We start from the raw sequence: 144179 nt of genomic DNA on the forward strand, positions 1-144179 counted from the left end.
CCTTTATGAGACTGATTCTGTGCAACCATTTATAGCCCCAAATAAACTCCTAGTATATGAAGATTTATTGTAGAAGTCACAGTGGAGGAAAATCTGGAGGAAAATGAAAATAGGGCTTAGTCTAAATCTTCTCATAGTCTTTCTATTATAGTAATTGGTTGAGTTATCTTCCAGACAAGAAGCAGTATACAAAGCAACTTTGGACCCAAAATTCTGATTTAGAATGTTTCAATATGGGCACACCTATGCTCAGGATTTGGGAAAGAAAAATGGAATGGAAGAAAAAGAAATATATTTATCCTTAAGCACGTGGAAACTCTTAGTGGGTGGGGCTCAAACATGCTAGTCTTCAAGATGTATTTCTCTACCAGTTTAGGCTCAGTTACAAGTGACAAAGAATCCAGCCTAAATTAGTCTAAAGGAGAATGTTAGTTTATTGGCCCATATAACTTATAAGTCTAGAGGTGGGTCTAGTTTGGGGCATGGCAGGCTACAGGGGTTCCAAATTTTCATTATTGTTTCTCTCTCCCAGTATCTCCACTCTCTTTATTCTCTAAAGGTGCCATTCTCAGAAAAGCTCTCACTTCATTGAAACAAAAATGGCTACAGCAACTCCAGCTTATATTGCCTCAGGTTCCAGTTGGAAGGACAGCCTAGATGGAGCATCTTCTTTGGTGCCAGAATTCCCAGCAAAATCTCACCGCATCTCACTTGCTCTGATAGGGCCACATGTTCCATTCCCACACCAACCTCTGTAGCCATGTGAATATGATGTGCTGATTGCCTGAGGCCTAGGCCATATGCATCACGCCTGATTCTGTGAGTAGAGCCCCACTCAAAGAACACAAAATAAGGTGGGAGGCGGGGAACTAATCACCGAGGGACATAGAGTGAAAGGGGGGTTAATTCTGAAGACACAAAGAGAACATGCCTCCCACCATACCTTAGTGATGCTTGGGTGGGGACAAGACTAAATCTAAAACAAAGCCCCTTGGAATCAACTCCATGGCAACTAACAACCAGGGCTTTGAACTGATTTGAACTGGTTTAGTCATGGCTAGTGAACAGATTCAAATTTTTACAATTTGGGTGATCTGGAATAGTAACTGTAATAGGAAAAATTACAGTCAAAACCCTGGAACAGGAGACTCAGAAAAAGCATAGTGAGCTTTCTCAGAAGCCTGATGCACGAGATTGGATTATTGGCAGGACTGTGGAGAGCAACGCACATTCAAAACAGCACAGTCAGCCACCATCTTTGAGCGGGGCACTGCTGTTTCCAACTCTGCTCTAAATCCAACAGGCAAGAGATTTTGTTGCTAGGCAACACATACGCTGCCCTTGTTTTCTAATAGGGAGATTAAGTTCCTAGCAGGGCTTCAACCTATAATTTTTCCCATTCCAGTGACTATTCTGGTTCACCCACATTCTAAAAATTCGGTTCCATTCTGGTTTTTCTTCCTCACCCATGACTGAAACAGGAAGAACTGTTTCAAAGCCCTGCTAACAACAACAGCAGGACCAAGAAGAAAGTGGTACAACGAGGGAACAAATAAACACCAGAAACTAAAAGAGGCTGACTCGTCTCAATGACCTTGCACACTTGTGTCTGCTGTTAACCCTTGAAATGTTTTATCCCAAATAATAAGTTAAAAGAAGTTCATTAAAATGAAAATCATACCTGATATATCTTAGGCTCCAATACTCAGTGCATGAGGCTGTACCAAAAGGTTGGATTATTCCATAAAAATGCTGTCTAGTTTAATAATTTACAGGTGTGCCTCACTTTACACTGTGCATTCATCCCTAAAACACTGTGTGTAAACCATTTGGGACCATTGGATTGTTTTATCAAGTTTGGGGTACTTGAAAGAAGGGACACTGCAAAATACATCTGTGGCATGAAAAACCTTCCTTATTTGTTCTGTGATTTTGAGCTATGGCCCTATTGGCTTTTGGCAAATTGGAGCCTCATGGTATTCTTTTCTTTGAGCCTTGTGGTATTCTTAAAACACCCACATACATACACCAAAATCCAAAGGCTACATGGCAGTACCTGCAGAATCAGTTTAAATTTTTTTTCCTCAACAATTTTTTCCCATATGAGTCCATCCTTCTGGGAATACATGTCTTTAAATTTATTTCCCCAGACTGCATTCCTCCTCTGACAACAAATTCCATAAACAAATGGCCTTTCAGTGACTTGACAGCAGAAAGACTCCAGGAGCCAACTCACCCTGAGCTAACAAACAAAGCTCTTTCAATAATGCCTGTTTCCATTGGATCAAAGTTCAGGGTCATGCACACCTCAATGGTACCAATTACCTCAATAGTTCGGCTAACTTCAACAGATTTCACAGATCGAATCCAACCCACACTGATGGTGTCACAAAGACAAATGCCAAACGAGGCATATCTTGTGAGCTGTACTGATTTGTTGACTTGGAACTTTTATTTAAACTGTTGATAAAAGTTGATATTCAATCAATACCAAAGCTGAAGTTGCGCTTATTAGGAATTTTCTCTCTAGTAGACTGGAATTCATAGGTTTCCTTCAGCCAGGGGCATGCATGATGATCTTTTTTTTTTTTTCACTTTATTCTGTTTTACATGAAAGTTTACAGCATGAATTAGTTTCTCATTCAAAAATTTATACCCAAAATATTTTGTGGTGTTGGTTGCAATCCTACATTGTGTCAGCACTCTCCCCTTTCCCTTTCTACCCCAGTTCTCCATGTCCATTCATCCAATTTTTCTGCCTTTTTGTCTTTCCTTTTGGGCAGGTTTTGCCCATTTGGTCTCATGTACTTCATTGAACTAAGAAACATGTTCCTCACGTGTGTTATTGTTTGTTTTATAGGCCTGTCAAATCTTTGGCAAAAAAGGTGGACTTTGGGAGTGGTTTCAGTTCTGAGTTAGCAGGGTGTCTGGGGGCCATAGTCTTGGGGATTCCTCCAGTCTCTGTCAGACCAGTAAGTCTGGTCTTTTTGTGTGTGTGTGAATTTAAATTTTGTTCTATATTTTTCTCCCACTCTGTCTGGGCCCTCTATTGTGATCCCTGTCGGAGTGTTTGGTGGTGGTAGCCAGGCACCATCTAGTTGTTCTGGGCTCAGGCTGGTAGAGACTGTGCTTCATGTGGTCCATTAGTCTTTTGGACTAATATTTTCCTTATGTCTTTGGTTTTCTTCATTCTCCTTTGATTCGAATGTGGTGGGACCAATAGCTGTATTTTAGATGGCTGCTCACAAGCTTTTAAGATCCCAGAAACCACTTACCAAACTAGGATGTGGAACATATTTTTTAAGAATTATGTTATGCCAATTGATCTAGATGTCCCCTGAAACCATGGTCCCCAGCTCTCCACCCCAGTACCTTGGTCCCACAAGGTGTTTGGATGTGTCTAGGAAGCTTCTATGGTTTTGCCTTGGTCAAGTTGTGCCGACTTCCCCTATATTGTGTGCTGTCTTTCCCTTACCAAAGTTAACACTTTTCTACTGTCTAGTCAGTGATTTTCCCTCTCCACCACTCCCCTCACTCATAACCATCAAAGATTGTTTTTTTCTGTGTATAAATCTTTTCTTGAGTTTTATAATAGTGGTCTCATACAATATTTGTCCTTTTGTGATTGATTTATTTCACTCAGCGTAATACCCTCCAGATTCATCCTCGTTGTGGGATGTTTCACAGATTCAACAATGTTCTTTATCATTGCATAGTATTCCATTGTATGTACCATAATTTGTTTATCCATTCATCTGTTGATAGGCACTTAGGTTGTTTCCATCTCTTTGCTATTGTGAGTAATGCTGCAATAAACAGGGGTGTGTATACATTTATTTGTGTGATGACTCTTATTTCTCTAGGATATATTCCTAGGAGTGGGATTGCTAGAATCATATGTTATTTTTATTTCTAGTTTTTTTAGGAGGTGCCATATCATTTTCCACAGTGGTTGTACCATTTTACGTTCCCATCAGCAGTTCACAAGAGTTCCAATCTCCCTGCAATCTCTCTAACATTTGTTATTTTCTGTTGTGACAATCTTTTAAGAACAGTATCTCCCAGAGGAAATGTTCTAGAATTTACAAACATGATCATGACATAAGCTTCTGAAAGTACAGGAACAAGGGCAAAAAGAGCAGATCTTGGGCCTCTGTTTGAGTCTTCTTCAAGCAAAAAAAAAAGGGGGGGGTAGATTGCAAGGGACTTACAAGTGCTTGTGAATCATTATTTCACCACTCCCTTCTAACCTCCTCGGGGAAGAGACAGGAACACTCTTTCTGGGAAGGAGCAAGTAACTCTCTATTTAATATGGCTTCAAGGGGCACTTGAGCCTCGAGTCCAAGGAACTTCTCTCCGAAGAGCTCTGCCATGCCAAAGCTCTTTCCACAGGGGCCACACTGCTCCATTCCATTCTTCAGATTAAAATGCTACTGTTCCTGGGAAAGGCAATATGCTGGCTTAAATCTGCTAACACGTAAATCAGAGCCTTTCCTGAGAGTCAGTATTGATTATCTCTAGCATTCATTTTGAGAACCATCTCATTTAATCCTCACAGCAACTTTATTATGGAAAGAGCTCACTGCTAACCAAAAGGTCAGCAGTTCGAATCCACCAGCCACTCCTTAGCAACCCTATGGGGCAGTTTTACTCCATCCTACAGGGTTGCTATGAGTTGAAATTGACTCAGTGGCAACGGGTATGCATACTATTATTCCACCATCTGTCAGTTTGTTGTACTGTGGTGGCTTAGGTGTTACTATGATGTTAGAAGCTATTATCTTCTAAATACCAAATCTCATACACCAGCAGAGTCACCCATGGTGGACAGGTTTCAGCAGAACTCCCAGACTCCTAAGACAGAGTAGGAGAAAGGCTTGGTGATCCACTCCTGAAAATTAACCAGTGAAAACCCCATGGAACACAAGAGAATATTGTCCAATATAGTGCTGGAAGATGAGCCCTCCAGATTGGAAGGCACTCCAAATACAAAGTGGTCACAAAATGGACTGGAGCAAAGCAACAATCAGGAAACCAGGCAATGTTCATTCTGTTGTACAGGTGGTTGCCATAAAGCAGAGCCAACCCAACGGCAACTCACGAGAACAACTGCGATTGTTAACCTCATGTTACAGGTGAGGAAACTGAGGCTTAAAAAAAAAAAATAAGGGACTTGCCTGGGTCGTGCTGAGTTTTGAGAGGCAAAGGAGTTGAGAAAGGGTCAGAAAAGTGTGATGACAGATAAACTTCACCTGCCTTATAGTTGTTCCTGGGGCTACACCCCAGAACAAGTCAAAAGGATAGCTCCCCAGTTTTATAGTAAGGGAAAGGGGATCCCAACAGGCATATTGTGAGGTGGGGAGGCACTCCTATGAGCAGACAAGTCAGCCAGGATTTTCCCAGATCAGGTTCCCAGGTGAAAAAGAAAGGAACCACATGATTCTCCCTTCTTACCTCTGTCAATCATGAATATGCTCCCATTCCACTGACCTTTTATACTTGAGGCCTGAAGGTTGAGAGTAGCAACAAACAAGAAAGAGATTTCCCACAGGCTTGTGCAGAATCTGAAGTTGGCATACAGAACAGAGCCCGGAAATAAGAATTCTGGTACCTGATACTCTCCCTGCGTCTCCCTTCCCCACTCTACACCTCAAAGACTGCAATATGTAATATATTTAAAAACCTGAAACACTCTCACATGTCCGCACTGCCAGAAATTTTCTCTCAATAGCTATGCTTTGCTTTGTAACCCTAAGCTAGTTCCACCACAGAAAGCTCTGGTGCACCCTAGATGGGAACGATCAGGAAATTGCAGGCTTCAGTCCGAGTTCCCTCAGGCAGCACACCCACCTGTGGAGGTCTGGTAGGCTGAACTGGAAAGCTCTACAATGTTCTGGAATCCAGGTGCTCCTTATGAAGATATGTCAATTTTGTGCTATTAAATTAATTTGTCCAATTATAAGCAAAAAATTTCCCACATTTCTGAGGGATTAAAACTCCCTACAACATACTGGAGAGAATCAGCACAGTTTGGCTTCCACTCTGGTGATTGTTTTTTTTTTTTTTTTAAATGTGTTTGCTCATTCATTTAACAAACCTCTATTGAGCCCCTCGGTCCCTGGGTTGCTCAATGGTCTGCGCTTTACTAACCTAAAGATTGGTGGTTTGAACCCACCCAGCAGTACCACAGGAGAAAGTCCTGGCAATCTGTTTCTGTAAAGATTAAAGCCATGAAAACCCCATGGAGCACGTCTACTTTGTAACACATAGGGTCACCATGAGTTGGGATCAACTCAATGGCAACGGGTTTGATTTTTTGGTTTACTGTATGCCTGGCCATAAAGATATATAGATTTGGAAACACCACGGGGCAGTTCTACTCTGTTGTATAGGACTGCTATAAGTCAGAACTGACTCGACGGCAATGGGGGTGTGTCTGGCCCAGCACTGGGTCTTCAGACCTCCCCACAGAAGACAAGCTCCAGAGAAATCATGATAATGGCAAGTAGCCTATTTACAATAGGAACAGGCATACCTGGCACCATGGGAGCGGAGTGAGGAGCTCAAGGCCACAACCGAGGTTGACTCGCTGATGAAGTGTTCACCACTATAGACCAGACTTAGGTTTCATCTGCCCTCCAGGGTCCATTTATATATTCAGATTCAAAGTGCTGCAGGATGCGTTCAGATAAAATGAGCCCATACTACACATCACACATCATTACATCCAGCAGAGGTGGAGGCAGCTGTTTCAGGGACTCCGAACATGTTCAAGTCTTGTGCGGTTTGGCGGGGCTGAAGCTGGCCCTTCTGCCATTTTCCTCCACTGAGGCCTGGGGGTGGCAAATTGGCCAAAGAAGAGTGAGGGCTGGCCCAAGGTACTAGTCATTCACTAGTCACTCACTCATTCAGGCAACGAATATTTATGCTGTGCCTATTGTGTGCTAGACACTACTCTGGGGACCAGGGGTGAAAAAGGACAATAATCTCCACCATATGGAGTTTACATTCTAGTGCAAGGAATCAGATAATAAATAAAGACAGAAAATGCTATTATTGTATACCAGTATCTGTTCTAAGACTGTACATGTTTAAGCCTCACCATGAATAATATGAAGTGGTATGATCATCCCCATTTCACAGACAAGGAAACAAGCACATAGAGGTTAAGTAACTTTCTGAAAGTCCCTAGCTAGGAAGTGGAGGAGTCATGAATTTGAACTTAAGTGATACAGAGCCCATGCTCTCAATAACCACCTTTTTTTCCTCAAATAACACACCCACCCATATAACGTGCATACTGCACTTAGGAAAATAATGCATGAGAGGGTCCTGCAGTTTTCAAAAAATGTATAATGCACGCATTATTTGCATAAAAATACTGAACACAAAATTAAGTAAGTAGGTTATATGTTATATTAGAAGATAAGCTTAGTAGAAAAAAATAAAACAGGGAAGCAGGATAAGGAGTGCCAAGGTGTATGTGTGGGAGAGCATGGCGATCAAGAAAATCCTCAGTGTGAAGGCAGCACTTCAGCAAAGACTTGAAGTAGGTGAGGAAGTGAGCTATGCAAGTACCTAGGGGAAGAACATTGCAAGGAGAGGAAACAGCAAGTGTGACGGTCCTAAGGGAGAGCCTGCCTGGAGTGTTTAAGGAAGAGTAGCTGACATGGAAGGAAAGGGGAAGTAGAACGAGGTGAGATCAGAAAGATAATGGGGTTGGAGGGCGTATCATTCAGGGCTTTGGAAGGCATGATGAGGACATGGAGGTTTTTCTGAGTGAGATGGAAAGCTGTGGTAGACCTTACGGTTTTTGCCAAATATTTCCAGTGTTCTCTCTTGTGGTCACACGATCGGATTGCCCTTTCTGGTTCCTTTGAAGCTGTGTGTGGCCATGCCAGTTGCTTAGCCAATGAAATGGGGGCAGAGATGATGTGGTCACTTTCAGGCAGAAACTTTCAGAATCATTATGCAAGTTGCACTATTCTTCTCTCTCTGTTCCAGTAATTGTGGCAGCCTCCTTTGGTCCTAGCCCCTGGGTGACCACAACCATCAGGATCCCTCTGTCATCCTCCACTGGACAAGTAGTTTGAGCAAGAAATAAGTTTTCCTTGGGTCGCGTCACTGAGACTTTGGCGTTGTTTGTTACTTCAGCATAATCCCACCCAAACTGACCGATAGAGATGCCAAGGGAGAGTTTTGGGGAGAAAAATTTTAGCAGGATCATTCTGGCTGCAGCTAGAGTTCAGAACAGACTGAAAGGAGGCAAAGTTGGAAGCAAAAAAAGCAGTTAAGAAAGTATTACTATAATTTAGGAAACAGATGAAGAGATGAAAAATGATCAGATTCCAGATGTATTAATTACATTGAAGCACTAGGATTAACTAGTGAACTGGATATTGGGTAAAAACAACCACAGCAACAACAACAACAAAAAAAAAACAATCAAAGATTACCCCAAGGTTTTTGGTATAGACAATTGGAAGGCTTCAAAAGCTCTCAACCCTCCAAATACCACACACCCCTGACACTCTCACACACACACACACACACACACACACACGGTTCCAAAAAAAGACCTCTGTTTCTTACTTGGCAGACAAAAGCCCTGAAGTTTCACCATTAAAGAGTCACTTGTCTTGGATAAGAATTGCCGTTTGCAAGCAGCTGGTTGTAAAATGAAAATACCCACTAGAGAGATGGCCTTAATATGGATTGATTTATTTTAGCAACTTGCAGGTCAAAAGAATCCTCGAAACCATCTGACCCAAGCCTCTTGTTTCATCTTAGCCAGTCCTTGCCCTTTTCAATCAACCGAGGTCCAGAGAGGTAAGTGATATTGCCCAAGGTCGTGTAGAAAATTCAGGTAGAGCTGAGGTGTGAAGAGGAGGACTCCTGACACCCAGTGCAGTGCTTCTCCCCCACCCCACGTTAAGTCCGGACAGGAGGGGCTCCTGGCTGTACGTGGCCTTGGGTGGGGGCAGAGGCAGGGAGGAGAGAGGATACATTTGAAAGGAGCATAACTTCCTTCACTATTTTGTATAGGTCAGTCCTGAGCAGGACTTGGGAGCATCCTCCTTTGAGGTTGCAAACCCTTCCACGACTCTAACCTTGACTTCATTTGTCCCGAACCAAATACCAAACTGGAGAAGAAAAATGATTAAAAGGAACTGGAAAACATATGCCCTGTTCAGCCTTTTTTCTATGTTTGATACTTACAAAGCATGGGCACATTCAACTCCCTTCTTCCCTCTGTCTTGTTTGGTGTTTTTTCTGCCCTGCCAGCTTTGTGTCATTCTTCCTGCAAATCTTTCTTTGAGCTGCTCCCCATGGGTCGGGCACAGCTAAAAACAGACAGTGCCAACACGCCTCTTCATATCCTAGCACACTGTATCCTAGCACATCAAGTAGAATCGTTGGTATTAAGCATTTCTCTGTCATACTTTAAATTTGCAAAGTGCCCAGCTATAATTTTTATTACATTTTTATTATTTGTCGTACCTTTTAAAACAGCTATTTGAAACCATTAACATCAGAACCCCTCTCTGATTTTTGCAAACCTTGGACAACATCCATCTTTAGTATCTCCGGTCTTAGACCTACCTGGATCTAGGGCAGCCAAACCACCTTTTTAGGTAATTGAAATTAAAACCAGTAGCTGTGGAGTTGATTCTGACTCCTAGCGACCCCATATCTTACAGAGTAGAACTGCGTATCATAGAGTTTTCAAGGCTGTGACCTTTCGGAAGCAGATCGCCAGGCCTTTCTTCCAAGGCACTTCTGTGTTGGTTCGAACAGCCAACATTTGGGTTAGTAGTAGGGCACTTAACTAAGCGTGTCACCCAGGGACTCCCACTGTGCACATGAGGTGGGATGATGTAAGGAGAATACCAAGAGGGGCTGAGTGGGGAGGGGCAACGAGGAGCCTCCTCTTCTCAGAATAAGGAAGAAGAAGGCACCACAAAAAGAGATTCACAGCCTTAGAGGCCAAGTAGCAACCCTCAGAGCCATTGTCAGTCACAGGGAGAACTTGTAATGTTTACCAGGCTCCGGTATTTGAAAAATGTGTAGAATAAACTGAAATCATGTTAACTTTCCCGTCTGAAGTTTAAATGAATATCTGCATTATATAGAGGTGCCAGAAAGTATATCAAAGCCTATAAAAATGTTAACTAACACAGGGTGTTTTCAATGATTTTGCTTTCATTGGAAAAGAAACGTCCCCATAAAAAGGCATGATCTGTGCCTCATTCTTCTGTTGAGAGAGTGCAAATCCTGCACTGATGTCCTGAGTAAACCTCCCTTTCTTCCAATGCAAGCCAATTTTGTCTCTCCCTGCACACGTGCAAGGAGTTTGGAAAGATTGCTAAAGCCACATTTGCAACAATGTGACATTGTGCGTTGTTCCTGGACACACGGCCTGTTTCATATATTAACTGCATTCTAAATTCCATTAATGACAATGCCATATGGTCTGTCTTCAGTTTTTTACTCCCTTTTATACCTTTACTCCACCCTAACAGATCCCAGCTGTTCTCAAAGAGCAGGGTTTGAAGTCCTGTTACTACAAAGGTTTCTCTACAAGACGAACCCAAGCCATGGCCCGTTTCTTGGAAGAACTTTCCTCCATTCAATTGAACAACTGTTTTTTGAAGACAAGATCAGTACTGCTGACGCAGAGAAGGAAAAAGCCGAATACCCGCTCTCAGGGGGCTTAATATTTGAAATGACAAAACTTCAACACAACAAAAGAATTGTGGTTACTCCCCAGAATGTACTCTGATGGAACTGCATATAGGATCTAAGTGGGAATGGTGGTTTTATCCTACAGGAGTTTTAGATCATTTTTTTTCTTCCTCATTTCTGCAGCTGTTTGGTCAGGGGCCTTATGGCCCCAAGGTTCTATCATCGGGATAGCGTCCTTCAGTTGCTTTCCGCTATTTCCTCTGTAACACCCACTACCCGCTGCCATCGAGTTGATTACAACTCATAGCGACCCTACAGGACAGAGTAGAACTGTCCCATAGAGTTTCCAAGGAGCATTTGGCGGATTCAAACTGCTGACCTTTTGGCTAGCAGCCGTAGCTCTTAACTACTATGCCACCAGGGTTTGTGCAATAGACAGACTCCTTTCCAAGGAGAACTAAGAAGCCTTCATCATCACCTTAATCACGCCAATCTGACCTGACAGTATGCTGATGGCATTGATACCACACAACAGAATTGGGATTTGTCTGCACCAAAATCCACATCAGATACAGAGTTTAAGCCAACTCTTTACCCCAGCCTTGGTACCAATGTAGCTAACTCTTTATTCAGTCTCAGTTGAGTGGGACTGTGCCACATATAGAAGCTTTTCTGCTCAGGCTTTTTGTACAAGCATTTTTTCCCTCACCACAAACTGTTTTTCTTTTTTAAAAAATGAACTTGTTGCTCCAACTGACTTAGTATCTGGCTCTGGGTCCAGAACTTGAGGGTAAATGGTGAATTTGAAATGCATTTCTGGATTCTGCAATTTCAACGTGGTTGCTCTTTTCAAACTAGGGTGGGCCCTCTCCAAAACTGTCAAGTTGGTGGAGTCTGCCTCTTCCCCTCAGGGGGCTGCTCCCTTGTCATCCCAGCTTCATCTGAGTAGAAGAAAATGCACCTTGTGGATCAAATACTGACCCCTTTACTGAACACTTGGTTGTTCCTAGGTGGCACAAGCGGTTAAGTGCTCAACTGCTGACCAAAAGGTTGAGGAGAAAAGGCCTGGTAATCTCCTTCCGAAAGGTTGCAGCCTGGAAAATCCTATGGAGCACAGCACCACTCTGCACACATGCGATCGCCATGAGTTGGAACTGACTTGACAGCAACTGGTTTGGTTTTGGGTTACATAGCACCCACTATGTGCCAAAAGTGCCCTACAGGCATCGTCTTGTTTAAGTCACCCAGATTTTCCATATACATCCCCTATAGGAATCTTCTTCCTCTGAGGAATCTAATGATCAGAAAGGTGCAGCAAATTGCTCAAGGTCACTAAGGTAGTCAGTGGCTCAGCCAGGTGGAACTCAAACCCAGGTTAAAGGAATTGCAAAGGTCACACACCCAACCTCCAAGCTTACACAGTCTTCAGTCAGACTCTTACCACAAGCTACATTCTTTATGCTACACGGTACAAAGACGTCCTCATTGTAAAGAGACAAAGAAGTCAACGTTTTTGAAAAATACATAACTCCACTCCAACCAAGTTATTCACAGTCCTCCCATCACATCATAAAACCCCAGGACTCACTTCCTCCCTGGTCCTGGGGCTTGAGTTGGTTGCTGGAGACGCCTTTGCAGCAGGCAGCACGGGCATACACCTGCTCGGAGAGCCTGAGAAACCTGTCTGTCAGGGAAATGCCTTCTCCTGATGCACTTCCTTCTTAATTAAAATAACATTTTGAAAGTAAAATTATACAGTATGTAGAATAAACAGCACAACAATAGCTGTGATTAATCTGTCAGAGATTGTATAATGTCATGCTAATAGGAAGCAATAAACTCCTGCTGAAGATCAAAGTCATCTCTGCACATGGAGAACTTTTAAAATTAGAATGCTGATAAATGAATCTCCATCCTGGAAAAAAAGAAAAAACTCCACAGGCTTGCAGAATGAGGGAAAAAAGACAGCCTGAGGATATTCCACCCGCCCAGGAATGCTGGGAGTCGGCAGAAGATTTCTGGTCTGAATCCTCTCCTTCTGTTGGATTCAACAAGCTCCCGGCCACCCCTCTTTCCCTAACCTTGTGGTGATCATTCAAGCCTCCCTTGGTCCCTGCAAGTATCGCTGCAATCCCATCTGTGTGCGCGTGGGGGAGTGGTGCATGCCTGGGACATGCATGCCTCCGGGCGTAGTGAAGGAGGGGTGCTTCCAAGCCTGTGCAGAGTACCCCCTATACAGAATCTTTCCTATGCCTTATGTTGTTGTTAGGTACCTTCAAGTAGATTTTTGACTCAAAGCGAGCCCTTGTGACAGAGTAGAACCGGCCCATAGGGCAGTGGGTCACCAGGTCTTTCTCTCGCCAGCTGCTGGGTAGGTCTGAATCACCACCTTTTGGCTAGCAGCTGAGCACTTAATTGTTGCACCACCAGGGTCCCTTTCTATGCCTTATAACAAACCAAATCCATTGCCTTCGAGGCAATTCCAACTCCTTGGAAGCCAAGCTCTTAATTACTGTGCCAGGGCCCCCCAGGCCTTATAAAAAAAAATAATAATTTATAGGTGTTGGGCTCAATAAATAATGGAAATGGAATTAGGAACTTTCTGTCTTTAAAGCTCTTTTTGCATACAAATTCTCTTTCTTGGAGAAAGGTATAAGCTTAGAAAGAAAGTGTGTTTCTGCATATTTTACTTACAACCGCAGAAAATGCCAATAAAGCATCGAAGAACACGTGTGTGGACATCCAGATAAGCAACAAACAAGAATGGATCTCCTACTGGGTGCCAGGCACTGTGTTAGGTGCTGGGGATGCCACCCCAGGGAGTAGCTTGTTGGGGGAAGGGAAAGGGGAGGACAAGAAGACAGGCCCTTATAATGAGTGTGGGGCACTGTGGAGGCCCAATCAGAGGGGAAGATTGGGGCCACAGAAGAGGATACCTAACCCAGACTTGGAAGTCTAAAAGTCACACGTGCACTGAGGCCTCAAAGGTGAGGCAGAGTCAGCCTAGCAAAGGGGACAAAGAGTAGGGAAAATGTCTGGGGGGAAGAAGGAGCACGTGCCAAGGCCCAGAGATGAGAAAGGGCAGAATCCATGGAGGCTATATAGTTTGTCTGTGAAGCTTGTCTAAAATGATTTCAGAGACCTACCTGCAGCAGTCCCTCTACTCCCCCAAATATCTCCTTCATTCAGTTTACAAAGGAGCTCTTCTGGCTTTTGATTCAGCTCCCTCTCCCACTGGAATGCAGATATCCCTGGAGGAACCAACAGATTTAAGTCAGCTTCATCTCAATGCCAGTGAGTATTCTAGGCCAGTCTTTTTTTTTTTTTTTTAACTTTTATTGAGCTTCAAGTGAACGTTTACAAATCAAGTCAGTCTGTCACATATAAGCTTATATACATCTTACTCCGTACTCCCACTTGCTCTCCCCCTAATGAGTCAGCCCTTCCAGTCTCTCCTTTCGTGACAATTTTGCCAGCTTCCAACTCTCTCTATCCTCCCACCCCTCCTCCAGACAGGAGATGCCAACACAGTCTCAAGTGTCCACCTGATATAATTAGCTCACTCTTCATCAGCATCTCTCTCCTACCCACTGTCCAGTCCCTTTCATGTCTGATGAGTTGTCTTCGGGGATGGTTCCTGTCCTGTGCCAACAGAAGGTTTGGGGACCATGACCGCCGGGATTCCTCTAGTCTCAGTCAGACCATTAAGTCTGGTCTTTTTATGAGAATTTGGGGTCTGCATCCCACTGATCTCCTGCTCCCTCAGGGGTTCTCTGTTGTGCTCCCTGTCAGGGCAGTCATTGATTGTGGCCGGGCACCAACTAGTTCTTCTGGTCTCAGGATGATGTAGGTCTCTGGTTCATGTGGCCCTTTCTGTCTCTTGGGCTCTCAGTTGTCATGTGACCTTGGTGTTCTTCATTCTCCTTTGCTCCAGGTGGGTTGAGACCAATTGATGCATCTTAGATGGCCGCTTGTTAGCATTTAAGACCCCAGATGCCACATTTCAAAGTGGGATGCAGAATGTTTTCATAATAGAATCATTTTACCAATTGACTTAGAAGTCGCCTTAAACCATGGTCCCCAAACCCCCTCCCTTGCTCCGCTGACCTTTGAAGCATTCATTTTATCCCAGAAACTTCTTTGCTTTTGGTCCAGTCCAATTGAGCTAGGCCATTCTTTTAAGAGTAGGACTGAGATCTGAGAAAGGCTGCCCCTCAGGGGGAGGAACATTTTGTCAGACTCACAGTTTGGCAGAAAGCGATGTCCTGCTTGAACCAATACTATACCAAAAAAGTGACATCTACAGGGGCAGCATGTGTCTCACATCTGCTATGCAGCCTCTCGGCCTGAAACTTTCACCCAGGGAGGCACACCTCCAGCACCTGAGAGGTCCCAGCAACTCCCTGCTGGTCCCAAACTGCTGCCTACTTCCCAGGAAAACAGTTCAGGCCAAGTGGGGCTGACCAAGCACAACTAAAGATCACAATGGGATTATATTAGCCAGCACACTTGAACAACTTAGAGAGTCCTCTTAACTTCTACCACAGTGACAAAAATGATTTCTGAGACCTAAGACTGGGTTCTTTTAGAGTTCTCCCAAGTATTAGTCAATAAGGGGCAGTACTGAAGGCATGGGTATTGTAGATCAACAGACTAGGTTTGTTATCTGTCGTGTGTGTGATCTCCGGCTGGTTACTTAAACCCCTCTAAACCTCCACTTGGAGCCCTGGTGGTGCAGTGGTTAAGCGCTCAGATGCTAACCAAAGGTCAGCAGTTTGAATCCAGCATCTGCTCCTTGGAAACCCAATGGGGCAGTTCTGCTCTGTCCTATAGGGTTGCCATGGGTTGGAATCTACTCAACGGCGACGGTTTTTTTTTTTTTTTCCTCCGTAAACCTCAATTTACTCCTTCGTGTAACTCACATTGATCAAGAATCTACTATACTCCAGGTGTTATGATGGGTACTGGGAATTTAGAGTTCCTAAGGACTTTTTGGGGAAACCCTGGTGGCATAGTGGCTAAGTGCTTCGGCTGCTAACCAAAAGGTCGCAGTTCGAATCGGCCAGGCGCTCCTTGGAAACTGTCGGGCAGTTCTACTCTGTCCTGTAGGGTCGCTATGAGTTGGAATCGATTCGACCGCAGTGGGTTTGGTTTTAAGGACTTTTTGGAGCCCTGGTGGCACAATGGTTAAGAGCTGGGCTGCTAACCAAATGGTCGGCAGTTCGAATCCACCAGCCACTCCTTGGATACCCTATGGGGCAGTTCTATGGTGTCATATAGGGTCACTATGAGTCGGAATAGAGTCCATGGCAACAGGTTTGGTTTAATGGGTTTTAAGGACTTTTTAGTTTAGTGGGGATAGCAGACTACTGACTAGAGTGTAACAACAACAAACCCCTTCTTTCGTATCTCTCTGCATGTGATCTCCCCCCATTCTGCCGGCACCATGTGGTTTTCATGGGGGACTTTAGGATTGTTGCAGCTGGAATGCAAAGAGAGAGTCAATGTTCAGCCTTCCACATCCAGAACAGGACTGCCAGCAGAGCAAACGAGTCTGTCTCAGAAGAAGTACAGCCAGAATGCTCTTTAGAAGCAAGGGTGGCAAGGCCTCATCTCACATATTTTGGCCATGTTATCAGACGAACCTGTCCCTGAAGAACGACATCATGCTTGGTAATGTAGAGGGTCAGCAAAAAAAGAGGAAGACCCTCAACGAGATGGATTGACACAGTGGCTGCAACAATGGGCTCAAACATAGCAATAATTGTGAGGATGGCACAGGACCTGACGTGTTTTCTTCTGCTGTACATAGGGTCACTGTGAGTTGGAACTGACTTGATGGCACCTAACAACAACGACATGCTATATGCCACATTTTGTTTATCCATTCATCTGTTCATGGAAATGGTTTATTTCTACCTTTTTACTATTGTGAATAATGCTGCAATGAACATTGCTGTGCAAGTATCTGTTTGAGTCCCTACTGTCAAGTCTTTTGGATATATGTCTAGGAGTGGAATTGCTGGGTCATACGGTAATTCTATGTTTAACTTTTTGAGGCACCGCCAAACTGCTTACCACAGCAGCTCTAACGATTTGCAATCCTACTAACAATGGGTAAGGGTTCAATTTCTCCACATCCTCACCAACACTTGTTTTTCTGATAATAAATATCCTAATGGGGATGAAGTGGTATCACATTATGGTTTTGATTTGCATTCCCCCAATGACTAATGACATTGAACATAATGTCATATGCTTACTGCCATTTGTGTATTTTCTCTGGTAAAATGTCTATTTAAGTTCTTTGTCCATTTTTTGATTGAGTTGTCTTTTTGTTGTTGAGTTGTAGGAGTTCTTTATATATTCTGGTTATTAAACACTTATCTCATATGTGCTTTCCAAATATTTTCTCCCATCCTGTAGGTTGTCTCTTTATTTTGTTGATAAAGCCTTTTGGTGCATGAAAGTTTTTAATTTTGATGAAGCCCAATTTATCTGGCTTCATTCTTTTGCGTTAAAGATCCAGTTGTCTCAACACCATTTGCTAAAGAGTCTTTTCTTTCCCTGTTGAATGGACTTGGTGCTCTTTGTCAAAAATCCATTGACATGGATGTGTGGGTTTATTTCTGGTCTTGCAATTCTATTCCATTTGTCTGCATGTCTACCATTATACCAGTACTAAACTGTTTTGATCACTGTCACTTTAAAGTATATTTTGAAATCAGAAAGTGTAAGTACTCCTACTTTCTTCTTTTTCAAGGTTGTTTTTGCTATTCAGGGCCCCTTGGTATTCCACATGAATTTAAGGATGTGTTTTTCCATTTCTGCCAAAAAAAAAAAAAAAAAAGACTGCTGTAATTTTGATTAGGATTGCATTGAATCCATAGATCATTTTGGGTGTATTGACATCTTAACAATATTAAGTCTTCCAATCTATGAACAAGGAAAATCTTTCCATTTATTTTAATTTTCTTTACTTTCTTTCAACAATGTTTCATAGTTTTCAGTGTATAAGTCTTTCACTTCCCTGATTAAATTTATTCCTGGGTATTTTATTCTTTTAGGTGCCGTTATATATGGAATTGTTTTCCTTAATTTCCTTTTCAGATTGGTCAGGGCTGTTGTATAGAAATTCAACTGACTTGTGCATGTTCGCCTTGTACCCTGAAACTTTGCTGAACTCATGTTATTAGCTTTACTAGTTTTCTTGTGGGATTTTCTTTTTTTTAATATATACATAGTATTGTGTCATCTGAGAATAGGGATAGTTTTCCTTCCTTTCCGATTTGAATACCTTTTCTTTCTTTGTCTTGCCTGATTGCTCTGGCCGAGACTTCCAGTACTATACAGTGGTGAGAGAGGGCATGCGTTCCTAATCTTAAGGGGATAGGTCTCAATCTTTCTCTGTCGAATAGGGTGTTAGCTGTGGTTTTTTCCATAAATGTCCTTTATCATATTGAGGAATTTCCCTTCTATTCCTTGCTTGTTGAGTGTTTTTATCATGAAAGGGTGTTGCATTTTGTCAATGCCCTTTTGAGCGGATTGAGATGATCATTTGGTTTCTCTTCCTTTGTTCTGTTAGTGTGGTGTATTGTACTGGTTTTTCTAATGTTGAACTACCCTTGGGTTCCTGGTATAAATTCAACTTGGTCATGGGTTATAATCATTTTAATATGGTGTTGGATTTGGTTTGCAATGTTTTGTTGGGGATTTTTACATTTATATTCATAAGGAATATTGGTCTGTAGCTTTCTTATGCTGCCTTTGTCTGGCTTTGCTATTAGGGTAATGCTGGCGTCATAGAATGACTTATGAAGTGTTCCTTTCTTCTTCTTTTTTTTTGAAGAGTTTAAGAGGATTTGTGTCACTTCTTCAATAAATGTTTGGTAGAATCCCCAGTGAAGCTACCTGGCTCAAGACCTTTCTTTTTAATTGGGAGGTTTTTTGTTTTGTTTTTGTTTTATTACTGATTCAATCTCTTCACTTGGTATGGGTCTCCTGAGATTTTCAGTTTCTTTTGGAGTCAATTTAGGGAGTTTATGTGCTTCTAAAGTATTTGTCCATTTCATCTAGTTTTTTGGTGTGCAATTCTTCATAGTATTTCTGTGATGATTCTTTTATTTCTGTAGGGTCGGTTGTAATGTTCCCACTTTCATTTCTGATTTAGATATTTGCATCTTCTCTCTGTTTTTCTTTTCGGTCTAGCTAAAGATTTATCCATTATATTGATCTTTTCAAAAAACAAACTTCCTGATTTTTTATTTTCTCTATTGTTTTTCAATTTTCTATCTCATTTATCTCCATTTGAATCCTAGGTATTTCCTTCCTTCTGGTAGTTTTGGACTTAATTAGCTCTTCCTTTTCCAGTTCCACAAGTTATAAAGTTAGGTTATTGATTGGAAATCAATCTTTTTTTTAATAGGTAATAGTTTTATTTTACATAGTCATTATCATATTGAAAGTACAGGTTTTCCTTCATCTTTTCTTATTGCACAAGTTATGCATTTTTTATCTTTTCTTAAAATTTTATTTATTTTGTTGTTTTTGCTAAGACTATACACAGCAAAACATACACCAATTCAACAGTCTCTTATACACACAATTCAGTGACATTCATTACATTCTTTGAGTTGTGCAACCATTCTTAACCTTCTTCTCTGGGCTGTTCTTCCCCCATTAACACAAACTCACTGACCCCCAAAGTTCCTATCTAAACTTCCGAGTTGCTATTGTCAATTTGATCCCATGTAAATAGCTCTTAAAACAACATAATGCTCAAAAAAAAAAAATGCTCAAGGGAGGCTTTTTTTCACTTGTTACGCTAAACTATAGTTTTAAGAAGACTTCAGGGGATACTTTTGGTTTAAAGTTTAAAGATTATTTCAGGGTAATAGTTTCAGAGGCTTATCTAGCTTCCATGGCTCCAGAAAGCCTGGAGTCCATGAGAATTTGAAATTCTGCTTTACATTTTCCCACCTATGACTAGAATTCTTCTATAGAATCTTTGATCAAAATGTTCAGTAATGGTAGCCAGGCACCATTTAGTTCTTCTGGTCTCATAGCAAAGGAAGCAGTTGTTCAGGGAGTCAATTAGCCACAGATTTCATAGCCTCCTCCTATTCCTGGCTCTCCTTCTTCCTCTGTTGCTCCAGAGACCAGTTGTTGTGCCTCGGATGGCCACTTGCAAGCTTTTAAGACCCCAAGAACTATGCAACAAACTAGGGGGTAAAAGAGAAGCACTGAACACGTTATTAGACCTATTAACTGAGGTATCCCATGAAACCACGGCCCTAAACCTCCAGACCGAGGAACCAAATCTCATGAGGTATTTGGCTGTACATAGGCAGCCTCAACAGCTACTTTTTTTGTTGTCGTTGTCACTGTAACTATGTTTATCACACTTTTTACAGATATACTATTTATTGATGGCACTTACAATAATTGGATGTACAACACTACCCCTAATCAAGGTGATTTCTTCCATCACCATTAACTCCCCTCCCAACCACTAATAAACTTTGGTCTTTACACATTTGTCTTTTTTTATCTTTTAGTGAGGTTATATAATATCTGTCCTTTTGTGATTACTTCATTCAGCATAATGTCTTCAAGCTCCATCCATATTATAGCATGTATCAAGACTTCCCCGGTGGCATAGCGGTTAAGTGCTACGGCTGCTGACCAAGAGGTCGGCAGTTCAAATCCACCAGGTACTCCTTGGAAACTCTATGGGGCAGTTCTACTCTGTCCTATAGGGTAGCTATGAGTTGGAATCGACTTGACAGCAGTGGGTTTTTATCAAGACTGCAATTCTCCTGCTGGCTGAGTGGGTCCATTGTACGTATGTATCACATTTTGTTTATCCATTCGTCTGTTGATGGACATTTGTTTCCACCTTTTGGTTATTGTGAATAGTGCTGTGAATAGACATTGGTGTACGAGTCTCTGAGTTTCTTCTTTCAAGGCTTTTGAGTGTATATCTAGGAGTGGAATTGCTAGGTCATATGCTAGTTCTTTTTATTTTTTGAGGAACTGCCACACTGTTTTCCACGATGGCTATATAATTTTACATTCCCACCAGCAATGGATAAGGGTTCCAATTTCCCACATTCTCACCAACATTTGTTATTTTCTGTTTTGTTTTGTTTTTTAATATTAGCCACCCCCATGGGAGTGAAATGGTATCTCATTGTGGTTTTGATTTGCATCTCTTTGATGGCTAATGACATTGAACATATTTTCTTGTGTTTAGTGGCTATTTGAATGTCCTCTTTGGTGAAACATCTATTCAAGGTCCTTTGCCCATTTTATGATTGGGTTATTTGTCTTTTTGTTGTCAAGATTTCATATATATTTTTGCTATTAGATTCTCATTTAATACATGGTTTCCAAAGATATCCTCCCAATTGGTAGCCTGTCTCTTTACTTTTTTGGCAAAGTCTTTCGCTGAACGAAAGTTTTTAATTTTTATGAGGTCCTAGTTATTTATTTTGTCTTTTGCTGTTTGTGCTTCAATCTACTTTTTTAGCGTAGACATTTCCTGTTACAGATTTCCCTCTGAACACTGCCTTCACTATATCTCCTACGTTTTGGTATGTTGTGCTTTCATTTTCATTTGACGCTAAGTATTTTCTGATTTTCCTCTTCATTTCTTCCTTGATCCATTTTTTAATAGTGTCTTGTTTAATTCCACATATTTGCACATTTTCCCATTTTCCTCCTGTTATTAATTTCTAGTTTCATTCCATTATTGTTGGAGAAGATACTTGGTATGATTTCAGTCTTTTTAAATTGATTGAGTCTTGTTCTGTGACCTAACATATGGTTTATCTTGGAGAATGACCCATGTGCACTGGAAAAGAATGATCATTGTGCTGTTATTGGGTGGAGTGTTCTATACATGTCAGGTTTAGTTGGTTTGTAGTGTGTCTTTATTTATCTTCTTTTTAGATATTCTGTCTATTATCAAAGTCTGTATTGAAGTTTCCAACTATTATTGTAGAACTGTCTACTTTTCACTTCAATTCTCTCAGTGTTTGCTTCGTATATTTTGGGGCACTGATGTTAGGTGCATATATAATTGTTATATCTTCTTGATGAATTGACCCTTTTATCATTATATAATGTCTTTCTTTGTCTCTTAAACAAATTTTGACTTAAAGTATTTTTTGTCTGATATCAATATAGTCACCCCAGCTCTCTTTTGGTTGCTATTTGCATGGAAAAAATTTTTTTTTATTCTTTCACTTTCAACCTATTTGTGTCTTTGGGCCTAATATGGGTCTCTTTATAGACAGCATATAGATAATACTAAAACCCAGAGCCGTTGAGTCAGTTCTGACTCATAGCGACCCTATAGATAGATCATGGTTTTTTTGTTTGTTTAAATCAATTCTGCCACTCTTTGCCTTTTGATTAGACAGTTTAATCCATTTACATTTAAGGTAATCTACCTATAAGAAGGACTTACTTCTGCCATTTTGCTATTTGTATATGTGTGTGTGCGTGTGTGTGCCTTATACCTTTCTGGAGTCCCTGGGTAGTGCAAATGGTTAAGGCACTCAGCTGCTAACTGAAAGTTTGGAGGTTCAAGTCCACCCAGAGGCACCTCAGAAGAAAGCCTGGTGATCTACTTCTGAAGAATCAGACATTGAAAACCCTATGGAGCACAGTTCTACTCTGACATACATGGGTTGGAATTGACTTGATTGAAAATGTATGTATATATACCTTCCTCATCCCTCATTTCCTCTAATACTTCTATCAATTGTGTTTAGTTAATTTTTTGTATCAAGCCGTTCTGATTCCCTTCTCCTTTCCTTCTATGTATATTTTTAAGGTATTGTCCTTGTAGTTACCATGAAGATTACATTTAACATCTCAAACTTATTACAACGTTGTTTTAATTTATACCAATTTAACTTCAGTAACTGTTATGCATTGAATTGAGTCCCCCCAAAATGTGTGTCAACTAGGCTAGGCTATGATTCCCAGTATTGTGTGATAGTCCACCATTTTGTAATCTAATGTGATTCGCCCACCTGTTGTAAATCCTGTCTCTATGATGTTAATGAGGCAGGATTAGAGGCAATTATGTTAATGAGGCAGAATTCAATACACAAGATTAGGTTTTATCTTGAGTCAATGTCTTTTGAAATATAAAAGACAGAAGTGAGCAGGAAGATGGGGGGTGGGGGTGGAGGGAGGGGACCTCATATCACCAAGAAAGTAGTGCCAGGAATAGAGCACATCTTTTGAACATGGGGTCTGTGCACTGAGAAGCTACTAGGCCAGGGGAAGATTGATGACAAGGACCTTCCTCCAGAGCCAACAGAGAGAGAAAGCCTTCCCCTGGAGCTGGCACCCTGAATTTGGACTTCTAGCCTGCTATACAGTGAGAGAATAAACTTTTGTTTGTTAAAGCCATCCACTTGTGGTATTTATTTCTGTTATAGCAGCACTAGATAACTAAGACTGTAACTTACAAAAACTCTATTCCCATACCACTCCTCCCCCCATATATGCCATTGTTGTCACCTTTATACAATTTTTATATAATTACATCTTTATATTTTATGTGTACAACACAATAAATTTGTAATAATATTTTATGCATCTGTCTTTTGGAATAATCTATGATATAATACTAAAGTTACAAGCCAAAAATACCATAAAAGTGGCCCTTATATTTGACCATGAGGTTATTTTATCAGAGATCTCCCTTTTCTACATACTTCTTTGGGTTATTGTCTAGTGCCTTTCAGTTTCATCTGAAGAACACCCTTTAGCATCTCTCCTAGTGTTGGTTTAGTTGCCATGGACTCCCCCAGTTTTTGTTTATCTGGGAATGTCTTAATTTTACCCTCATTCTTGAAAGACATTTTTGCTAGATACAGCATTGTTGGTTGATGTTCTTTTCTGTCAGTATTTTAAACATGTCATTCCCCTGCCTTTTGGCTTCCATTGTTATTAAGGAGAAACTGGTACTTAATCTTATCGAGGATCCCTTGTCTGTAATGAATTACTTCATTCTTGCCGCTTTTAGGATTTGCTATGTTCGGTTTTCAAGAGTTTGTTTATAATGTGTCCCAGTGTGGATCTCTTTGATTTTATCCTGCTTGGAGCTTATTGAGCTTCACGGACTTATAGATTCATGTCCTTTGTCAAATTTGGAAATTTTCTCCCATTATTTCTCCAAATATTCTTTCTGTTCCTTTCTCTCTTCTCTTTCCGGGATTCCCACGACACGTATATTACTTCACCTGATGGTGTCACACAATTACTTTAGGCTTTTTGATATTCAGTTGCAATAATTTCAATTGCCTTATTCTCTAGTTCATGGATTCTTTCTTCTGTGAGTTAAAATCTACTGTTGAAGTCTTTCATTGAATTTTTCATTTTAGTTATTGTATTTTTCAGCTCCAGTAATTTTATTTGGTTCTTTTTTGTAGTGTGTATCTTTTTACTAACATTTTCATTTTTGTGCATGTATTGTCTTCCTGATTTTTTTTTTTGGTTCTTTGTCAGTGATTTTCCTTTAGCTTTTTCAGCATGTTAAATACTGTTGATTTAAAGTCTTCTTTTTAATCTGCCACTGAGGAGCTCTGGTGGTGCAGTGGTTAAGCACTCAGCTGTTAACCAAAAGGTCAGTGGTTCAAACCCACCAGCCACTCTGCAGGAGAAAGATGTGGCATCTGTTTCCATAAAGATTGCATCCTTGGAAATCCTATAGGGCAGTTCTACTCTGTCCTATAGGGTTGCTATGAGTCAGGGCTGATTTGACAGCACACGACAACAACAATCTGTCACTATACAAGCTTCCATAGAGAAGATTTCTCTCCCTTCATCTTGTTCTTTTTAATGGTCCATCATGCTCAGTTTCTTTGTATGACTTGTGATTTTTTTATTGAAGCTGGGACATTAGAATTTTACAATGTGTTAGCACTGAGCTTGCATGTACTTTCTCAGTTCCTCCATACACACAGCACTTTTGAAAGTGCTTATTCTTGCAAGAAACTTTCAAGCCACCACAGCCTTAAGTATTCATTCACACTCCCTCCCTTGCCTTGTGTGAGCTTTGATTCAGTCCAGTCTGAAGATTCAGTCCTTCAGTTTGATCCCACACAGATGAAAACAGACACACTTAATAGTTCACCAGCAAAATCTTCCCTACTCACTCCAGAGCCAGAGATTGGGGCCCCTTATTGAGAGTGTGAGCCATTGTCTACCTCTGCTGCAGTCATGGGAGATGGCGGAGCAGGCACAGCAGAAAAAGAAGTATTCTTAATATTTAAAGGTCATCTTTTTCTTGTTTAAGTTTGCATTTAGTTACTGCAATCTTCTGCTTACTTTCCAGAGTTCTTATAGAGTTGATATTACAGATTTCCAGTTGCTTTTCTTGGTCTTCATGTAGGAGGGTCAGGATCATAAACCTGCTGATGATGCCATCTTCCCAGAAGTCCCCCTAAATTTATTTTGAATGTATCTCCTCTCCATATGTAACTCCCAGTGCCCCCTCAGGTCACCATCATCACTGTTCACCTGAACTAGGACTATTGACCCCCAAGGGGTCTCCCTGCATTCAGTCCCACCCTCCATAATCCAGGTCCTCCTTGACCTCACCTGTGGCTGCTCCACCTTCATCTTCTGCCACATCACGTTTTATTTATTCTGAACTGGCTACAGGTTCCTGCATATGTCATACTGCTTCACAGTTGCACACCTTAGTTCAAGCTGCTCCTTCGTCTCAAAGATGCCCTTCCTGACATTCTTCCCCTAGCTCTTACTCATCCCTCAAAACATAGCTCAAGTGACACCTCATTTAAAAACATTTATTAAGCATATGGTCTGTGCTAGAGGAACACCTAGAAAGGGTACCCAGTATTGACTTATGGGATCAGGAAAAGTGTTTCACCAGGACTGTCATCTAAGGTTTTAAGAGCTGAGTATCAAATGAAGAGGAATGGGTTAGACGAATAAGATGGTGGAGAGGGGTAATACTTTCTTGAGGCAGTGGAAACAGCATATAAGTCCCAGAGGCAACAACAAGTTTGTTTAATCTACTGAAAAAAATTCACAAAGTCTAGAACTAGAACAAAAAATAAAAAATTTTTAAAAAAAAGTAGCCAGAGGGGAAAATGAAGGAGCATGAGGGTCCAGATGACAAAAGGCCTCATAAAGCACTTTAAAGACAATGGAGTTTATGCTAAACGCAATGGGACAAAATGAACAAAATGCAGAGTGCCTGAAGCTCCAGGCTGGTCAAATTCTCCAACCCCTGAGCTTCCATCACTTCCCATGCGTATTTCTTATCCATTTATCTGTTTCTCCCATTGAACATTAAGTACCTATATGGTGGGAAATATTTTTTATTGAGCTTTCTTTCTTTGTACCTTACACAGATCCTGCCCCAGAATAGGATTTTAGTGAATGGATTTACCTGAGCCACTGACGTGACAGAGATCCACCCATGAGGTTGCCGAGTCCATCTATTCCAAACTCCTCTATACGAGCATCATAAATGAAAGGGTGAGGTGTGCCTTAGAACCACAGAATTGTAATTTTCAACATGGCGTCGGGTGACAGGAAGAGCAGCTGAGATTCTATAGGTGGAATTTGATCAGCACAGAGGGTACTACCTTGAAGGCATCTCTAGGATGGCTCCAACAGGAATTCCATGATTCAGGCTGTGGTCCACAGCTGGTGGGTGCTGCACAGTAAGGACCTAGATGAAAACTCTGGAGCAGCAGAAGTGCTGCAGAGGCATTCTTGCCTTGGATGTGGACTCATGAAGGGCACTGACTGTTACCTCAGTTAGAGAGAAGGGGTGAAGTCTCTTTGAAAATAGCACTAATGAAGTCCTGATCTGGGCTGTAGGCATGGTAGACAGGAGGACGTTGGAGACCTTGTGGGGGCAGAGTTATACCAGTCTGAGAAATTGGCAGCTCCAAGCTATTTGGGTCAAGAAGCAGAGGATAGAATCCAATCCCCAGGGGGCTGGTTTGACTCTCCATTGCCTGTTTCTATATCTGCCTCACCCTCTTTTCCAGATAAGGCTCACCAAAATCATGATTTTCTTTTTTTAATGGGCCTGGCATATAATGTACATTAGATAAATATTTATTAAGTGGGTGAAACAATTACCAGAATCAAGGCTTATGTGACTAGAAGCTGTTTCTGTTCACTTGCTAAATCCCTAGCACCTAGAACAAGAGTGGCATATAGCAGGTGCTCGATTAATATTTGACTCAATAAATATGTATATAATTATTAAGATTCAAAGATGATAGATCTTTCTCCTAAGGTCACATGGCCTCTAAGGATAGATCGGCTAAGCCCACTACCAAACCCACTGTCTTTGAGTTGACTCCGACTCTTAGCGACCCTATAGGACAGAGTAGAACTGCCCCCATAGAGTTTCCAAGGAGAGCCTGGCAGCTTTGAACTGCCAATCTCTTGGTTAGCAGCTATTAGCATTTAACCGCTATGCCACCAGGGCTAGATGGGCTAAATCTTCCTAGTTCCAACCTGGTGACTTTTCTAGATTGTGTTGCTCCTGCTGGAGAAGAGCTGAACTGTCTCCAGCCCAAGCAGATTCCCTGACCTGTTCTAATGATGGGATCTGTGGGGCTGCTGTCCAGTAGAGTGAAGACCAAGGACTTTGGATGAGAACAGCTGGGGGTCAGAAGTAAAACGGAAACTCAGTCCTTGCCTAGCACCTGTCCAGGTGGCCTAAAACAAGAACCTGGGGTCCTGGTGATGCAGTGGTTAAGAGCTCAGCTGCAAACCAAAAGGTCAGCAGTTCAAATCCACCAGTTGCTTCTTGGAAACCCTATGGTTCTACTCTGTCCTACAGGGTCGCTGTGAGTTGGAATCAACTAGACGGCAATGGGTTTGGTTTTTTTTTTTTTTTTTTGCAGGGGGAGGGTTTGGGTATTACTTTGCACATACTGGACACTCAAAAATGTTGGTGACTGAGTGAGGATGAGAAGTCAGGACTGAGACTGTGGGTTGGAATCACGCAATTAGGAGGGGACATGTGCAACAATAAGAGTGGTTGTTGTTAGGTGCCATCAAGTTATTTCTGGCTCATAGCAACCCTATGTACAACAGAGCAAAACACTGCCTGATCCTGTGCCATCCTCACAATTGTTGTTATATTTGAACCTATTGTTGCAGTCACTGTATGAATCTATCTTGTCAAGGGTCTTCCTCTTTTTCACTGAAGAGAGTATAACACCTCAGGACTGAGCCTTGGGAGGCACACGTATTCAAAGGGCAGAGAGATAGATGGTAAGAACAGTCAAAGAAGCCTTGATTGGAAAATGTTAGACGGAGGAGGGCATCAGCAGAGACCAAGGCTGCAGAGAACTCAGTCAAGGAGGCAGAGGACTAACAAAGTCCGTTGATCTTGGCTAAAAGAAGGGGGGAGGGGTGGGGCATAGTGTTTAACAGCAAAAACTTTAGTCTCACAGATTGGGTTCAAATCTACTCTGTCATTTGATTTGCTATCACCAGGTGACTGCCTTAACTCTTAGAGTTTCAGTTTCCTTATCTAAAAATGGATAGCCTGCGGATGTTGTTGTTGTTGTGTGCTGTCAAGTGCATTCTGACTCATAGCTACCCTATATGGCAGAGTAGAACAGTCCTATAGGGTTTCCTAGGTTGTAATCTTGACAGGAGCAGATCACCAGGTCTTTTCTCCTATGGAGCTGCTGGGTGGGTTCAAGCTGCCCACCTTTCAGTTAGTAGCTGAGTGCTTAACCATTGCACCACCAGGGCTCCTTAGCCTATGGATAGGGCCCATAAAACGCCTTGTCCAGTGCCTGAATTAAGGGAGCACTCAATAATGTTGCTACTATTATATTGGTGGTGATGTTGCTATTGAAACTAGGGACCTTTAAGAAGAAATGATAAGTTCAGTAGGGGGAATAGGAGGGGAGGGGAAGAAGATGGGAAACAGATTGCAGGAAGTTAAGGGGAGCCAAGGAAACGGTGGGTGTAGATCACTTTGCTAAGGAATTTGATAGTGAAAGGAAGTTGAGAAATCCAGTGGCTGGGCCAACAGGAGGGCCAGCATTTTCTTTAAGAGAGAAAAGGCAATTGAATGTTTATAAGCAAATGGGAAGGACCCTATAGAGATGGAGAAACTAGGTGTCAGAGAGAGGTGGTGAAAGCTAGCAGATCCCAGGATTCAGCAGGGGTGGGCCCCAGAGACAAAGAAAGCACCCCTGACTCCCAGTCTCAGTGTGCTCTGCACCCTGACCTGCCTTTGTTCCTTTACCAGCCTTCCCATGGAAGCCAGGGTTGGGAAGTCTTTTTTTTCAGCCTCAGAGAATATAGTAGAAAAAAGACTTGCCTAGAAGTCAAGAGGCTAGAGTTCTGGTCCTGACACTGGCCATTTGTAATTGGCTGAGTCCTTGTCCTTCCTGAGCCCTTGTTTCCTCATCCATAAATGGGATGGCTGGGTTGATCATCTCTGACTCTGCAACCATGTCATCTCACTAACTGTTATGAAATATTTCCTCTTCTTAAGTTTTCCCTCACTCTCATTAGAACGGAAGAAAAAATATCTTTGAGAGGAAGCTGTCACTTCCTCCAGCAACTGGGACGATACTTCTGTGTTTCACACGTAGAGGGAGCAGACCCTACGATTCTGTCCTTGCTGGCAGATCGCTGCTGAGCCTCCTGGTGTTTTAAATAGCACGTGCACTTTGTCCTGGTCTTTTTTTTTTTTTTCTGGAACAAAGCAAGAGGCAGGAGCTTTGTGCTAGGCTGAGTGTTGCTGTTGACGAGACACTCAATGGCTTCAGCCTTCTGAATCCTCAGAAATAACAACAATTACTGTACGCGCCACAATCCTTGATCCAAGTCAGCAAATGCATCAGCTGCTGGTTATTTTGATACTCTGGATAAAAGCTCTTTCGAGAAAATCTAGTACAGAAAAACATTCTTATCCTCTGCCTGTCTGCACCATTCCTTCTGGCCACTGTCCTCTCAGCTGTTTTTTTATTCTTTCAACTCTAGCTGGTCCAGGCCTTAAGGTCTTTCTCTCAGTGACCCAGGAGAAGGACATTTCCCTTTCGGCTCTTCATGAAAGTGGAAGAGGCAAAAGGAGAGACACCTGGTTATGGTCTCTGTGCCAAAGTGGCCTCTTTTGGAACATGCTGGAAACCAAACCAGTGTGGATGGATTGTCTGACAGCCACGAATGGCTCTGATCATTGTTGGATTTAACAAGCATTTACTAAGCACCTACTGTGTGCCAAGCCTTGTGCTAGGACCTGGGGAGAGTGCGATAAAAGTGGCAAAACCTAATAATCCAGCCCTCACCAGAGCATAGGCTCCGTGAAAACTGGTACCACGTCCATCCCACAGTGCTTGGCACATAGTAGACTTTCAATAAATAATCATAGGAGTTTTTCTTTGCTTGTTGTTTTGCCTGTTCTTATTGACTCAAAATCCTTAAAGTTCAGGGAGAGAAACAGAGCTAGACAGGGATGGAAAGCAGGTCTTATTAAACCAGCATGTGCCAAAAGAATATAATCAACATTTGGGGGGTGGGGCACTGAGGCTTATGTTTTCCTTACATCACTTTAAAATTTCCCTCTTACATACCACATGAAACAGAACCATAAGTGTCCCAAATCCTTTTGCCCTTCTGGGTGACGCCACAAGGACACATGCAAGAGCTCTGCATTCAAGAACCAAATTCTGTTATTCTAAAATTTTCAACTTCATCCCTAAATTCTCCAGCAGCTATTATGTAAGGCTTAGGGTTGGTGGTTTCAAACAAGTTTATACATGACATGATTGATGAATGAATTTATTTTATTGTCTGGAAATTCCTTTGTTTAATTAACGATGATAAATTTCCTACTAGTTCACCCTGATTGTGACGTTTAACTTCTGCAGAAAAGGTTATTTATGGTATTCCCCATCCTTTTGCCCTTACCTCCAAAGTATATTGATCCACCAGCCTGAATCTGAACAAATCGGCAGTGGGCAGCCTTAGCTGGGAAATAACAAGGTCACACCACAGCCACAGCTGACTTCTAGGTCTGAGGCTTTCTTCCTACCTCATCCTTCTCAGAGGATCCTCCTGAGTTCACCATTAGCTGGGTGAACTCAGGTTTAACGGCAGAGGTGAAAACAGAAAGAGGCCCAGACATCAGACCAATCTGTATCAAGAGGTCAGAAGTACCTGGGCAGGGCCCTACCTCACTCAAGTGCCCTCCACTGGGAGTAAAGTACCACCCCTGGGTTTATAACAGGAGCTCGGCCTTGAACCAAAAGGTCCCCAATTCAAATCCACCAGCCGTTCCTTGGAAACTCGATGGGGCAGTTCTACACTGTCCTATAAGGTCACTATGAGTGGAAATTGTTTGTTTGTTTTGGTTTTGTGCCTGGCTAAATCCCAGCACCTTGGAAGGGGAACTTGAGCTGAATTGTGTTGGCTTGGCTTCACCAGGAACAGAGACTCAGTTTCTGCCTTTCTCTCCTTCCATCCATTCTGCCCCGTGGCACTGAGGACAAACTAGGGACTCAGCATGCATTTTCTGAAGGAAGAAGTGAAGACCTCTGACCAGCTCAACATGGGAGAGGGTGGAGTGTAAATCTTTTCAAAGCTCTATGAATCCTTTAAGCATTATTACTATTAATGATATATACATTTGGTAAAAACCTGACTTTAGAGTTATTTCTGCCTCACTAGTTTTGGCCAGTTAATGCAACTATTATTCAAATTTACACACCAACCACTACTGCCAAAGGTGAAGAAATTCTGCAGTCTGAAATTGACCAAACATGCAATCAAGATGCACTGACAATTGCTGGTGATTGGAATGCAAAAGTTGGAAACAAAGAAGATCAGTAGTTGGAAAATATGGCTTTGGTGAGAGAAACAATGGTGGAGCTCACATGACAGAATTTTGCAAGACGAATGACCTATTCATTGGAAATACCTTCTTACAACACCATAAATGACAACTATACATGTAGACCTCACCAGATGGAATACACGTGAATCAAATCAGCTACATCTGTGGAAAGAGACAATGGAGAAGCTCAATATCATCAGTTAGAACGAGGCCGGGAGCTGACTGTAGAACAGACTATCAAGGTCAAGCAGAAGCAGAAGACAATTGAAACAAGTCACAAGAACCAAGGTACAACCTTAAGTACACCCCATCTGAGCTTAGACGTCGTCCCAAGAATAGATTTGATGCACTGAACACTAACGACTGAAAACCAGATGAACTGTGGGATGACATCAAGGACAGCAAACATGAAGACAGAAAAAGGTCATTAAAAAGGCAGGAAAGACAACACCAAAACGGCTGTCAGAAGAGACTCTGAAACTTGTTCTTGAACATAGAGTAGTGAATAGAAGAAATGATGAAGTAAAAGAACTGAACAAAAGATTTCAAAGGGTAGCTTGTGAAGACGAAGTAAAATATTATAATGAAATGTGCAAAGAACTAGAGTTAGAAAACCAAAAGGGAAGAACACACCTGGCATTTCTCAAGCTGAAAGAATTGAAGAAAAAATACAAGCCTAGAGTTGCAATATTGAAGGATTCTATGGGTGCAATATTGAGCAACACAGGAAGCATCAAAAGAAAATGGAAGGAATACAGAATCATTGTAGCAAAAAGAGTTTGTCAATGTACAACCATTTCAGGAGGCAGCATACGATCAAGAACTGATGGTACTGAAGGAAGAAGTCCAAGCTGCACTGAAGGCACTGGTGAAAAACAAGGCTCTGGAAACTGACAGAATACCAGTTGAGGTGTTTCAACAGATGGATGCCACGCTGGAAGTGCTCATTGTCTATGCCAAGAAATATGGAAGACAGCTACTTGGCCAATCAACTGGACGAGATACATATTTGTACCCATTCCAAAGAAAAGTGATCCAACAGAATGTGGAAATTATCAAACTGTATCATTAATATCACACACAAATAATATTTTGAAGAAAATAATTAAAAAAAACAATTGCAGAAGTACAACAACAGACAGGCAGCTGCCAGAAATTCAAGCTGGATTCAGAAGAGGACATGGAAAGAGAGACATCAGTGCTGATGTCAGATGGATCCTGGCTAAAAGCAGAGAATACCAGAAAGATGTTTCCCTGTGTTTTATTGACTATGCAAAGGCATTCGACTGTGTGGATCATAACGAATTACGGATAACATTGCAAAGAATGGGAATTCCAGAACATTTACTTAATTGTGCTCATGTGGAGCCTTTACATAGACCAAGAGGCATTCTTTCAAACAGAACAAAGGGATAATACATGGTTTAAAATCAGGAAAGGTGTGTATCAGGGTTGTATCCTTTCACCATACTTATTCAACCTCTATGCTGAGCAAATAATCTGAGAAGCTAGACTATACGAAGAGGAATACGGCATCAGGTTTGGAGGAAGCCTCATTAACAACCTGTGATGTGCACTGACACAACCTTGCTTGCTGAAAGTGAAGAAGACTTTAAGCACTTACTGATGAAGATCAAAGACTATAGCCTTCAGTATGGATTACACCCAAGAAAACAAAAATTCTCACAACTGGACCCATAGCCTTCAGTATGGATTACACCCAAGAAAACAAAAATTCTCACAACTGGACCCATAAGCAACATAATGATAAATGGAGAAAAATTTGAAGTTGTCGAGGATTTCATTTTACTTGGATCCACAATCAACACCCATGGAAGCAGCAGTTAAGAAATAAAGGAAATATTGCACTGGGCAAATCTGCTGCAAAAGACCTCTTTCAGGTGTTAAAAAGCAAAGATACCACCTTGAGGGCTAGGTGTGCCTGAAAAAGCCAAGGTATTTTCAATTGCCTCATATGCATGTGAAAGCTGGGCAATGAATAAGGAAGACTGAAGAAGAATTCTTCAAATTATGGTGTTGGTGAATATTGAATACACCATGGACTGCCAAAAGAACTAAAAAATCTGTCTTGATAGAAGTACAACCAGAATGTTCCTTAGAACAAGGATGGTGAGACTACGCCTCACACACTTTGAACATGTTATCAGGTGGGATCAGTCCCTGGAGGACATCACGCTTGGTAAAGTAGAGGGTCAGCCAAAAAGAGGCAGACTCCCAACCAGATGGATTGACACAGTGGCTGCAACAATGGTCTGAGGTGTAGCAACAACTGATTTGGCACAGGACAGGGCAATGTGTCGTTCAGTTGTACATAGAGTCAGTATAAGTCAGAACCAAATCCACAGCACCTAACAACAACGGTTTTGTCCTGGATGTTGGGAAGAGAAGGGGCAGGCATCAGCCAGACAAGCTCCTCTGGCAGCATCTGAATCCATACACCCAAGAAACCTTGGATGGCAGTCCGGAAGATATTGCCTCACTAAAGGTCCTGAATGGTGGGGTAAAGGAGGATTTGGCTAAGGCGTGGGGTTGGGGCAGAAGGCTTGCAGTCTAAGCTAGTTTTGGGTCACAGACCCGTTGCAAAACGGATGAAAAACGTGACCCTCTACCTGGAAAAATCCACACGCCACACGCAGACATAAACAAACGCCCCTTCGCTTGAACTCCAGGGAATTTAGGGCCCTAAGTCAAGGCCTGGGGTCTAAATCCTAAAGCCTGAAGTCTTCTGTCCCTTACCCCCAAGCCTGACTCACCCCTGCTCTGGCCTCCTAGCTGGTTCCAGCCCTTGGTACTGCCGCCTTCCCTCGTTTCTGAGGAGCCTTAGAACCTACACCGCGCAGAGCTACCCTGGTGTTCATCTCTCTCCGGGTGGTCTGAGGCATCCGAGCAAAAAGCTTTTTGGCAGCCAGTGAGCAGCTGATCTCTGGGGCAAAGAGGGCGGCGCAGGGTAGACCCCGGAGGCGCGGGCGGCGGACGACGCGCTCGGGGAGGGCGGGGAGTGAGGGGAGCGCCCGGCAACCCCGCCCAGCCCCAGGCTGGAGGCCTGTTGGCGGTCCGAGCCAGTACCCCCCGCCTTGTGCCCCAGAAAACCGCAGTCCAGGGCTGGTACACGCTGCCCCTCCGACCCCCGCGCGTTTTCCTTTGGCCTTTGGAAGTTCGAACCCTTCCCTGGCTGAGTTCGGCTGACCCTCCCGGGAGCGTTCCATCTCTAGTCCAGGGCCCCCTGCAGCCGGGCACTGCCAACCAGCCAGAGCAGGTGCGGGGCTGGGGGTGGGAGGGGTGAGGTGGGGGGCAGGATTTGGAGCGTGTGTGACTCAGGAGCCCGGGGAGGAGGGGCTAAGAATTCAAGAAGCCTGTGTTAAAGCAGCTCGGAGCTCCGGCACAGCAGAGAGCGCTGGGAGCCGGAGGGGAGCGCAGCGGTGAGTCAGGCTGCCCCGAGACGAGCCCAGAAAGGGGCGCAGCGCGGGCGCGGGCCCTGGTGACGAGGCTTCCCGAGAGAGTATGCATAGGTCCGGGTCTGGCGAGATCTTCAGGCACCTCCGAGGCTCACGCGGGCTGAGGTGCAGCCCCGAAAGAAGCGTTCCGAGTGGGTGCGGGGTCTTGGGACCCTGAGCAGGCGGGCGAGTCGCGGGGAGCGGTGCCGTCTCTAGTCGCGGAGGTTGCGGTCCCGAGATGGCCCTAAGTCCGAGAGGCAACCCTGGCGCCGCAGAAGCCGCACGGCTGTGCCAGGGACTAACTCGAGGGCTAGAAGGGGACAGCGCGCAAGTGAGGGAGAATGAATGCGCGTGGTGGAGACAGGGATGCGCGGGCTGCAAGCCCGCTGGGGCCGCTGGAGTGGTCGTCTGCACCGCGGAGGGCGAGTGCAGAGCGCGCGTAGGCTGGGGTGTGCACCGAGTCCCGAGGGTGCCATGCTGCCCCCAGGTGAGCGGACGAGCGGGTCAGGGCGCGCTAGATTTGGTGCAAGCAATGGAGCAAGGGTCTCGGGGCTTCTACGCGCGTCACAGACTGACTGGGGGTTTCGAGTGAGGGGCCCCTGGGGGCTAACATAGTAACGCTGCGCTCCAAGTGCCGGGGTCCAGCGCACTAGGAGACTCCATTGAGCCGCGCTGGACATCCCAGGCTGAGGTCGCAAAGGCTTGGCGTTGCTACTTGGGTCATGGCCCCAGCCGTCTGCTGCCAGGTGTGAGAAAAACTGGCTTGGAGGGGTGGAGTGAGCAGCTCCTTGGGGTCCAGGGGACTAGGACCGAAGGGAGTGAGACAGAGGACTCAGGGGTCAGGGAGCGGCATCTTTCAGCCAACGTAAACAAGAAGCTTAGCTCCATTCTCCATTTGATTACAACCCTCCTTCTCCTTAAAAAAAGAAAAACTCTGAGATTCTTATTGAAGGTGTTTTCTGCTTGAACTTTCTCTTCTCTTGTGACTTGAGAGATTAAAAAAGGGCCTGCTTGCTAGGCTGGTTTTTCCAAGTTGTTCTAGGTTGGAAGTTATAACAGTTTGAGGGATAATTTATGGGTGTTTCATGCATTAAAGTGTATTACAGCAAAGCCTTTTGGGTGCTGTGGGTATTAAGGAAAACTTAGTGCACGTTCCCAGCTGGAAACCAAAATAGTGCGCTCCCCTGTCTCTGCCTCATCTGTCATCTGAGGCCAATGAAAATCCCGGAGAAAAGGCACTTGATTAATTGTCCTGGCTCCATCCTCCGGACGCACCCACTGCCAGTGCCAGCCTGCTTTTCCCCCATGCATGCATTGCCAGCTGCATTCTGCAAATTCAGAAATGTTGGTGGAGAGCCCACCAGTAACTTCTCTCCAGGGTCTGAGCAGCTACTCTTCAAACTCTGGACGCTGTCAGTTAAGTCTGCTGGAGGGGAATATTTCTCCTTCTCAAGGCAGCGTAGGAATGGCAGCAGCAGTTGGCCTCTGCCAGCCCTTCTTGCCCCTTCTTGCAGTTTCCTACCAAATGTCTGAAACTTGCTCTCTCTGCAGAGCCACCCAAGAAAGGATATGCTAGACCTTGATGAGTCTCTTCTGTTGATTAAGTCATGTGTCAACCCGGGCAACTCAAATATCAATCCATGATGGTTTAGAGGGGAACATGGACTGGGGTGAGAGTGGCCCTGCTGGCATTGCCTCATGGAAGAAGTGAATGTCCCTCAGATGTACTCTTTCTCTAGGGGACTTGGGTGGTTGGAGAGGGATGGGACTGAGCTCACACAGTGCCAACCCCTCCCCCCCATTTTCCCAACATTTTTGTGTAGGCAAATAGAGGGTAACTTAGATGGGAAAGATATTATGAGACACCACAAATCAGAAACTCAGGTCTGGGGAAGTGGCAGAGCATGGGGACGTGTGCTTTGATAAAACTGGAAGAGTACCTTAGAGGATTTTATAACCAGCTGCTGGTGCCACTGTCTTCCCTGGGCAGCCATCTTATCCCTAAAGCAACCCAGACTCACCAGGGAATCAGAGGATTGGGCCACTCGGGGAAGTCATCCTAGCGTTGGTGGCCCTTTCACTACCCTTAGCCTTTCTCAAGGAGTGAGGTTCTCACCTTCTCCTATTGCCGACCCCATAACTCACCCACTTCAAGGGCCAGTGGGAGCAGGCGATGAGGCTCCACACGCCTGTACACTTCCATTGGGAAATCTGTGCCTTGGCTAGGAAGGGGGCCGCAGTTGCCGACATCAGCAGGGAGGGTAGGGCATGGTAGGGCAGGGCTGGAGCCTGAGGGAAATTTCTCATCATTACTGAGATTAAACTAATGAGAAAGTCACACAACTTTTAAATGAGTGGCGAGCACTGTTGCTGCACATCCATGGAACGTCCTGCTGCTGTGGCAACCATATTGGAGCCGCAGATACACCGCGGAGATACAGACACTGCTCTTCTGTGCTGAGCATGGAGCAGGGGCAAAGCTCAGAGCCCCAAGCAGACATCAGTGCCAGACCAGGAACCAGAGGTCCAGCCATTTGCCTTTTCCCAATAAGAACTTGTAAGGATTTCGGGGTTAAGAACAGATCTTGGTGACCTTTGCTGGCAGCATACACTCTTTTGGCTCTCAGGAGGCAGTGAAAGGTTTGCTGAGGATTTGCGTAAAATCTCTGAGCAAACAACACATGTTCCTAGAGGCTTTCTCTTTCTTTCTTTGATTGGCACCTCTGATCTTGCAAACCATCAGCTAAGCCACCAGCTCTCAGCTTTAGCTGATCCTGAGAAAGCACCTCTGTGGTAGACCAGTTATACAGAACAGCATGTGGCGGCATCAGGCAAATAAATGGGGGTGAAAGACCCTTCCCTAATCCATTTCCAGGGCATCTCGCTTCCTGACAGTGGGGAAATAGTTAAGATCCTAACTCCAAATAGCAGTGAAACCAGCAAGGGCTCAAGACAGATGTACTGGGGAAACTGAAACTTTGGGATAATTGACCTTTCAGTTGGGTGTGAGCAAACACAAAAATGTCACTATTTGAGCTGAAGAGAACAGACCTTCAGCTGCAAAATTTAGCCAAGGCTAGAACAACGAAAACATACAATGAAGAAGAAGTTTTGAGGCTTCGGGATGTTTTCATTATTCTTCTATGGGCTACTTTAGATGTTTTAGAGGAGTTTCTATAGACTCTTGGCCTCAGACCCAGTAGGAAACAGACTGAAACACTGAGTGATCTCTTAATGTTTTTCTCCTGTATTTTGGGTAAACTTACTGTGGCTGTTTTCTCAGTTATGGGAAAGGAGAGAAAGTAACTTCATGACTGTGAATATATCACCACACTTCTCAGGCTTCACTTTCCCAATCTGTGAAACAAGTGTATTGGATTAATAGTGTTTCTCAATGAGACTGTTGGAGTTTGGGGACAGTTCCTGGTGAAGAGTGAATGGTCTACACAAGGCAGGAAGTTTAGTGTTCCCGCCTTGCCTACCAAATGCCAGAAGTCATGGGGACAACCCCACATGCCCCCGTATATGGACAATAGGGCTGCCAGTTGAGAAGCCCCTCGGAAATTATTAATAAGGGCTTTTCTTCCAGGCCCTACTGTTGGGGCATCTATTATTTAATCACTGAATTGGGGCTTCAGGAGTTCAGCCCTGGGCTGCATCCTCTGAAGCCAGCCTCTTAGGCTCCAGGAAGTATTGGCAGGAACCACACTGCCGTGGGCCCACCAGGCATCCTGCTTTGCTTTTGTCAATGGAATGTGACTACAAATGACCCACATGGAAAGAAAACCTGAAAGAGTGGGGGAGGGACAGGTGGCATTAGAGCACGGCAGCTTCCTTCTCTGCCATATGCTATTAAAAACACAGGCAGACTGCCTGCCCCAGGGTGTCCACAGCGCTAGGAGACAATCCTTTTCTCCTTTTCTAAACGGATCACGCTCTGGCACCAGGAGGTCCCTTCCCTGAATGAGGGAATGAGGAAGCAGACCCCTCCCAGCCCGGACAGCCCTTAATACAACATGAGTGCACGCTGATACCGAATTAATACAACTGTGCCCAAGCTGTGAGAATAAATGAGAATCAATAACGTGACATTTGATTGGAAAAAAAGAGAAAAGTAGGCTAGCCTTGCTACACTGGAGGGCTGGAGCTTGTGGCACTGGGTTTATTCTCAAGTAGAGCAGCTCACGTTATCCTCACCTCTGCCCCAAGATTTCACTAGAGAACAAAAAATAGAACCATTGGTTTATTCATAGTGCAAAGGGCTAAGATGAATAATTTCTCTGGAGGATATTATAGGAACACCTTCTTGCTACTCATCCCCCAAGTCATTACTAGCAGGAGAGAGAAAATAAACATAGCAGTAGTGCCGGCAGAGTTTGAAGCTGATTCCTAATGAGGCAAAAAAAAAAAAGGATGTAGGAGACTTAAGGAGATCCTCAGATGAACTTGGTTTGATGATGCAGTCTGTCAGGTGGGACTAGCAACAATGCCTTTTGGATTGCCCAAGAGTTTGGCCAACCTCTTTCACGTGCGGGGAAAGTCTTTTTATTAGTTGTAGTATTAGTCAGACACTCGGGATTTCCCTGAAAATTCACCAGTCGGCTAAGAAGATTGAGCTGTTTTGGCACTGCCTGTGGTGGTTTCTGCAGGTGGGGAACCCTGTAAGTGGACGGACTTGGTGATGAAGTCAGTGGGATTGGATGGCTCAAGCATCATACAGAAGCCATTCCTTGTTGAGGACAGTTATAATCCATGACTACTGGAAAAGTTTCCCAATAACCACAAAACATTTGCTATCTGGTACAGATGGACTGACTCTCCTGTTTCCTTTGGCTGGTCCTTCAGGGTTGGTGGTATATATCATCTCTCCCCCTGCAGGCAAGCCTCTCTCATGCTATTCCTGAGTCCGGGGAATACTTTCAGGTGGAAGTATTTCACAGGTTGGGGGTGGCGGGGAGGTCCTGTCTTCAGCCCCACATCACCATGAATCAGAGATGTGGTTAAAGTGACTTGCATTTCCCACTTGCCTAGTCTGGTGAAATGCCATCCTATTTTTGGACCTGAGCAGACTTGGCTCAGAGGTCAACAGACTGAAGTATCACCTCATTGTTGTCAGTAACCATTTATTGAACCCTCACCATGTGTGGGACATAACAAGAGAGGCAGACTCCCTACCTTGCCAAAGAGGAATGCGGATACTTGGGCTATGGTTCGAAAGGAAGGAGAAGTCATTCTGGATTTTGGTTGCCCGAAGGGTGTGAGACTCTAGATAAGCAGAGATGAAGGGAGGAGATGAGCACTCCATGCTGGAAGCAATGGCTAGAGCAGAGATGCAGGAAGGCAGCAAAAGCAGGGGTGTGACAGGGACCCCAAGCAGGCCATTCAGGCTGGAGCAATTCTTTCGGAGGAGTCACAGGACAAATACAACAAAATTAAGTACCTGCCAGGTTGTAGGGCTGGTCTCTAGTTCCTCAATCTCACAGGCTTTGTAGTCACACAGCCCTGGGATTCACGCTGGAACTCCGTGACTTGGTGCTGGTGTGACCTTGAACAAGTTTCTTGACCTCTCCGCATATAAAGTTTCCTTGTCTGAAAAGAGAAGATAATAGTAGCACCTATCGCATTGGCTGTTGTGCACATTAAATCAGTTGCCATGGAGTCAATTCCGGCTCATGGTGACCCCGTGTGTGTCAGGATTTTCAGTGGCTACTTAGATCACCAGGCCTTTCCTCTGCGGCTCCTCTGGGTGAACTCTAGCCTCTAACCTTTTGCTTGGCAACCGAGCATGTTAACTGTTTGCACCACCCACGGACACCTGTTGTGCACGTTAGGTGGGGTGATGTACGTGGAATACCAGCACAGGTCTGGCACAAAGCAGACACTCAGCAGACATTAGTTTCCTTCCCTCACCCTCCCCCTTGATGATCTGAAGGACATCCTTCGTGCTTTCACTTCAGGTAGGGCAATATCCTCTTTGCTTTTTTTTTTTGGTCACTCTGTGTATGAAGCTTTGTTGCGTTTGGAGACGTCTTTTTGTGAGCATCGAAGACTTTTCTGGGAATTTACTCACCTATGTTTTGACCTTCTGTAGTTAACGTTTTCATTCTGATAAAATTTGAACCAAACATTTCGTCTTCTGAATTATCTTTGCTTCAAAATATCTGGATAAAAGGAGATTCATAGATATTCTACTTCACTTTCTTTCAGAGGCACCCTTCTCGCTAGCCTTTTATTTCAGAGATGTTATACAGTGCTCTCTGGATGAGGCATGTCTTGAGAATGGCCATTTTTTCATACAGTTTTAATAGTGTTTTACATATATCAACTTTTATATGTTATATGTATATCAATTCTCCTGTGTCTTTAAGATTTTATACCTTTTATCAAGTCTACAAGAGAAGGAAGCAGGAGGAAGTGAATTTTGCTACGGCAGCAAGGCATTTGTGCTCTCCCAGACCAAGAGTGGTTGGGCAATCATTGCTAAATTGCATATAACCTGTGGTTAAAGGAGGGACAGTCCCCACCTCACAGGTGAGGTAGATTCCTAGGATAACAGGCTACTGGATTGAGTGTCTCAATTTGAATGTATTAATATGCTAACAAGGGGACTGGGCACTGTCTGGGATGCATAATAAATGTAAATCATGATTCTACCCCCAGGAGCTCACTCAGGAGGCAAACTCAAATGTCTTCAGAGTCTCATCAGAGATCGTAAATGAGGTGAGACCATAGGCTTGATGGGGACTGTGGTACACTAGAGAAGACACGTGCCATCCGAAGGGGACAGGCACTAGCCATCTATGGCTTTGCAGGATGGTAGGTTCAGTGTGGCCAGATCTTCCAACATTTCAAGAAAAGCCAAAACTTTGAATTTGAGTGTATAATTTCTATATTTACAAAATTTCTGTGCAGACCAAACAAAACCAGTCCCCAGGCATTTTCATCGTCTCACCTAGATTAACACACTTGGAGCAGTGGAGAGCAATGTCAAAGTGGAAAACAGCTGGAGAACTACTAATCTTGGGTGATGATAGAACTGCGTGAAGGAAGAGGCCTGAGTGGTGTGGAATCCTGCAGGGAGGCTTCCTGGAGGAGGGGGAGTCCTATGGGTGGGTGTGATTTTATGGAGCCGCTTGCCGTTGAACCACTCAGCTCATGGTGACCCCATGTGTGCCGGAGTAGAACTGTGTTCTGTAGTGTTTTCAATGGCTGATTTTCGTGAGTAGATTGCCAGGCCTTTCTTCCGAGGCTCCTCTGGGTAGACTCGAACCTCCAACCTTTTGGTTAGTAGTTGACCTTTTGTGCCACCTAGGGACTCCCAATTTTATAGAAGCAGCCTCGGCACAAAGTCAGACAGAACTGGCTTTTGGTCTAGTTTATTAGCTTTATGACCACATTACTTAATCCTTCTAAACCTCAGTTTCCTTATCTGTAAAAGGGGATAAATCATAGTGCTAACCTCAGAGGATAGTTGTGAAGGTAAGGGGAGAGAATGCTGGAAAGCACTTAGCCCCAGAGCACGGAAAGTCGCAAGTGCCCAGTGAACCTGAGCTCCCTTGAAGGATAGGTGGGTGGGGTTTAGGCAGCCTGGAGGGTAGTATGAATGAAGGCCGGAGGCATGAGTAACGGTAGCCAAATTGAGCTTTGCAGACAGTTTCTTTACAAGGATTTGGGCCAATTGTACGCACCCCGCCCCCCCCCCCCCCCCCCCCCCCGCCACGGCCGCCCAGGAAAAGCACAGAAGGGATAGGTTACTGTCTTCTTTTCTGCCCTCTTCCTGCTTCTCCACAGGGCCCCCAGCTGCTTGCCCAGGTGCCCTCTGCCAGAATCCCACCCTTTAAAAACCTGACCTGGGCCATAGCAGGAAAATACAACCCTGCTCAGTAAGAAAGAGAAGTGCTCTGGGAGGTTGTATAGACACGCAAGGCAAATATTCAAAGAATTCTTAGGAATAATAATAATAAAAAAAAAATCCGTAAATCTGGATTTTTGCATGAGGCCATCTCGGGAACATGTTTTTTCAATTAGTGTGCACATTGCTTGAAGTGAAGTCACCGAGGCTGCCGCTCATCCGTTCCGACCCGCGCTGAGCCACCTGATCTGGACTTTACTTTCCATGACCTAAATCTGATTCAACCAACCCTGCCACTGCACCTAGCTCTCCAGAGGAAATCATTCCCACAATCCTAAACCAAAGAGAAGACATGCGCACTCCCCCGAAGAGCAATCTAATTTCAGATCCTGGGTATAAAAAAAGAAAATTAAGAAAGACAACACAACTTAAAAAAAAAAAAAAACACATTTTATTATTATTGTGGTAAATGTACAGGTAGATCCCTGGGTGGCGCAAGTGGTTTGTGATCATCTGCTAGCCCGAAGGTTGCCGGTTCGAACCCACCCAGCGGCTCCGCGGAAAAGGGGCTTAGCTAACTGCTTCTACCCATACCCTACTGCTTCTATAAAGATTACAGCCAGAAGAAAACCCTATGGGGGAACAAAAAACACCCGAAGGGAACAGTTTTGCTCTGTCACACATGGGGTCGCCATTAGTCGAAATCTGCTTCACAGAAATGCGTTTGGTTTTGGTAAGTATGTAGGTAACAAAAACATTTGCCATTTCAACATCTAGTTATGTGCATCATGTTATTCAACTACTCCAGACAGTGGCCCCAGAAGATCCCCCGCAAGCCCTTGTGTTTTTCTTTTCCTTTAGCGTTTATGGTTAGATGGGGACTGCGCAGTGCTTCATCAGAGCGCACGAGTTCTTTAGGTTAGGAAAGCAGAGAAAATAGTTTCTTCTGTAATTGGCAAACGCAGAGCATGAGACAAACGTGCGTTTTGCGAAAGCATGCATCAACTGCTTAAAATATTACCAGTCGGTGCCTGAGATCAGCCATTATGTTTTCTGGATGCTTTCCTGGGCTGACTCTTTTCCAAGCAAATGGCTTTGTCAGATATTTGTAATTTCTGAAATATTTTATTACTGATGTCCCCGCACCAGAGGGATGGGCCAGAGTGCATAATTAGCAGCGTGCCTCAGAAGCAAAGAGGCTGCTCATTACCCAACAGGATCAAGCAAGGGGTTGAAAAACATTTCGAATCAAAAGCCATAGAGTAGAGGAAAGGAAAATGTTTTTTAAAGCACAGTTTGAGACCCATTGGGTGTTGTGAAGTCGGTTAGGTGATACAACTCTCATGAAAAAAAAAAAAAATGAAGAGGATAGAATAAGAGATTTTTAAAATCAATATGCATTATATGTAGCAAGGGAAAGTATGATTTCATGAAACTTGCTTTAGTTGTATACGTGTATACACACATATGTGTGCAAATTGGCTCATATGGGAAATGCATTTTTTTTTACTGTGAGTCTTAGTCAAAACTTTTGAAAGCTGCTGGTATAGTAGGACAGTTTACCAGTTGCCATCGAGTTGACTCCAACTCACGATGACCCCATGTGTGTCAGAGTAGAACTGTGCTCCATAGGGTTTTCAGTGGCTGATTTTTTGGGAAGTAAGATCATCATGCCTTTCTTCCGAGCTGCCTCTGGGTGAACTCAAACCTCCAAACTTCTGGGAGTATATTAACCATTTGCACAGGATGGTTTAAAAAAAGGAATAGTTCTGAAGCCACACAAACTTGAGGTTAAACCAAGTCATGGGTTAATTACGTGTTCTTGGATGCCTTAAGTTCTTTAAGCGTTATCGCCCTCACCTGGAAGGTGAGATTAATAACTCCCTCAGAGGGCTGTTGTGTAGATTAAGTGAGGAAGATGTATGAAGTGACTGCTACTGTGCCTGCCACCAAGTGACAGCTGCTATCATCTTTCTTCCCCTTTCCCTTCTTCTCTTTCTCCTCTTCCTTCTTCTTTATCTTCTTCTTTGTGACTATTCCACCTCATCAGAGCTTTGACTTCCTATAAGTTTTTGTCCCTGAGGTTTGCTTGTCTCTGGCAAACCCAACAAAGAAGCAACAGAGTTGTTTTTGTCCCCAACCTTCTACACCAGTTCTTATCCATTCCATGCTGGCAGAGCCATCTTTCTATGATTCCTTCCATTCCCCTAGACATGCCTATGGCAGTCATTGTCCAAGGAGCACGAGACATCCTTCGAACAGTCAGAAGAATCAGGGCCTCTCCTGGCCTCGCCTCCAGGATAAATGCTTTGGTCTTTGGTGTGGGTGCAGTAACTGTGGAAGGAGCTTCTGTTCCCACAAATCACATCCTTTCCTCTCCGTGTATTTTTATAAGGCCAACGGGGCTAAGATACCATTAAAATGTTGACATTGTCAAAATTTTAAAGAAGTTCCTGCCCAGAGCTGAGAGTATAACATTTTCTCATGAGCAAGGCTGCAGGGTGCCCTGGCTGCTGAAGGTTGAAGTCTTTCTCTCAGTATAAACCAGGGCTTCAGACAGGTTCCTTCTGGTTCGAACCCCTGCTGAAAATTTGCCTTTCTAACAAGTTCCCTGCTGAGAGTTTGCATTTCCACCCCCTATATATTGAATCAGAATCTACATTGTAACAAGATCCCCAGGCAATTTTTACCTATAACTTCCTGGGAACTTGTTAGAAATGCAAATTCTCAGAAGGAGTGTGAACCAGAAGGAACATGTTCGAAGCCCTGGTATAAACAGTTTAAGGCTCTTAATGTTGATACCTTCAGATAAACCAAATCCTAAACCCAATTCCTGGTAGTGCAATGGTTAAACGCTTGGCTGCTAACCAAAAGTTTGGCAGTTCTAATCCACCAGCCGCTCCGTGGGAGAAAAGGCCTGCAGTCTGCTCCTGTAAAGATTATATGGCCTAAGAAGCCCTATGGGGCCATTCTACTCTGTCACATAGGGTCACTATGAGTCAGAATTGACTACAAGATACACGACAGCAGCAATCCCAGCTCCAGCCCTCAACCCATTTTATAATCTGTCACTGACCCCAGCCCTTCCATTGCCAGCTGAGGGCACAGGAAAGAATGACCCACATCAAGATTCTACTTTGGCTCTACAAAGGTGACAGATCCCAATTTCCTTGAGAGCCCTGGCTCATGTATCCCCTGAGGACAGATAGGTGATGACAAACTGCCTGGCTCTTTGTTCATGTGATAGCTTTACCTCTCCTCCCCGCCCCTCCTCTTTCTTTTCTCTATTTCCCCTTGTTCCTCTGAGGCTCATTCCAACTCTCCTCATAAAATGCCCTCCCGCTGGGCCCGGTTTTCACCACTAAGACTCAAAGAGGATTATTAGTGACATCTCCTCAAATGCTGAATTCCTATCCAGACCAAAGACTGCACTCTTCCAGGCAGTTAAGAAATTTCTCCATGAGGTTGCAGGGCAATGGGGCAGGAGGGCTCTGGAGATCATCTCTGTGACGGTATGCTCCTTTCCTCCTCACTACTCATCCCACTGCTCCCTGTAAAGTCGGTGTCACCAGGACAGTTGCACATTTTCAATAGCATTTACATCAGAAGAGAGAAACGTGTCACATCATAGCCAGCCCCACCTCCACCCATTGAACCAAGCACAGGAGCACTTGAGTAGACTGGGGACAAGCCAGCAAAGAGGTCGCTTAAAATTCACTGCTGTTGCACCTGTTTTTCGGGGGGGGGGGGGGGAGAAAGCAAATGCTGACTTATTTTTTCTGGACCCAAAAAGAAAAAGAAAAAAGCGTATGTCCACCCTTCCTGAAACTTGCAGTGACAAATGGAATCACTTGTCCTGGAACAGGACACACCACCAAGAATATTACTTATGTATGAAAGGAGTTACCTTTTCATCTGGATTCCAGAGTGTCATGCCTGTCCTTTCCCAGGGAAAGTGTGGACAATTAGCAGTATTTTTGTTTTCTCTTTTGAGGAGGTCAGACTCCAAAACCTGACTCTAGATTGCACGCCCATGTGTCAGCATTTCCGTATCTTAGAAATGAAAGAAAATATTTTGGGGGTGGGGTTTTTAAGTGTTTTTGTTTTGAAATTTCCAAAAAAAGAGCCAAACATGCCAGAAAGGAAAGGGCTTAGTAAAGCAACAAATATGCTTCAAAGATTCTTTTTAAAGCATCTGTATGATTAAACTAAAAAAAAAAAAAAAGTAATTTTAAATTGGCAGAATGCACAGAATGTCCATCTTCCAGTCATGTTTAATGACTTAAATGATTAGGGGCCTCTTAGAAAATTCCAACTGGCAACCCTTCTGCTTGAGAAAATTCCACAAACCTGTCTGTAGCTTATTTCTTTTTTGGATTTGGAAAGTTGTTATTTAGCAAAGAAAAATGGTTACATCAGGTATAAAACCAGTTGCTGTCAAGTTGATTCTGACTCATGGCAACCCCACGTGTGTCAGAATAGAACTGCTCCATCGGATTTTCAATGGGTGAGTTTTCAGAAGTAGACCGGCAAACCTTTCTTCCGAGGTGACTCTGGGTAAACTTGAACTTCCAACATTTCAGTTAGCAGCCAAGCGCTTCATTATAGGGCTGTTGTATTGAAGCTGATTGATAGATGGGGAAACACCTTGGATGTAGATATAGGAGGTAAAATGTGAGTAGTCCTGAACCAGGAGGGTGAGACTTCAGGTGCAACACTGGCCTGCCGTTTAGTTGGGTGAGTGGTCCTGATGGTCACTTGCCCAGAGAAGCAGTCCTCAGCTCCCATCTGCCCAGATGTAGAAGCACTTCACATGAGCCGGAATGTGCTGTTTCTGCCACGGCAGGCTCGGTAAGGCAGTGGCCCGAGGGCATTGTAGAAAAAGCATGAACTTGGAATCAGACTCTGCAGAGCTCAAGTCCAGGAGTAGGGCTGGAGAAGTATATAATCAAAGGCAAGTTACTACAGCTCTCTGGTTCTCAGTTTCCTCAGCTATAAAATGGTACTCTTAATGGCACTTTTCCCTGGGTGGTGCAAACAATTAATGCACTCGGCTGCTAAGGGAAAGGCTGGAGGTTCGAATTCACCAGAGGAGCTTTGGAAGAAAGGCCCGGTGATCTCCTTCTGAAAAATCAGCCACCGAAAATCCTGTGGAGCGCAGTTCTACCCTGACACACACGGGGCCGCCATGAGTGGAAATTGACTCCATGGCAACTGGGTGAATGGCACTTACTTTTTAGTGTTGTTATAAGGGCGAAATAAGGTGATATTTGCTACATCATGTATGCCCCTGTGGCTGCCCAGAGCACGGTTGTAGTGGTGGTGGTTGGTGCACACAAACGGATGCCTGAGGAGCTCGCCAACTCCTTGGTGGTCTGACTAAGGACAGTCTAAGCTGGGCTGTAACTACAGTGCCAGGATGTCTCAGGAACACAAAGCTCTCCTGGTGTCCCTTTTCCCTCACTGCACCTCCTCCTTGTTCTCCTTTGTGGGCTTCTCCTTCTCTTCCTGCCCTTTTCTACATCACGCTCTTCCTGGATGAGCTTATCTCCCCTGGCATTAAATACTATCCATGACTTCTGAATGGTCACCTCCAATTGGGACTTCTCCCCTGGGGTCCAGGCGGGTATACACTACATCCTGCCATCACGTCCACTTGGGTGTCTAATGGACATCTCAAATTTAGAATTTTTGACCCCCTCCAATTCCTCTTTTTCTATTCCAATTTTAGTCTTTCTCGTTTTATATAATGACAGCATCATTCTCACTATGCTCAGGTCCCAAGTCTAGGAGCCATCCTTAAGCCTACCTACCTCCTCACCTTTCATACCCAATCCACCAGCAAGTCTTGTTGGCTTCACTGTCAAGATATATTCTGAATCCAGTGACTTCTCCCCATCCCACCACTGCCACCTCAGTCCAAGCCACTGTCCTCTCTCATACAGACGACTGCAGGAACTTCCTCACGGATCTCCCTGCCTCCACTCTGGTTCCCATATAGTAATTTAAACCAACAGAAGGTAGGGCGCCCTTTTAAAAATGTAAATTACATCACGTTATTTCCCAGCTCTCAGCCCTTCCTTGGCTTTCCATTATAAAAAAAATTTTTTTTTTTTTCCATTATACTTGGAATAAAATCCGTATGTTTAACATAGCATTATTTCAGTGGCTCTTTAGCAGGGGTGGTGATTTTGTTCCCTGTGGGACATTTGGCATTTTTAGTCATCTCAACTGGGGATCTGTGTGTGTGTGTAAGTGTCTATGGGTGTGTTTTTGACATCTAGTGGGTAGAGGGGAGGGATGCTGTTAAACATCCTACAATACACAGGACAGCCCCCCACAACAAAGAATTGTGTGGCTCAAAATGCCTCATATGATCTGAACCTTGACTTTCTAACATCTTATATTGCTGCCCCCTTGCCTGCTGTGCTGTAGCCACAGTGACCTTCTTGGTATGTTTTCAAGACACTAACTTTGTTTCTACCTCAGGGCCTTTGCACTTACTGTTTCCTCCATTTGGGGCTCTTGTCCATAGGTCTGTGCCTGGCTAGCTCAGTCAGTAGAGCATGAGACCCTTAATCTCAGGGTCATAGATTTGAGCCCCATATTGGATGTGTATTTTGGAAACCCTGGTGGTGTAGTAGTTAAGTGCTACAGCTGGTAACCAAAAGGTTGGCTCTTCAAATCCACCAGGTGCTCCTGGGAAACCCTATGGGGCAGTTCTACTTTGTTCCGTAGTGTCGCTATGAGTCGGAATCAACTCGATGGCAATGGGCTTGGACTTGGTCCACAGATCTTCACATGGTGAGCTTTTGCTTATCATTTAGGTCTGCTCAGATGTCACCTCTTCATCACCCTAATCTAAAACATCTATCCACACCCCGCCAAACCCTGCCACCAGTGTACCTTATTCCCTTACCCTACTTTATTTTATAGTATATAATTTTATAATTCATTTGGTTTCTTGTTTATTACCTGTCTCCCTCACAAGGATTTGAGAATGAAGGCAGGGACTTTGTTGTAGTTCATCATGAAACAGGCTCTCAATACATATTTGTTGGATGAATGAATAATTGACGTGTATGGCACAGACATGGATTATTACAGTATGTGGGAAAGGAAGACATCAGTGGGATCTGTCATTTTGGGGATGGCTGCCTGGAGGTGGTGTGGTATGGGCTGCACTGCAAGTTTCCAGAGTCCCCCACCCTCCAGATAAGCTGGCCCTAAAATGGAGCAGGGCTTTTGAGAACTGGCTCCTTCTGAAGCACATATGTACCTGGTATGGTCTTCTTGTAGATTAGACCTTGCTGTGGACGTTAGTGGAGTCCTTGTGGCACAGTGGTTAAGAGCTCAGCCACCAACCAAAAGGTCGGCAGTTCAAATCCACCAGCTGCTCCTTGGAAACCCTGTAGGGCAGTTCTGTTCTGTCCTCCAGGGTCACTGTAAGTCGGAATCAACTTGATGGCAATGGATTTGGTTTGGTGGACTTTAATATGTGGTAGGATGGAGACAAAGGTGGAGAGCCCAGGAGTCTAAGATGTGTGATTAAAGAGAGGAACAAGGAAAGAGAGATAAGTGGGGAGAAAAGCAGCACCAGGAAGGAGAAATCTAAGCTTAAGTTGATTCAAACCAGGAGTCAGAGGAACTCAGTATAGAGAGAAAGGAGGGACCTGGGAAGAAAGACAGCCATCGTCAGGGGGAAATTTCTGGGTCAGCCCATTCTAAAGGGTAAGGGTAGTTCCTGGAGAGGGAACTGGGGTGGGAGGGGGGGACTTCTGCCATCAGTTTGCCAGGAGATGAGTGAGAGGGAGATGAGGTAGCTTTTGGTGGCATAATGGTTAAGAGTTTGGCTGCTTACCTAAAGGTTGGCAGTTCGAATCCACCAGGTGCTCCTTGGTAACTCTATGGGGCAGTTCTACTCTATCTTATAGGGTCTTTAGGAGTTGGAATAGACTGGATGGCAATGGGTTTGTTTTTTTTTAGTTTTGTTTTAGGTAGCTAGGCAAAGCCTGCATCCTTACAACATACTGATCTATATGGTTATTGTGTGCCATCAAGTTGATTCTGACTCATAGCGATCCATCATCAAACGCTGGATCTTACACTTCAATTAAAAAGCAGTAGTTACCACAGTACTATCACACATGTGGCAGCAGATAGTCTGTGTTTAGCATATGCCAGGTGAAGAGTAGGTTTTTCTGCCCCCTCCATCCTGGTCAGCCCCCTTTGCCACCTCACAATAATGATGTCGATGTCCAGTTCTTGAGGGAAATGGAGTGGGTGAGTGGGTCATAGTTTATGTTTCCAAGGTTCCAGGATTCCAGGGGGACCCCCAGGCCCTGGAGATCATGGAGTCTTCCGTATGAGAAGGTTACCTGGTACCAGGTACACAGCTCTGGTCATCCAACACCTCTAATAGGAGGGTGGACCCCAGAAACAGTCTGTACTTGCAGGGCCACCCCAGGACACTTACTCATAACCCTGGTTCATTTTGTTGCCTGAATACTTTTGAGTAGATGACTATGCAAAATTTGCTGGCCAGTGCCTCATTTTATTAGTCTATTAATGTAAGCTTAAAGTAACACACCTCAGATGTAGACAGCTTATGCTGACCTACCAAAAATATCATCAGAAATATTTACAAGTTCTAGAGAGTGATATAATGGTGATGAAATTCAGATGTGTTGGATTGCCCTAATGTCTAATTCAGCCCTGACTCGGTCCACAGAAATATGGCTTTTCCCGCAGACGGAGCCTCATAGCGGCAGGAACGCTGTGCGCCTCCTAGGGCTAAGGGGATGAGGTTGTCTGTCACCCAGCCTCGGAAGTCATAAAACTTCCCCAGAGCTGGTGATCCCAGCCCTGCTTCCTCAGAGAGGTGCTGACATGCCTCTTTGGCTTTTAGTTCACAAAACCAGTCTGCCAATTTGTCGTTGGGCCCTGTTCAAGCATCATGTCCTTCTTGGTGTACAGAGGTTTGATGCTCGCAAGCTTCTGCTCCATCAAATGTGATCTCTGAACCTCCATTCATAAGAAGAAATATATGGCTGGTATAGGCTCAAAATGATACTTACCCTAGGGACAAATGCTTCAGCAGCCATCGCATTCTCTTGGTTAGAATGCAGTAAGCCTCTAACCGACAACTGAATGAGAAAAACACAAAGACAAAGACAAAGGTCCTTCCTTTTATCACGGGACTGCAAGTAAATTATACAGTCTAACCTGTGAGAGCCAGAACTCAACGGGATTGCCTTGTTTTTCCAAGTCTCACAAGTTTTCCACCTTTGACAGGATGTAGTCTTGCCACTTTTCTATCGCTCTGTTTAGTGGAAAATATTTGAGTTTTCCTTCTTTAGCAGGTTTCCACCTTATACAGGTTCTGGCTGTCTCAGGTTTTACTGTACAAACCCCCTCTGATTCTCAGTTTCCTGAGTGAAATAGGAAGGGTAATAAAACTTCCCTTACAGAGTAGTGATTAAATGAAATAATGTCAGTAACACTTAGCTCAGTACTTGGCACATAAAAGCTAGTCAATAAATGGCAGCTATCCTCATTGTATTATTAAAAATCTTGAAAAGTAAAATTGTAGACATCAGTCAATGACTCCTGGAAATATTTTGAAACTTGAGGCCTTTATAAAGTGAGAGGGAAAGGGAAGGGCGTTTAAAACACAAGGAATGCAGAAGGTCAATGCTGTGGTGTTACTATGTGACTTACTGCTTGTTTGGGATTAACCAACCAGTTGCCATCGAGTCAGTTCTGACTCATGACGATCCCATGTGTGTCAGAGTAGAACTGTGCTTCACTGGACTTTCAATGGCTGATTTTTCATAAGTAGGCTGCCAGGCCCTTCTTTCAAGGCACCGCTGGATAGAATCAAAACTTTTGGTTTACGGCTGAGCGTGTGAATCGTTTGCATTACCCAGGGACTCCCATCTGGGCTTAAGCCTCAGTCAACTTGTCTGTAAAATAGGGGCAATAATAGGGTGGTCATGAGGATTGTATTTAATAATGTTTATACAGTGAAACCTGTGAGAGCCGGAACTTGATGGGACTGCCTTATTTTTCCGGGTCTTACAAGTTTTATGCATTTGACAGAGTGCAGTCTTACTACTTTTCTATCACTTGTTTTAGTGGAAAATATTTGGGCTTTCCTTCTCTGATAGGGTTCAGCCTGAAACAGGTTCCGGCTTTCGCAGGTTTTACTGTAAAATGATTAGTACATTGTCAGGCACATAACCCTCAAAAACTTTTCACTTTCCTGTTTTCATTGTTGTTGCTATCACAACCTGTCTTCCGCATGCCAGCTCCCTGTCATCCTTTTACTCAGGTCAAGCTCCTACATAGACGGGTCCAACCTGGCCCCTAAGGTACTATTCTGGAATTTTAGCCTGGGTCAGCACTCTCCCAATCCCAAGGGTCTGTTCCTTTTACAGGATATTAAAGTCAGCTCAAGTTCACTCCCACAGCTTCCTGGAGACTTTGTCATGTGTAATGATAGCGCCATGCCATACTCAGCTGGGAACAGCCCTTCCATTCTTACCACGGCCCACTTGGCTCTCACCCCTCTTTACTGGAGTGGTCACAAAAGCAAGGGAGCCATGTCCCCTGAAACAAATTTATTCAGCAGCCAGCAAAGGGCAAAGGGGCCCAGAACTTAGCTTTATGCTGAGAAAGTGCTGGACTTGGACAGAAAAGAAATTCCAGAGACAAGGGTCCTCTAGCTTCCTCAGACTCAGAGAGCAGTAATTGCAGGCTGGCCTAAAAAAAAAATTTTGACCAAATCTACTACAATTTATAAAATGTCCTGGAGATGTTTCTGGCCGTCTGTTGCTAAGCAAATAAATTAACATAGAGCAACTTTTTGGCCCCACCAAAATTGGTAGTTAGGATTAATTCTTACTACGAGGGTAATTTCAGTCTTAAAGCTAATTACTCAGCAAGCATTCTTGAGTACTCACTGTGTGTACTGCGTTGTTCTGGGCTTTAGAGGAATGTGAGGGAACTTAAGACTTAAACCTGCCCACAAGGGGCTTATGATCTCATTGGCACTTCTTATTTCCATTTTAATTCCAAGGAAAACTTTAGCCTTTCAGGAAAAGTACCACTGGCTGAATCTTATACCACAGGGATTGGCCCTTCTGTGCCCCTGTAGCCTTAGACATGAAAAGGAAACAAAGCATTTTATTATAACACTTTCCTTGCCTTCTTCGTGTTTCTGCCATATTCCCCTGCCTACCCCCCACCACATACACATAAGCACATACACACCACACATGCATACACAAATGTACACACACATACACACCACACACACAGAGCATACCACACACACATATATGCCATACACACATATGCTCACACATACATATATGCACACACATACATACCTCACACACATACACACACCACATGCACATACCCATCACACACACATGCACACACACACAACACCCCCGCACATACATATATGCACACACAAACACACACATGCACATGCCAAATACACATACACACCACACACATACGTATACATACAAAGGGTGAGAAATTGCTGAGACAGCTGTTTGCAAACATTAAACAGCTACAGTACCTTTCTAACTGCAAGTTCCATGGGATTCTCTAGTTGAAAGGATCATGAGAAGTCATGCAGTCCTTTCCTGATAAATGGGAAAAAATAAAAAGAAGGAGAGAAAACCAGAAAGCTAGTGGAGAAAGAAACTCATTTGTAGCAGGGTTTGTAGCAGAGCTCAGCTCAGGCTCAGTCCATTAATTTCTTTCCTTCTTGCAGCAAATATTTATTAAGCACCAACTTTGAGCCAGGAGCTGTGCTAGGTGCTAGTGATGCAATGGTGGACAAAACTGTGCAAAGTGTCCTCCCTCGTGGGACTTACAGTTGAGTCAGGAAGACAGTGATCAGTCATCACATGAAGCAATGTGAAGTTTTCACTGTGCAAGTGCCATGAACGAGCAGTTCACGCACTGTTAGAAGATGTGTATTAGAAGGACAGGGAAGGTGTCCTGGAGGAAGGCATTATCCATTTGAGATCTGAAAGACAGGCAGGAGGAGGATGTGGAAGAATGTTGGAGGAGGATGTTGGAGAATGTTGCAGACAGTGGTGTGCTGGGGCTGGCTCATAAGGCTCGCTCATGCAGGCTTCTCTTCCCAGCTCCACTCAGTGAGGTCATGCTAGCTTGAAATTGGCTGCGGTGGGAGTATTTACACCACAGAAAGTGGCAGGTGCTACTCATTAGGAATCCCTCCCTTTGGAGAGCCATTTGGAGAGCCATTTTACTAACACACCACGTTGCTGTTAGTTGCCATTGAGTCGGCTCTGACTCATGGTGACCCCATGTACAACAGAAGGGAACATTGCCCAGTCCTGCAATGTTTGGTATGCTCTATTCCATTGTTGCCACCACTGTGTATTTTGAGTGCCTTCCAACCTAGCAGGCTCATCTTCTAGCACAGTACCAGACAATATGTTTTTTGTGATCCACAGGGTTTTTACTGGCTAGTTTTCATAAGTAGGTTGCCTTTCTTCTTAGTCTAGTAGGCCTTTCTTCTTACAAGTAGTAGGCCTTTCTTGTTAGTCTTAGTCTGGAAGCTCAGCTGAAACCTGTCCACCATGGGGGAACTTGCTGGTTATTTGAAATACTGGTGGCATAGTTTTAAGCATCATAGCAACATGCAAACCACCACAGTCCAACAAACTGACAGACAGGTGGTAGAACGACCATGCATTTCATATATTCCACTTGCTTCCTGGCTGTGGGCAGCACAACACTGCCCTGGAAGCCAAATGCACTAGTCTCCTTCCTGCAGAAACTCTACCAAGTGTCTATTCCCAGGAAAGTGCTGGCAACAAGTGAACTGGGCCTTGAGGCTGTTTACTTCAGACCCTGGGCCATCTGGCTTCTTCTGGGGTCCAGAACATCCCAGCAAGTTAATAGCAAGTAGCTAAGAAAGAGCCTGTTCTTGTGGTCTTCGTCACCCCCTTGCCATCTAATGATATTTATCAACGACCCACGCCTGCCCAGCGCTGTATTGAGACACTTGGCCAGGCAGATCTCAAGTCAGGCTCTGACCCCTCAGGAATTTGGGGCCTGGCTGAGGCTGCTAGGCTGACATTGTTCTTCCTTAATATAACTTGGGCTGCTTGGGGCATAAGCACCAGGGCCTGAAAGCCCAGCCAAGGGCATGAGGTTAGGAGATGGCACCGCTGCTATTTTTCCCAATGTGTTTCTACGTGCAGAAAACACCAGATGGGTAGGGGATAAAGATCATAATAAATATGATTTGATCAACAACGGATTTTGTTACCCTCACACCCCCACCACCTCCCTGATTCTCTGAAGAGACTTGCCAAAAGAAAAAGTGAGTTTTGTGTCCTTACAAAGACTGGCTGGGAGCAAAGTGGGCAGCCATTCCGGAAGAAGGGTTTTGCAGTGGAAACACCTTTGTCTTCAGGTGCATGCGTGCAAATGTGTGCACTCATGTGTGTGCGTGTATCTGCACATGTGTGTGCATTTCTGTGTATGTGTGTAGTGTCTGCTGTGCATGCAATATGGGTGGAAAGGAACAGTGGCCTTGGAGGGTGGTGCAGGACACAGGTGGGGCTGTGAGCTTGAGAATCTTGAAGGGAAAGACCAGCCACGGGTCTGGTTGAAATGAGAAGCTGTCATCCTTGATCCACTGAGCTCCTTTCCCTCTGGTCATCTCCCAGCTCCTGGAAGGGTACATGTGACTTTCACACTTGACCCACACTGGAGACAGCACCTCATTCACTAGGAAAGCTCAGAGTTTACTATCTGGACCACAAGTCAGAATTGTAAGTTAGATGAAGCTATTAAGTCTCCTAGCTGGGCTTCTGAGCCAGAGCCAAGCATGGGCATGTCGAATATGATGTGAGCAGTCCTTGGAGGCCACTGAAAATTATCTGCCCAGAGCCCACTGCAGGCATTGCAGCCTGGGCCAACAGTGAGTCTTCAGGAGACTTCTACCCAAAAGCAAAGACCTGAGGGCCATCAGGACAGCAGTGCTAGCTCCTAACACCTAGTCTTGAAGTCTCTGCTCAGGTTACCAAGCTGCATCCTTGACAGGGGAGGGATGAGCTCCACAAAGGGGTGTGGATGGGAGCAGAGCAACTGACTATTTGGCTGTCATAGTGGTATGGTAGGAGGGGTTGCTGTTTGAAGGTCTGTGCATTTGGAGTACAGAGGAGACAACAAACGAAAGGGGCTGGTGGAACATTCTAGAAGATATAGGGGAGGAGATGGGCACAGGGTGTCCCACCCACAGTAACGCAAAGGCAGTTGCACATGAAGACAGCCCTCAGTTGCCCTGCAGAGACGCTCCACCCCCTTCCTGGAGCGCTCCTTCCTCATTTGTACTATGTCGATGGCCTTCTTGGCACAGCTCACATTCTGTCCCTTGGAGGCTGAGGGTGTCCACTGACCCTTCTGGCAAAGTACAGTAATCTTGAGGGTCCTCGCCAGGACGCTGTGAGTCAGTGAGAAAGCCCAGAGGGAGAGGCCCTGTCTAGTCATAGGTAGAGGACTGTGGGCAGAGTTCTCGTCACGGCTGTACAGTTATGTCCTGCACAAGGGTGTCGAGCTGAGACAGTCAGTGGGGGCTGTGTTCACCAAGCAGCCCCTTGTCACATAGCTGCATCTACCAGAGGAAAGGGCACCTTTTCCTAAATCTCACAAAGGCTCTACATGGCCTAGCTGCAGCCCTGACCCCAGGAGTTCCCCACGAGCCCTAGGAAGGGGCCCTGAGAGAAGTTGGAGAGCCCAGAGAAGGATGGACAGGACTGGACAGGGAGCGGCCTTTAGGGAAGGGATGGTGAAGACCAGTGTTAATCTACTCAGCAATATTGCCCGGAGCCAACACCGGGTTATCAGCTTACCCCTCTGAAGTACACGTGGTCTGAACATGAAGGGATGTTGTTCTTATTAGCATTGAAATAATTAACTTGTTTATATATATTATTATGCTTGTTGTCTAAATATTGTTAAATAAAACATCTTATTGCTGATAATTATCCAAACGTTACAGGAAACACGGGACTCCTGCCAGCGGCAGGGATGTACTTCCGGGTCCATAGTGAGCACCCAGTGTTTACTTTGCTGCCACATAATCACTTGACTGCAGTCTCCTGACCGTGACACGGTGGTAACTTCTTATCAATACCAGGTGAAGCGCGCTTGGATAAAGAGCAAATTATTCTCTGTGGTCAGATCCCAAAATACGTGGGTGACAAACACAGTGGCATTGTTTCCGTGAGCTAGTCTTGTTTTCCATATGTGGGAGGAATTCCAGACTTGAGAATTCGGCACCCAGACTTCATAGATTTTTTTTTTTTCTAATTGAGACAACACAACTAATGATAAAGAACAATACCAGCCTGACTTCTAAACTCTGGGTCACAACTTGACCTCCACAGGGATTGGACAGAGTCCAACAGTAACTACTGTCTTCTGTTGTCAAGCCGGATTGCGGGCTCCACGAGACCAACTTTCCATTGGCTTCTGGACCGTGGAGACAGAGCAGATGTGCCTGCCTGCTAATGTGCTGTGGGATGGAACTGTTTTCCTGGTTTATTGAAATCAGACCCACAGCACTCAAGTTACTAGTCAGAGCTGCCCTGCAAACAGATGGTGGCTCCACGCAAGTGCCATAATACTGGAAAATTACAACAGCCACGAATCCATCCCTTTATTGCCATGCAAACCCACATCTTTAACTATTGGGCCAAAGAAAGACCTAGCCTTCCCTATCACACTACGAGGGTCCAAGTCAGTGCCAAAATAGAGTACTTCTAGATGGCTAAAATAGTACAAAAATCTGAATGCTATAGAAAATTCTAGAAGGACATGCCTCCAAATGTTAACTTTAGTTGTCTCTAAGTAGGTGGGGGAGTCCCTGTTGGTGCAAAGTGTTAACAAGCTTGGCTGTTAACTGGAAAGTTGGAGGTTGGAGTCTACTCAGAGGCACTTCAGTAGAAAGGCCTGGTTCTACTTCCAAAAAATTAGCCATCATAAACTCTATGGAGTACAGTTCTACTCGGACACACATAGGGTCGCCATGAGTCAGATCAACTTTATGGCAACTGGTTTTTGGAGTAGGCGGGATATGGAATAAAAAAAAATAGGGCATTTCTGGAATTGTGCATATTTGTTTGAGAAAATTACAATCCATCTCCCAATACTGTTCAACTTGTCAGAAACAAATCCTAAGAATTTTTTTTATATGTAATATTCTTCAAGAATAACTTTCTTAAAATGCTAGCTAATTAATAAACTACTTCAGTTGCTCCAGGTTTTAAAACTGAAGCTTACGTTAAATTGAGTTTCTTTGAGATTTTCTATGTTAAAGTTGTATCGACTGGGTAAGACATTAAATGAGTTTGTTTTAATCGGTTGATTTTTGAGATTTACCTAAGCAAATATATATAGCCTCAGTTTCCTCATCTGTACAAAAAGCAAACAACCCTACCCATAGAGCTACCGTGAGCATTAAATGAGATAATCCATTTAAAGTATTTACTATAATACCTGGCACATAGTAGGTATTTGATAAATTTTATATAACATCATATATATGTTTATCTATATAATTTTCATTTTTTCAGAGATTACATCAAGCTTTTCAAAAAATAAGTAGGCAGGTGAGCAGATATCCCTTGTCTTCTCTTCTGAAGTTACTTGAGATAGATATGAGTGTGAAACAAATATTTAGGACCCAGCTTAAGTCCTCCCTCCTTCATCAGGCCTAAGATCTCAGCCACATCTATAGGTAATGCTTAATTTGGCATAGCAAGAATTTAAGACTGGAAAGGAACTTAGAGATAATCAGGTCCAGGCCATTTTACAAGATGAGGAGACTGAACCCAGAACGGTAATGACTTTACAAACATCACAAACAAGACTAGATCCTGGAGTCCAGACCACTCATCCATCTCTTTTCACTCTGACAGATAGTCTCTCAGTTTCTCTAGGTTGATGTACACTGGTGCCTTATACTATTTTGTGATGTCACAGAGCCTAAAGCGCAGTGCTGGGTGTGCAGTACCAAAACCAATCCCATTGTCGTTGAGTCGATTCTGACTCATAGCGACCCTATAGAACGGTAGAACTGCCCCATAGACCTTTTGGCTAGTAGCCGAGCTCTTAACCACAGTGCCACCAGGGCTCCTGGGCATGCAGTAGGTACTTAATAAATGGTTTGCTCAATCCAACTCATAGCTGTTTGTGGTCTCTATGTGTCAGGTCCATGCTCAGTAGCATAGGAGATAGGAAGCTAAGTAAGAAGTCTCTGCCTCTAGGAAGCTTCCAGAGTCTGGCCTGGGAAGCCACAGGAGGGGATGAGGGAGTCTCGGAGAGAGGAGACTTGTTTAATTTCATCTACAGAGAATGAAGGTCAACAATCAAATCAGATAATAAACCTCACGATGAGCCAGTTCTCCGGACTCCTTACCCCAGGCAAGCCTAAAGATATTTCCTGGCTCTCTCTTTTATGGATTTTCTCCTGGGCACACTTAACATAATGGAGGCTAGTGTTCCTATTGGGTGACTCAACAGCCAGTGCCATTCCCCGGTCGCAGACACAGCCAAATAGAAGAGGGAAGATGGTCACTTCCAGCACTATCCCAGGACCTGAAGGGGACAAGGAGGTAGAAGTGCCAAATTAAAAAAAGAAAAAAAAAGAGTAATAATAATAACAAACAAAAAATAGAACATTCCATTAACTTGAGTTTTAGATAAATAAAATCTGTTGCTGCCGAGTCATTCCAACTCATAGTGACTCTGTAAGACAGAGCAAACTGCCCCATAGAGTTTCCAAGGAGTGGCTGGTAAATTTCAACTGCCAGCCTTTTTGGTTAGCGGGCAAGCTCTTAACCACTGCACCACCAGGGCTCCTTTACATAAATAGCAAGTACTTTTTTTTAGTATAAGTATATTCATACTTACATGAAACAATTATTCGTTATTTATCTGAAATTCAAATTTAACTGAGCATCCTGTATTTTATCTGGCAACCTTGTAAGAGGAGTGACCATGTATGCCTGCCTTCTGAGGACTCTCAGGTTTCACTCCTGAATGGGCCCTGCCTCTAGAAGACTTAACTCTCTGAGGTCATCCTTTACCCTAGCATCCAGGTAGGGCTCACAGGCACAGAGCTTGGTGTCCACGGACCAGCTCCCAGCTCAGCCTCCCTGGCCTTATCCCACAGTACTTCACATCCTGGGGCCTCCTTCCTCCTCTCGTTGTAGGGACGGCAGTGAGCGGACACAAGCAGATATTTCCCATATTTGCCTGACCTGGGACATTTGTCAAAAATACAGATTCCCAAGTCTCGCTTCATTCAGATATCTAAAAGAGGGGCCTAAGAAACAGGCTTTGTAATATCCCAGGTAAATCTCATGATCAGACAAACGGGACTAAGGCATCTGGAAACCTTTTAAAAGCTAAGTCTTTAGTTCAAAGGGAATCCAACTAACATTTATTGGGAGGATCCTATAAGCCGAAACTACTTAAGATATGGAGTGTGAGAAAGATAAAGCCCCAGCCCTCAAAGGGTGCAGAGTCTGGAGAAAGCATAGAATACATTTTCAAATAATTTTTAATAGACTTTATTTTTTAGGGTAATTTTATGAAAAAGTGTACAGAAAATAGAGTTCCCATATACCGTCCTTCCCGCTGCAGGCTGTTCCTCCTATTATTAACATCTTATATTCTTGTGGTACATTTGTTACAACTGATCAACTAATATTGATACATTATTATTAAGTATTCATAAGGTTTCACTGGCCAATTTCTTCAGAAGTAGACCTTCAGGTCCTTCTTCCTAGTCTGTCTCAGTCTGGAAGCTCCGCTGAAACCTGTCTACCATGGGTGACCCTGCTGCTATTTGAAATGCCAGTGGCGTAGCTTCTGGCATCAGAGCAACACACAAACTGCTGCAGTACCACAAACTGACAGACACGTGGTGGAAAGACGTTTACCTGTGTTTCACAGACTATGCAAAGGCATTCAACTGTGTGGATCATAACAAATTATGGATAACATTGTGAAGAATGGGAATTCCAGAACACTGAATTGTGGTCATGCGGAACCTGTACATAGACCAAGAACAGAACAGGGAGTACTGCATGGTTAAAATCAGGAAAGGTGTGCATCAAGGTTGTATCCTTTCACCATACTTCTTCAATCTGTATGCTGAGCAAATAATCCGAGAAGCTGGACTATATGAAAAAGAACACAGCATCAGGATTGGAGGAAGACTCATTAACAACCTGCAATATGCAGGTGATACAACCTTGCTTGCTGAACGTGAAGAAGACTTGAAGCACTTACTGATGAAGATCAAAGACTACAGCCTTCAGTTTGGATTACACCTCTACATAAAGAAAACAATCCTCACAACTGGACTGACAAGCAGCATCATGATAAATGGAGAAAAGATTGAAGTTGTCAAGGATTTCATTTTACCTGGATCCACAATCAAGACCCATGGAAATAGCAGTCAGGAAATCAAATGACATATTGCATTGGGCAAATCTGCTGCAAAAGTCCGTTTTAAAGGGTTGAAAAGCTAAGGTGCGCCTGACTCAAGCCATATTTTCAATTGCTTCATATGCATGTGAAAACTGGGCAATGAATAAGGAAGACCAAAGAAGAATTGATGCCTTTGAATTATGGTGTTGATGAAGAATATTGCATATACCATGAACTGCCAGAAGAACAAATAAATCCGTCTTGGAAGAAGTACAACCAGAGTGCTCCTTGGAAGCGAGTGTGGTGAGGCTTTGTATCACGTCTTCGGGACATGTTATCAGGAGACCAGTCCCTGAAGAAGGATGTCATGCTTGGTAAAGTACAGGTCAGCAAAAAAGAGGAAGACCCTCAACGAGATGGATTGACACAAGTGGTTGCGACAATGGGCTCCAACATCGCAACGATTGTGAGGATGGTGCAGAACTGGGCACTGGGTCACTATGAATCAGAACTGACTCAACAGCACCTAACAAAAACAACGTTATTAACCAGAGTCCATAGTTCACATTAGTGTTCATTCTTTGTGTTGTGTAGTCCCATGGGCTTTGACAAATGCATGTCATGTACTCACCGTTACAGTATCGTATAGAATAGTTTCACTGCCCTGTGTTCCGTGTGTTAATCCCTCCTCCTCTCCCTCTGAGCTCCTGGAAACCACCTATTTTTTCACTGTCTCTATGGTTTTGCTTTTTCCAGAATGTCATATTGTTGGAATCATGCAGTATGTAGTTTTTTTCAGACTGGCTTCTTTCACTCGGAAACCCTGGTGGCATACTGGTTAAGCGCTACAGCTGCTAACCAAGGGGTCGGCAGTTCAAATCTGCCAGGCGCTCCTTGGAAACTCTATAGGGCAGTTCTACTCTGTCCTATAGGGTCACTATGAGTCAGAATCGACTGGATGGCAGTGGGTTTGGTTTTTTTTGTTTGTTTGTTTTTGGTTTTCTTTCACTTAGCAATATGCATTTAAAGTTCCTCCACATCTTTTTGTAGCTTGAGAATTCATTTCTTTTTATCACTGGATAGTAGTCCATCATTCAGCCCTGTTGGCCCAGTGGTTAAAAGCTTGGCTTCTAACCAAAAGGTCAGCAGTGCGAATCTACCAGCCTCCTTGGAAACCCTATGGGGCAGTTCTACTCTGTCCTATAGGGTTGTTATGAGTCAGAATTGACTTGATGGCAATGGGTTATTTTATTTTATTTTTTGTACCATAGTTTGTTCATCCATCCATCTATTGAAGGACATCTTGGTTGCTTCTAATTTTTGGCAGTTATGAATAAAGCTACTATAAACATTCAGGTGCAGGCTTTTATGTGGACATGAGTTTTCAACTCATTTGAATAAATACCTAGGAGCACGATTACTGGATCATATGGTAAGGCTCTGTTTAGCTTTGTAAGAAACTGCCAGACTGTCTTCCAAAGTGGCTGTACAGTTTTGCATTCCACTAGCAACGAACGAGAGTCCCTGTTGCTCCACATTGTCCCTAGCATTTGGTGTTGTCAGTGTTTTAGATTGTAGTCATTCTCATAGGTGTGTAATGGTATCCCCTTATTGTTTTAACTTGAATTTCTCTAATGACATGTGACGTTGAGCACCTTTTCATATGCTTATTTGCCATTGATGTATCTTTTTTGGCAAGGTGTCTGTTCAGATTTTTTGCCATCTTGTAATTGGGTTGTTTGTTTTCTTACTGTTGGGTTCAAATAATTTTAACACAAGCAAAAACTTGAGAAACAACCTCGAAGGGCTACAAATCAAATGGAGTAGATGAGAGGGAGCAGTGGGTGTGAGGCTTAGAAAAGCATTTGAGGTGAAGTCATGCTTTAACTTGGCCTTGACCAGTGGTCTCCAGAGAAACCATTAGAGATACTGGGAAGCTGCCCACCATGCTTTAAAAACACCACGGTGAGTAGGGCAGGACACACATGTAAGGAGCCGTATTCCAGTTGAGTTAAGCTTCGAAATCCGGTACTTTTATTGATTTTATTTTTACTGCATTCATCTCTTTTTAAACTGTCCCAAACATCATAAATATAACATGATCTCCATGGATCTCACATGTCCCTTCAGGTACCACCCGTTCTCTGCTCCCCTTTATGACAAAATTTGTGTAAAGAATTGTCTGTGTCCTTTTTCACTTTCTCTTCTCCTGTTCTTTTGTGAACCCACTCCAGTCAGGCTTTTGTCCACACCGCTTCTGCAACCCTGCTTTACGCCAGGATCAACAAGGCCCCCATGTTGCAAATAAGAACTTCTCAACCTTCACCTTACTCAAAGGTGTGGCAGCAGTTGACACAGCTGATCACTCCATTTTTCTTGACAGGTGACTGAATATCCTGGTTCCCCAGAACAGTCCTGTTTACACCTGATGTCCTTGTGTAATAATCAGTGTTTCCTGTCACTCTCAAGGGTTCCCTGGTTTGGACAATAAAGTTTACGGCCATCCTACTTTTGAAGTTCTTCCTTCACTTGGTGTTCACAAAATCACTCTCTCCTGTTTTCCTCCTTCACAGTTTCTTTTAGAGGTTCTCTCTCTGACCTCTTAGTGTTGGAGTACCTGAGGCCCACTCTTTGGCCATCTTTTCCTCTTTAGCTTTCGCTTGCTCCCTCCCAAGGTGACCTCATCCAACTTTGTGGTTTTAAATACCATCTACTCACCGATGATTCCCAAATTTTACATTTACAGCCCTTAACCTCTCCCCGTAACTACAGATTTCTAGATCCAACTGCCTACTTAAACTCTCCATTTTTATGTCCAATAAGTATTGCAAACTTGATTATTTCCAAACACACTCTTAATTCCTACCCTTTGAACCTGCTCCTTCCCAGTGTTCTCCAACTCAGTAAATGGCACCTCCATCCATCTGGATGCTTGGAGTCATCCTTGCTTCCTCTCTTCCCTCACTCCTCCACATCACAATCCATAAGGAAATCCTATTGGATTCCCTTCAAAACATATCCCACTTACAATGTTTTCTCACGTTTCTGTGTTGCATTTCTTGTTCAAACCATCATCAGCTCTTGCCTGGATTATTGCAGGAGCAGCCTAACTGATTTTCCTGTTTCTTCTCTTGGTCTCCATTGTACATGGTCAGTCAGAGTGCTCCTTTTAAAATAGATCATGTCACACGTTCGGAACCTTCTAATGACTTCCTGACTCCATCAGAAGAAAGTCTAAAGCCCTCATCAGGGTCCATAAAGTCCTCTAAAACTGGCCCTGGTTGTCTCTCAGTTCTCATCTTCTACCACTTTTCCTCGTGATCACTCTGTCCCAGCCACAGAGGCATATTTGCTGTTTTTAGCCAAGTATGCTTCTGCCTCAGGACCTTTGCACTGGCCATGTTCTTCCTACATTTCTGCACAGCTCTCTTCCACACTTTGTGCAGGTCTCTTTGTAAACATCACCTCATCAGAAAGACCTTCCCTGACCATGCAATCCAAACTAGCGCTTCCCCAATTTGTAACTTCAAAACCTTTGCCATGCTTTAATCTTCCTAGCACTTATAGCTAACTGGCATTTTGTGGTTAGTTGTTGTTTTCTGTCTCCTATCACTAGAATTCAAGCTCCTTAAGAGCTGTTTTTTTTTTTTTTTTTCAGAGCAGATAGAGGACCCCTAGTGGCACAGTGGTTAAAAGAGCTCAACTTCTAACTGAAAGGTCAGTGGTTCAAACCTACCAGCTGCTCCACAAGAGAAAGATGTGGTAATCTGCTTCTGTGAAGATTTACAGCCTTGGAAACCCTATGGACAGTTCTACTCTGTCCTATAGGGTCACTTTGAGTTGGAATCAACTCGATGACAAAGAGTTTGGTTTGGTTTGGAAGAGCAGCTTTTCTGTTTTGCTCACTATGGTATTCAGAATACCTCACCTTGGCTTACAGTAGGTACTCAATATATATGTGCTAAAAGATTGAATCAACAATATACTTTCATTCTGCATTTCAGTTTAGTAGTCTGTGTACTTATCTTACCACCCCTACTGTTGTTGCTGTTGTTAGTTGCGGTCAATTCCAACTCGTGGCGATCTAAGTGTGCAGAATAAAACTGCTCCATCGGGTTTTTAAGGCAGACCTTTCAGAGGCAGATCATCAGGCCTGTCTTCTGAGGCATCTCTGGCTGGGGTTCAAACTGCCAACCTTTCAGCTTATAGCCAAGTGCTTAATCATTTGTACCACCCAGGGATCCTCCACCCCTACTAAATCAGTCTTAGTCACCTCTGTAATTCCTGTATTTCCTAGCATGGTGCACTTATGTGGAACCAGTACTCAATACATGTTTGTTGAATGATTGCTAAGCCCTAGCCACAATTATGTGACTTAAATTCAGTTCGTATCATCTGGAAGAGGCATTGTAATCAAAGGGTTCGTTAATATTCCTGAGAGGTGGTCTCAGTGTTTCATTAGAACTGAGGCAGCAGCTCTGGGAAGAAGGAGCAGCACAAATAGAGATTTGTCTGATGGAGAAAAGAGTGAGATGCAGTAACAGGCAGAGCTGTTTGCAGTGACATTTTACCAGGCCTGAGCATTCACAGCCAAGCTCTGGGGGAAGTGGCAGAAGCAAATGTGACCCAAGGGTTGGTTGGGTCTGAGCCACCAAGGTTACGAAGTCTATCTTGGGTTGGAAGGGTATGCCATACGTCCAATACAGAACCATGTAGACAAACCATGGTGAGTCAGGCACACCAACATTTTTGCTTATGCGTGGGGGTTTGTGGACTATGGCTTAAGGGGACTTCTAAGTCAATTGGAAAAATAATTCTGTTATGAAAACATTCTGCATCCCACTTTGAAATGTGGTGTCTGGGGTCTTAAATACTAAAAAGCGGCCATCTAAGATGCATCAATTGGTCTCAACCCACCTGGATCAAAGGAGAATGAAGAACACCGAGGTCACAGGATAACTATGAGCCCAAGAGACAGAAAGGGCCACATGAACCAGAGACTTACGTCATCCTGAGACCAGAAGAACTAGATGGTGCCCAGCCACAACCGATGACTGCCCTGACAGGAAGCTCAACAGAGAACCCCTGAGGGAGCAGGAGATCAGTGGGATGCAGACCCCAAATTCTCATAAAAAGACCAGACTTAATGGTCTGACTGAGACTAGAGGAATCCCGGCAGTCATGGTCTCCAAACCTTCTGTTGGCCCAGGACAGGAACCATTCCCGAAGACAACTCATCTGACATGGAAGGGAGTGGACAATGGGTAGGAGAGAGATGCTGATGAAGAGTGAGCTACTTGTATCAGGTGGACACTTGAGACTGTGTTGGCATCTCCTGTCTAGAGGGGAGATAGGAGGGTAGAGAGGGTTAGAAACTGCAAAATTGCCACAAAAGGAGAGACTGGAAGGGCTGACTCATTAGGGGGAGAGTAAATGGGAGTATGGAGTAAGGTGTATATAAGCTTATATGTGACAGACTAACTTGATTTGTAAATGTTCACTTAAAGCTCAATAAAAATTATTAAAAAATTTTTTTTTTTTTGCTTATGGCTGATTCTGCTGCACTTCTGCAGAACCAGACAACTTGGCTCCCCTATTTTGAATTCATATCCATTTGCCTGAGGTAACGGATTGGAACTTTGTTCAATGTCATCCTTGGGATCCATGCCCCCAGACTGTGGTATAGGTGAGACTGCGCTAGAATGAGGTCTTCCCAACAACCAGCTCCTTTGCAAGGAGCCAGAGTGCAGCCTGAGTTATTATAAGTTGAGCTAGAGTGTGACATAATGTTATAGGAATCATTTGACAATTTTATCTTAAAATCAAAGCTACTTTGCAAAAATGGATTTAGCTCTGCCTTCAACTGTTTCCTCAGGCTCAAATGTTTAAATGGGAATAATCTATGATACATGTCACTGTCTGTTTGCATTTTCTCCTGACGGCAACAGAAAGCTACTCAGCTCCCCAGTTCGCAATCAATTATTTTCTAACTGCCTTGTCTTTTAATAAAAAACCTTCAGGGATCTAGCAGATTTGTTTCAAAAGCTGAACAGAAAAGGAAAAGCAAGTGTGTATTTGGAAGATTTAAGATAATTTCTTTATTATATATTAATGTTAAAAAAAAAAAAAAAGATGAAGCCCTTAATAAGATAAAGAAACAATATGATGGGTACTTTTGCTATGGACTTTTTAGTGGGTTGGCGCCCATAAGTGATTCTTCTAATTTGAAACCACACAAGGAAACCCACCGAAATCAAAGCAAGTGCAGCTTTCCAGAAAAACAAACAGCAGCTGTCCCAGATCATCTAGGGCTCTGGGGCCAGCAATCTGCTGAGAATTCATCAAGCCCAATTGAGTAGTTCAGGGCAAGAGACTTTTAAAAAACTCAAAAGCACAGGCCCACTGGGACTATTAAGAAAGGACTCATCCAAATTTTTAAAAAATGTGTATCCAAGGCCCAAGTCGTTACAACAGGCCAAAACAGGGTCTCTAAACCGGAATTGCAAAGAGGCCACTCGTGAAAGCCAATTAAGTGAAACAGGAAAAGCATCTAATTCCTTCACACGGGCCTGGCTTCCCAGTAAGCCAGTTGCCGTTGCCGTTGAGTTGATCCCAACTCATGGCAACCCCTTGTGTGTCAGAGTAGAACCTGCTCCCTAGTGTTTTCAGTGACTGATTTGGAAGCAGATCACCAGGCCTTTCTTCCGAGGGCCCTCTGGGTGGACTTGAACCGCCACCTTTTTGTTTAACAGCAGAGCGTGTTAACTATTTAAACCACCCAAGGACTCCAGGCCTGGCTTATAGGGACAGAACTTCCTTTCTCTTCTCTCTAGAAACTCTGTAAATCGTAATTTTATGGGCTCCATTATACTAGTTTTCAAAGTATTGATCAACTCTAGAATCTCTCTCTCCCTTTTTTTTAATGGTTTATACAAATTATTCTCGAATTGAGTTTCTTGGTATAATGACTCAAAATTAAGTTACCAAATGTTCAGTAAAAAGGTTTCCATGGTCAAATAAGTTTGACTCCAGATAAGTGGAGATTTTTAGTACACACAATGGCATTTGGAAAGCTCAGAATAAAGAAAGGTGTTTCTTAACCCAAAACCAAAAAAAAAAAAAAAAAAAAAACCCAAACCCAGTGCTAATGAGTCAATTCTGACTCATAGCGACCCTATAGGACAGAGTAGAACTGTCCCATAGAGTTTCCAAGGAGCACCTGGCAGATTCGAGCTGCTGACCCCTTGGTTAGCAGCCGTAGCACTTAACCACTACACCACCGGGGTTTCCTTTCTTAACCCAGAGGCTCCCAAATTCATTTGACCATGGAACTCTTATTTTACTAATACCCTTGTGACATCATAAAAAACAAAACCCTTGTGACATCATAGGGGTGGGAAACACAGGTTTTGACATTTCTTTTGACTTGAAGGCCAAAATTAAGCTGCATTGCCTCCACACGGCTCTCCAGACCATATTGAGATCATTAATTCATCTATTCAGTGGACATTTATTAGTTGGCTTCCACAGGCCAGACTCTGACTAGATGCCAAGGCAAATATAAAGAAGAAAATGTTTAGGGCCCCTGCACTCCAGTAATTGTCAATGTAATGTTGTTGTTAGGCGCCATTGAGTCGGTTCCGACTCATAGTGACCCTATGCACAACAGAACAAAACACTGCCTGGTCCTGTGCCATCCTTACAATCATTTTTATGCTTGAGCTCATTGTTGCAGCCACTATGTCAATCCACCTGGTTGAGTATCTTCCTCTTTTCTGCTGACCCTGTACTTTGCCAAGCATAATATCCTTTTCCAGGGACTGATCCCTCCTGACAACATGTGCAAAGTATGTAAGATGTAGTCTTGCTACCCTTGCTGCTAAGGAGCATTCTGGTTGTACTTCTTCCAAGACAGATTTGTTTGTTCTTTTGGCAGTCTCTGGTATATTCAATATTCTTCACCAACACCACAATTCAAAGGCATCAATTCTTCTTCGGTCTTCCTTATTCATTGTCCAGCTTTCACATGCATATGATGTGATTGAAAACACAATGTAATAGCAAAGATAAACATGTAAATAAATATCTACAATTTCATGTGATACAGGCTTCTCCTCTATATCGTTTATCTCTTGAGGGCTAAGCTCATGCCTTATACTTGTCTTGTGTTCACTATAGCACCTAGCACGGGATTGTTACAGTGGCTGCAACAATGGGTTCAAACATAGCAACAACTGCAGGGATGGCACTGGATTGGAGGTGACTTGACGAAACCTAACTACAACAACATGGGATTGGACACATAGTAGGCCAGCCAATAAATACTGATTGATTGATTGATTAAAGACTAAACTAGATGATCTTTTGGGTGTTTTCAGATTTGAACTCCTGAGTCTCAAAATTGGTACAATCTCATACCTATAAAATCATGGTGAACTCACAGCTTCAAGCTGGTTTGTTCGGCTCGAACCCCTGTGAAGAATTTGCATTTCCACTCCAAAATACACCGAGGCGGAATCAACATTTTAACAAGATTCCCAAGTCATTCTTATGTATACAAAATTTTGAGAATGACTGCTTACTAGTGGAGCCCTGGTGGCACAGTGGCATAAGACCTTGGCTGTTGACCAAAAGGTCGGCAATTCGAATCCACCAGCCACTCCTTGGACGCTCTATGGGACAGTTCTACCCTGTCCTATAGGATCGCTATGAGTCGGAATCGACTGGACTGCAAGAGGTTTGGTTTGGTTTGGTTTGGTGGCTCTACTAGTGGTTCTCGGACCTGGTCCCTAATCAGCATTAGCATCACCTGGGAACTTGTTGTTGTTAGGTGCCGTCAAGTTGGTTCTGACTGATAGCAAAACTATGTACGACAGAACAAGACACTGTCCAGCTCTGTGCCATTCTCGCTATCGTTGCTATGCTGGAGCTCATCCTTGCAGCCACTGTGTCAGTCCATCTCACTGAGGGCCTTTCTTTTTTGCTGAGCATCTATGGGAACTTGTTAGAAATGCAGATTTTCAACAGGCGTTCCAACCTGTCCTAAGCCTGGGGTGAACCACAAAGGTACTGAATAATTCATTAGCTCTAGTTTTCCAGGGCTGTCTTACTGCCACAGAAGTAACAAAATGAATGCATTCTGCCCCCTCCAAATTGACAAGCCACAACAAACTAATTTACTCTCAGCTTATAGACACAGTTTAAGTGTTAAACTTAGTGATTTGACCTCATAATCGGAATAGAACCAAGTTTCTGATTTTATATATGGGAATCTTGAGAATCAAGTGAGTGTTTAGCTATTCATGGTAGAATATAACACAGATTAGGGTTAGCCACAATTTGTAACACTCAGGGAGCTGTTAATTTCTTGCTGGCAGTTTCACTATAAACTTGTTGCATAAATTTCAAATTTGAACTTGGCGTTGTCATGCAGATTTTATGCACATTTAATTTACATATGCTGAGTGGTTCCTAATTGTATGATCGGTAAACGGTATCACATCTCAGATGCTTTATGTATTTAAGAAGTGTTCAGAGGCACAGAAATGTAATTTCATAGGGAAATAAGGAAGTGAATTTAGTGAGGATACATTACACTGGGTTATATTACATTATGGCAGTGTTTCTCAACCTCAGCACCATTGAGATTTTGAGCTGGTAGTTCTTTGTTTTGAGGGCTACCCTGTGCATTTCAGGATGTTTAGCAGCATCCTGGGCCTCTGTCCACTGGTTGCTAGTGGCACCCCCCCCACCCCCCCCCCCGAACTAACTATGTTTCAGACATTGCCAGATTTCCCTGGGGAACAAATTCACTCCCAGTTGAAAACCATGATAATAAAAGAGCCACTGGTGATTAAAGTCAGTTCCAGACTAATGGTAAATAAATTTTTCATTTTGTGAGTTGTCAGTTAGTATGTGCCCAGAGGATGGAATACAATGCTTACTGTGCTTCAGAACTAGAGAATTCTGTCCTCTTTCTAGTCTGTGTGGCCTGGGACTAGTTATCTAACCTCTTAGAGTCTCAGTTCCCTTATCTGTACATCAAGAGCAGTACCTACCTCACTCCTGGTCGTAAGCACAAGTGACCCTTACGCTGTAAAGCTCCAGGGTGACACCTAGCAAGAAGCAGGCCTGTAGTAAATGTTAGTGGTTCGCCTCCTCCTCCTCCCACTCTTTCTTTTCCTCTTCCTCTCCCTGTTTTCCTCAGTGTCTGGGATGAACACAACCAAATGATATGCACTACAACTGGCTTGGTGGTTTCCTTCCAATTTTTTTTTCCTTCTGTAGCACAGATAATCAGGAGCTGACATTATATCCAAACCTTATGTGAGCTTTGGAGAAAGAAGAGCCTAAATCAACAATAGATAAAAGAGAATCTGAGTCCTCAACTCTTTGCATTCACGCACAGAAGTTCCAACTATGGGGAGTGTGTCCACACACATCAGAACCATTCATCGTTTTCTTATTCTCTGTTCAACTTGATAAGACTGTAAGCAAAGGGGCCGCACACAGGTGGAGCATGCCCACCACCAGCACCTACCTAAGGCCATCAAATGAGTCTGGTTGCTTAATCAGCAATACTGGCTGAGCCATTGCAGAATTTTAAAAAACCCAGGCTAGGCACCATGGGGGAAACCAAACCAAAAACCAAACCCGTTGCCATCGAGTCAATTTCAACTCACAACAACCCTATAGGACAAAGTGGAACTGCCCCATAGGGTTTCCAAGGAGCACCTGGTAGATTTGAACTCCCAACCTTTTGTTTAGCAGCTGAGCTCTTAACCATTGCACCACGAGGGTTCCATGGGGGGAACACTAGCATGAAAATGTATGTGATATAGTCCTAACTCTGAAGAATTTACAGAAAGGACATATGGAAAGTTTCATGGACCTTATTTCCATTATAAAGGCATTATAACAACATAAGAAACGTTTCGACAATGGGGAAGGAGATAGCCCAAAGTTCTAACACTCAGTACAATTGTTTTCATTTATAAGTATTTGCTTTCAGGCCTGGTTCCTATGTACATGTGCTTTCCCTTGGTTGCAATAATTTTATACGTATTCTCTAGCCTGTGTTTCCTCCACTTTGCATTATATCATAGGTGTTTCTCCTTGTTCTTATTTTCATCAGTTTTCCTATTTAATAGCTGCCCAGAAGTTCTTGAAAAAGATTTTCCACAGAGTAATTAATTAACTATTCCTTTATTGGAAATTTGGCTTCTGATTTTGCAATTATAAATTATTTAGCACATACATTATGTGCTATACTTATCTATATATAGGAAACCGTGGTGGTGTAGTGGTTAAGTGCTATGGCTGCTAACCAGAGTTCAGCAGTTTGAATCCTCCAGGCGCTCCTTGGAAACTCTATGGGGCAGTTCTACTCTGTTCTGTAGGGTCGCTACGAGTTGGAATCGACTCAACGGCAGTGGGTTTTTTTGGTGTATGTATATATATATATATTTGTTTTGTTTTGTTTTTTTATATATGTATACCAGCTAGTTGCTATCAAGTCGATTCTGACTTAATGGCAACCCCTGTGTCAGAGTAGAACTGTGCTCCACAGGGTTTTATATGTGTATATGTATGTTAAGCACTCGATGGCTAAATGACAGGCTGGTGGTTCAAACCCACCAGCTGCTCTGTGGGAGAAAGATGTGACAATCTGCTTCTACAAAGATTTACAGCCTTGGAAACCCTATGGGGCAGTTCTACCCTGTCCTATAGGATCACTGTAAGTTGAAATCGACTTGATGGCAGCTGTGTGTATATATATATATATATATATATACACACACACACACACACATAGGTGTGTGTATATGTGTGTATATATGGCTTTTTCTCTCTCTGGATTATTTTCTTAGGATAAAGTCTCAAAAATGGGATTAATAAGTAAGAATATTTTATAGCTTTAAATATAATATTGTTAAGCTATTTTGATACACTATTCTGATTAAATACATTCATGGCTCATTATAGAATACTTAGAAAATGAAGTATAAAGACTGAAACACAAACCACCCATAATCCTTTAATACAACTACTGTTAACATCTACTGTACTTCCTTCCAGTCTTTTCTCCCATCTATCTTTAATATATATATGTTTATGAAATCATTTTATTATAATATTATCAACACTTGGCTTCCTAAATTAGCAGTTACATGCTGGATTAGCCTGATCTAGCTCAGTCAGATGAGTCATTCTAGACAGAGTGATAAAGGTGTCTCCTTAGAGTGCACAGGAGACTTAGGGTCAGCGTCTTGGAAGCTCTCACTTTAGGAAAAAGGGAAAAACCTTGAATTAAGTTGAGCAAAGACAGCAAGGCCAGTGGTCAGTTCTGCTCCTCCACTCATTCGCCTTTGTGGAATGAGCTCAAAGCCAGCAGTCTCAGGAGTGAATGGAAAGCAGCTATTCACACCATCCCTGGGAAGCCAGGAGGCCAGGCAAGGCAAGTGTTAGAGGCAGAAGAGAGCTTAGAGGTTCTCCGGACTAGTGCTCCGTAACCAGGGGTGTGTGCCTCAGAATTACCCAAACATAGATTCCCAGGCCTGCCTCTCATCTAATACACCAGAGGTAAAATCTGGGTATGTGTTTGTTAAAACAGCTTCCTGGGATTAAAAGCCACTGACATACCAATGCATTCATTCTACCAGTGAGGAAACCTAGGCTCAAAAGGCTTCAGGCATTCCCTTGGGGTTACCAGCAAGCAGGGAGCAGACCTCAAGCCTGATGGAAGACTCAGGGGCTTCCATAATCATTTCAGTCCACTCAGCAGCCTGCTCCACATAATTCTGTTACGGCAGCCATCTGCCCTCCCTGCCAGAGGACTTTCGTCTCTAGCACTCCCGTCACTGGGGCCCAGCCGATGTCATGCAGGGGTTGTGTTCTAAAGTCAGTGTATGAGAGGTCTGTGAAGGGTAGCCAAATTCACCTTTGAAACTCCTGAGGAAGGCTCCATATCTCAGAAAAAGATAGCACTGTGCTGTAAATCCAACCAGCTCATTTTCCCTCCAATGTGGGAACAGATTGCTCTTTCTTCAGTTAGGCATGAGATGAGGTAGTTGGCTTGCAAAGGAGCCAATTGTATATAAAAAAAATACAAATCTTTAACACCAAAAATAACACATAGCCTCACAGAATGAGAGGTTGATGGGAACCAACACTGACTGAAGAAGGCCGCACTCAAGTCCCTACTTCACGCATGCTCATATGATGGAATGACGCTAAGAACCTCCCTCACTGGTTAAATTGTTGTTCATTATCGCTCTTCTTTCTTCACTCCCTTCTTCCCTCTCTCTTTCTCTCCCCTGTCCTGCCTTCCTTCCTTTTTTTCTTCATTCCTTCTTCCTTCTTTTTATTTTTTCTGATTGCTTATAATATTTTTTTCTATAATTTAACCTACACAAATTGTATTGTTATTAGTGGTAGGGAGAGGCCATTAAAATCACTCAGCCTGAATTGAACACTGCTCATAAAGGCAAGAGAATTCCAGAACACTTAATTGTGCTCATGCGGAACCTGTACATACACCAAGAGGCAGTTTTTCGAACAGAGCAAGGTGATACCACATGGTTTAAAATGAGCAAAGGTGTGTGTCAGGGTTGTATCCTTTTACCATACCTATTCAATCTGTACGCTGAGCAAATAATCTGAGAAGCTGGACTATAGGAAGAAGAACGGGGCATCAGGATTGGAAAAAGACTCATTACAACCTGCAGTATGCAGATGACACGACCTTGCTTGCTGTAAGTGAAGAGGACTTGAAGCAGTTCTGATGAAGATCAAAGGCCACAGTCTTCAGTATGGAATACACCTCAACATAAAGAAAACAAATGTTCTCACAACTGGAACAATGAGCAACATCACGATAAACAGAGAAAAGATTGAAGTTGTCAAGGATTTCATTTTACTTGGATCCACAATCAACACCCATGGAAGCAGCAGTCAAGAAATCAAAAGGTGCATTGCATTGGGCAAATATGCTGCAAAAGACCTCTTTAAAGTGTTGAAAAGCAAAGATGTCACCATGAAGACTAAGGTGTGCCTGACCCGAGCCACGGTGTTTCCAATTGCCTCAGATGCATGCAAAAGCTGGATGATGAATAAGGAATCCTGAAGAAGAATTGATGCCTTTGAATTGTGTTGGTGAAGAATATTGAATATACCATGGACTGCCAGAACAAACAAATCAGTCTTGGAAGAAGTACAGCCAGAACGCTCCTTAGAAGCAAGGATGGTGAGGCTTTATCTCACATACTTTGGACATGTTATCAGAAGGGACCAGTTCTTGGAGAAAGACGTCATGTTTGGTAAAATAGAGAGTCAGTAAAAAAGACACCTTCAACAAGATGGATTGACACAGTGGCTACAACAATGGGCTCAAACATAGCAACAATTGTGAAAATGTCCCAGGACTGGGCAGTGTTTGGTTCTGTTGTACACAGGGTTGCTATGAGTAGGAACCTACTCAATAGCACCTAACAACAACATAAAGGGGGATTCTACCTCAACAGGCAGTCCATTCCTTTTGTTGAATGTTGTTGGAAACCTCATGTCGAGGTAGCACCTGCCTCTTTTCCATTTTTGCCCATTCATCCCAGTTGTGTCCTCCAGAACAATGAAGAGCAGTTCTCCACCCTCTCCCCATGAAAACCTTCCGGAATTTGTAACAGCCCTACTTCATCCAAGCATTCTTGTTATCGTGTGGTTTCCAGGCGCTTCACCCACCTTGTTTGCCTTTAAAATTTACTGCACCAAGAAGAGGAGGATTGTGGGTCTTGGGCAGAGTCTGTGGTTTCCCTCAGCCTACTCACTGACCTACTGACCAGTAGGGACAGGAAAACAGCAGTGGCACAAGTGGAATGGTGGATGCACACTCCTGAGACAGCCTCTCTGCAGCTCCAGCTCCAGCAACCAGCACCCCAGATTTATGTGTGGCACCTGGTGAAGCACTGATGTAAGCCCAACTTGAAATCCAAGTACATCATCATTTATCTGTGTTTGGATTTGGTTTGGGGTTTTATTAATGACAGAGGATTTGATTAAAACAAAGTTGATGCAGTAACCAACTCCAGCTGGATCCAGCATCAATGGGAAACCCCAATTCCCCTGATATTGTCCTCTTGTCCTTTCCACTCACAATTTCTCTTCCAAGGCATTTTCTCTGAGTCTGATAATGGTGAGTCATTCAATCTCATTTATTTTAAGGGCCAGTCTGGCACACCCAGCACAGCAGCCATGCAGTGAAAGACATTTATGTTGGAGATATTACGTACCCTGGGAGGTGGCCTTATCCTAACCTATGTAATGACATCACTGTGTCAGTCTTCCAAGGCAATGTTATCACTGGGTTTTGGCTCAGACTTGGAGTTTCTCCAGTAGAAATTATCTTCTACTAAAAGACTGCTAATTGAAGCAGCATCAGGGAGATTTTGCAAGGTTACCGGAAGCCAATTCAATGAAATCTGGGTTCTTTTCAGGGAGTTGTTGCTAGTCATAAATGGCTGTGATTACCCATTCCTTGGCCTTTTTCTCTAGAGAAACCCAGGAAAGAATCACATCTCCCAGCATAGGTGAGGATTGTGCGTCTGTTTGAGATTTGTGGAGGGATTTCTTGCTGCTCACTAGGGCTGAGGTTGAGGTCATCTTCAAAGCCCTTTCTCAATCTCTGTCTCTTTCTCTCATTTTGTTGTTTTTTCTGGTTCCTCTCTCAGGCTACCCACCCTCTCTCTCTCCTTGCTCATTTGGGTCTCCCTTTCCACCCTCCTTGCATTTTTACCACTCCCTTTCCGTCCTTTCCTTGTCCTCTCGCTCTCTTCTCTAGTTTACTATCATCGCCCCCTTTCTCCCACTCCCCTCCTCTCCCAATTGCTTCTTAATCTAGTTTCATCTTTCTCTTTCCCATTTCAGTTTCCCTCTCCTTCTGTGTTGACACCAGGACTCCTAAGGGTAGGGCAAATCCCAGCTCACTTAGTTTGTCCCAATGTATGTAGGCGTTGGCCTGGTCTGATTCAGTCTGTTCAGGACCCATCCATTCATGCCACAAACACCAATCAACCTCCAAGCCGATAGGAAACAAGATAGGCATTTCTCCCTCAGTTTCTGTCCTGAGCTCAGCCCCAGGCTGGCCTCTAATTGGAGTCAGCAGATCTGGCACCAGGGTCAGGGCCGTCTTTAGTGCCAGCATTACTCAACTGCTCCATGGTGCCTGGTGGGGACAGGGCCAAACCGCATAATTAATGACCAGCGTGTGCCCTTCTGATGTGTCAACCAAAATGTCACTCTTACCCTCGAAGTGACAGCCACTGCTCGCTGGTGAAGAGCCTTCATCTTATTTGCGCCTTCATACTCACACTACTCTCAAGAAACTGAAAGAAGACAGTGGCCTCATTTCTTTTAAAGTTTGTGGAGGAAGGAGACTGGTGGGCTAGAGGGGCTTCCAGATTTTCACTCCAGAGCCTGAAATGTAAACCACAGTCTACTGTACGTAGAATAACACAATTCCTAATATCAAATTATCTATGTGATTTAATACAGCATATTGGAAGGAGATGCTTTCTCTTCTGGTTAGGTGGCCTGTTTTTCAAAGTGTAAGACTTTCATTCGTCTAGGAAAAGGCCATTTCACCTGCTAACAATGAAAGCAACTGTGTCTGCCTAAAAAAACTCATTGACGGTCATTCAGCCTCCTCTTCTTTGCCTTGTGATTCACTTCTGTTGATGAAGCAGTCACTGTGGAGAGCATGCAGCCTGCATAATTGGGCCCTGATTGAGTAATTCACACGAGTTCTGAGAAATAAAGTCAACAATTCACAAATTGAATCCACTTCTGGTTGACCATCCACCAAGGACCCTTGATATTCAATCTCTTTGCATTTCTGCTCAGTGTTTATTGCTTTCCACTCGTCCCTCAAAACAAAGTCATCGCTTGGTAATTTCTTGTTTTAGAAAATGACAAACAGAGCAGGCAGAGAAAACACTGTATGTTTTGGACTAAAAATGAAATCATTAGGGTAAGTTTCTATTCTTGTCGACTGGAATTTTACTCTGGTTCTGATTAAGCTCAACAAAGATATTATATTAGATGCTTTCCTGTAAATGTATGAGATGGTTTTCTATTGCATGTCCATGAATGGAAATATTAACAGACTCCACTTGGCTCCATCAGCCTCTGGCTTGGTCTTCACACCCAAAAAGCCAACCAACAGAGAATCCTATCCCTAGCTCAGAGCGAGCAGTTCCTGTCTTTTGCCCGTGGTTTTTCTTCAGAGGTTCAGTATTAAGAGTAAATTTTATCTAGAAAATGTATGAAAGTAAGCTTAACAGCTACATTATAGTTTCTATCAATTTCTAAGTAAGGAACAACTGCACATTTCTAAGGATCTGTCTTCCACAAGGGAGCCCCTGGGTGGCGAAAATGGCTGACACACTCAGTTGCTAATTGAAAGGTTGGTGGTTCAAGTCCATCCAGAGGCACCTCAGAAGGAAGATCAGGAAATCTACTGCCAGAAAATCAGCCAATGGAAACGCTGTGGAGCACAGTTCTACTCTGACACACGTGGGATCGCTATGAGTCGGAGCTGACTTGATAGTAACTGGTTTATTTTCCATGATTACACTTCTATCAGAAGAGTGTGCCCTTCAAAAATTATTTCTTGGTGGCTAGAGACTTTCAGTGAGGAGGAAGTTCAGTCTATGGGTCCACTCAAGACTGTAAGCAAGGGGAGTCTCATGAAAAATAAACGGTGAAGTCAAGCTATTTTATACATTGGAAAATCAGCACTAGATTCATCACATGCCTCTAAAATTCCCCTCCATAAAAGCAATTAAGTAAATTTAAGAATAGTTAACATGCATTGCTATCTATAGATTATCCCTATCACAGAAGCAGAAATAGAACCTCAGTACAAGACCTGGGGGACTCGACTGTTGATCTTTTCAATAGTCAGATGTGTGAGTGATATAGAATAAGGAGGAACAGACCACAGAGCAAGAGACCTGGGCTCTTGTCCATCTGTGCCATCCATGAAGCAATGTAACCTTGCACTTCCTCGCATCACTACAGAGTGGAAGTTTCCTCATCTGTAAAACGGGGATGATACAGATCTTAAAAAAAAATTTTATAAGTGTTTTAAAAGACAATATATAAAAAGCTCTTAGCACAGTATCTGACATAATAAATGTTATTTATTATTAGTGGTAGGAATCCCTGAGTGGTACAATGGTTAATCACTCAATTATTAGCTGAAAGGTTGGCAGTTCAAACCCTCTCAGAGGCACCTCAGAAGACAGGCCTGGCAATCTACTTCTGAAAAATTACAGCCTTGAAAACCCTATGGAGCACATCTACTCTGCACACATGGTGTTGCCATGAATCAGTGAACTCAGTGGCAACTAACAACAACAACGTTATCAGTGGTAGTAGTTGTATTCACTTCTAACCCAAGGTTTATTCTAATGAAGCACTTACCACATATTTTATCATACCACATTATATTTAATTTTACACCTAAAATATAGGTGATTCTATTCTCATTAGTGCCCCTCAGACATCCTAAGCTAGAGGTCTAAGAGGACCCTTTGGGGGATTTGTATCCCATCCCTGGCCCTCCATCCCTACCCCAGCCCAAATCCAAATTTCCAGTCTTGGCATACTCACCCCGTTGGCCCAGAAAGAAGAAAATCCCCACCTTGGCCAAACAAGTGGCTGAGGAAGAAGCATGCCAGCAAGCAGGTCTGCTCTCCTCCTGAGACAGCTGGCCACTTGTGCCTCTGGGGGCGGAAAGACCAGGAGAGAGCCACACTCAGGGTCTGACCTTTAAGGCTCAGGGAACTCCCCTCTTATAAGCTGGAGCCAATCACTGCCATGGAATTGGACTAGTCAGAGGTAGTACCTCCTTTTGAAGGCTGAGGGGAGGGGTCAAGGAGAGCTTTTTTTCCCTCCAGGGGCCTAACCACAGAGTTCCCTTGTGTTTAAAAATAGAAAAACTCAAAGATGGTCTGCAAAGTTTGTGTACTTATACTTAATATGCTGCATCAGAAAAATGGAAGAATCTACCTCATTTTGGAGGACCGAAGTACACAATTCCTTATTTACTTTTTCAGTGTGTGTGTATCTATATTTAATTGTCCTTATGACAGTTATAGATACTCCTCTTTTGAAATAATTTTAAGATTAATCAGGGTCCCCAAAAAATGTTATCCACTATTATATTATTGTAGATATGAAGTTTGACCAAAAAAAAAAAAAAAAACCTCAAGGAAGAAAGAAAGGAAAAGCAACTTCCAGAATGGGTGATGGGTGCTGGAAATTATTATAATGGAATATACTGTAAATCAGGAATACTGACTTCTAGACCCAGCTCTACTCACCACTCAGTTGGGAGTCACTTGGAACTAATGAATTCATTTGATTATTCTAGAAGACACTAAATGACCTCTTGGGTTGGTTGGTTGTCTTCTGGCTCTGCTGATTTTATTGACAGCCTAAAAGGAGGCTTGGAGAAAACTGGTCAGATTTCCATGCCTCTAAAAATCCCTTTAATCCTTTTGGAGCTGGTGTTGATGGTGGCAATAACGGTGGTGATGATGGGGGTGACAGAAGTGATGGTAGTGATGGTGGTGGTGGTGGTGATGATGGAGGTGACAGTGGTGATGGTAGTGATGGTGACAGTGCTAGTGACTGTGATGGTATGATGGTTGAAATAGTAGTCCTGGTGGTGCTAATGATGGTGATGAGTGGTTATAGGATGGTGGTGTGTAGGAAGTAATGGGTAAATGGTGGTGATAGGATGGTGGCAGTGCTGATGGTGATGGTGGATGTGGCGATGGTGGTGCGGGTGGCAGTTATGAAATAATGAAGTTGGTGGTAGTGATAATGGTGATGATAGTGGCCCAGTGGTGGTGGGTGCTGGAGATAACGCTGTAACACTTTATGGATCTGAATAAGAGACTCCACTTGTTTAAATGCCTTGATAGATTTGAACAGTGAGCAGAGAGGAGGAGGGTAGTAGGACTTAATGAACACAAGTGCACAGATGATTTGGTCCTGATCTCTGCCTGGAATCCAACACATGCCTTTCAAGATGATTCCTTTCTTGGGGACAACCCAGGTAAAACAAACATGCATAGGCAGATACACACGATTTTACCGGTTATACTTCTGGGTTTTGTTTGTGGAGTTGTTTTTTTTTTATTTGTTTTATTTTTTTAATTTTATTTTTACTTTTCATTCTCAAAAAGGTTGAATATATGTTATTCAAGGAATGTGAGAATTGGACCTAAGGAGAATAGAAACAGTTAAAAAAGCAAGCAGGGGCGGGAAGTCTTTTCCAGAAGGACACCGGTGGGTGAACACAATGCAGAGAGACAGCAAAGAGGAGAGACTTCATACCAGCTAAGCCAAACTCTGGTTTAGGCAGAGCTTAGAAATCTCTGAGGTAATTGTGCATTCACACAGGATGGATAAGTTGCTGGGGCAGAAGCTGAGAGCTGGAGCCTGGCCTGGTGGCTATGGCCTGTAGGGTGCTGAGCAGTCAGTCATGCACCTCCTTCTTTGGGACAAAGGATGATGCTTTTTAGACTGGACATGGCAAAATGAGACCCTGGAAGGCCTTTGAGGTGCAGCTCTCTTCACAGACTGAGGCCTGGTGCCAGGGACTTGGCTGATTCATAAAGAAAGGATGAAATGCTAACAAATGGTTTTCATTATCATGGCGCAGGCTCCACACTCATTCTGTGTGTGTGTGCTGTGCACTGTGCGCTGTGCTTTTTTTTTTTTTTTTCCAGCTTTTCAGGATTGTAACTAAACAATGAGGTGATTGCCATCCTGTGAATTACACAGCATTACCAGTGGCTGGGTTGGAGCATAGCGTTCTTCAAGGGAATTCTGGACAAGAAAAATAAGCAAGCTGGAAATAAGGAGTTTGTTTAGCACAACACCTGTGTACACTTTTTAGTACTGGTAATGAAGGCAGAGTGAGGTTCTGCTGAGAGCTAAGATCCTTAGCTCATAAGCTATGCACCTGTCAGCTCACCAAAATGGCACTCTTTATTGAATAAAACACATATCGCCCAAGTGGAAAGGAACCTCAACCAGTTACCCAGAAATGTAAATGGGGACCATTTGCTGTTTTCCAGTATGATGTTAAATAATGATTTACCTTGGTTGAATAATCTGACGCAGCGGTGTGAAGAGTTTTCAGTTTTGTTCAGTAAACATTCCTTAAGTGGTACTCTGGGACAGCCCTGTGGATAGAAATATGCCTAAAACCTCAAGAAGTTAACAATCTAGCAGATGCCTGAATTTGTCCCAGATCCCAAGATAACTGAGCATAAATGTGACCATGAAGATACCCTTCACATTGTAGTCTCCTTGTGATCCCCTTCCCCTCTAAGGCAGCCATGACCCTAAGCAAAGAGGCAATTAACTCTACAGTGGCTGGCCTGTTTTAGTGAAGGTTGAAGCTCACTGCGCTCAGCCAAGCCACAGCAACAGTGGGAGCAGCTTCCTCTCTATGACTCCAACATGGCTGAAGAAAATGAATCGTTTCAAAAACAAATGTTTAAGTGCATTACTCAGCATCTTTGTTGGCACATAAGTGAGATAATAGCCCCACAGCTGCAGACTGAGCATTACACAGTTGCTCAGACAGTGCCACTGAGCGTGTGCATGGCCAGCTATTCCAACCGAGGTTGGGGACAAAAAGCAATGATTTTTTCCAACCAGAGATAGTCAGACGGGGCATGCCATGGACAGGAAGCATCCACTTTCTCTTCTGCGCTCGGCTGTGCCAGTAACTAGGGCCTGATTTTGTCCAAGTGTCTGTAGTGACATTAATAAAACTCCTTGCTCATTGAGTTCATTCTGACTCATAGCAACCCTGTAAGACAGAGCAGAACTGCCCCATAGGGCAACTGGTGGATTCGAACTCCTGACCTTTGGTTAAAAAAAAAAATTTTTTTTTTAGCAGCCTTAAAAAGAAAAGCTAATATTCGTTTGACACCAATTAAGTACCAGGCACTGTGCTAAATGCTTATTTTATTTAGTCTTCTCAATAACCCCATTTGGAAGGTATAATTATTCCAGTTTTAGAGAAGAGGTACTGAGGTACAGAGAGGTTAAGTTGCTCACTAAAGGTCACACAGCTGGCAATTGGTGAAACTGGGATGCACCCAGCCCAGTCCTCAGTTGGCCCACCTGTCAAGTGAAGCAGCTGACTGCAGAGCTACCAATGGATCTTTACAGCTCTAACAGTATTATGTAAAATAACAACTGCAGTTCTAAAATAAATAAATTTATATTTCTCTGAACCTTAAGTACCCAAACTGTACCTGTTTAGAAGCAACAGGATGGTTGGCTGGCTTGTTCCTTGTGTGTGTGTGGGGGGGGGGGTGAGGGGGGACTGAGTGGGGAAAACTGTGTGTGCCCTCATCTTTGAAAATTCTAATTACCCACAGTGTTCTGAGTCCCTGGAGACAGATGCACTCTGTGGGCCTCTTGTTAGCTCGGGTGTGAATTCCTCTGGTGCACAGTTTTTCTTTTGTTTATGATGTCATGCTCAAAGGAAACCTAAAAGGAGAAACACTAGAAGATTGGGAATGTTCTGAAATATAATTAAATGAGAATCAAGTGACTTTTAGAAGGGACAGCAGGTTTTCATCTGCCCTGACCTTTCCTCCTGTGATAACGAAAGAGTTAGCGAAACTGCTAAGCTAAAAAATGCCTGTGAAATAGCTCTTCATTATAGTTAACCGCCCCATGACATTCCCCATCAGGCGTATGTGTTACTACGTGGTGGGAGCCTGTGTGGGGCTGGAATAGTTAATGTGATACACGGGAAGCAGCTAAAACAGCACAAAGCCCCGTGACAAACATACACATGGAAATCAATTCTTCATTTCCAGCCCTTATCCTAGCCTCAGGTTACCTAGGATTTGCATGTGCTTGCTACAAGCCTGGGCAAAGCTGGGCTGAGCTATCTCTTTCATGCCTTGAGTCAGATTTTCTGGGTGTGAAGTCAGCAGACAAGCCAGGAAATGTCAGCACAGAAAAGCGAGGGAAGTAAGGACTCGGTGGCAGCTGTCACTCAGAGTGGTGTGGAGTGGGAAGGTGTCTCACATGTCCCAGGACCTGGTTTCTCCCCTGTGATGTGTTTGGTGCTGGCTCCTTGTGATCCATGTTTTCTTGGATGCAGGGTGGTTGAGGTGCAGCCATACTTGCAGTGGAGCTGAAGTCCAGCTGCTCGAACAGAAATGGCCTCTTCTCATGGACGCTTTCCAGAGTAAGGGTGGTATTTTACTGGAATCCTTACATTCAAGCCCCATGGCTCATCCCTTATCCCTCTTTAATTGAAGGATGTGCTGCCTGCCTTGTTTAAAGCCCTAGACCTCTGTGTGTCTGTTAAGCCAGGATTTTTCCTGGTCTGTCTTAGGCCCGTGGATCCTTAGCGTCTCTTAATTTCTGAAGTTACATCTGAATTGCATTATAGACTTATGCATTGTAACACTTCTTGACCTATTGCATGGGAAACATACCACACACTGAGAGGAAAAGGCTAGCTCAAAAAGAGCTGAGGACATTTAATTCTATAAAGCAAATAGAATAAAGGGCTTGGATCCCAGTTCACATTCACTGGCGACATTTTGTTTTCATTCGTGTGTTTCATCCCAGGTGGTCATCAGAGGTCCACCATGGGCTGAAGACCTCGGTAGGCGCAGGTATTGTTGAATATAAACTTTGACTTTCAACCAACCTGAGTGTTCCCTTAGCCCTAAGTGTGGGAAGAACAGACCAGGGAAAGGCCAAAAGTGTAGCTGAAATGGATCTTTTTCTTGTGGTTTAAGCATCAGCCAGTTGGAACCAAGGATGTGTTTTCTTAGGGTCGTAGAAAAGTTTGAAAAACTATTGCATTGCTTTTGGCACTCAAATGTAAATTATAGATATATCATTCGTATTACCATGCTGATGGGCTATACTACACGCACTGCTATCTCAGCCGTACATTCTTCCAAAAATATACTGCCATCAACTCTGTAATAGAAGGTGACTGTGTGTTTAGATGTTTTATCTTCTACCACATTAATGTCCTTGTAATTACCCACTCTATGAAACCTCTCTGTGGTGTTGGCTAAGACACAGGCCATAAACCCAGCCAGGTAAATTCCATGCAGATCATGTCCAGCCCCACACAATAGAAAGCCACTCATATTCAGAGCAAATGCTCTTTGATTCTGAAGCTCAAGGTCAGCCAACTACAATGGCTTCTTCCTTAAGCTGTCTGAGTCTCTGGGGGAAATGCTACAAAGGGTTTCATAATTCCCCCAGCACCTCCTAAGGAGTCATAGAACCATTTCTCTTCTACAGAAATGTGACAAGGCACTCCAGAATTGTCCACAGTGAAATCTTCAGTCGGAAAGAGCAGCAGTTTTTCTCAACTTTAATGCCTTCCTAAGTCCTTGGTGCCAGATGCGCTATTTTCCTATTGGATGTGCCAAAACCACTAAATAGTTAAAACACATCGAATCATCTCAAAAACGGCCCAAATTGAATTTTTTTTTCCCCCAAAGAAAGAGCTCTTACTCAGCAAACCTCAAGGTCATATACCATATTAGAAAACTTCTGATTAGGCTAAAACTTAGTAAACAGACTTGCAGAGGAAAAGACTCCAAATTCCATTTCCCTTTGTGTGTACAGGCTCAGAATGAGAACTACCAGAAAGGGGAGGGAATAAGGGGGACCAGTTACAGCAATGAAAATCACAGCGACGACACCAACTATTATTGTTATACTTGCAACAACAAGTTCTTAGTACTTATTATTACTAATAATAAACTAACTGTAACTAAACACCAAAGAACAGTTTAAGTAGCATGCAAGGGGTAAAAGAAAACTTCCCAATTCACACATGTCAGTTATATCTAGGCTATTGCGGGAGTGGGGTGGGAGACAAGGACATCTCCCAGAGAGTCTGCAAGCTATATTCTGATGCCTTCTTATTATTTATGCTGTGACTACACCCACACTTTATATTATCTGACACGTAGTTTTTTCCAGATAATTTATCTTAATTGCTAGCTCATCAAAGGCAATGCCAGGCTTCCCATCATCCTGTAGAGCAGTGGTTTTCAGCTCTGCCTTTACGCTGGGATCACCTAGGGAGCCCGATGCCCAGGCTGAACCCCAGACCAATTAAATCAGAGTCTCTGAGGTGGGACACAGGTATCAGGATGTTTTAAAGCCTCCTGGGGAATTTCAATGTGTGACCAAAGTTGAGAGCCACAGCTGTGGAGAACTTTTCTTTTTTTCCAGTAGAAAGCGGGAGCCAGGGAGGTAGATAGAATCTTCCACAAAGGTCTAGTGTGGAGAACACAGGCGAATGCTGATTGTCAGAGTAAGCAGGCAGCAATAGCTGCAGCGGGTGCCCATCGCTCCCGGATAAACAAGCTGCAGAGGCTCTGATAGTTTCCTTGAACTGTGTATTGAATGGGTCTTGGACAATATTCCATGTGAAGAAGCTTCTTGGATGGAATGGACAAAAAAATCATTGAGACCTTAAGATGACAAAGGAGGCATTAAGGCAACCATCTACAGAGAGAATCATACAATAGGCTTAACTTCAGGGGGTCTTCGAAAGAACCCCTAGCTCTAGCTTGCTGTCTCCCATCCACCCCAGAGACAAACTTGCTGGCCTAGGAATCAGGGCTTCTCTCTTCTATGGAGTCCAGAGAACACAGTGAGGAAACCAGGTTTGCAAAGAGAATCTATACCCATCCTAATATCCAGCCGGGGTCACTCAAGTCCTTATGAAAATCATCCTTACTGAAAAAAGATTTTCCATCAGGATGTCCGCAACTCCTGGAGAATATAAAGCCCTCCAATGTACTTGACTCAGATGTTAACTGTCAACACTGTTAGGTTGTCAGTTGTATCTCATTGAAAACCACAAATTAGAGATGAAATAGATTTTTGCACAATAGATAAATTAGAGATATTATTCATAAGAATTTCTTATAGGAATCCCTCAGAGAGTCATCTATCTGGGGAGCTTAAGATATGGTTTGATTTTTCGAAAGCCAGTTTCGGAGATGTTCAGGGTCACATTGATTTTACAAAGTCAGGCACACCTGGTTTCCCTTAAGTGCTTACTGAGTCTCTGCACTGAATGTCTTCGAGAAAAGAACAAGTTCATCTTTACATCCAAAGAGAGTGTTTTGGTTCTGTAGCACCGGACCACAGGCCTGCCCCTGACATTAGTAGGGTCCAGGCAGGAGTAACGGAGGCGCCACCTTTTCTCTTCTGGCCTACACCACAAGAGGCCTCTTGCCCGTGGGTGGAGACACCCAAGCCTGCACTGCAAACTCTATGCAAACGCTTCTCCTGACAAAAGTCGCCCCTTGGCCACCCTAGGTGTGCACACAGCATTACTGCTACTCCTGGGAGGGTGGAACTCAGGAAGTGCCCTGCAAGCAGGCTTTGCATTGGTTGAGTAGGGGGTTCTGGGGTCCTGAGTCTTGAGAGTATGGTGTGGAAGGCAGAAGGAGCTCTGGCTCTGGTTTGGCACTTTCTCTGCCCCATTGGTCTGTTACCCCATGGGGAGGTTGCAGCTGGAGGAGGGCCGGAGTGAAACCCTTTAAAGCAATGGTTCTCAAACTTGAGTGTGCACTAGAATCATCTGCAGGGCTTGTTAAAATACAGTTTGCTGGGTTTTACCCCCAGAGTTTCTGATTTAATAGGTCTTTTTTTGGTGGCGTCCAAGAATTCGCATTTCTAACAAATTCCGAGTTATTGCTGATGATTTAAAGTGTGAGGAAACCCTGGTGGTATAGTGGTTAAGAGCTACAGCTGCTAACCATAAGGTCAGCAGTTCCAATCCACCAGGCACTCCTTGGAAACCCTACAGGGCAGTTCTACTACTCTGTCTGATACGGTCGCTATGAGTTGGAAGCGACTCGATGGCAACAGGTTTTTTTTTGGTTAAAGCATGAGATCCAGGGCAGGCCAGGGTTGTCAGGGTCTAGAGGAGGCCACTAGACTGCAATATTAAGAAGGGATAGAACATGGCCCTGAGATAACTGGAATTTATTTTCATGCATTCATCAAAAGTTCAAGAGCCGTCTGATTTCTGCTTAAGTGATTACCCCATGAGAACAGAATTTTAGAAGTAGATATGCATTTATGTGGTTTTTCCCTAATATCTTTGCATTAAAAGTTGATAATATTTAAATAGGATTTAATTTTAGAGCCCCAACCTTTACGAGCATGAGAATAAAAATAATAACAATATCTATGGAAATCCTTGTGTTTACTTATTCCTGACAGGGAATTGCTCTTCACTAGCAACTATCAAGGAGCCCTGGTGGCACAACGGTTGTTTGGCTGCTAACCAAAAGGCTAGAGGTTCAAACCCACCCAGCAGCTCCACAGGAGAAAGACCTGGCGACCTGTTCTGTAAAGATTATGGCCAAGAAAACCCTATGAGACTGTCCTACTCTGTCACTATGAGTCGAAAATTGACTCGACGACACCTAGCAACAGCGACAGCAACTATCAATACCAAAATTGAACAAGAGAAGGCCAAAGTCACAGAAGATGCTAGACAGGGTCTCAAATATAGCAATCAGGCGTCCAGGTGAAATTGGCAGGAAACTCTGACATGCACCAACGTGGCTTGGGACAAAGGTTGGAGATATTTAGGACAGCCTCTTGACCTATACCCCAGGACCAGGGAATCTCTGTGGTTGGTCTAGCATCTATCTCCTAATAAGACAGTTCTACCTAAGAGTTGTGAAATTTTTGATTCAGACCTTCTAGTCTTCTAGATTGGAAACCCTCATGACCTGTAGTGAAATATCCAAAATGTTTCTAGAAAGAGTTACTTTTACTTCCCTGGTTGTCCCATAGATTAAAAATGGAGGCTTTTATGTCACATACAAAGTTTTATTCAAGGCAGAAGTCCGCAGTAGTGAGCTCTGCAAACTCATTTTTACCCGATGTAATACAGTAATAGGGTCACTATGAGTTGGAATCGACTTGACTGCAATGGTTTTGGTTTGGGATGTGTAAGGCCCATCGCATACTCCTCTTACCCCCCTCCACGTGTCCCCATACTAAGCTTACTAAGCCATGTTGGCCTTCTGGCCAGTCCTTGAACTCTGTGAGTCTGTCATACCTTTTCTTCCCTTCACATGATGAACACTTATTCATCCTCAAGAACGCCACTCAGATGCTGCCTCCTCTGTGAACTTACTTCTCTGGCTAGTCAGTCCAGGTAAAACTAACTCCTCCCTCCACTATTCTTCTATATCATATCAAATATACATTGTACTTATCACATTGCCCTTTAAATACTTGTTCACTTGCTTGTCTTTCCTCACCTCTACATCATTTGCTCTTGGAAGTTAAGTATTGTGCCTTATTCTTTTTTGTGTCCTTAGCACCTAACATAGTGGCTGGGGTAGGGTCTACAAGTTTAAGTTTTTAATGAGTCAAATAAATTAATTCCAGTGTTTGGGTAGGGGAAAACATTACTTAAGCACTCAGTAGGGATGCGGCTTGGAAAACATTAACTCTCACAGAATACAGATGTTGACAGCTACAAGGCGCCTAAGCTATCATCTATGCCAGCTCCTCGTCCCGTGGAGGAAGGAAGCTCAGGGATGCTTATAGATGTCAAGTGAGTTACTCAAGTTCCAGGGTGAATTGGATCAGGATTCAGGTCTGTTGCTTCCAATCTGGCAGTCTGTCAGTTTTGGCCACACGCACAGATGAAGGGCTTGAGGATTAGATCAGATACTGTTTCCCATGAGTGTTGGGACCAGGCTCCATAATGCCCACATCTTACCCTGGGGACATGGTATCCTCCCTCTCCAGTGCTAAATCCAAGCCCAGGAGAGCAAGAAAATAGTGTTCTTTTCCCCATGATCTAACTTTTTTTTTTAGGGTATTTGAGTAAGTTTCAATTGCATTGGAAATTTTTTCTCGTATTTTCTGAGGCAAAAGGATATTTTGAGCAGGGTGGGGAAGGAAGAGAAATGGAAACATACCAGTCCTTATTTTCACTATTTCTAATAGCTTGAAAATCACTCCAGAGACCCTCCCTATCTCCTCTGTTCTCTAGCTCTTCTTTGTGGATGAGGCTTGGGGGCCATGGTGGCTTCACTGACACTTGCTTCCAGTAGCACAAGATGGGAAGAGGTTGAGAGAACATCAGTGGTCCGGACCCACACCAAAAACAGACATGATAGAGCTAGGGGTTGTTGGAGTTGGAAGGAGAATACAGACAGGGAGGTTAAAGATGCCATTCTAGAACTATTTGGGGGGACAGAGGAACCTATCCCACCCTACCAAAAGCTCTACAATAGATGTAATTATACATTCATTCATAAAAAAAAAAAAAAAAAGATGGCATTCTCCTCCTTAAATCCCTCCATACTCTTCCTATTGCCCTTAAGATAAAACCTTAGCTCCTTAACGGCCCTGCAGACTTGGCTCCCTTCTACCACTCCAACTCATTTCATAGATCTCTTTCCTATATGCTCAGTGACTTTCATTTATTCCCACCTCAGGACCTTTGAGCTTGCTCTTTCTTCTGCCTGGACCACTCCCTCTCTCTCTCTCTCCGATCCCAACTTGAAGGCAACTTCCTTGAAGAACTCTTCCCTGAGTACCCTGTCAACAGTGGTCCATTACTTTGCCCTGCAGTAGCCCTCTATCGCCATATCCTGCATATCCTTCATGGCGCGTAAAGAATCTGAAGACATCTTGTTCATACAAGACTATACACTCCTTGAGAGCTGGGACCTTGTCCTGCCTTATTGACTGCTGTGTCCCTAGAACCTAGAACAGTTGTTTGGCACATAGTACATGTTCAGGAAATATTTGTTGAATGAATGAATAAACCACCTACATGTATCAGATGGGGTTGAGGGCACTGAGGGGAGAATAGAAACTGTCCAACACATCTGGAAATTGCAAACTAAAATCGAATGAAATTGTTTTCTCATTGTATCATTTCCATAGCTTCCAGCTCCTAAAATTTGACCTTCAGCATGGTTCTCTGAGATCCATGTCCCAGTTCTGTAAAAGCTCCAACAAGTGGTAAAGTTGTCTTATTTGCCGTTGCTCATCTGTATTTTTACCAAAGCATCAACTTGTTCTGAGTTGTCTGGACTTCCCCCACCCCCCCCACCCTGATAATTTATTTTAGTTATGCTGGTTCAGAGTTGGGTCTACATCTGCCCAGGCGTAATTAGAATAATTTCCATTTTGATGCTGGATTAGGAGTCTGCTGTAACAGGACTCTGGTGTTGATCTGAAAGCACCTATACTGGGTGTAAGGTTAGACATGCATTGTGTCTAGGCATAAACCAAGAAGCTTTGGCACAAGAGTGAAAAGCAAGTACCCTCTCCCGGCAACACTTTACCCAACCCCATTTTGGTATGAAAGGCCAGATCCCTGGTAATTTTGATAACTGATTCCTAACTCCTTCCTGGGCCTTGATGCTGGTAAAATCCCAGAACTAAGGGAAGAGGGGTTGCCCTGTTGGCACATCCCTCCCCTCCTACTTAGAGCATGGGTATCCATCTACTGGAATGTGGTGGCATGCCCATCTAATGCCAGCTCTTTCCCCCACAGAGTCCTGGCCCGTGGTCGTGCAGTCCCGGGGGCTGGATGGCATGCTGGACCCAAGCTCAGCTCAGTGTCTGGGCCTAATAAAGGCTTTTCCACGGGAGCAGCTTTCTGTCCTGGCCACACGGAGGTAAGCACCTGAGGGGCAACTGCCTCATGAGGGTTCCTCGCCCTGGAGCTGCCAGGAGCAGGGACCTCAAGTGACAGCTGGGAATAAGCCCCAGGCTGAGGAGGGGGGGTCTGATCCAACTGCTGATCACTGGGCTTGAAGTGGCTCATAGCAACCCCAGCAAATGTAGCCTCTAAGCCAGTTTGGGAGGGGAATGGCCTTGCTCTCAGGCTGGCCCCACACCTTCCAAGGACACGTGAAGAATCTAAGCTGCCCCACCCCTACAGTAACAGAATGCAGGCCCTTGAATAGATGGCCTTTGTCAGAGCCTCCACACACCCCTCTGATTGTCTGAGCAGGCGACCTTGTGAGACAGAAGCTCCCTAACTACTCTCCATCCCCTTAGCCAGCAGAGTGGGGGGGTGGGGGGGAAGCCCTAACACAGGGGACAGGCAGGCCTGGCTTTGAGTTTTAGTTTTGCCAGGTATGTGACTGTGATCAGATTACTTAATCTTACTAAGCCTCTGTTTCCTCATCTGTAAAATGGCAATAATACCTATCTCCCAGGGTTATTGTGATGGTTAATGAAACAATTATGCCCAATAAAAGATAATAATAATTATAATCTCACCTCATTCATTTTAAGATGTGCTTCTAAGAATTCAAACTAGTAGGTTCTGTTCCCATTCATGCAGCCAGCACAGCTGTCCCAGAGAAGATCAAGAAATTCACAGGTGCCTGCACCTGCTGGTGCTTCCTGGTTGCATATTTCTATCATGAGCATTTTAAGTACTTTTGGATCAAGTCTGCATGATACTCAGAGAACTGATAAACCAGATATAAAAGCAATTAAATGTGCAAATGTTCCCAGGTATCTGGATTTGTGGCATCAGGAAGGTCAAACTGACTATCCATTGAACAGAAATTTCACTTAAATATCGGGGTTTAAGCAAACACATCCCCACCGCTTGCTATGGAGTCAATTTTGACTCACAGTGACCCCATGTGTCTGAGAGTAGAACTGTGCTCCACAGAGTTTTCAAAGGCTAATTTTTTCAGAAGTAGATCACCAGGCTTTTCTTCCGAGGCACCTCTGGGTAGACTTGAACTGCCAACGTTTTGGTTAGCAGCTGAGCATTTATCGTTTATGCCACCCAGGGTGTCAAACACTCCCTAGGACCTATCAATTACAGCATATGTGAGACCTCAGGCTCCCCCCCTCCAAAAAAGGCACCCAGGCCGAGCAACAGGCCAGGCACCCCCACACTGACTGCCTCTATCGGTAGCTGCAGAACCCCAGGTCACATAGCCTCCCTGAGGCTCATTTCTGTCCTCTATGTTAAAGGATTGGAGTAAATGAGTAGTTCTCAAAGTGTGGTCCCCAGTCCAGCAGCATCAGCATCACCTGGAAACTTGTTAGAAATTCAGACTCTCAGGCTCCACCCCCAACCTTTGGAATCTGAAACTTTTGGGGTGGGGCCCAGCTTTCTATGGTGTGAGAAGCCTGGGTGATTGTGATGTTCACAGGTTTGAGAACCTCTGGGCTTGGTAATCTCTGACTTCCCTTCCAGTCCATGTTTCCTCCCCGTCAACCCTGTCTGGGAGATACTAGCAGAGGCGCTAGGTTTTATCCTGTCAGTACTTTTCTCTGCTGCAGTGCAGGCTGCCTCCGAGATACTGCCCTGGGCAGTGGAGGGGCAGAGAATTCCTCTCACGTTCACGTTCCACGCAGGCTCCAAGAACTAAGTGTGTCCGAGCCTTTAGGGTGAAGACAGTGGGCAGTTTACTTTTAGAGCAGAGGCCAAGTGTAAAACAAAAAAATGACCCTTGACCCACTCTCAGAATGTAGGGAGGGAGATTGAGGAGGAGGCGGAAGCTGGATTTCCTCAGCCACAAGAATTTCCTCTCTTGCCAACAGCTAGTGACCCTGGTTCACTGATCCAGTCTGTAGCCTGAGAATCACTAACAGATCTTGGCACCTCTCTCTCTAAGGCAGGGCTTATCTTACTCCTTTCTGCCATGGACCTCAACAGGCACCACTGCCAAGCCTCCCTGTACATCAGCCCTCCTAGCCACAAGTAAATATTTGGGCCACTTGCTTAACTCTTTTTTTTTTTTTGCTTAACTCTGGGCTCCTGAGTGGCACAGACGGGTAGTTGCTTAGCTCATAACCAATAGGTTGGCAGTTGGAACTCACCCAGTGGCACCTCGGAAGACAGGCCTGGAGATCTGCTTCTGAAAGGTCACAGCCTTGAAAACGCTATGGAGCAGTTCTACTCTGCGCCACGGAATTGCCATGAGTCGGAATCAACTCCATGGCAATGTTTTCTTTTTTTTTTTTTGGCAGACAGTGGGGGTGGTTTGCTTAGTTCTGTCTGGCAGCTTCATCATCTATTCAGGTGAGGCCAGAATCTGTGTGGAGATCATTCGCCTGGTGCAGAAATTTCTCTTGTTATTGGAGTATGTGAACTGCTAGAAATTCACAGAATGTACCACAGGCCCAGGGAAGGGCAAGAGGGCGGAGCAGTTCATCAGCACCTGAATTTAAAGGCATCCCAACTGACCCCCCAACTCACAGCCATTTAGCTCCCATTCCAGGTAGGAACAGGACAAAGAAAGAACATTTGCCCATTAAACAGAACACGTTTGCTCCTTTATGTGCGCTCCTAATTGCATCTTCCCCAGCTTATTATTCAGCTGCAAAACTCTAGTTAGTGAAGCCACAGAGAGGATTGTCGTCTGTTCCGGAGAAAAGCTTCAAAAGTTCTTAAAAATAAGTGCAACTCCTATCATGGTTCTCTTTAACCATGGAGGGAATGTTCTTTTCTAAGTGGTATTTTGTGCATTAGATCACTGGAATAGAAAATATTCATTTTTCTTTCTTTCTTCCTTTTTTAAGTACTGATGATTTTTTTTTAAAGGGTGACATATTTAGACAATTTTTTAAAGATGAGTAAATCAAGCATTATTTTTTAAGACATACCTTTTAGCCTAAAACTCAAATGAGAGATTATTTGTGACATTTTCAAATCTTAATTAAACCATCTGTGGATGATGCAAATCTCCATTGTGATTAAGTGTAACTAGGCACCGCGTGTTACTGTGAATTGAGAAGTAACATTCAGTTTTAAGCACTCTGTGGAGCCAATTAAGTAGAACCAGCAGAGTGCTAAGCAGAGTAGAAAACTGTATAACTGTTTACAATCAGTGTCAGAGTTGGAAGATACCTTTGAACATCATTGTTGAGGTGGAGAAATTAAAGATCGGAGAAGGAAGGAGACTTACCTACAGACTCAATGATCCTTGGAGGTGGAACTAGTCTGGGAGTACTAGGTAATGGAGAGGCCACAAACATGACCTTGGGACATTTACCTTCCGGGAAGAAGGCTAAACATCGATATCCTAGGCATTAGTGAGCTGAAATGGACTGGTATTGGTCATTTTGAATTGGACAGTCACATGGTCTACTATGCCAGGAATGACAACTTGAGGAGGAATGGCGTTTCATTCATCGTGAAAAAGAACATTTCAAAATCTATCCTGAAGTACAACGCTGCCAGTGATAGGATGATATCTGTACGCCTACAAGGAAGACCAGTTAATACGACTGTTATTCAAATTTATGCACCAACCACTAAGGCCAAAGATGAAGAAATTGAAGATTTTTTACCAACTTCTTCAGTCTGAAATTGATTGAACATGTAATCAGGATGCACTGATAATTACTGGTGATTGGAATACAAAAGGTGGAAACGAAGAAGGATCGGTAGTTGGAAAAGATGGCCTTGCCTGGTGATATAAACTATGCTGGAGATCGCATGATTGAATTTTGCAAGGCTAACAATTTGTGTGTGTGTGTGTGTGTGTGTGTGTTTAAGTAAAAGTTTACTGCTCAAGTTAGTTTCTCATACAGAAATTTATACACACATTGTTGTGTGGTGCTAATTGCTGTCCCTATAATGTGACAACACACTCCTCCTTTGCACCCCACATGTACCGTGTCCATTCAACCAGTTCCTGTCCTTTTCTGCCTCCTCATCTTGCCTCCAGACAGGAGCTACCCATTTAGTCTCATGCTAAAAAGCATACTCTTCACGAGTATCATTTTATATTTTATACTTCAGTCTAATCTTTCCTGAAGAGTTGATTTTGGGAATGGCTTTAGTTTTGGGCTAACAGAGAGTCCAGGGGCCATGTCTTCTGGCATCCCTCCAGTCTCAGTCAGGCCATTAAGTCTGGTCTTTTTGCTAGAATTTGAGTTGTGCACCCCACTTTTCTCCTGCTCGGTCAGGGACTCTCTGTTGTGTTCCCTGTCAGGGCAATCTTTGGTGGTAGCTGGGCACTATCTAGTTCTTCTAGGCAAGACCAATGACTTCTTCATTGCAAATACCTTTTTTCACCAACATAAATGGTGACTATATACATGGGCCTTGCCAGATGAAATACACAGGAATCAAATCAACTACATTTGTAGAAAGAGACAATGGAAAAGCTCAATATCAGTAAGAACAAGGTCAGGGGCTGACTGCAGATCAGACCATCAATTGCTCATGTGCCAGTTCAAGTTGAAACTGAAGAAAATTAGAACAAGCCCACGAGAGCAAAAATATGACCTTGAGTATATCCCATCTGAATTTAGAGACCATCTCCAGAGCAGATAAGACGCATTGAACACTAATGACTGAAGAGCAGACAAGTTGTAGAATGACATCAGGGCATCATTCATGAAGAAAGCAAGAGGTCATTGAAACACAGGAGAGAAAGAAAAGGCCTAAATGGATATCAGAAGAGACTCTGAAACTTGCTCTTGAATGTCAAGTAGCTAAAGTGAAAGGAAGAAATGATGAAGTCAAGACCTGAACAGAAGATTTCAAAGGCGGCTCGAGAAGGCCAAGTATTATGATGACATGTGCAAAGACCTGGAGATAAGAAACCAAAAGGGAAGAACACATGCATCATTTCTAAAGCTAAAAGAACTGAAGAAAAAACTCAAGCCTCAAGTTGCAATACTGAAGGATTCTACGGGGAGGATACTAAATGACACAGGAAGCATCAAAAGAAGATGGAAGGAATACACATAGTCACTATACCAAAAATAACTGATCCATGTTCAACCATGTCAGGAGGTTCATGTGATTAGGAATCCATGGTACTGAAGGAAGAAGTCCAAGCTGCACTGAAGACATTGGCAAAAAACACAGCTCCAGGAATTGACGGAATATCAATTGCAATGTTTCAACATACAGATGCAGTGCTGGAAGTGCTCACTCATCTATGCCAAGAAATTTGGAAGACAGCTACCTGACCAACCAATTGGAAGAGATCCATATTTATGCCTATTCCCAAGAAAGATGATCTAACCGAATGAAGACATTACTGAACAATATCATTAATATCACATGCAAACAAAATTTTGCTGAAGATCACTCAAAAGTGGTTACAGCAGTATATTGACAGGGAACTGCCAGAAATTCAAGCCAGATTTAGAAGAGGACATGGAACGAGGGTTATCATTGCTGATGTCAGATAGATCCTGACTGAAAGCAGAGAATACCAGAAAGATGTTTACCTATGTTTTATTGACTATGCTAAGGCATTGGAAACTCTGGTGGCATAGTGGTTAAGAGCTATGGCTGTTTACCAAAAACTGGGCAGTTTGAATCCACCAGGCACTCCTTGGAAACCCTATGGGGCAGTTCTATTCTGTCCTATAGGGTTGCTATGAGTCGGAATCGACTTGACAGCAATGGGTTTGGTTTTTTGTTTTTTCAGGCATTCGAATGTGTGGATCATAACAAATTATGGATAACAGTGCAGAAAATGGAAATTCTGGAACACTTAATTGTGCTCTTAAGGAATCTGAACATGGACCAAGAAAGGTGTGCGTCAGGGTTGTATCCTTTCATCATACATATTCAATCTGTATGCTGAGCAAATAATCAGAGAAGCTGGACTATATGAGGAAGAAAATTAAGCAGATGTCACAACTTTGCTTGCTGAAAATGAAGAGGACTTGAAGCACTTACTAGTGAAGATCAAATACCACAGCCTTCAGTATGGATTACACCTCAACATAAAGAAAACAAAAATCCTCACAACTGAACCAATAAGCAACATCATGACAAACGGAGAAAAGATTGAAGTTGTCAAGGATTTCATTTTACTTGGATCCACAATCAATGCTCATGGAAGCAGCAGCCAAGAAATCAAAAGACACACTGCATTGGGCAAATCGGCTGAAAAGCAAAGATGTCACCTTGAGGACTAAGGTACACCTGACCCAAGCCATGGTGTTTTCAGTCACCTCATATGCATGCAAAAGTTAGACAGTGAATACAGAAGACCTAAGAAGAATTGCCGCCTTTGAATTGTGCTGTTGGGGAAGAATACTGAATGTACCATGGACTGCCAAAAGAAGTACAACCAGAATGCTCCTAGGAAACAAGTGTGGCCAGAGTACATCTCTCATACTTTGGACATGTTATCAGGGGGGATTAGTCCCTGGAGAAGAACATCATGCTTGGTAAAGTAGAGGGTCAGCAAAAAAGAGGAAGACCCTCAATGAGATGGATTGACACAGTGGCTGCAACAATGGGCTGAAGCATAACAAGGATTGTGGGGGTGGTGCAGGACCAGGCAGTGTTCTGTTGTGCATAGGGTTGCTATGAGTTGGAACCGACTCGACAGCACCTGACAACAACAACAACAAGGAGGAAGGCTAAGAGGAGAACACCACTGCCTTTAAGAGTGCACAAAGGAAATGCTTTAAGATGTGGAAAAGGGAGAGAATTTATCCCATTAGAGTTAGATAAAGCACCCCAGTGGAGGTGGCCTTTAAGTTGGTGTCAAAAGACAGCAGGAAGGATTTCAGCCAGTAGGGGTGGAGAGCAGAAAGGCACAGAGAGGGGCCTGAGAGCATGCCTGGTACAGAAGAGTCTGAATGAAGGGCAATGGTGGGGAAGCACAGACCTGTAAGGAACTCTATTTGCCTGGGATGCAAAATATGTGAGGGGCATAGAGGAGTGAGGATTCCTTATTGATTCATCATACAGTGCGCTCCCCACTGGATCCATCACTGATCCATGATGTGATCAGGCCCAAGCTATAAGAAGTTAAATGAAGTGGCCAAGGATAGTAAGCATTGGAAGAGAGGTGAAGGGTTAGGACACTTGTTGGCCGATTGTCCCCGTGACCTGAACTATGGGTGAGGAGATGAGGATGGAAAGCAGTTTAAAGAGTTGCTACCATAGCAGACCCAAGAGGGCTGACTGGATGACTAGAGGAAGGGCATAGAGGAAAGTGCAGAGTCTAGTTATGATTTCAGGTTTGGAGCTGGTGAATGAAGGAATAATGGTCCCATTAACAGAAAAAAGGAAAATGCAGAGAAGCAGGTTTAGAAAGATGATCAAAAGAGATAGTAGCTGTCAAACTACTTTGTAAATCATCAAGTGGTCCAAAATGGGGCTGCTGTTGTTGGATAACAGAAACCTTGGTGGCACAGTGGTTAAGGGCTACAGCTGCTAACCAAAAGGTCAGCAGTTCAAATCCACGAGGCGCTCCTTGGAAACTGTATGGGGCAGTTGTACTCTGTCCTATAGGATCACTATGAGTCAGAGTCGACTCGATGACAATGGGTTCCGTTCAGGTTTGATGTTGGATAAAGAGGAAGAAAAAAGGGAGATGATCATAATGAGGATTATGAGTATGAATGTTTTTGTTTGGATGTCTTACATTTAAAATGCTAATATTCATGGAGAATTGCCCATCAAGGGGCTAGTGATTCAGAACTGGCTTATAAAAGAGCAGGCGGGCTAGAGATCCAGGTAGGGTCATCAACTGCACAGAAATTTCAGTTGACTCCTTAGGAGAAGTTCGTTAATGGGGACCTTATTTCCATCGAAACCTTAGATTTTAGTCAGTGTTCTTTCACATCTCCCTATCCAAATTCGAACAAGTGTTACTCATGTGGACAAAAAGGATGAATTTTAGTTTTGTTTTTTCTTGACTTACTCTCTGACAGAGATATCATAGTACTGAGAAAAAGAAAGAAATGAAACAGAGAAGGAGCAAAAGCAAAGGGAAGGAGCAAAAGCAAAGGGCTTGAACTAGCTGTCAGCTGGAGTTGACCCTTAATCTGCACAACCATTAGCCAGTAGAACTGATGGTGGCCAAAGGCATAGACATGCCATCGCCTTCTCTGCATGGCCAGCTGACACTGTACGAGACACAGAAGAATTGGAGCAAAGAAAACATTTTTCCAAGTAACCAAAGAGAAAAGAACTTGGTAGTTTCCTTCTTGGTATCTCACCAAAGAGCTATTTTTGGCTGAATAAAAGTATATTATTGAGAGTTATGCATCATTTTAAAATAGATCAGAAAAGCTGCATGTGGCCATATGCACAAGTCAAAATGAAAGAATGCACTGTGGTGGAAGAAGTCAGATGGTGAGCTTTTCTGGCCTCCCACCATTCACTCTCATTCATTCTACTAACAGTGTTTGAAGACCTCCTACATGCCAGGCACTACACATGGGCCCCAGCATATTAAAATGCAAATGACACAGCCTCTAAAAGTTCTCAGGGAGATAGACATGTGTCTTAGTTATCTGGTGCAGCTATAACAGAAATACCACAAGTGGATGGCTTTAACAAAGCGAAATTTATTCTCTCACAGTCTAAGAGGCTCCAAGTCCAAATTCAGGGCATCAGCTCCAGGGGAAGGCTTTTTCTGTCTGTCGACCCTGGAGGAAGGTCCTTGTCCTCAGTCTTCCCCTGGTCGAGGAGCTTCTCAGCGCAGGTTCCCGGAGTTCAAAGGATGTGCTATTCTCGTGGCTCTTGTGTCTTGGTGGTATGAGGCCCCCCTGTCTCTTTGCTTGCTTTCTCTTTTATATCTCTTAAGAGATTGATTTAAATGGTAGATTAATTTTGTAGATTAAGGCTACATAACTGCCGCTAATCCCATCTCATTAACATCATAGAAATAGGATTTACAACACATAGGAAAATCACATCAGATGACAAAGTGAGTGGACAATCGCACTATACTGGGAATCATGACCTAGCCAAGTTGACAGATATTTTGGGGGGGGACACAATTCAATCCATGACAACACGTAAATGATTAGCCACAACACCGTAAGAGGTAATAGGATTATGCACAAACCCCATCGAAGACAAGAGAGGTGTGTGCTGAGGGACAGTATAACTGGACACACAGGTGGATAAGACAAAACTGACCTCCAGGACCTTATACCCAGGGGAGGAAACAGACTCAGTTAATTACAATGCTTTGAAAAATGTCTGATAGACATAAAACCGTGTGCTATGAGAAAGCATGGATGAGAGGCACTCAGATAGTGAATAACCAGCAATACAAGTAAAGGAGACTACAATATTTTTACACAGATAACATGCGCCTTCTGCTTTTGTTTGCCAACCGCACCCTGCCCTTACAAGGCACCCTCACAAGCCCTGCCATGCTGATCTTCTTCCACATGTTGCTGTAAAAAAAATTCAGCACAGTGTGCTTATGAAAATACCTCAGGGAGTTTGGAGGGCAAGGCCATCAAACAAACACAGAAGGTGCATGCTATTTGCATAAAAATATGGGTAAGTCTTTGACCCTGAGGACATTGAAATGACTCAAAATTAACACAGATTTCTTGAGCACCCATTTAATCCTAACAATAGCCCTGTGAAATCAGGTCAATTGTCCTCCTCTTATCAATGAGGAAACTAAGGCTCAGAGGGATTAAGTGGCTTCCCCCTGCTAACAAGTAGCTGAGCTAGGAATCTTAACAAGATTTTCTAATCCCAGATCCAGTGCAGACTTCTTTTGTTCTTTTTATTATACCGATTCAGTAGGAGAGAAACACACACATGCATATTGCTGAAGTCCAGACTTGAAAGAGATCATTTTTGTTGGGGGTGCTCTGAGAAGGCCTCAAGGAGTAGGTGCTATCTGAGCCAGGCTGGAAAGTTGATAGGTAGTAGAATGACCTCTGGGAGTTCAGAGGAGAGATGGGGGAAGAGACAGAATTGGAAGTTTGGAGAACACCCTTTATAGGGTGTTAGGGATTGAATTGTGTTCCCCAAAAGTGTGCGTTAGCTTGGCTAGGCCATGATTCCCAGTACTGTGTGATGGGCCACCATTTTGTCATCTGATGTGATTTCCTACGTATTGTAAATCCTTCACTATGACGTTAATGAGATGGATTAGTGGCAGTTATATTGATGAGATCTACAAGATTGGATTGTGTCTTAAATTAATCTCTTTTGACATATAAAAGAGAGAAGCGAGCAGAGAGACGGGGAGACCTCGTACCACCAAGAAAGCAGCACTACCAAGAAAGCAGCGCCAGGAGCAGAGCACATCCTTTGAACCTGGGATTCCTGTGCAGAGAAGCTCCTAGTCCAGGGGAAGGTTGATAACAAGGACCTTCCTCCAGAGCCGACAGAGAAAGCCTTCCCCTGGAGCTAACACCCTGAATTTGGACTTCTAGCTTCCTGGACTGTGAGAGAATAAACTTCTGTTTGTCAAAGCCATCTACTTGTGGTATTTCTGTTACAGCAGCACTAGATGACTAAGACATAGGGGGTGCCTCTAAGCCTACCAGGAAGGTCTGGGAAAGCTTCACAGAGGAGGTGAATTTGATATATGTCTACAGGTGTGAATATGAGCTCACCAGGAGGAGCGAATGAAGAAACTTCCGGGGCAGAGTTAATTCCACCTTTCCTTGCCCTGTGAATGGTCCCTGGTGAGAGACTATAATGTATTCTGGAGCCCTGCTGAGCAGATGCAAAGAGGGGTTTGCACTGCCTGTAAGTGATAGACAGTTCCACATAACACCAAATACTAAAAAGAAAAGACCTGTTTAAGAATGAAACAGAAACAGAGGAAGGAAAGATGGCCAGAAAGGTAGGCTAGTCAGCTTTGGATTCTATTTCCGGTCCAGTCTTTATTTGTGACTTTAAGCCCGTCAATTGATTTTCTGTGGATCAGTTTCCTTATACATGAAAGACAGATGACAAATCCTAACCTAACTCACAGACTAATGAGAAATTAGAAGGAAACACATTTGAAAAGTTTAAAAACATCACACAGATAGGACCATGAGCAGTAGCACGTTTATATGTGACAGGTGATAGCCGAATAGATGAACTCTCTGAGGTAGTCCCAGAGCCACAGATTTTTTTTTTTTTTTTTCCGAATATGATGCTTTGTAGCTTCACGACAAGCGTCCAGAGGCACCAGATCTTAGAGCTAATCCAGTGCTTCTGTCTGAAGAGGTACTACTCAGTACTGAGGCTTTGAGATGTGTCCCCAGCAGCCTTTCCCAATGCCTTTGGAATCAAATCCATTGAGTAGGACAAGAGACCCCAACACCTCTGAGACATTGGTTCTGGAGAGAGCTATCAAACTCCTCCCACCTGCCTCCCAGGACACCCACAAGCACGCATACCACCCTGTCCACTGCTGCCACAAGCTGGCAGTCAGAACACAGGTGATTGTGTAAGTGACGCCCCCAACTTCATACCAAGCTACTGAGCAGAACGTCAGGGGTATCTGTCCCTACCGGAAAAGGCCACTCCATAGGTGGGGTAACCACACACCCCAGGTTGTCTGAGTGAGTCAGCCCTAGGTTACGCTGGTTGTCCCAGGGTAATTATTGCTAGCATCTCCTTTCATTCTCAAATGTGTCCCAGTTTGAATGATACATTCTAGGGTCACCCTGCCCAGAGATGACCAGACTACCTCTTCATGAGCCTCTTGGGAGAACGACTCTGAGGGGCTTGGAAACAGTGACTTTCTTTCTTTCTTTTTTTTTTTTTTTTTGGCTTTATAGGACAAATATTTATTTTCTCACAGTTCTGAAATCTAGATGTCCAAATGAAGGTCTTGGCTGAATTTACTCCTTCTGTGGATCTCTTTCCTAGCTTTCTTGTGTCTGCTGCCAATTCTTGGTGTCCCTTTGCTTGTAGATGGATCCTATCTTAGTCATTTAGTGCTGCCATAACAAAAGTACCACGAGTGAATGGCTTTAACAAAGAGAAATTTATTTTCTCACAGCCTAGTAAGTTACAAGTCCAAATTCAGGGCACTGGCTCCAGGGGAAGGCTTTCTTTCTCTGTCGGCTCTGGAGGAAGGTCCTTCTCCTCAGTCTTCCCCTGGTCGAGGAGCTTCTCAGGCACAGGGACCCCATGTCTAAAGGACGCGCTCTGCTCCTGGTGCTGATTCCTTGGTGGTATGAAGTCCCCACTCTCTGCTTGCTTCCCTTTCCTTTTTTTTTTTTTTTTTAATAATTTTTATTGTGCTTTACGTGGAAGTTTACAAATCAAGGCAGTCTCTCACACAAAAACTTAGATACACCTTACTACATACTCGCAATTACTCTCCCTCCCAATGAGACAGCCCGCTCCCTCCATCCAGTCTCTCTTTTCGTGTCCATTTTGCCAGCTTCTAACCCCCTCTACCCTCCCATCTCCCTCCAGACAGGAGATGCCAGCATAGTCTCAAGTGTCCACCTGATGCAAGTAGCTCATCAGCATCTCTCTCCAGCCCATTGTCCGGTCTAATCCATGTCTGACGTGTTGGCTTCAGGAATGGTTCCTGTCCTGGGCCAACAGAAGGTTTGGGGACCACGACTGCCAGGGTCCTTCTAGTCTCAGTCAAACCATTAAGTCTGGTCTTTTTATGAGAATGTGGGGTCTACATCCCAAGAAACAGTGACTTTTGATGACGCTCAGCACTCTGTGTCATAACCCTCATTTCTGTTTCATTCCAGGTGCATAGCGTAATGTCCATGTTGTTCTACACTCTGATTACAGCGTTTTTGATCGGCATACAGGCAGAACCACAGGCAGAGAGCAATGTCCCAGCAGGACACGCCATCCCCCAAGCCCACTGGACTAAACTTCAACATTCCCTTGATACAGCCCTCCGCAGAGCCCACAGCACCCCAGCTGGGGTGATAGCTGCAAGGGTGGCCGGGCAGACCTGCAACATCACCGTGGACCCCAAACTCTTTAAAAAGCGGCGGCTACGTTCACCCCGAGTGCTGTTTAGCACCCAGCCCCCACCTGTCACCATAGAGGCTCAGGACCTGGACTTTGAGGCTGGTGGTGCTGCCCCTTTCAACAGGACTCACAGGAGCAAACGATCCGAATCATCCCACCCCATTTTCCACAGGGGGGAGTTCTCCGTGTGTGACAGTGTCAGCATGTGGGTTGGCGATAAGACCACCGCCACGGACATCAAAGGCAAGGAGGTGATGGTATTGAAAGAAGTCATCATTAACAATGTTGTGTACAAACAGTACTTTTTTGAGACCAAGTGCCAGAACCCCAATCCTGTAGACAATGGGTGCAGGGGCATTGACTCGAAGCACTGGAACTCCTATTGTGCCCCAAATTACTCCTTCACCAGGGCGCTGACCTTGGATGACAGGCAGACGGCCTGGCGGTTTATCCGGATCAACACGGCCTGTGTGTGTGTGATCAGCAGGAAGACTGGGAGAAGAGCCTGACCTGCACTACCCACCCCCTCCCCTGATGCCCCCCCCACTCTCCTGGGCCCCTCCCTACCTCAACCTGTAAATTATTTTAAATTATAAAGACTGCATGGTAATTTATAGTTTATACAGTTTTAAAAAAATCATTATTTATTAAATTTTTGGAAGCATCCTGCACTCCAGTCATTTTTCTCAATAGGATCTTCAGTAGGTCTTGGGAATCGGCAAGGTGAGTTGTCCACAGCGAGATCCCCTCACTCAGCTTAGAGTCCCTCTAAGGCTCACTTGGAACCCTTACCCTACCCCCACTGCAACTTCAGGGAAGGCAAACTGGTTTCAGATATTAGCCTAAATCGGGCATGATTAGGAAGGGAAGCCTGCTGGATTGAGACTTTGTTTTTTGCATTCCAGAGCCAAAGCTACCTAATCCTTGGATTACCTGCCCCGCAGCCTGGATCTACCCGCCTTGATTGCTTTACTCTGGGAAGTTTGTGGAGCCTTAGCAGAAGGCAGATGACTGCAGGCGTGGGGCTCAGAGAGGCCCCTCCTTGGTCCCGGAGGGACTCGCTATATGGAGGCTTGCCCCAAAGACCTTGAGGCTGGCTTGTTTTTAGAAGGAGATCTGCTTTCTGCGGAAAACTGACTGAAAGAGTTGTAACAGAGTAACCTCAGGAGATCTGTCACGGTATATCTGATTTCATGTTAAGATTGCCTTAACACTAATGGCTGGTCCTCCACTGATCCTCCAGTGGCTTCCTACAGAAAGTCTCATCACCCAGGGAAAACATTAGAGCTTCCAGCACACTTGCCACCCACTAACAGTTCCAGCGACTTCCAATGGCCCCAACAACAGCCCATCACCAGGGAAGCCAGGGACCTGTTAGGGAAGAACTCTTGAAAACTTTTTAACGTTACTAATTGGGTGATTTCCACGAGTGACAAAAGGTGGCTGGAGCCAAGGGACAAGAGGCTGGGAGAAAAGACAAAGATAAATGTAGTTAGAACTAACGGATCAATGAGGGGTGGGGGTGGAACATGGAGGAGAGGTGGGCCATGTCAGAAGGGAACCACCAGGCCTTGGGTTTCCTCCCCAACTGCGGGAATCCAAACAGGAGGAAGAGTAAAAACAAGCAGACGTGTGTGAGGATGGGGACAAAGGAGCAGAAAGAGGAGGAGGGCGTGTCATCTCATCTTGGCCAACTTTCCCTTACCCTCAAGAAATCCAACGGTCTCAATAAAAATAAAACCAAACCAGTTGCCCTCTAGTCGACTCAGACTCAAGATGACCACGTGTTGCAGAGTAAAGCTGTGCCACAGGGTTTTCAATGGCTCTGACCTTTTAGAAACAGATCACCAGGCCTTTCTTCCAAGGCACCTCTGGTTGGGTTCGAGCCTCCAACATTTCTGCTAGTCGTCGAGTGCTTAACCATTTGCGCCACCCAGGGACACCTAACATCCTCAATAGTTTTCAATACTTCCTACATTAAGAGCATTTTAAAGAGAGATGAAGGTGACAGGGAGATTTCAGGGCACGCCCAGGAGCAAGGCTCTACCAACCTCACGCTCCTGTCTTCCCCTGACACTTTCATTTTGTATTTGTCCTGAAGCCACTTTTTTTTCCCCTAGACATGGCAATTTTCCTTCTTTATCCCCCAGCCCCACCGCCTTCCTAGGGTGAAAAGCCTACTCTGGTTTTTATGAGAACAGGCCCAAATTGTCCCTCTGATAAAAAGCAAATGGTCGTATTCATTCCCTCTGTAACTCTCACTGCCCTGCCCCACCCCCAACCCAATCCAAATAGGGCGAATTAGAAACGCAGAGAGCTTTGGCATGAGAGACATTTGATTAGGGTAAAAGCATGATGAAATGTGCCCTGTTTTTTCTATCAAAGCTACTGCAGTTGGAATAAAGATTTATGTTCAAGAAATACCAACCAGAACATTCTGTGCTGAGATACTTCGGTCAGATAAAGGCTGTGGGGAGAGAGCCCTCCTACTGACCTGTGTCTGTGGCTTTTTACTGGACTAGAGTGCCAGTGGCTGCAGCCTTGCTAGGCCCCTCCTACAAACAGTTTCTGGGTGCCCTTTCTCATAAGCCTGGACAAGCCTGCTGGGTCCTGGATGTGGTTAGAGGGATGGTGAGGCAGGGCAACCAGGAAGAAGCTCCCAGCCGGGCAGGCTTTGTCAATGAGCAGTTATACCCGCATGGAGAGTCCTGGAGAACTACTTCTAGTACTACAAGACACACACACACACACACACACACACACACACACGAAGCCAAACTAGTTGCTGTCAAGTCAATTCCAACTCATGTCAACTCTGTGTGTTGCAGAACAGAGCTGTACTTTATAGCATTTTCAAAACTGTGACCTTTTGAGGTGCCTCTGGCTGGGTTTAAACCACCAACTTTAAGCTAGTAGTCCAACGATTAACCATTTGCACCACCCTTGGCTTACGAGACACATGACCAGACCAGACCTATTGCCACCAAGTCGCTTCTGACTCATAGTGACCCTGTAGGAAAGAGTAGAACTGCCCCATAGAGTTTCCAAGGAGCACCTGGTGGGTTAGAACTTCCAGTCTTTTGGTTAGCAGCTGTAGCACTTTAACACTACACCACCAGGGTTTCATAGGACATCTAAAAATGTCTTTGCTCCCCGGGACTGCCTAGAGGGAAGGCTTACCCTATAAACATCTGAGGAAGGATGGAGGCCAAGGGCACCTACCTCATTTTGGTGTGGGTTGCTCTCCTGTCCTGTCTCATAACAGAAGGTGCCCCTAACTCCACTAATACCACCCATCTTCTCTAAAGACAAAATCTGCTCTAAGCTGAAAGTCTGGAGCCCCAGCGTGGGAGCCAATGTTTTCACACAATATGAGGGGATATCAGTTTGGCTGAACAGAGTCGAAGCGGTCCAAAAACAACCTCGAGCCTCGTGGTTTCCGCAGCTTGGACTCTGCCTCCCACACACGGGGGGAGCTCTGGCTTTAAGACCCACCCTAGCTGCCCCCGGAGAGGCCGGCCCGGGTTGAGAGGGCCCCAGCCATTTGAACCCGTTGAAAACACAGTTCCAAATAGCCCATTGTATTCTGCTGAGTAGCAGCAGCTGCACACCCCTTACACTTTTCCATCTCTTGCCTCACTGAGGTTTTCTGTCCGGGTTCCCTCAAAGCCCAGAGGGTTAGAGCAGATGCCTCTCCCCTCAGCAACTTCCCTCCCTGGAAGGTGTCCCTTCAGCACTCCAAAGTAAACTAGCGCGCAGACCCCGGCACATCCCCGCCTGACACAGCCCAGCCCTCCTAGTGAAGCCCTTTCTCTCCTCAGCCTGAGGCAAAACTCCTGGTTCTGGACGATGACAGCAATATGGTGCCTGACTCTATTTATATTTTGAGTCTATCCTTGTGACTCCCTCCTCTTCCCCCCACCAGAGCACCAGCCTCTCAGAGATCTGCTCTCCCTACTAACAAAAAACCTACAATGGGATAGATACTAAATAGCAGCAACTAAACAGCTATTTTCATCCCCGTGAAACACAAGAATATTCCTCCTCAAAGTCTCACCACTTTCTGCTCAGCATAATCTGAGGGTCCACCTCAGACCTAGAAGCAGAAGACAGAGGGAGGGGCAGGGTCTGTCCTACCTGAGCCATGTGTTTTCCATGCCTTGGAGAAAAGGAGCAGGGAGAGCAGACTTGAGGGGAGCTATGCGTTATAAAGAACACTGGGGCCTGACACTCAGCACTTACCTCAGCCTTTCTTCCACAGGCCTGAATGGAAAAGTGGGAATGACTGGGACCCTAGGAGTCAAGGTCTTCAGCCAACTCTGGTGTCTGAGGAAGCAACCTGGTGTAATGGTACAAACGCTGGACCTGGTGTCAGGGAGCTAGGTTCTAGGCCCAGCTCTCTTATCCCTATCTGTGAAACCCTGGCAAACCACAGTACCTATTTAAGTTTGGTTCCTGTAGCTGTGAAATGAAAATAATCATTCCCGTATCCAAGAGTTGGGAGTACAAAGCAAAATCATGTATTTGAAAGTAAGTAAACAGTCAAGTCCTAGGCAAGTGTCAGGCAAAGTATTTTATTCCAAACTTAACAATTCCTTCGTTGACTGTAGGAAGTAACAACTATGTTGGTGCTCACTCAATAACTAAATATTTGCTTACTGGCGGAAGTGCAGATTGGGTGAGGGAAACCCTCCAATCAGTGGACTCTCATGGAATATGGGTAAGGCATAACCAGGCCCAGGAGCAAGAAGAGCAGCTTTTCAGCTCAGACCCTGCCTGAAACAGGACTTAGGAAGGCCACCTAGATTCTAGAGTTCTGATGTAGTGGTTAAGGGCATTGGAGTCAGACAAGCAAGGTTCTTTTCCTTACTGGCTGTGTGACTTTGGGCAAGTTGCTTAACCTCCCTGAGTTCAATATCTTCATCTATGAAATGAGGATAATAATAGTGCTTTTCTCAGAGGGTCGAGGGATAATTAAATGAGATTTTATGTATATATATATATGTGTATATCTATGTATCTATCTATATCAATATACGTAAGTACCTGATACTTAAGGAGTATGTAATAAATTTTAATTTTGAAAAGTAAGGTTGGCTGAGAAACCCTGAGAGGCTGTTAGAATGGGGTGGGACAGCTTTCAACAATGCAAAGAGATTTGTGAACAGACGTTTTTATAGATGTATCATAGGTTCATGCTGTGACAAGCAATACTAACAGTGACTGCTTACATTTACTAAGAGCTTTCCATGTGCCAGGCACAGTACTAAGCATTTTTCGTGGCTTAGCTTTGAGCAAGACCCTGGATTCTAAAACAAAGACTACCTTAAGGAGAGTAGCCTGGAAGACTGTGTTGTCTTGCGTGTGTGCATCACTGCCAGAGAACTGCTTCACAGCTCTCTGGGATGTGTTTACTCCCCCAGCCCTTGGCAGGTTTATAAACCATTGAATCTGAGAGTTTCCACGTGTCAAGCACGCAGGATCTGTTTTGATCTAATTCACTTGGATCTGTAACTGAGAAACTCCGACCTTCCCAAAGTTCACCTGGATTTGTGAAGATGGCTCAGGAGGCCCAGGGCCAAGATTAAGTTGGGCAGACCTTTCCACACCAGCAACCTGAGAAAAACCCCTCCTACCCAGGGGCCACTGCTCCAGGCTCCTTAAAGTCCAGGAGGCATTGCATCTGCGTCCCCTCAGCCCCTGGACCACAGCCTTGCATGTGGCAGGCACTCAAGCACTGTCTTAGGGCAGGCGAGACAGAGTTCAGTTCCCATCTTTTCTCCACCATCCCCACCCTCGTCCCCTGCCCCTACCATGTGCCAGCAATGATTGGGTTAATGGTCCAAGCTGAAGACCAGGTTCTTCCTGAAGGACACTGCACGGGAGTCATCTCTCTGAAGAGTATTCAAAGGCTGGTGTCATGGTGAAGAGCTTGATGGGACTGTCAGGTCAAATCCTGGCCTCACCACTGGCTTCGCTGAGTGATATTGGACAAGTTATCTTACATCGCTAACTGATATTGGACAAGTTATCTTACATCTCTGCACTTGTGTTTTCTTCTATGCAAAATGTGGATAATAATAGAACCTACTTTTACAGTTGTACTAGTCCAGTGCTTGGCACATAACACATTGTTGTATATAAAACATGTGTAAAAATACATACATGTTTACACAAGTCTACATATACACATATATTCATTATACACACACACCTATACACAGAGACATGGGTATTGTATATATCTACATCCGTGAATAACCTCTGAGAGCTAAGCTACAGCCAGGAAGTGTACGTTGTATACTCACGTGCACCCACACGCTGACTTGAGAACATAGACAAAAAAAAAAAATAGACAAAGCAACCTGCAAATCAGTGCAAATAAACATTCTATTCTGAGTTTTTGAGTAAGCAGTCAGTACAGTAATAAGAAGCAATAGATGGAAAGAGTAAACCAGGGAAGACTTCCCGAAGGAAACAACTTTTGAACTGTGTTTGGAAAAAGAAGTGGAATAAAATTATTATCCTTTGCTGGGACTTATTCCAGAACTACAAACTCAGTATAATTCAACCAAGAGGCTACCTGGCCCTGGATGGGAGAGAGAGAAGAGCTGCCTCTATTCTCACACCTTGTTCTGAGCTACAATGAGCAAAGGAACTAGCTTCTCTTGCAGATACAGACCTTGGAAAAACTCAAGGAAAAACGTGTGAAATCTTGCGGGTGGACAGAGTTAAAGTCCTTGTACAATTTCCACAGAATCTTGCCTGTGGTCAGATCAAATCCTGAAGATATGGTCAAATATCTTCCTGAAGGTGGGGCCTCCTCCAGCCATATCTGCTCTGTTCTCATGGCCCCCAAAATAGTTAGGAAAAAGTGAGGCTGTTAGGGTGGGAGCCTTGTGCCACTGGCTCCTAGGGGCAGACTTGGGTTGAAGGCAGGCTTGGCACCTGGGCTGACACTTGGTGCCACGGCTAAGTGCAGTCTCTGGCTGGCGGCCTCTTCCCCTTTATCTCGCCCTCACCATTCCTTTCACTTTGACATAATAAAAGTGCAACTTGCACACTGTCTCAAGATTGCATATGATAATTGGAAACATGTGTCCAAGCTGGCATCCCTTCAAAGGGCTTCGGAACTCTGGCTTGGTCCGTCTTCTGATTGCAATAGCAATCCCCCAAGCTGGCTCTCCTGCCTTCACATTCCTTCAGCTGCACCTTAGAGTTAACTCTTGCCAGGGGAAGGCTACTGCAAGCAGGGCTTATTCCTGAGGTTCTGCAGAGGCTGGCAATAAGGACTCCCGAAGTGCACAGCTGGGCTCTGGACTTAGTGTCTTGGCACCTACCTCATGGAAAATCATACTGAGATTCAGCAGGTCCATTTTCCTTTTTACAGAATTGCACATTGATGTGTCAATACCCAAGAGGGACCCTGGGTCCTTTGGGGTTCTGCCTGGATTCTCAAAGGATGTGATGTGGATTTTTTCTGATCTAGCAGGGTATTTTTTTGCTGAAGAAAATCCAAAATGTCATGATCTCGCCTGGTGATTCTCGCTATAATTGGCCCAAGCCGTGGTCTGGCAGGAAAGGCCGAGGGCGTTCATTCGGTTCAACAGAGAGCAGCTGCACATCTGAGAAGTGCAAGGTGCTGTGCTAGGCTCCAAATAGACAGAAGAGTAAGATGGGTCACTGGTCCCCTACATCCTTATAGCTGAGTTGGAGGTTGAATAGAGGACTCCTGGCAGTCATCCCCCCGTCCTTCAGCCTTAGTTTCCCACCTCTTGCTCCTGGCCTGGTCTCACACCCACCTCATCCTTACTGAGTTCCAAACTGTCAGCTCTGGGACCCTGACCCTGATTCTGTCTTGAGTTCTCCAGAGAAGTATTCCTCAAACTTCAATGTTTACCTGAATCACGGGGGAATCTTGTCAAAATGCAGTCTCTGATTCAGTAGATCAGGGGTGTCTTAGTTATCTAGCCCTGCTGTAACAGAAACACCACAAATGGATGACTTTAACAAAGAAAAATTTATTCTTTCATAGTCTAGGAGGCTAGAAATCTGAATTCAGGGTGCTAGCTCCAGGGGAAGGCTTTCTTTCTCCGTAGACTCTGGAGGAATGTCTCTGTCATCAATCTTCCCTGGTCAAGGAACTTCTCAGCACAGGGACCCTGGGTCCAAAGAATGTTCTATGTTTCCAGCACTGCTTTCTTGGTGATATGAGGTCCCCCATGTCACTCTGCTCACTTCTCTCTTTTATATCTCAAAAGAGATTGACTTAAGACAAAAGCTAATCTTATAGATTGAGTCCTGCTTCACTAACATAACTGCCGAAAATCTTGCCCTGTTAACCTCATAGAGGCAGGATTTACAACGCATAGGAAAACCGCTTTAGGTGACAAAATGGTGGACAGTCACACAATACTGGGAATCATGGACTAGCCAAGTTGACACACATTTACTGGGGGACATGATTCAATCCATAACAAGGCGTGAGTGGGTTGGGGTGGGAGGAGGCTGAGATTCTGTCTAATAGGGATAATTATGCTAATGGCCCAGGGATCACACTTTGAGCAGCCAAGTCCTAGGTCAAACATGGCCTTTCCATAGTTTAGTTCTCACTTAGAAACTGAGGAACTTTGACCAGATTCATCTCTTTGGTTCTGAGTTCAGGTTAGCCATGGGTAGAGTGCTTTGCACTCCAGTACTAACCTGAAAAAAAAAAAAAAAACCTAAAGGTGGTTCAAAACCACCCAGTGATACACAGAAGAAACGACTGGGTGATCTGCTTCCGTACAGATTACAGCCAAGAAAATCCTATGGAGTTCAGTTCTGCTCTGTCACACATGGGGTCACCATGGGTCAGAATTGACTCAAGGGCAACAGGTTTTTTGTTGTTTTTAGAACAGTCCTGGAGTCTAATCTCTGCCTCAAACTCTTGGGCCAGTGTCCCGCAAGGTCAGCCTTGTTCCCCTGCTTTGATGGAGAACTCTTTGAAGTCACATGGAAGGGGCAAAACCTATGTAAAATTGTTCACTACAGATTTGTAAGTAAGCACAAGTAAGCCTGTGCTTACCTTGTTTACTGAGTCATCTGCCCCTGTCAGGTGTCGTAAATGTGAAAAGAGGCTTTGATTCTGTAGGAAGGTGTTGTGGGGTTGGGAGAGAGACATGTGCCAGCCATACTTAGAGGTAGAATCTTTGATGTGGTGAAAAAATGTGAAATTGCTCACTATAGATTAGTAAGTAAGCACAAATAAGCCCACACTTACCTTGCTTATTGGATAATTTGCCCTTGCATACGGGGCCCATAGGATTAATATAAAACTAGGCAAGATGTGAAGAGGGCTGCAACTGAGTCTCTACGAGGTAGATACTCATCCCGAGGAAAAACCAGGAGAAGAGCACACATGAGTTAGGCCTCAAAGGTGTATTTGGAGGTGAAGCAGAAAGAAAAGTACCTACCACACGGTACCAGGCTTGGTTCTACTTTAAAAAAAAAGACTCGATGACAAGCAAAGCATCACAGTGAAGGCCTAATATAGAGTTTTTTCCCTCTCTAAAAAAACCTGAGCAAGCTTCCATTCTTCTCTGACCCTCAGTTTCTTCTCCCTGATGACAGAGGAGTGAAAAGTCACTCTCATCAAAGCTTCTGACTTCTCAGGGTCAGACATTCTAGACTATCCCAGAGAGGCTGTTTTTATCATACCCAGGACAGTTTATGTAGCACTTAATATAACTATTGGTAATGATTGTAAAAATGAAAAAATTCAGTTAAATGTATAAAACAAGTAGCTCCCATCGGCCTCAAACTGTTTGTCTTCTTTCATCTTTAAGTGGATGAATTCCATAGCCAAACCATGTCAGGAGTCACTGGAAGCATTTGAAAACCCCAAACCAGACCTCTCAATCACCAAATGTGGAGTTTCCACCTCAGGCTCTTTCCTTCAAAGGGCAATATACAGTTTATTTACAGATTGTCATATTTGAAGAATGTCATTTAAAAATAACAACCAGTTCTAGTCCTTCCCTCCTTAGTTGGCTCCTTTCTGGGTCTGTAACAGTCACCGCTGTAATTACAATCTCTCTTTTATCCATTAAATAAAAACGTTACTTTGGGTAAAAAATTATCAACACAGTAAAAAAAAAGAGGCTTACCATTGCCATAAGAGAAGCTTTGCTAGAAGAAGTATTGCAAACAACTCAAACCACTTAAAGTTTATCAGAACAGATGGCCAGTGAGTTCTCTGAATTAATAATTGCTCAAAGCAACAAAATCAAAGTAAATTGTTGTCTGTGTATACCAGAAATCATACATCCATAGCTCAGCGGATCTCTTTGGTTTACGTCTAGGTATTTGGTACCACAGACTTGCCGCCTCAGGTGATAAATACAAATTTTATCTCTAAAAAATATGTCATTTCAGAGACTGGGTGCTTTCTATTTTACAATATGATCCTACACAGAATAAGAGCCAGAAGACCAAAATTTGGGTAAAACTCCTTCTAAATCCATCTTGCTTACTTATTCCAGAAGCTTCTGAATTTAGCATGAGCAAAGGTGCCAGCTAGGAAAGCTATCAGTTTGCACTGGTTTTCTTCTTCTGCTTTTACCCTTCACTTGGGTCATTTTCCTGGTTTTCTCACATGTTTCAGGAAGCCTTCCCTCTGTACCTCCTGTTAGGTAAAACTTCTCCAATGAGCAATCACACTAGCATAAGATTCAGGGCTGGAGAAAGTGATGATGGGACTGAGGTCCATGAGCAAGAGAGCCCAACATACGTCAAAGGGTTTAGATGACCATGGTAACAGAAAGCGAAGCTCTACTCATTGAGAGATTCATTCCACATAGACTTTAATCACGGCTTTATTGGTTTGTGGCTTATGTGTATTTGGTGAGTCACCAGGGTTTTTAAGAGGGAAAAGCTTTTCAGTTCTTTTATTCATTATAAAAGGCTTTGTCCTATGTAAAGCAGTAAAGGTACAATTAAAATGGAATACCCAGGTCCCAGTGGAATGGTGGAAGAGCATCAGAAAAGGGTGATGTTTAAATCAAAATTCTGGCTGTGACACTGTATGAAAAGAGCTCAGTCTGTTGACATGCAGAGACCATCTGGACTGCGAGGCGGGTCTGAGTGCTGTTTTTTTTTTTTTTTTTTTATGACACTGTGCACAGCTCAGGTGGCAAGTAGTGGCAGGTCTAGGAGAACACACTGAACACCACTGTCCTCAACACACTCACATAAGCTACACAGTCATCTCTGTCCCATACTTCTGCCCCTTCCACACACACACACACACACACACACACACACACACACACACACACAATTCCTACCTCTCTCTCATGCCTTTAAGATACTTCAATAGCCCACATTGGCCTAAACTTCGAATCCCCATGCGTTGGTTTTTTTGTTTGTTTTAATCAACTTATATTTTGATGGGGGAGAGGCAAATATAGCAAAGAAGTTAGGAGAACAGGCTATGAAAGCAGAATTCCTGTGTTTAAATCATGACTCCCCCCTTACTAGCTATGTGACCTTGAGTAAGTTACCTGAGCTCTATTTTTTTCATCTGTAAAATGGGGATGATTATATCTAACGTATACCTTTACAGTAAGGATTCAATATTATGTTTGTAAAGTGCTTAGTACAGTGTTAGTTGCCAACATTACTTTTAATCCACATAGAAGTAAACTCTAGGGCTTCATTGCATTAGGTTAACCAAGAAGGATCAGACATTTGAGATTGTCAGGGAAGAAAAGGTAAAATGCAAATCAGTACTTACGCTGAAAAAGAGAGCCAGAAAAGGAGACAAGAAAGTGAAGTGCTAAGAAAAGAGACCACCCATTCCATTGTTGGACAGTCTGGATGCTAGAGAGTTTCTACTCATGTTCAGCTAAAATCTTTCCCAACATTTCTACCCATTCTCTGAAGTACTGTCCCCAGGAAGTGTTCTCTAGAACAATACATGATCCATGCCTTTTCCACATGACAAATCTCTGAAAATAGTTATTATGTCCCCCATCTTAGTCTTTCATTTTCCAGACAAGACATTCCCAGGTCCTTCAATCATCCTTGTATGATAGGGTTTCCAGACCCTTTACTATCCTGGTCAGCCCTCTCCAGACATGCTCTAATTTGTCTATTTTCTTCTTCAAATGTGGTGTCCAAAAGGAAACACAATACTCCAGATGTGGACTAACCAGCACTAATTACAATGGGACTATTAACTCCTTTGATCCACATAGTATATTTCTATTAATGGAGCCTAAAATTACAAAAAATTTTTTCAGCTGCTACATCACTCTGGATTTTTATTCTAAATTTATGGTAAGTTATAATCCCTTGGGTTTTTTTGTTTGTTTGTTTTGTTTTACTGTTATTAAACCATGGCCCCTGTCTTGCATTTTTGACAGTGATTATTTAGCTTAAACACAGTAGTTTGGATAAGTGGTAAAACTTAAGCCCCTTGTGGGTAGGAGCCATGTCTAACTCATCATGGTATTCCAGAGCCTACCATGCATGGTGCCTGGCCTACTGATGTGTTGGTTGCATCCTCCACCAGCCGCCTCCCACCATGATGAAAGCTTAAGGAGTAAAGGCACCAAGAATGTGTCAGGCAAAAGCTGGATCTTTACTCCTAATTATAGCATTAGCCCCAAATTCCTATGTTGCCTCCCACTCTGGCAACCTAGACTGGAGCACCTCTGTAGAACTTTTATGAACTCATTCAAACAAATCCATCTGATGGCAAACACAGCAGGAAAGAGAGCAAAGAAAAAAGAACAACCATGTAAAACAATGGATGAATGAGACTGTTTGCTTATCCCAACTCCATTTACCATTGCCTCATTCCTTCCCGTAAGAGCTCCACCCTTCTATTTTGGTCACCTTGTGAGAGGAGAGAGATGGAGAGAGAGAGAGGAGGAGGAGGGGGAAGTCTTGAGCTCCCCCTAGAGGATAGAGCCTGGGACTGATAAGACATGTTCAATAACTTGAATGATCATCGGCCTCATGTTCTTTCTGAATTATGATTTGGTAATCCAACATATTGATTGGTCATCTCAACTATCAGAGAACTGTGACTTTAAGAAGGATAAGGATAACCTGGAGATTTTAAAAAAGAAACACCAATCTATGTGACATCAGTTCAAGGAAGTCACAGCAAACTCATTTTGTCTGACCACTAACTCTCCTACCTCGTTTGTTTGATTGCTCCTGTTAGCTTTGGACACCAAACAGCCTCCCACAGATTTCTAGGTCTTGCATTTGCTTAACTTGGACTTTAACTTTATATTCGTTCATTTGGTTATCCAAGTCAAGGTCTATGTAGGAGCTGGGAAGACTGGATGAGAAAAATCAGACATGGAGTTTCCAATATAGTGAAGGAGAAATAAATGAACATTGCCCACAAATAAATGAAAATTGCAACCATGATTAGTGCTACAAAGAGAAGTATATGGGACCACAAGCAGCAGTAGAAGCTTTGACCTAGCTGGGGAGGAGAAAGTGATATGTGAGGGAAGGGATGAACAGGATCAACCAAGTAAGGACAGAAGTGAAGGAGTTTCCAGATGGAGACAATGGCCTTCTGAAAAGGGATAATGGAGCCCAGCAATACAGGGGGCTGAAAAGAGAGGGTAGTATGGCTAGAGCAGGAAGGGGTAGAGAGAACTTGAAGGAAGACGAGGGAATGGAAGAGAACTTCTTGGCCTGCCGCCAAGATCTGCTAATTAATCCAAAACCAATGTTCTTTGAGCCTGATTGTCAGATAACTCTTTATCTTCACTTTCTACCCTGTCTACAAGGATTTCAGGAGCTACATAGTCAAATTTCTTGAGAAAATCAAATATATTATGTGCATATCCCGACCCTGATAGAACAATGATTCCATCGTGGACCTTCGGTATAGAACTTCAAGGGTGAGTAAACGTTGGATTGTTCAATTGGCTTGTTCAACAGAGAATGTTTAAGCATACTTAAAATCATAGGGAAGGGGTCAAAGAGGGAGAAACTATGGGGCTAAACAAGATTTGAAGTGGGTGAGAAGCAAAGTTTGTTTGCTTTACTGTGGTGTCTTGCATGTTGCTGTGATGCTAAAAGCTATGCCACCTGTATTTCAAATATCAGCAGGGTCACCATGGTGGACAGGTTTTAGCAGAGCTTCCAAACTAAGACAAACTTGGAAGAATGGCCTGGAAATCTATTTCTGAAAATTAGCCAATGAAAACCCTATGGATCACAACAGAATTCTGTACTATATAATGCTAGGAAGATAATAGTGGACTTAAGCATGCTGGTGATCATGAAGATGGCATGGGACCAGGCAACATTTCATTCTGTTATACGTGGGGTTGCCACGAGTCAGAGCCAACTTGACAGCAGCTAACAAAAACAAAGGTGCCTCTCTGATGTTTTTCTCTGAATGTTTTCACTTATTCATTAAAGACCACATCTTTCAACAATACATTTAATTTGTTCAATGTTTTTCCTTATAAGTAAGAAATATCAGCTGGTGACCATGCAGTGCTAGACCCCCTTCTCCATTCCAGGACTATTGAACACAGGCTACAAAGCTATAACCAAACGGTAGCATCCCTTACTTTTATTGTTCATTCAATCACCCATTATTTCAACAAACACATATTAAGTCAACTCCATGCAATGGGTTTGGTTTTTTTTAATTATATGCTAGGCACTGGGGATAAAAATATAAATAAAATGATGTATTTGCCCTCCAAGGGCTCACAGTCAAGTGGGAAAATCAGACAATAAGTAATGGAATCTATGAAAATGTGATAAATGGTAACACAGGATAAGAGAAACCCCTGAACTTTGCCTGTGAAAGTAAGGAAGAGCTTTTATAGGAGGAGGCATTGAGCTGAGCCTTGAGGGTTGAGTGGGAGCACATCACATGTACGAGAGGAAATCCCAGGCAGAGGAAACAGCATTTGCAAATGCACAGAGGCAAAGAATAGCATGGAGTTGTGGGTGACTGAAAGAAGGCGCTTGGGCAGAGTCTAAGGTGGCCTTGGAGAGCCATGAGAGATATGAAGCTGGAAAAGCAGGCAGCAGTCTCCTCATAAAAAGCTTTGAACACAGTTCTCAAGAGTTTAGATTTTATTCCATAGGCAATGGTGAGCTTATAAAGCTCCAATGCACTTTTTAGAAAGATCACTCAGGCAGCCATGTGGAGGATAGTTATAATGATGGAAGGTCAAAGAGAATTTAAACTCATCTTGCCATTAAGGATTGGTTGGACCATCTATAATTGACATTTTATACATGGTGTTGCCTTGATTTGTTTGACAGAAGAGCGAACCTCATTGGCAATTACAGAATCTCTGGAAAGGCAGCTAGAGTTGACCTACTCGGTTTATCCCAAAGTGTATTCTAAAGAACACCATTTCTATAGGGTATTAGTAGGTGTTAAGTAAGGGGGAAAAAGTCTACCGATCATATTCTAAGAAATGATACTTAGGTGATTACCCTTAGGGAGTACTATGGTCTTATAGATAACCCAAAGTAGATAAAGCAAAGAAAGTGCTTGCATGACTGTTCAAGAGGCATCAAAGAAGACATCATAGCAGGTGTTTGGTGAGTCACAGCTATGGCCACTTGCTTCTCTTTCTGTTATTGCTTTCCTTGGATTAGCGCTAAAGTGGGCTGATTCTGGTACTCTCTGAGCACACAGCTACTAATACTACAAAGAAAACAATTTCAACATCAGCTAGATGGCAGGGAGAAATTGTAATTTTAGCACTGGCTGTGCAGCTATGTAACCTTCCCCTGGAGAAGGGGCCAAGCTGGGTGGGCGGTACCAGCCAGGCTGATCAAGGTAAGGAGGGGACTCGAAGGCACTAGGTTAGGTCAGAAAGAGAAGTGACTTAGGGCAGAGAAGTGTGGAAAGATTCTGGACATGAGTATAAAGCAAAGACCATGGGAGAATGCTTAACATCAAGATAAAGAAGATGAATCTGACATGAGGCCTGAGTCTAAAAAGAAAATCCAGGAAGAAATCTGTCCCAAGTAAATACAGAGACAGAGCGGGAAGTCTGGATAAAGCCTTCTACTGTGAGCACAGCTGGGTAGCTCAGGATATCTTATGAGATGCTGGCTATAGGTGCAAGGAGGAAGGGAACTCACTCCAAGTTAAAGGCACAACATCTGGGTAGGCAAGATCATCCACGCAAAAATAAATTGAGTCCTCCCCAGGGCTATAAGTCACTGGGCAGGAATTGTTGATTCATCTTAGTTACTCCAGCATCCAACACAAAGCTTGGCACTACTAGGTGCTCAGTTAAGACTTGCTAAATGAGTGGCTGAATAATTTCTCTAAATTAAACTTCTCTCCACGTCACCAACATCTCTTGACTCCTAGGTCCAAAAGGAAGCTCTGCTTGAACATAGCAAAGTGACCTTCCTTGCTATGCCACTGAGTCCTTATCCCAGGGGAAAGATGTGAAGACCTTGTGCTCTTTGAGATGTCAACTTCCAATCTCAATAAAGAAATGACATCACTTGGCAGAGCCACTCAAGTGGAACACCCAGATTAACACATGATAACCTCTCTTCTTCCTCTTTCTACTTCATTCCAACACTAGAGTGAACTGCTAGGAAGAGAAAGGAGCAGGAAATACAGGCATATAGGAAGGGCTTCCAAAAGAGAAGCCTTAGGAGCTTGTTATTGACACAACTAACTTTGGCCTTTTAGTCTGCAATTTTATTAGAAAAAAATCTAAACTATAGAAATAAGCTATATTGTTTTACTTTAAATTATCTTCATTTTCCCAGCATCCATAACCATAAAGGAGCCCTGGTGATGCAGTGGTTAAGAACTTGGCTGCTAACCAAAAGGCCAGCAGTTCAAATCCACCACCCGCCCCTGGAAACCTTATGGAGCAGTTCTACTCTGTCCTACAGGGTTGCTATGAGTCGGATTCCACTTGACGGCAATGGTTTTGTTTTTTTTTTTTTCCTTTTATGAGTCAGAATTGACTCATCAAGAGGCTATCAGCAAGGGTTATAACCATAAAAGAGTTTTGACATGATCACCTTCTCACATAAAGGAAGGGGAGCGGACTCACTCCTTAAATGGTGCATGGGCCACACTGTGGGCAATACCCACACCAAGTGCCACATAGAAGAGTCATGTAACCCACAGCGACAATGGCAGAGGTTCCAGAACATACGAAATCTAATAGTGCCCACTTCCTACAAAGCAGGGAGTAGTGTTTTAGAGTGATTTCAATGGTGCCATCTATCCTGAGGGTTACGTTCACAGCGAGGATGGAGGAAGCTTCTGGATGCAAGTTTGTATTTGTAGGAATGTGGAAAGGTACGAACCAGGATCCTTGGCACTCAAGTTAAAAGCAAACTGATTCCAAGAAAACCTTCTGCATCCCACCTTGGAGATAGGCGTCTGGGGTCTTAAATGCTAGCAAAAGGCCATCTAAGATGCATCAGTTGGTCTCAACACGTCTGGATCAAAGGAGAATGAAGAACACCAAGGACACAAGGTAATTATGAGCCCAAGAGACAGGAAGGGCCACATAAACCAGAGACTACATCAGCCTGAGACCAGAAGAGCTAAATGGTGGCTGGCTACAACAGATGACTGCCCTGACAGGGAACACAACAGAGAACCCCTGAGGGAGCAGGAGAGCAGTGGGATGCAGACCCCAAATTCTCATAAAAAGACCAGACTTAATGGTCTGACTGAGACTAGAAGGACCCCGGTGGTCATGGTCCCCAGACCTTCTGTTGGCCCAGGACAGGAATCATTCCCAAAGCCAACTCTTCAGACAGGGATTGGACAGGACAGTGGGTTGGAGAGGGATGCTGGTAAGGAGCGAGCTTCTTGGATCAGGTAGACATTTGAGACTATGTTGGCATCTCTCCCCTGCAGGGGAGATGAGAGGGTAGAGGGGGTTAGAAGTTGGCAAAATGGACATGAAAAGAGAGTGGAGGGAGGGAGCGGGTTGTCTCATTAGGCGGAGAGCAATTGGGAGTATGTAGGAAGGTGTATATAAGTTTTCGTGTGAGAGACTGACTTGATTTGTAAACTTTCACTTAAAGCACAATAAAAAAAAAAAAAAGCAAATTGATTCCTTATAATCTATGCAAAGATAGTGAGCAATGCCACAGTTGATCCCAAAGCATTGTTTTTTGGCTTTGGATTGCAATTTAGGAACCTGTGTATGGGACTAATAATGCTCTAGGTATGCTTACCTGATTCCTTTGTTAAATGAACTTTGAATCCTAAGGATTCACCGTCTGAAAACAAGAGAAGAGTGTGCTGCAGTGTGCTGAGTATCCTGCAAAGAGGACCCAGGGCTACCACTGGCCACACATGACTTGCAGAGCTGATGGACTATAGCTGTGCCACCACCAGATGGAAAGTTCAGGCTATTCATGCACTGTCCACAAAGCTCATGCTCTATTCACACAGAGATCAGCTGAGCTGATCCATCCCTGCCCTTGCCCTGACCCACAGCATGCATGTGAGGTCTGGTCAGGGCTGTTCTGGAACACAGGGACAAGCACAGACTTCACACGCTCACACCCAAGGTCTTGTCCTCAGAGCTTTATTAGTCTCCATGTCAGGGAGGCTGTCCAAGGAACCCTTGGCTCAGGGGTACTCCCTGTCCTGCTCAAACAGTGACAGAAGTGTCAGCAGTTAGTATCAGAATAGTAATTTACAAGAAAGCGCTTGCAAAATTCTCCAGCTTCAGATGGTGCTGTCATTTGATGTCTAATGTTTTCAGTCCAACACTAGTAGAGGTAGGACAACCTCAGGCCTGCTCACAAAGAGGGTTTTTCAGGCTCTCTCTCTTCCATAAAGGGGATCTCACCTCCAACTCAACAAGCATCAATTAGGCGTAGATTGTGTGCCTATGCTAGATCCTGAGACCACATGGATAAACTAGACAAGGTCCCTTGGCTAAGTCACTACCATCCCTCAGACCCCATGCCTTCAGGATTCAGCCTCCCTTGAAAGATCTGGAGCCCAAGTGGTGACTGACTTCCAATCACTCCACTGCCAAATATTCATGACACTGTGCTTTCTCACCCCTGGTTCCTACCAGCATAGAACCCTCTCATTCCTTTGCAGACCCGAGAAATCTCATTCCATTGTCACTCTCTTCCTCTGGCCTTAGCTGAAGTCTAACACCCCCTGAGGACACTGCTCCCCCTCCCACTCTCTTGAGGGTCTCTCATTCTTCCATCCCCTATTTATTCCAGTCTAAAGTGGGGTTGGAAAGGAAGTGGCATTGGTCACCCCCTGCTGTTTCCAAACCATTGCTCCTCCCATCTCTTGTAAAAGCTTATTTTCCTTTAGGGCTTTGCCATGGTGCCTTACTCCTCCTCATGGTCACCAACTATGGACCGCCAAAGCAGTGGAGAGAATTTAGGAAACTCTAAGATATAGCTCAGAATCACCAAATTTGGGCAGGTTTAGTTTCTCATCTTCTCAGGTCTCCCTGCAACCACTGCCCTGTTGTAGGTCTCCATCATCCCTTACTTGGAATATTGCAGTAGCTTACTCACTGGTTTTTCTGTGTCCAGTCCTGTTGCCCTCATACCCATCCCACTCTAACCCATCTTGTACCACTTTAAACACATACGTTACTGCAATCCACCACCTATCTGTCACTTTTTGTACTGTGGTGACTTGCATATTGCTGTGAGGCTGGAAGCTATGCCACCAGGATTTCAAATACCAGTAGGGTCACCCATGGTGGACAGGTTTCAGCTGAGCCATTAGGCTAAAACAGACTAGAAAAAAAGGCCTGATTATTTACTTCTGAAAATTAGCCAATGAAAACCTTATGGATAGCAACAGAACATTGTCCATCTTGTTTGCATTGGACTCATCATCAGGAGGAATCAATCACTAGAGGAGGACATTATGTTTGGTGAAGCACAGGGCCAAGAAGGGTGAGTGAGACTCTTGGTGAGATGGATTAGCACAGTAGACACAAGAACAGACTCAACATGCTGGTGATTGTAAGGGTGATGCAGGACCTAGCAGCATTTATTCCATTGTAAATAGGGTCTCCCTGAGTTGATGTCAACTTGACAGCAGCTATCTACCTATCTATTACTGTAATACTTCTCAACTGGTTGTGACTGCATAGATGTTGCTAACATTTATTAATTGTTTAGATTCTGCCAGGCCCTGGGATAAGTATTTTATATCTTACTACTATTTTCCCCACTTTACAGTAGAGAAAACCACAGTTGAGACAGACTAACTTAATCAAGATCACACAGCCAATTAGATCACATGTTGGATTTAAAGGCAGCCTAAGCTCTTCGCCATTATGTCTTTGAAGAAGACATCAATAGTGCTCACCAATATCTCCCACTCTCTGCTCCCTCAGGCACAAAGGAGGACTACACTACCCTGCTTCCTTAAAGTTAGGAGTGGCCATGTTGCTTGCTTTGGTCAATGAGAACTTAGTTAAAGTGTTGCTGGAATCGAATAGGGTTCTTGCCTCTCACTGGTCATGAATGAGCAGATAAGGCATGAAGAGTTTTCCACACGAGCAAAGCTTTATTGAAGAGGCTTGCAAGTGGAGATGAGGAGGGCCTAAGCAACACATACCACCATCTCACAGAACAAAGGACTTGCCTGGGTTTTTAAAAATACCTGAGCGGGAAAAGATTTATGTTTATTCATAGGCATAAGCAGGGATATGTTAATTATGGTGTACGCTCAGCTGCTTTCTAAGATGGCGCCTGTCCCAGAGGACTCTGGGATTCATAGCAGGACTTATTATGGGGTGTTGCGCCTGCATAGTCTCTTGCTCGCCAAGTTTGATTCTCCAAGTGCAGCTCCAACCCTTCACTGCCCCTAGTGGAAGGTCACACAGTGGTCACTGGTAGATGTTTTACACTTGTCCCTGAGGCTGGTTTTATCCAGCTGCTCCTGAAAGACAGCTTTAAAGAAGTTTGCAGGCTATTTTCTGATACCCTGCCCCATTGTTCTGGGGAATGGCTTTGTTTCTGTGCCCTGGCCCATTTCCTGTACTTTGTTTGCAGATATGGGGTCCCTCTGTTCCCTGTCTTAGAAATAATGTGGGTTATTTTCTAAAGGAAACATTTAAACAGTAGTAGGAGCCCTGATGGTGCAACCATTAAGCTCTCAGTTGCTAACTAAAAGGTTGATGGTTCCAACCCACCCAGCGGCTCCAAGGAAGAAAGAGCTGATGGTCTCTTTCCATAAAGATTACAGCCTAGAAAACTCTATAGGACAGTTCTACTCTGTCACATGGGGTCTCTGTGAGTCGAAATCGATAAGCCAGACCCTAACAACAACAAAAACAACATGCAATTCTCTATGCTCTTCTCCCCTGCTTCAGTGAGCCCTAAAGATTTGGGTCGAGAGAGTGAAATCATAAGATAATGGGGTCCTGAATGACCAGTTTGAGCTGAGTCCCCCATCAACCCACAGGGACATGAAGCATGAACAAGAAATAAACCTTTGTTTAATAAGCCTTCCGGTCCCTGATAGTTGGTTCATCTGTAGAATAAGTAAATACTTTCAGTATTTTTTTTTTTTCAGTATAACTTAGCATATCTTGATGAACACAGATACACTGCCTTACCTCAGTTACAGCAACCGGCATTTTTCTTCTTGAGAAAACCTTCTTATTTTCCAGTTTTAGTTCCCTGCATTTAATAGCTATGCAAACTCAAGCAAGTCACTTACCTCTCTGAGGCTTAGTTTCTTCATTTCTGAGGGAGTTGAAGTAGAAGGTTAAATTAGATTTTATTCAACAAGCACCTACAGAAAACATGGTATGCACCAGGTGCCGTGCTCGGTGCTAGTAGCTATCCACAGCCTTTTCTATACCTGATAGTACAGGTCTGTCCTGACCCACTGCCTGCGACTGTCCTCTAGACATTTTGCTGGAAACAAAACTAGGGTTAAGCCCTGGCTCTGCCACTAGACATGAAACTTTGGGCCGATTATTACTTAATCTTTCTGCCTCCATCTCCTCGCTTAGTAAAAAGAAGGACATTTATTTCTACCTACCAGATCTGTTGGGAGGGTTAAATAAAATGAAATGTGTATATAATTCTGTGCTTAAACCCAATGGTGATAAAGGCAGACAGATTTGGTTCTAGTGATGGTGTCACCTACAAGTTGCTCTGTGACCTTTGGCATGTTGCATAGCTGCTTCATGCCTCTGTTTCCCATCTGTAAAGAGAGAATAATAATGGTACTTCTATCCCCACTGGGTTTTAGTGAGAAATATTGAGCATTTGACAATAGTGACACTCAACAAATATTATTCTTAAGAAAGCTGCTTTATACATACTAGGCTGCTTTATGCATGTTTTATACATATAAAAAAGTATTACAGTGATTTATTTAATGGTTATTTCTCCCACCTTGAAGATAAGGGCTGGGTCTTATTCCTCTTCATATCTCCAGTGCCTGGAAAATAGACAGGCAAAATAATTGCTCTGTGAATGAATTGAATAAATCCATCAAATTTTCTATCTTCCTCTTTCTCTCCTCCTGAAGAAAACTCTCAGTCTCTTGGCCTTAGAAAACCACAGCTTTTTCTGATCTCTGGGCAACCAAGTAGGGGCTGTCCAGTTGTCAAAGAAATTGCTTCTCACAAATTTTAAGTCTGACCCGCTTCATCCCTCCTGGACTCAACAAATGAGAGTAGGGGAAGGGAAGGGAAGAAGGAGCAAGCAAACTCCCCAAACTGTCTAAGTCTCTGGGTTGTGTTTTTTTGCTGTCTGAGAGGTTTTATTTTCAATTTAAAGAAACAAAACAGTTTCCAATGAAAACTCATTTCATTATGGTTCAAAACCATTTAATTTGTGATATTACTTCCTCTGCTGAGCTTTCAACTTTCGAAACTCCTCTGGGACTGGAATGGCTCCGAGGCAGAGAAGGCTTTTGAGTGTGTACCAAGTCGCTGCTCTGCAGAACCCACCACCGGCTGCAGAACCCTGACATGCAGTGCATAGGAATAAATCATTATCCCCAGGGGCTTTTATTCAGATCCGTGTCAGCAGCGTCCTTGCAAGTAGACACCCCTGTGCCTCCGGAATCATAGACTCTTCTTTTGGAGAACATGTAGGGGCTGTGTCCTGGCACAGCACAGACGAAGTCAGGGTTGGTGAGGTGAGCGTCTCTGCATGGCTTTGTGGCCAACAGTGCTTTATTACATCTGAGAGAAAAATCAGAGAAATCCCATAGTGGCTATTTGTCCACACGATTCATGATCACAGACAGCGTCTGCTTTTCCTCAAACCCAAACAATGTGTTGTGTAATTTGGGGGTGGCCAAGGAAGAATATTTTTTCACCTGATGGCTGTGTTGCAGCAATGTGTTTAAGCTGTTCCATAAGCTTGCAAGACCTGGAGCTTTTAGCCAGTTTTCTTGATCAGAGAGGAAAATTCAGCCTGGGCCATGAAATTTACTGGTATCTGTTGGATGCTAGGAAACCCTGGTGGCGTAGCAGTTAAGAGCTATGGCTGCTAGCCATAAATGTCAGCAGTTCGAATCCACCAGCCATCCCTTGGAAACCCTATGGGGCAGTTCTACTCTGTCCTATAGGGCCGTTATGAGTCAGAACTGACTCGAATGCAATGGGTTTATTCCCTCAGATAAGAGAGAGCCACCTCACCCCTCTGACCAAACACAGCCAGGAGCAGGGCTCATGGGCTAATGTTTTCCTTACAGCTTGAGAGATAGTCCAGTTCAATGAAAGGACACTACACTGAGATCAATTTTGGATCAACATAAGGCTGAATGTCCTGGCATAATTTTCTTAAAAATTGATAATTTACCTTAGAATGGAGTGGGTTTCCTGTAACTGGGATTGTTTAAACGGACTAAATACCATGGAAAAAGGTCATAGAAGAAGTTAAAAAAAAAAAAATGTTAAAATTATATGACCTTATTTATCCCTTTGGAGTTCCTGAGTGGTCAAACACTTAGAGCCTTTGGCTGCTAACCAAAGAGTTGGAGGGTATAATCCACCCAGAGGTGCCTGTCTAGAAAAGCCTGGTGATCTACTTCCCAAAAAATCAGCCTTTGAAAACCCTAGGGAGCACCATTCTACTCTGATGGGGCCACTATGAGTTGGAGTTGACTCAGTGGTAACTGGTTTGCTTTTGGCTGGCTTATTTATCCTTTTAATCCCAAGGTTCTATCATTGGGTTAAAGATGTTCATTTAACAAACACTAAAAGTCTAATATGGACGCTATACTCTTTGAGGTACCATGAGACATGGAGAAACAAGTAAAGACACAGTCCTTGCACTTAAATTACCTTACTTGGGAGATAAGACACATATATCAGTTAGGTTTGTCTGGTTTATGCTGTCACAATTTCAGAGGCTTAAAACGATAAATACATGATTTCTTGTACTTTATGTATCTTACACAAGACTTGGAGGGGAGCAGGGCTTTGCTCCATGTCATCCTCATTCAGGGACCCAGTCTGACAGAGCCTCAACCCTCTGCAACAGTAGGAAGAAAAGTGAGAGAGTCTGCACAGACTCTTCAGGCTTTTGCCTGTAGATGACACTTGTTGACAATTCTGCTTACATGTGATTGGCTAAAGCAAGTCACATGGCATGGCTAATTTCAAGAGGTAGGAAAAGGCAATTCTATTGTGTCCAGAAGGAGGAAAGCTAGAAATATTGATGAGCAAGACTGTCTATCATATCATAAATACATGCTGCAAGAGGAAAACAATATAAGACAGCATATAATTAAAGGACTAAATGAAGAAACTGCTAAATGAATATTTGATGAATTAATGGAGTGAGAAATTCATGTGAGCTGAATAATAAAGGAAGAAACCATGGCAGATGTAGGTCCTGAATACACCATTGAAGGTTGGAAAGTGAGAAGGTAGGAGGTGCAGAGAGGGAAGTAGCATCTCCAGAAGACATGAGAACAGCATAAGGAACTTCCCAGAAGAAAGTGGGGGAGGGAATTAAAACGTATGTATCAGCCATTATGTTGAAGTACTTTGCAGGAAATTTTACATTTTATGATTTCAATTTTACAAATGAGACTGGATCTCAGAAAGATCATGAAGCTTATTCTTCCACAAACATACCTGTAATAGATGCAAACCTGGCAATCAAACATAGATGTCCTTGATTCCAAAGCTTGTGAAATTTTCTACACCACCACAAGAAATAAATAAGCATTATATTTTCCCAGGGCCATGATGAGACTGGATTCTCTAAACCAGTCCTGAGGAATAGTGGAAGATAAGGTTGAATGAAGAGGGCTTTGGCTGTGGGCAAATTTGGACCTGATAAGGTAATCAACTGGAAAATCACTGAGAGTTCAATTAAATCATATATAACACATATATTTGGACAACTGGTGTTATAGAATGAATTGGGTTCCCCAAAAAAGATATGTTGAAGTTCTAATCCCTGGTACCTGTAAGCAAGATCTTATTTGGAAACAGGGTCTTTGAAGATATTATTACTTAAGATCACATGAGCTTATACTGGAGTAGGGTGGGTCCTAATCCAATATGAATGGTATTCTTACCAAAAGAGAAGAGACACAGGCAGAAACACAGAGGAAAGACAGCTGTGTGAAGATAAAGGTATCTAGAAGCAAAGAATGTCAAGGATCACTGGCTGTTACCAGAAGCTAAGAGAATAGGCATGGAACAGATTCTTCCTCAGAATCCTTGGAAGGAACCAACATGAATGACATCCAGACTTCAGACTTCAGGCCTCCAGGACTAGGAGAAAGCAAATTTGTGTTCTTATAAGCCACCCAGTTTGTGGTACTTTGTTACAGCAGCTCCTGGAAACTAATAAAACCTGTTACTGTAACAATCCAAGAAGTATAAATATAGTAAACTACTCCCCGCCTTCTAGGAGGTTACAATGCCTTAGGAAATACACAGTAATGCAGACATGATCTGGTATTCTCACAGAAGAAGCAGAGCTACAAAGTGTAATGATGAGAAACAAGCTGGGGATGTATACACAGGTGGCAAGGGAAGAAGAGGAGCCAAGTGGTCCTGATGTTCCCAGTCAAGTGATTCAGAGAATAGTATAACTGTGCCTGGTCAAGCCACACCAGCCACAGAAGGGCCAGTATGAGAATAAACTAGCATTTCCCATCAAATTCTTCTCAATTATTTCATGAAGTCACCAGGGATTATTTCCCCTGTGCTCTAAAACACAGTCCTCTTGGCTCACAGGGAGTCAAGCACCATCTCCTTCTTTCCTGCCTTAGCTGTTTATGATGAATGCATTCCAGGGTTTACCTGGCCTGGCTCATTACTAATAATGTCTAACATTTATAGAAGACCTATGTCTTAGTTATCAAGTGCTGCTGTAATAGAAATACCACAAGTAGGTAGCTTTAATGAACAGAAATTTATTTTCTCACAATTTAGGAGGCTGGAAGTCCTAATTCAGGGTGCCATCTCTAGCAGGAAGGCTCTTTCTCTCTGTGTGCTCTGGGGGAAGGTCCTTGTCTCTTTTCAGCTTCTATTCCTTGGCTCCCTGGTGATCTTCATGTGGTACGGCATCTGTCTTCCCCCATCTCTGCCTTCTTGTTGCCTTTTTATCTTCATCTGCTCTTTTATATCTCAAAAGAGATTGATTTACACCCTACACCAATCCTACCTCATTAACATAACAAAGGAAACCCTGTTCCCAAATGGGATTATAACCACAGGTACAGTAGAATTTAGAACACATATTTTTGGGGGACATAATTCAATCCATAATGACCTAATGTATGGGCCAGGCACATTACCTTATTTACTCCTTACAACACGGGACAAGGGACTGAAGGTGCAAAGAGATTACACATCTCACCCAAGATCACACAGCTGGTAAATATCAGCGTCAAAATTCAAATTCAGATCTTTCAGGCTCCACAGCACTGCCTTGAGAATTAAGACTATGTCTTATGTCTGGTACAGAAAAAACTGTTTGTTGAAAGGACTAAAGGAATGAAAACTCAGACAATTGAAGTCACCGTGCCTTCCCTGATGTGGCAAATATATTTTCTTTATTAGAGTGAAGAATGTATGCTAAAGATTCAGGAGAATTGAAGCAGAGAGAAAGGGGTCTGAGAAATGTTGATGATAGGTGTGGTCACATTTGATAATAAAAAAAAAATACCTTGTATTTTTATAGCCTCTGTCTTGGTTATCTGGAAACCCTGTGGTGTGGTGGTTAAGAGTTCAGCTGCCAACCAAAAGGTTGGCAGTTCAAATCTACCAGGTGCTCCTTGGAAACCCAATGGGGCAGCTCTACTCTGTCCTGTAGGGTTGCTATGAGTCAAAATCAACTTGACAGCAATGGTTTTTTTATTTTTGTTTTTATTTTTTTGTCTTGGTTATCTAGTGCTGCTATAACAGAAATACCACAAGTGGATGGCTTTAACAAAGAGAAATTTATTTTCTCATAGTCTTGTAGGCCAGAGGTCCAAATTTAGGGTGGCTGCTCCAGGGGAAGGCTTTCTCTCTCTGTTGACTCTGGGGGAAGGTTCTTGTCATCAATCTTCCCCTGGACTAGGAGCTTCTCTGCTTGGGGACCCCAGGTCCAAAGAATACGCTCTGCTCCCAGTGCTGCTTTCTTGCTGGTATGAGGTCCCCCTGTCCCTCCATTTGCTCTTCTCTTTTACATCTCTGTCTTAACATACAATCTAATCTTGTAGATCCTATCAACATAACTGCTGCTAGTCCATCTCATTAAGAGCATACTGATAGGATTTAGAACACATAGGAAAATCGAATCAGACGACAAAATGTTGGAAAATCATACAATACTGGGAATCATGGCCTAGCCAAATTTATACACATATTTTTTGGGGACAAAATTCAATCCATGACAGCCCCCCTTCATCCATTAAATTACTTCAATCTATTTAACAAGTGACACAACTAAGATTCAGAAAGGTTAAGTGAGTTACCCAAGGCCTCCATCCTAGTAAGGGTGGAAGCTGGGTTGCAGATATTGATCTTCCATCTCACCACTGCCTTTTCACTTTGGTAATCAATTCTTGTCTTGCAGACAGACAGCCAGGAGCAGAGATCAAGATAGCAGGTATATATAGTTCATTAACTTAAAGAAAGTAGGTTCTGGGAGAAGGAACTAGATAATTTAGGCCCCCTGTTTAAGACCGTATTAGACGCTACCATGGCTTTGATCAGTCGCACCTTAGTCCTCAAAGCGACATCTTTGCTTTTTAGCACTTTGAAGAAGTCTTTTGCAGCGGATTTGCCTAATGCAATGCTTCGTTTGATTTCTTGACCGTTGCTTCCATCGGTGTTGATTGTGGATCCAAGTAAAATGAAATTCACGACAACTTCAATATCTTCTCTGTTTATCATGATGTTCCTTATTGGCCCAGTTGTGAGGGTTTTTGTTTTCTTTATGTTGAGGTGTAATCCATACTGAACGCTGTAGTTTTTGATCTTAATTCCACACCATGGTATTTTCAGTCACCTCATATGCATGTGAAAGCTGGACAATGAATAGGGAAGCCAAAGAAGAATTGATGCCTTTGAATTACAGTGTTGGCAAAGAATATTGAATATACCATGGGCTGCCAGAAGAACAAAAAATCTGTCTTGTAAGAAGTATAGTCAGAATGCTCCTTAGAAGCAAGGATGAAGAGACTTTGTCTCACATACTTTGGACATGTTATCAGGAGGGACCAGTCCCTGTAGAAGGACATCATGCTTGTTCATAAAAGAGAGGATCAGAGACAGAGAGGAAGACTCTCAATATGACAGATTGACACAGTGGCTACAACAATGAGCTCAAACATAGCAATGATTGTAAGGATGACGCAGGACTGGACAGTGTTTTGGTCTGTGGTGCATGGGGTCACTATGAGCTGGAACCAACTCAACAGCACCTAACAACAACATTAGATGCTAATGCACGCTCAGCACTCAGGTGGACAGTTTTCTATAGAATAAAGACAGACCGGAATGTTCTGTGAGAAAAGCATGTGGCCAGCCTGAAATCAGGGACTATGGTACCAATACTCTGAAGAAATGAAAGTCATCAGGAGAAAAATTCGGATGGAAGAGTGACAATGGTCACAGTGTTACTATCTTTAACAAAATATAATTATCACATGTTGTTTGTTAACCAAACCCAACGTTCTTTCTTTAAGCCCTGTCCTTCAAGCAAGGGGCACACCAGGAAGCCTTCAGGATTAAGTGGGTAAGTCTTACACATGATTTCCCTCCACTTATATAAGGCTCACAATGTGAATGTCTTAGAGGACTTCCATAACAAAATGCCACTAAGTGGGTGGCTTTAAAGAACAGAAAACTATTGTCTCACAGTTTTAGAGGTAAGAAGTTCAAATTCAGGATGTCAGCAGGACCATGCTCTTTCTGCCCACTCTAGGGGAAGATATTTCCTTGTCTCCTCTAGCTTCTGGTAGCCCTGGGTGTTTCTTAAAATTTTTTTGCTTGTAGGTATATCTTCATGTGGTGTCAGTCTCCCCACGCCCCCCCATGTGTGACCCTGTTTCTGTGTCTATTCTCCGCTCTTATAAAACAAAAATTCAGAAAGGATTAGAACCCTACTCCAGTGTGAGCTGGTTCACTTAATTGATAACATCTGTACCGAAAAACCCTATTTCCAAACAAGGTCACATTCACAGTTAACAGGAATTAGGACTTCAACGTATCTTTTGTGGGGAAGGTGGGGGTTGGGGACAAAATTCAATCCATAACAGTGAGGTTGATGAGGCTTGGGCAAATAACGACATAAGCTCATAAATGGGTAATTACTACCAGGAAAATAATAGAGACACATTCTTAATTTTCCAAACTCTAATGAAACATAGTTTGCCAGTTCCTGTCATGTCAAAATTTTTGTTTCCTTTTTTGGTCTTTTTTATTTTAGCACAGTGTACTAAAAAAAAAAAAACTCACAGTGTACTAGAAATGAAAAAATGGACACTTTAAAGGTTTGATTTGGAACACCTAACAAGCAAAGCCGACACAGAGGACTCCTTTTGGTCTATGGCTGGGAAACAGGGTGTCTTGGCTAGATATAATTTTCTTTTTTTTTAATGTCTAGGGTATTGTAACTTTTGTTCACAAGTCTTACTCCCCTTTAGAAATATGATCACTCTTGCCATCAGGTACCATGAGAAATAGGCTGAAAAAAATGAATGTTGACTGACAGTATGCATAAATGCCCATTAACTCATCTGACGAGCATGAATTAACCAGGGTTACTGTACTCAGTTGTCTGAACTATTCTTACTTTCCACTCCTGCTCAAAGCCAAGTGAAAGATACATACGTTCTGCTGCCAGCAAGTTAATACCAAGAGCTTCCTTGATACTCCCTTCTAATTTGCCTCCTGAGGAACAGTGGCCAACTAGAGCAGTTGCGTTAGCCATGGCACGTTCAGTATGTAACAGACTTTGGAACAACTCCTCTGTAATTGTGTTTCCTAAGATGCTGCTGCCATAATACAAATTGTTCAAAAAAAAAAAAAAAGGTTCATTGAAGTGTGAGCTAGTGACCATGGCTTGTCTCTGTCCTTGCCAGGGCCAAACGTGTTTATCTGTTAATTGCCTTATAATTATCTTCAAGTCACTTCGTGGAGGTACAACTATTTACCCACCTGGAATTTAAGCTTCCCAAAGACTTTGGCCCTGTTTTTCTGTTTGTTTTATCACTCAGGACCAGAGGCACAGAACCCTTATTAAATTCACCCTGATGTGAGAGAGGGCAAGAGAAAAGGCCTTCACAGGTGGAAACGAAGGGTTATGGCGGGGGGAGGGGGCACTCATCCTTTGCTGTAGAATCAGTTCTCTGTGGGCCTGAATTTAATTGCTCAGGAGTTCTGACAATCTCCATGGCCATAGAGTTAAAACGGTTTTTCACACAAATACAAAATCTTTTAAAATACTGGATTGCCACATTAGTTGAAAACAGTTCCTCACTTAAAAAAGAGCTTCAGTCTGTTTAAATTTCCAAAACATCTGTCCCTAAAATGCTTGGAAAACTCACGCTCCAGAACATAGAAGCAGTCTCCAAGAGATCTGTTGCCAAGCTGCTTATAAAATAACCAAAGAAGAAGAATAAAACAAACTCTCAAAGCAAGCGCTCCCTTTCTACAGAGTTACATGCAATTGCTTCATTTTTCTTTTATTTAATGTTTTCCAAAAATGTTTTTTTGTCTCCTAGACACTCTCCACGATGTGAAATGAGGTGGGCTAGAGATGAGTGGGATGGGATGGGAAGGTGGTAGTGGCCTCTCTCACCGCCTCCTTTTCAGGAACCAATAGCCCTACTCCCACATGCCCCTGCACATTTCCCTCCAGCCATAAACCCATGAGATTTTTTTTTCTTCAGAGAAAACTTTCCCAAAATTACGAGGCCTAATTCAGAGTCCACAGGAACCCAAGACATCATCTCACGGGACACTCCACCTGTCTCAGGCTGGGTTCTTTAGATAAGCAAAACCAGTGAAGCATACGGAAACCTGGTGGTCCAGTGGTTAAAAACTACAGCTGCTAACCAAAAGGTCAGCAGTTCAAATCCACCAGCTGCTCCTTGGAAACCCTATGGGACAGATAATTCTACTTTGTCCTATAGGGTCACTATAAATTGGAATCAACTTGATGGCAATGAGTTTGTTTGGTTTATATATGTGTGTGTATACATATATATACACATATATAGGAGCCCTCGTGGCACAGTGGTTAAAGCAACCCATTGCTAACCAAAAGGTTGGTGGTTTGAAACCACTAGCAGCTCCATAGGAGAAAGTTGTGGCAGTCTGCTTCCATAGAGATTTATAGCCTTGGAAGACCTATGGGGTTGCAATGAGTCAGAATTGACTCGATGGAAGTAGAGTTTTATATATATATATACATATATATATATATATATATATATGCATATGTAGAGAGGGAGAGGTATTTATATCAAGGAAATGGCTCACACTGTTGTAGAGGCTGGAACAGTCCAAGTCTGTGGGCAGGCATCAGGCCGGAGGCTTCTCCTAGCTCACATATCTGCATGGGCTGATGGACCCAAGATTGGAAGGTCAGACAGCAGGCTGCTGGCTCACTGGCTGTGGAGATCGATGAATCCAAGATCGGCAGGTAAGGATAGGTTCCTGGCTCAAGTCCCAAAAACTGGAGTTCAGATGATGATAAGCCGAATGCAGGATCCAGAGCAGAGCAAAAGCCAGAGAGCTTAGCCAGAAAGTACATATATATTGGATGTAGGCCATATTCTTCAGCGAACTCTCTTTTAGCTGATTGGTTGATCATAGCAGACCTCATCATGGAGGAGATTACATTATCAGATGTCATCATGAAAATGATTACATCAGTATATAACTGCCAAACTACATCATAACTGCCAAACCACTGAGGATCATGGCCCAGCCAAGCTGACACCCAACCTTAATTACCACACCACCCAATGCAGGAATTTCCTCATCATCAGGCCCACCAAGCTGGGGGCCATCCTCCACATGTGGGGTCTTCTAATTACAGGAGCTTGCCACCTCAACGGGCAGCCATAGCTTTTCATTTATTAGCTCTTCTCCATTTTCCATCCCAAATTGTTTCCCTGTAACTTAAATCATCAGACACTGTCTACCCTGTGAAGCTTCACAGGATAATTCAAAACCCTCTTTTCCATGCAAGACATTCAAATATGAAAATGATTTTCAGGCCTCCTCTGAGTCTTCCTTTCTTTGGGCTAAATAGTCCCAGTTTCCAGAAACCAGCTCACTCTGATGGGATTGTCAGGCTCTTCCCCATTTGGGCAGCAAAATGGGATGTGCTCCTGTCTCAAGATGTCTTGCTGGTAGGCAGGGAGTTCCCAGATAGGAGCAGAACCCTTGAGATGTGGTCTGAACCATTACCTCCCTTATCCTTTGTTCTTCAAAAAAGGAACAGAGATAACATTAATATTTTGAAGGGTAGCCATAGCCTTCCTTATGCTCATTTTAATTGACATTTAGCTAGAATTGCTATGGTTTACCTCTGTTATTTGTTTGTTTTCTGTATTAGCTTCTTTCAAGTCGCCTTCGCCCATTCTGGACTTTGTTGATTATTTGAAGCAGAGAGCAGGTCTTGACCTTTATCACTGAAACTTTTATCTTCACAGTGTAAAGCCCTGTTGAAATCATTTTGAATCTTTGTTTCATCATCTAGCATATCATTTATCCCTTGCAGCTTTGGGATAAAAGTGACTTCTAAGTTTTAATCCAAACCCAAGATTTTAATTAAAAAAAAAGGGGGCACATATAGAATGGGACCCAGGACAGCCCAGACAACAGATAACAGTATTTATTGTTTATCATGTGCCAGGCACTGTTCTAAACATCGTTCATGAATTAACACATTTTATCCTCATATCAGAGTGCTGGCAGCACAGTGGTTAAAGTGCTCGACTGCTAAGCAAAAGATCAGCTGCATGGGAGTAAGATGTGGCAGCCTGCTTCCGTAAAGATTTACAGCCTCGGAAACCCTATGGGAGAGTTCTACTCTGTCCTATAGGGTCGCTATGAGTCAGAATCGACTCGATAGTGGGGTTGGTTTAGTTTGTTTTTTTTGGTATCCTCTTATCAATCCTATGTTATAGGTATGATTTGTAGCCCTTTACTGATGAGGAAACTGAGATACAGAGTTAAGCAACTTACCCAAGGTTACAGAGCTAGTAAGTGGTAGAGGCAGAATTTGAGGCCAGGCAGTCTGGCACAGAGCCCAAGGCCTTATCCACTGCACTGGGCTGCCTCTGTTAGCAGGTATCAAAGCTTTCTCCACACTGACATAATTAATGCAACAAGTGATGCTTTTAGGAATACTTGGGTTAAGCAGCTAAGAGTCCAACATTTGTACTATCACCTAACGTGCTTTGATCCATCCTTTTTTTTCCATAAAGAAATTATAAGGAATTGCCAAATGCTTTTCTGAGGTCAAAATGTACTGGGTCTGTAGCATTTCCTCAATTTTCAAGTTCAGTAAACCCAGCAGAGAATTTGAGTTTAGTTTGGAATGACTTGTTCTTAGAGAATCTATGCTGGCTATATCTCTGGCCCTACAAACCCATCTGGCTCCCGCACACACCCATTACCCCAGTTGCTCATGGTTATCACAGAGGGTTCTTCTTCCTTGTTCCATTCTATTGCAGTCTTGCTCCCAAACCCTCTACTGCCCAGTCTAATTCCTTGGCATTGTAATCCCATTTTTGATTTTTCTTTTCACACAGTTAATCTACAAATGTATTTTATGAAACACTCTTTCTGCCAGATGTTAATAGGTGCTTTTTTTTTTTTTAAGGAGTAGCTCCTGGGTTGAACAATATGAAACGATTTTGTTTATTTCAGAGCTTTCAATATGCTAAAGTCATTATAAAACTCTAGTTAAATTGATAATCTATGTAGAGTTTCAAATTATTTAACCATGAACTCTATGTATGCAAATACACACACACACACAGCTTTGCTGTTGCTGTATGTGCCTCCAAGATTCATAGCGACCCTATAGTGTCACACACACACTACAATTTGTTAATCCATTCTGATGTTGATGGACTTTGCATTGTTTCCATTTTTTGCTGTGGCAAAAAATGCTACCGTTACAGTCTTGTCTATGGCTCCTGGTATCCCTCTGCAAATTCCCTTAGGAAATGTACCTCAGTGTGGGATTCCTGGATCCCAGGATAGCACATTACCAACGCCACCAAGGAACGCCAAAGCGTTTTCCAATGTGGTTGCACCAGTTCATACTCAAACTAGCCATGTATTACCATTTCCATTATTTTATATCCTTGACAATACTTAGTGTTATAAGTTTTGTTAATTTTTGCAAATCTGGTCGATATGAAATGGTATCTAATTATGATATTACATATAAGGTTGAGCATCATTTCATGTTTATTGACCACTCATGTCTCCTCTCTGTAGAATGTTTGTTCATATCTTTTGTCTGTTTTTTCTAATGAGCTGTTAGTCTTTTTCTTAGTAATTCACAAAAGTTTGTTATATAAACCTCGATAGGAATTCCTTATTGGTTAATATGTTGCAAATATTTTCTACCAATCTGCGGGCTGTCTTTTCATTTTCTTTATGCTGTTTTTTGAAGGAAAGAAGTTTTTAATTTTAACGAATCAAATTTGTTAATCTAATTTTTGTGAGTTTCCCCCATTGAAGCTTGTTTAAGAAATCCTTTCCTACTCGCAAAGTCAAAAGACATTCTTTTACGTTTTCCTCTGAAAGTTTTATAGTTTTCCCTTTTCAACTGAAGCCTGTCTTAGGCTGGGTTTTCTAGAGAAGCAAAACCAATAAAGCGTATAAATATATAGAGGGAAAGATTTATATCAAGGAAACGGCTCACACAATTGTAAACTCTGGAACTTCCCAAGTTCATGTATCAGGATAGAGGCTTCTGTCCATTCTCATAGTGGCAGGGGCCGGCGAACCCAGGATCAGCAGGTCGGACAGTAGGGCGCCCACTCTCCGGCTGTGAAGACCGATGAATTCTATGATCTGCAGATAAGCTGATAGCTCAAATCCCAAGAGCCGGAGGTCAGACAAACAGGAGGCAGCTGGAAGATCCAGAGTGAGCAAAAAAGGCAGAACGTTGGCTTATATTTGCATCAGGCCACACCCCCAAGGAAACTCCTTTTCAACGGATTGGCTACCCACAGCAGATTCAATCATGGGAGTGATCACATGTAAACACCGAGAATCATGGCCCAGCCAAGCTGACACACAATCTTAACTATCACAAAGCCCTACATCCATGTAGAATGTGTGTATACAAGTGGCAGAGATCCAATTTCGTTTTTTTCCACAGAGATAACCAGTTATCTCAAAGCCATCTGTTAAATGGCCCATCTTTTCCCAATTGATCTTCACTGCCAGCTCTTTATATAATAGTTTTTATCAAATATGCACATGTCTGTCTCTGAGCTCTCTCTTCTGTTCCTTTGGGCTACCTTTCTATCCCTGCACCCCCCAAACCACAGTCTTAATTGCTATATAGTCATCCCTCCGTACCCAGGGGGGACTGGTTTCAGAATGCCCTGTGGGTACCAAAATCCTCGGATGCTCAGGGCCCTTATATAAAATGGCATAGTGTTTGCTATAACCTATGCAAATACTCCCGTATACTTTAAATCATCTCTGGATTACTTATAATAAATACATAATGCAATGTAAATACTATGTAAATAGTTGTTATACTATATCATTTAGGGAATAATGACAAGAAAAAAGAAGTCCGTACATGTTCAGTACAGACCAACCATCATAGACCTAACTACATAGTACATGTCAGACACGAGGTAAACGATGCTCAAACAACGAGTGCTGGAGAGATACTCAGGATCTGTGAAATGCCAGAAGGCTACTACAGGGAATGCCCTCACATCACTTCTTTCCCCCCTGATTGTTTTCAATCCTCAGTTGTTTGAATCCCCGAACGCAGAACCCACTGATATGGAGGGCTGAGTGTAGCTGGAAATCTGGTAGGGCAAGTTTCTCACCTTGTTATTTTTCTTCAGGAGTATATTGGCTATTTATGTGCTTTTACTCATCCATGTAGATCTCATAAATAGCTAATCACATTCTCCCCAAACTCCTCTTGGAAATTTTATTATAGTTACATTGAATCTGGGTTGATTTTGGAAAAATTAACAACCTTATAATGTTGAGTGTTCCAGTCTATGTTTCTTTCCACTAATTTAGGTCTTCTTAAATGTCTTTCGATACATTTTTAATACTTCTCTCTATAAACATTCTCCACTTCCTTTATTAAATCTACTCTTGGGGCCTTATTTATTTATTTGGTTGATTTTAAATTTTATTTTAAATTCTTTAAAGAATTAAAGAAGAATTAAATTCCCCTCTCCCCACTCTGTTTCCTTCCATGTGGAGGGAGCTTCACCTGTAAAACATTCCTGGCCTCTCTCCACCTCTCACTCATTTGGCCCTGGGGGAAGAGAAGCGACATAATCTGATTAATGGTTTGGAAGGATAAACTTGGCTTTCATGCCCAGCCCCTTCTTCCCTTCCTCTTAGGAGCTGCTCTGTCTAAGAGAACATGTGGTCTTGATTACCCTAAGCCATGCAGAAAGCTTAACAGGAACAACCCTTCCTCTATAGGAGAAGCCTTTGGAATTCCTATGCTGCTAGTGACTCAGTGGGTAAAACTCTCTAATTTTGGATTTAAAGATTATGAATCAGTCTCTCTTATGCACAAATATAAGGCACATTCTCCAAAATCACCATTATTGATAAATAAAGGTGTTTCGCTCCTATCTGCCTACTTTTTTGCTGGGTCTAGACTCAGGCTGGGAAGAAGTATGCTATTAATTGTGCTCCCTCAAACCTCATTATACATGTGTTTTCTAACTGGATATTGCCATGCATTTGGCTAAGGAGTCCTGGAGGTACAATGGTTAAGCACTTGGCTGCTAACCAAAAGGCTGGTAGTTCTAACCCACCCAGTGGCTCTAGACCTGGCAATCTGCTTCCATAAAGATTAAACCAAAAAAAAAAAGCTGTTGCCAGACTCATAGCAACCCTATAAGACAGAGTCGGACTGTCCCATGGGGTTTCCAAGGCTGTAAATCTTTATGGAAGCAGACTGTCACATCTTTCTTCTGCAGAGTGGCTGGTGGGTTTGAACCAAAAACCTTTCGGTTAGCAGCTGAATGCTTTAACCACCTCTCCCTGGCCCTCAGCCTCTCCCTGGCCCTCAGCCACTCAGCCCCTCAGTTCATCAAGCCTCTTGGTGCTTTTGGGCCTCTTCGGTTGGCCTCACCTCTGCCCTACTTGGGCAAGTGTTATAAAGCTCTTTAGCTCCATGGAGAATTGTCCAGAGGCACCCCCACTCCACCAGCAAGCCTCAGCTTGAAGGTTCTCGCTTTCTCACGCGGTAGGCTGAGAAGCCTACCATGCTGTCTCCCACCAGGGCTCTCCATCAAGATTACATGGGGCAGTTCTATTCTGTCATATGTGGTCGTTGTGAGTTGAAGTCCACTAGATGACACCTAACAAG

At 43.5% G+C, this 144179-nt stretch overlaps 1 protein-coding gene across 2 annotated transcripts; it reads left to right on the forward strand.

The window, feature by feature from the left end:
- The first annotated feature begins 34825 nt into the window (after positions 1 to 34825).
- On the forward strand, positions 34826 to 106657 carry NGF (nerve growth factor). 2 transcript variants are annotated; one of them, XM_049880004.1, is made up of 3 exons: positions 34826 to 34844; positions 93024 to 93147; positions 105911 to 106657. In XM_049880004.1, the coding sequence occupies exon 3, from the start codon at positions 105923 to 105925 to the stop codon at positions 106649 to 106651; it is 729 nt and encodes a 242-aa protein (XP_049735961.1). In that variant the 5' UTR covers positions 34826 to 34844; positions 93024 to 93147; positions 105911 to 105922; the 3' UTR covers positions 106652 to 106657. The 2 variants fall into 2 exon arrangements, with proteins under 2 accessions (XP_049735961.1, XP_049735960.1); XM_049880003.1 differs by lacking the exon at positions 34826 to 34844 and adding an exon at positions 34977 to 35007.
- The last annotated feature ends 37522 nt before the right edge of the window (positions 106658 to 144179 follow it).

Source organism: Elephas maximus, chromosome 3, assembly GCF_024166365.1.
Source record: "Elephas maximus indicus isolate mEleMax1 chromosome 3, mEleMax1 primary haplotype, whole genome shotgun sequence".
Classification (NCBI taxonomy): domain Eukaryota; kingdom Metazoa; phylum Chordata; class Mammalia; order Proboscidea; family Elephantidae; genus Elephas; species Elephas maximus.

Excerpts from the sequence above, each read along its gene's own strand:
- NGF (XM_049880004.1), top strand. The coding sequence starts at position 105,923 with ATGTCCATGTTGTTCTACACTCTGATTACAGCGTTTTTGATCGGCATA.